Source organism: Python bivittatus, unplaced genomic scaffold (genome assembly GCF_059951505.1).
Source record: "Python bivittatus isolate LINGU-HERP-01145 unplaced genomic scaffold, Pbiv_v1 ctg000020_np1212, whole genome shotgun sequence".
Lineage (NCBI taxonomy): Eukaryota > Metazoa > Chordata > Lepidosauria > Squamata > Pythonidae > Python > Python bivittatus.
In genome coordinates, this window is record NW_028277030.1 from 63,257,463 (window position 1) to 63,401,641 (window position 144,179).

General features: G+C 36.4%; 2 protein-coding genes across 5 annotated transcripts; one reads left to right on the plus strand and one right to left on the minus strand.

Annotated features, from left to right (window-relative positions):
- Positions 1-603: 603 nt before the first annotated feature.
- Positions 604-114,298, minus strand: CEP85L (centrosomal protein 85L). 2 transcript variants are annotated; one of them, XM_007427756.4, is made up of 13 exons: positions 114,232-114,298; positions 88,480-88,641; positions 58,818-59,608; positions 31,601-31,722; positions 22,317-22,434; positions 20,946-21,125; positions 19,093-19,245; positions 17,302-17,456; positions 16,326-16,443; positions 15,371-15,421; positions 8,846-8,953; positions 7,272-7,485; positions 604-6,287 (listed from the first exon to the last, which is right to left on the minus strand). In XM_007427756.4, exons 1-13 carry the CDS (start codon positions 114,281-114,283, stop codon positions 6,127-6,129), a joined length of 2,385 nt encoding a protein of 794 aa, XP_007427818.1. In that variant the 5' UTR covers positions 114,284-114,298; the 3' UTR covers positions 604-6,126. The 2 variants fall into 2 exon arrangements, with proteins under 2 accessions (XP_007427818.1, XP_007427817.2); XM_007427755.4 differs by lacking the exon at positions 114,232-114,298 and adding an exon at positions 104,162-104,267 and having other exon boundaries at positions 20,946-21,128.
- Positions 31,054-58,751, plus strand: PLN (phospholamban). Of its 3 annotated transcripts, none has more exons than XR_003084672.2 (4): positions 31,054-31,288; positions 34,857-34,940; positions 43,239-43,334; positions 57,213-58,751. XR_003084672.2 is itself a non-coding variant. In XM_007427754.4 (4 exons), the coding sequence occupies exon 4, from the start codon at positions 48,720-48,722 to the stop codon at positions 48,876-48,878; it is 159 nt and encodes a 52-aa protein (XP_007427816.1). In that variant the 5' UTR covers positions 31,054-31,288; positions 34,857-34,940; positions 43,239-43,334; positions 48,604-48,719; the 3' UTR covers positions 48,879-53,750. The 3 variants fall into 3 exon arrangements, 1 of the variants encoding a protein (XP_007427816.1); XM_007427754.4 differs by lacking the exon at positions 57,213-58,751 and adding an exon at positions 48,604-53,750; XR_003084670.2 differs by lacking the exon at positions 57,213-58,751 and adding an exon at positions 53,880-57,118 and having other exon boundaries at positions 31,078-31,288.
- Positions 114,299-144,179: the final 29,881 nt, after the last annotated feature.

The following is a 144,179-nucleotide window of genomic DNA, read 5'->3' on the forward strand; positions in this document are numbered from 1 at the left end:
CAACTGGAAACTACCACTGAGGCAAACAACTGCAGTACAATACCCTCCAGTCCTAAACCCTGCAGGCAGTCCAGAAGGATACTGTGGTCAACAGTATCAAAAGCTGCTGAGAGATCAAGGAGTACTAGGATGGGTGCAGCACCCCCATCCTGGTTCCACCAAAAATTATAGACAAGTGCAACTATAGCGCTGTCTCCATACTATGCTCCAGTGCTGAGGGAGTGCAAGGGAGCTTTCCTTATGTCCTTCTTAGCTAGTTATATTTGAGAAATCACATTTTCCAGAAAACTTTGCTGCAAAGTAGCCACAGCATTCTCTAATGAGGCAAAGGCAGCATGAATCTGTTTTGATCCCATGGTCCAATTCACAGAGGTTACAGTATTTCTTGCCACCAATGCATAACTTCAAGTGAGAAGCTCTATTAATAATAATAACCACAACCACAACAATAATAAAACTTGTATGCATCTGACTGCATTTGATATTACATTTCATGTCCATTCATTGACAATATTCTTTTGTGCTTTCAGACAGCAAAGATGATATACAACATTTACCCCAATGACACCATAATATTTATAATTAGAAACAACAAAGAAAATATCTAGCTTTTGTTAACAAAATTTATTTTTGTTCTGCAGTTACAAATTCAAACATCAAACAAACAGATTGAGTGGAAAAATACTAGTAATTAACAATGAAAATTTTATCATGTAATAAATAGAACTTTGGCATTCAAAATTCTAGCTGTAAATGCTACTTTAAAAAAAGTTACAAATAGAGGATAGGCAAGAATGACAGGCCTGAAGACATGAGCCAGCCAGTGGCTCTTTAAAAATAAAAATTAAAAAACAGCAACAACACTGAATGCATTTCGATTTAAGTCATGACAACTCTATGTACACATGAGGTATTCTGAGTGGCTCAAAAACTGAACCCAACATTGAAAAACTACCAGCATTAGAAAACTGATCCAGTTTAAGTCTGCTGTGCTTTGAAGGAGGACTCCCTTTTCCCTTGCCTTTGCCACTGAATAACAATGATATACCTAATATACACAAAAGGAGGACATTCTGACTGAATTTCCTGCATATTCTCCACCATATACAGAATAGCTGGTAAATACAGATCAGATTAAGTTTTCAAAGTTGACCTACAACTTTTAGAAAATATTTCTATTTACGAAAGTCTTTCTCACACATTTACAAGCTAAAAAGTCTCAAAATCAGAGGAAACAAAGTGCAACTCTTGATACTTTCATAGCTTTTAAAAATGTCATTGTTTAAGCCGTAAACAAAATAAAAGGCACAGAGTTACAAAGAGATGGAAATAATACTCTAATGGCTATTGATTTATTGACCGATTCACCTATTTTTTAATATCATTGTCTTTTACAAAGTAGTAACTTTGTCTTTTTTTGAAACACTAAACAAATCCAGAATATGGTGTCATATCTCTTTTATGCTTAGAATTACCTTTAAACATATATGGATTTACAGAAGTGTTACTGAATAACAAATTTTGGGACTAGGTGAACTTAGCCCCAGTTTAAGTTTTAGGCAGGTTAAAACTGATGAACACCTCATCTTTTATCCTTTCATTCTCAAGCTAGAATCTAGCAAGAAATAATCTTCCACCATTTTTCCCAAGGGGGTGGGATGGGAATAAATAAACAAAAAATGAATTCACAATCAAAGAGATAAAAATAAATTTGGTTCATTTATATTAGTTTTTTAAAAATATCTCAATCCATGGTGACTGATTATGGCAAACCTACGAAAAATTATCTACTGTGCTCATAAACCTACATTCCAAAAACGTGAGTATTTAACACCTAACTCTACCCTTATATAATGGGGAAGTATTATTGATTTGGGGATTACTGTCAGAGCTAAGTAAATGTCCAAATAGGATCACTGCCGTGCTTGACAAAAAAATCAAATCAAATCAAGTTTATACTACAGTACTAAATTTGAACACTGTACATATAAATGGCATATAAATAACAACATTAGACATATATGAAAGCAACTTTTTCAGTTCCTTTTTGAGATACATTCTTGAATTATAGTAGTTACTGTAGAATGCCATCTACACAACTGTAGAAATGCAGCCTCAAAATATGAAACATGTAATTCTTTGCCTTCATCTTTGCTGACAAACATATCTATCTTTTATTTATTAGTAATACTTTTTCAGCCCTTTAGATGATCTCCTGTATCTGTGGGAAAAGGTTGTCATGACTAAATCAACTTAGTAAGTAATGCCATTGTGAACCATTTTTCTAAAAAGCTATTATTAGTTAACCACTTTTCATAAAATGTGTTGAATGGGGCCACACACGTATTCACTGAAAAAACTCATGCATATCTTATGCAGAACTCAAACTACTGAATAGCCATTGTAAACTGGTAAGTTCTTCAGCTACCAAAACTAAGTTATTACTAATAAAATGATACTGTGCATTTATGGCTCCTTTAATCTAACCTTCTGCTTTTCTGTCTTTGGCTACCATCTTTGACTATTTCACTTCATAAGATACATAAAACTAATTACCAGTGCTTAGAGCCTTCACTGGAGAAGCAAATCTCTTTCTATATTCTAGATAACCTGCACAGTAGCAGCTGTAGATGCCTTCTCCCTGTTATCTAGCATCTGAGGATGAGTCTAGGTTCCCCCTTACTTAAAGCAGGAACAAATGCCTGGCACTTTCCACTCAGCAGTATTCATCAAATATTTGGACAGATGTGTGATTCATTGCATACTCTTCTTACTGGCCAGTTTTCTGTCAGATAGGCCAAAATGTCAGAAATCACAATCTTTTTTAGTTGTTCCATGAATGTGTGAGAGGAAAATAGGGCCATAGCTACTAGCTATAATTCCCAACACTACATGTGCTGGTAGTGTAAAGAAGGCCACGCAGATGTACAGCCACAAGCCTTCTCTAAAATCCTGGGGATCTCCTCTATTCATCCACTGAGGGCTGTTGACAATAGATGTGCAACACCTTCATATTTTCACTGGATATGAGTGGAAGGATGGGATGAACATTAAAGCAAGTCTCCAAAAGTGCTGTAGAGTATTGGCTTTACTTTTAATAAATTGCCCAGTGAAGTTGTAACTATGTATTCACAAGAATACATACATGCACATTAAAATGAAATAATTATATTACCTTTGTTAAACAAATTACATTATTATTTTTGCTGATGTATTAATTTTAAATATTGTATCCTCTATAGCAGTGTTTTTCAAACTTGTCAACTGTAAGAAAGGTGGACCTCAACTCCCAGAATTCTGGGAGAATGCTGGCTAGAGAATTCTGGGAGTTGAAGTCCACCCTTCTTACAGGTGCCAAGTTTGAAAAACACTGCTCTACAGCATATTAGGAGGCATTTCTTATGATATAATTCTTATTTCTAGAGCAAAAATATCAACTTTTAAAAATAAGGATTGTAAAATAATTTGTCAAAATTACTTTTTTTTTTTAAAGCATTATTTTAAAAAGTTCATATGAATATGTTTGAAACTGTTAAGCTACAGAGGTTAAACAAATGTCTGGGCAAGGATCAAAAGTATCAGGTATCTGGGATAATCTCTCAAAAATTAGCTCTTCCTTGAGTACTGAATGATTGTCTATTCAGGGTAAAAGTGGAGATATGACACCATGATGTTATAATGTAGCCAAATCTGATTGGTTGCTATTAAAGGAAAGAAGTTAAACAATCCAGCTAACTAGTGAATTAAAATCTGTTATTTGCAGCCAATGTAAACATGAAATTTCTTGACAATTATATGTTGAAAATCTACTTCCACAAACGACTTCTATCTTAAATCTGTGGAAGATTCCTTCTTAACAGTAAAATAATACTGCAGTTCCAAATTATTTGCAAGATACAAGGTCAAGTAGAATATAAAATGGGAACATTTAGTATCATAAAATGACATTTGTGCTTCTTAACAGCACAGAATAGTAAGAAAGTCAGTCTTGCTCTCAGTTGTTCATTAGTGAGAAAGTGAATCAGCTAATTATTTCTGATCATTCACCCCTTCATCTGCATAGATATGAATTTAAAGTTATAACTGTAAGATGAAATACTGCTCAATTTTATTTCTTAGTAACACTTTTGGGATTGTAACTTTAGTATTTTAAATTCAGGCCTCAATCAGCAGGATTAAGTATCTTTATCTTTACTAGCTGCTTCTATGTAGTATTTACAAATGTGCATTTATAACCACTGAGCAATAGTTAAGTTCAATATTAAAATAAATTTTCACAGATAGTAGCCAGCAGAGTAGGAATAAACTCCAATTTAAATAAATATAACTTTGAAAAGGTCAACTTTTTAAAAACTGCATCATATACAAATAAAATTTAAATGTAACTTACACAAAATGTGAAAAATCAATGTTTAAAAATTGCTTAAGGAAAAATACTAATGTAAGAAATTGAAAATGGTAATACATTTAATATTTGTTCTTGCTCTTTAAGCAGCAACTTTTGGCAAGACTAAAGTTATGAACATTATGGCACCTATAACTATGAGCATAATGCATCTTATTCTGCCTCTTCTTTTTTCATTTTTTTATAGAGTAGATTATCAGAATAAAGTGGTATCAGGCTTGGCTTGACAAAAATGATGTTTAAACAGCAAAATATATAAACCTGGATTACCAAGTGGCATGCCTTTAATTCAGGCATTTTAACACTGCATCTATTAGGGTTGGCACTGCTGATTTCATCCCAATCTTCTTCTCACAATAAGAGGAACTTGCCTGAATAGTCAAGAACTCTATTTTCACATAAGGTTTTTATGCCAGTGGTGACCTAATTTTAGAGCAAATATATTATAATTATTCATCAAGATCTGCTCTTTCAGATTGCCAGAAGAAATCAGGTTTTCTGTATGCTGGAATTCAAATATTCACATTCAGAAGAAACTACTTTGCCAAATTCAAAATAAAGAGTAAATATTTATTGTTATAAAGATGTCATACTGTTTTTGATTTTTTAAGATCTTTTATCAAAACCAATTTTTTTCAAGCCAATTAATGCAAAAGAGGTTAGTCATCAACTATTAACTATTAATTTTAAGTTTGAATCCCTTATCTGAAATGTGAATGTTTTTTCATCATTTTTTCTCTTTGCATTACACAAGAAATGCAGAATAAAACAATCATTACCAAACTGGGAAGGCAATCTTTAAGAAGCATATAATCTTTACCTAATGTGCCCCGAGCCATCAGTGCTGCCTGAATCCAAAAAAATCTTTGTTGTGCCTCTATCTTCATCCACAGTTCTAATATCCACAAATAGCCAAGCAAATCCAACTACATCTGTTATGAAAATTCTCAGTCCTGATCTTCTACCCTAAAGCTTGCTGAACCACTGTTATAGTGCCCTCTTCTGGCAATTCCATTGTTATTCCAGAAAACATTGTACAGGTAGTCCTCACTTAACAACAATAGGGATTAAAAAATTTGTTGTTAAGTGGGGTGGTTGTTCAGTGAGTCACGCCCGATTTTATGACTTTTTTTTGAAGTGAATCACCGTGACCATTAAGTAAATCACACAGTCATTAAGCGAATCACGTGGTTCCCCATTTTGCTTGTTGGAAGCTGGCTGGAAAGCTCGCAAATGGCAATCACATGGCCCCAGGACGCTGCAACCGTTGCAAGTGCGAGCTGGTTCCAAGAGCCTGGATCGTGATCACGTGACAGCGGGGGTGTTGCAACAGATGTAAGCGTGAGGACCGGTTGTAAGCCCCTTTGTTCAGCACCACTGTAACTTCAAACGTTTACTAAACAAATGGTTGTTAAATGAGGACTACCTGTATTTTCTTTGTCGGCATAACAGAGGGAATAAAAACCATTTTCAAAAGAAACACATTATTCACAGCTTTGACCTACGTTCAGTAGTTTTGAAGAAATTGGATTTTTCTTGCAGCACATAATGATCTCTTCAACAGAAGACCATATTACCTGCATGAACTATGCACAAATGTATGAAACCTTTCCATCTGGCACAGAATCTGCTTTCCAGTATTGTTTTTAACAGAAACATGAGGAACTAAAACTAGAGCAGCATTTAATAACTTAATTGTTACTATGAGGCCAAGCCCGTCATCACTGTGTAATGCACGTTTCTCCCATGTCCTGAGCATAGCAGTCTGAAATGATAGTCCTCAGTTCATCAATATCTTTCCGTAATTGACAAACCTCTGAAAGCTTCTTTGAGAGAGTTTCTGTGCTATGGTGCTTCTCATCTTCAGACGAACAATTCATTGCTGTTAAAGAAGAACCAGGGCTAGAAGTTAAACAAGCTACCAGTTCAAAATGTCCAATTATAAATGAGCTAATATTTATTTTGATGTGCTACAGAAAAATTATGTGAATATTTCACCGTCTTGACAAAATGTGTCTTGTTATGATCACTTTAAAGAAAAATACATTGTAGGGAAGATAGTCAGCTTTTTGTTTTTATATTGTTTTCTGCCTACTAAAAACAGAACGTGGATAGAAGGCTGTGTTCTTAGGGAAGCAATTTCTGTTAAAAAGTACTCTTTTGGGGGGGTCTTGTTTTCCTTTTTGTCAGAATTAGAAGTTAACTTGAAGAAAAGTTGACAATAAATCCCAATTTGGGCAGTCACCAGAACCTGTGAGATCCAAACTGGCATAAAGAAATGGGGCCCTAAAAAAGTATATTCCGGGAAAATTTGGGGAGCTCTACTCACTCAAATGAAAATACTAGAATTTCTTGCTCCTTGGGCTTTTTAAAGTAGATAAAATGAGAGCATGGTACTCTGAGGTAAAAATCTAGCAGTGGCACTGCATGCTCCCTGTTTCAAAGAACCAATTTTCAGCATGACTTCACTAAATGTGTTAATTTCTAAAGGGTTCCTACAGATGCAGATGGAACTTACTGGATGACAGCTTGGAGACCACAAAGATCATACAAACTATGCTGCGGAAAAGCTTCAAGGAGGCCAATGTCATATTAAGATTAACACTATTTTTAAATTTAATTCTCAAACATAACTGAACATTTCTGAATTACAATTGTGGAAAATGAGCATTTCACATACTGTATATACCTGTTCTTCCAATTTCAGATGACTTAAGACATGTATTTATTAATATTTTACCTAAGTGGGACATGTACATCGATCTGGAGCCTCCTATTCCTCTCTCACTTACATCCCTAGATTTTCCTTTCATAGATCTTCTCAGCGCCAAAAGGTACAGTAGGCGTCTCTGTCCGCATCACTTACATTGGATTCCGAGCAGCAAGGAGAGGTCAGGTTCCTTGCCATGAGCTCTGTGAGTGAGAATACTGCAAAGTGCTTTCAAGTCAAACAGGCAGTGAGACATCTCTATGAATAACTGATTTGCCACAGGTAACTTTTCAGCCACTGGTTGTCTGGACTGCTCCATCTGATGAATCTGTTCTCTCAAACTTGCATTTTCTTCCATAAATCTTTGGTTCTTCATTAAAACAAGATGAAAATAAAAGAAGAAAAATGATTTTATTCACCTGTTTTATTTACAGAAAAATTCTAATTGAAAATAGGCATCTGAAAATTGATTTGCTTATATTTTATTCTGAAGGAACTCTGCATTCAGGGGCACGAACCAGATGCTTGGCATCTAATAAGAAAACTGTGGGGAAAGAGAAGGCCAGAGTGGTGGACATTACATGTTCACATTATGGTATGTTTTGATGGAACAAATGTCCACATTGTCACATATTAGGCATAGTGTCAGAAAACAAACCATACTTGGCTGATGATCTAACACTGTATAAGCATATTTTTCTTATCTCAGACAGATAATCGATCACAGTACAGGTAGTCCTCATTTAATGACTTGTTTAGTGACCGTTCAAAGTTATGACAGCATTGAACAAGGAGACTTATGACTGGTCCTCATAGTTGTGGCCATCGCAGCATTCCCATGGTCACATAATTGTGATCCAGGTACTTGGCAACTGGCTTGCACTTATGATGGTTGTAGTGTCCTAGTGACATGATTGCCATTTGTGACCTTCACTGCCAGCTTCCAACAAAGTCAACGGGGAAGCCGGCAAAAGGTCACAAATGGCAATAATGTGACATCGCCTAACAACTGCATGGGATTCACTTAACAATGGCAACTGGAACTGCTGCAACTGCTGTTGTAAGTTGGCATGGTCACATGGCATCACACTTTATGATGTCACTTAGCGATGGAGTTGTCAATCCCAGTTACCGTCGTTAAGCGAGGACTACCTGTACATCCTTCTCTTTCTGCATATAGCAAAACATACCTCCCTTTTCCCAGCTATACTGAAGAAGAGAGGTAAAAAACAATCAGGCTACATTTTAGGATCCTGAACACAAAAGCCTCTTTGAGTATGCAAACTTAGCAGTGTAGTTCTTTAGATCCTAGTCTATACATGGAAAAAAATCCTGCTGCAGAGTTTAAGTTCCAGTACTCGGCATTTTATTAGAAGCAAGAAGAGCTCCTACACTGTCAAATTAATGATTAATTGAAACAAATAATTAGTGATAACACTGTCCAATCACCACTTCTGACTGATAATGTAAGGACTGAAACCAGGCAGGTTTTGTTTGCTTGTTTCAAACAGCAAATCAATCTGTCACTACAAGCTATTGGTCCATCAGAGACATTCCCAGTTACAGTAAGATGTTCATCAATGGCTTTGGTTCCTGTCCAGTACTTATGTTTTTGAAAAAGTACTGGTACTTACCCTCAAGTTGGGAAATCTATTTCACAATTCACTCACAATATATGTAAAAGAAGGCAGACAGGTAAATTTGATATAGAGATGATCTCAGAAACTTACTTCAAGAAGTACCTCCTTTAACTGCTGTACACTCTTTTCCTTTTCTTCAAGTTCATTTTTTTGTTTCTGAATTGTTAGTTCTCCTTGCAAAAGCTTTTCTTGCATAGACTAGGGGGAAATGAGAAAATTACCTTTACACATGTTATATAAATAAATAAATAAATATTTTCAGCACTGTATTTTCCTTGTTGATTAGTGATTGATAGTGAAAGTAGAGCCCCCGTATACTAAGATATAAATGAAAAAGCCCCTTACGATTCTCTCTTCCCTGCAACAACCCTACTGCAGGAATGGGGAACATTCAGGTTCGGCCTTTGCTCAGCAGTGAACCTTACCATCAACAAGGAGGAGGTCAATCTCCCTTTTTAGATTCTCCTTCTTGAATGAACAAGAAGCAGAACTCAGCAACTGTACCATGATACATTTCAGAGTTTCTCTGCCAACTAATGTGACACTTCTTTGGGTCTGCTGATGTCTTTTCTTTGCCCACCAAAATTTAAAATTTTATTTGATCATAGTTATCAAAAACATTCAGAGAAAAAAAATAAAGTAATATAAAGACTCAAACAGTATTTAAATTTGCTATTGCCAAGTAATTATGATTCAGTCCAATGAAACGGTTCACATGATGGGGAAGCATTAAGGCACTGGCCAAACCAGACAACTGGCACCTCAATGATTTTGATTTAATCCTTTGTCTAGCCTTCAATGAGAAAAAGATGAAAAAAAAGAAGAAGAATCCAATAGTTCTGATATTTCTGATATTTCAGTGCCTGTCTGAGCTAAAGGCTACATGGTTTGCTGAAGTTTTTCTGAAGAGCAAAATTTTCAGAATCTTTTAAAAACAAGCATAGGGTCATTATAAGATTTACTTTAATTTCTAAGCAGCTGCTGATAGAACAGATGTTACTAGATGATGAACTGAGCTATGCCCAGGACATCTGAAATCAGGGGAAAATAATACTTGTTTCATAATTTAAAGAAACAAGGATCAGTATCTCTGCAGCCATCTCAAGATTACCAGATCACAAAGTATGGGCATTTTGATCTATCACTTTCAGGTTATCAAGGACTGGAGGGAGGAGAGACAATTTCCTTGGACAACAGTTGAATGTCTACACTATAAGCAAAGATTCAGAAGGCATTTCTCCACTGAATCAATCTGTGTTATCTGCTTGTCAGTTCTGGTGAGGAAAAAGGCTCTTCTTAGCTCTGATCTTGACAGGAAGAGATTTAATGGAATTCTGGACTAAATTTGCCACAGCTTCCATCTCCCCTTATAGGGAAAGACAAAAGTCTTTAGGGAAGATATCTATCCCCTGGTGCTTCAAAGGCTGTTAGCTAACAAAACTGACAATACCTCTGATTTTATGTTCAATCATCATTTATCTGCTCTAGTTTCTGGAGAAGAACTGCTGCTGCCTGACCACAATGCAGTTACTGATGGCTTAAGATAGGAAAATATATCTTCTGAGAGACCATAAGGAGCACTTTCCTGTGCTGAACTATTCCACATGTCAAAAAGGCACTGAGTCCTAAGTCATGCAAAGGTACATAACAGTTGACTTTTTTAGGTCAGGATGGCTCTGACCATATCCTTATTTTGAAGTAGAGTTGGACCTCATTTGAAGTACAGGTGGGAGTTACAGCTTTGTAATCCCCCTCTGTACTTCAATTATATATAGGTTACACTCTAACATTCCAACATATAAACATCAACAACAAAACTATAGGTAACAAGACCCAGAGCCTATGAGAATAAGAGTATAGCTTCAATAGCCCCTGGAATATGACCCCAAATCACTAGAAATACAAAGAAATAGCAGAGTTAAGGGTACCATACTTTGACCATCTCCAGTCTTCTACTCCCCTAGTCTTTATTTTGAATAAAACAGAAAACAATAAGTAAAGATAATAATAAAAAATAAAGACATTTTTTGATATTTTAAAAACTGTATTTTATTCAAAATAAAGAATATAGAGTGAAGAAGCAGTGGAATTCCTTCACTCTACTGTTGGAATTAGCAGCAAAAAATAAGGAACCACTGGAACATTCATCAACTTCCTCCTCTTAAAAGCCATGGAACATGTTGGTATTGCTATCTCATAACTCTGTGTTGTGATGGGAATAGTTATGTTTGCAATCAGTGTGCTTTTTTTGTTTAGCAGCTTGCTTGTCCAACATGCCTATCAGTTTTACCTTCGTGGTCAAGAGCAATATTTTGTGTGAACATTTGCTACTTCTCTCAGCAGAGCTGTCATTTTCACTGTGGAGAAGGTAACATGCAGGAAGATGACGACCATATAAGGCCAGAACCCTGCAGGTCACTGGTAAATTAATGTGGGGGTGAGGGGGAGGCTTAATGCTTACTTTTGCACTGTCAAAATAGCAGACAGATCAGAACCATGCACCAACAATTGCAGATACACAAAACTGTTTACCATAGATAATACATTCTGGACTGAGTGACTGACTTTATTTATTTATTTACATTTATAAGGTTGCCCAACTCAATGCTGATTCTGGACAGTATACAGATTAAAAATAGAGACAATATTTCAAAACTTGGACAGGCTTTCAAGATTCTGTTACACCTTACAACAATAAAGTAGCATACTTCGAATCCCCATGGTGTCTTTTTCTTAACCTGGTCTACCTCAATCTTAAAAGCCTCTCCAGCCTTTTATTTGTCTCAACTTGACAAACTCAAGATGAGGTTATTTTAAGTTTCTTCCTCACCCTTGCTTCAATCTGTGGACTGTGTAACTGCTCGTCCATGTCCCTCTTTAGCAGCTCTTGAATACATTCCATCTCTAAATTCTTTTATAGAAACAGACATACCTAACTGAAACAGACACTGCATATCAGATGGCCAGACCTATCCCAGAGCTTCAGGATGGAAATCAGGTTTTCAGAGATTGTTTAAAGACTTGCAGGTTAGGGGCAGTCCAATCTTCTGGTAGGATGCTACTCCAGGCACCATAACAGAGAAGGCACACTTCCTAGGCCCCATCAAATGAGACTGATGGGATCCAAAGTATACCAACTGCATTGAACAGGTTGGACAGACACTAGAAGAGTCAGACGGTCTCTCAGACAGACAGGGCCTATGCCATGAAGGGCTTTATAAGTGATAACCAGCACCTTGACTTACATGTGGAAACTCACTAATAACCAATTCAGCTCACATGACAGGGTTTTACATAGGCATACTCATAACTGCTTTTGCTGATGTATTCTGACACAGCTTTAGCTTCTGTGTGATCTTCAAGGGCAGTTCTCTATAGGGTGCATTGCAATAATCAACACATGAGAGACCTTGAGAAGGGACTCCCGGTCCTGGAAAAGATGCAATTGGTGCAACAGATGGATCTATTTAAAGGATGTTCTGAACACAGCTGCCACCCACTTTTTTAGCAGGAATGCTGAATTCAAGAGGATTCCCAAATTGTGCACCAATTCTGTTAAGGGAAGTGTAACCCCATTCAGAGCCAAATATGGAGAATGACGAGCACTGGAAGAATCAATTCTTGTATCTAGTTGCTCTTGTCAAAGTTGAGTTTAAGCCTGTTCCACTTCATCCAGACCTGAAACCCCTCCAGTCATTGGGACAAGATCTTAACAGCATCACTTGGTTTACTAGAGGTCAAGATATACACTAAGTGTCATCAGCATACTGATGATTCCTGACGCCATGTTGACGGATGACCTCAACCAACAGTTCCACATAGATGTTAAAACAGGAGAGGCGAGAACATAAAGGAGCTTTAGGCTGGACCTCTCCCCACCTGTCAGCAACTGGAACTGGCGATGGAGAAAGAAGATTTCTCCATTTTATTTATCAAATGTAGATACACAGAACTGTAGATAAGAAGGTCCATTTGTACTGTGAATGAAAGAGGGCTAAATTCCTTTCCTCCTGACATGTTGCCCTAATACAACTTTGCAACAGCCTTGTCTGTTTTACTTCTGAAAGAACAACTGACCCCCTTCCCTGTATGTCTAGTACATTATTGATCATCTCTGAAGAATAAGACTGCTGGACTGTTCAGACTGTATTTCTGGGAAAGGATAAAATTAACTGAAAAATATCATGACAAAGAGTTTAAAATACAATTCTACTGCACTAGAACGAAAATTACTGTTCAACAAAATCAGTTCCAGACATTCTATTTTTTAACAAATCATAACCAATATCAATTTTATGTAAATATAATCATGACCAGCACAAAGGAATTTTTTAATGCTTTGTCTTCCCTTATTAAAGACTTGATAAATCCTCACACTCTGGGATACTCTGGACAGAAGCCCAACTGCCAACTCACTTCATATCAAACAGCTCATTTCATATCAAAGAACTTTTCTGGCTTTGAAAGCATCAAATTTGGCATCCACTCCTGCCCCTCTTCCTTTTACTATGTATGAATTAATTGCTTATCATTCCCTCAGAACTGAACAAGAAATAGCCTGGATTGCGCAAGGATTGTCAAGTACTGCCAACATTTTTTCCTGTCCTTGCAACAGGGCAGAGTCTGTACTAATGGGAATCTCAACAGTCCAGCTTTCAACACTCTTCAAAAAGGAAAGAGGGAAATAAAAGTGAAACATATCTGCTCCTATAAAAAACATTACTTCCTTGCAGAATGTTTCTTTTTCTCAGATAGTTCTTCTTTTCACGAGGTCTTTCTTTTCTTCCTTCCCTCCTGCTATGTCTGCAGCTGGATATGAATTCTAATTCCTAATGTTACTAGCATATCCCTGCCTATTTCTACTGGTTTTCCAGATCTATGCTTTACTTCTGTTTCAAACCTCCACTTGCTTTATTTGCTCTGAGTCACCCATCCTCAACCTTGGCAGTCTAGATGCCAAAGCCCTGTGGACGTCAATCCCGGAGTGATCAGAATGACCATGCTGGCTGGGAATTCTGTGAGTACGTCCACACATCTCAGTAATAACCAATCTGAAGAATGTCCTAGGCTCATTTATGTTCAGCTGATCTTATTCTTCATAAATACTTATCCTTAGACCAAGAATAAGCACTGGATTCGTATGTTTCCACTGCAAGTAAATTTCAGCACTATGTTGTGGTTTCTTTAACTGCAGTTTCCAGTTAACCTAAAGCTAACTGGAGCTTAAAGTTGACTGCAGTTAAATGTTAGCATAATAACCTGAAAGAAGGATCAAACCATAAACTTACATCCTTGTTACCAAACTGAAATCCAATCACAATTCTGTTAAACCATAATATGGAACTAACATTTAAAGAAACGAGAATGGAAGTACAAAATTGGTATACAAGAAGTTAGATGAAGGAAGAGTTATTAGCGCATGTTAAGCTAATTCTCTGCTTAATAAATTATGACATATTAAGCTAGAATCATATTAGCAAAATAAGTAACTTAAAATGTGTAGAAGTCTATATTTTACCGATTATAAACATGTCAACCAACACTCAAGCTTTAGTGGCAGAAGAGCAATACTCTGTGTGTTGCATCTGCATAACTGTCATCGGTTTCAACCATTTCAACACCATCTTCATAAATTCCTGATGCTCCCGCATGATAATTCTATGCATGTAACAGCTGATCAGTTAGAAAAATTTCACTGATACTAGATACATTGTGGCTGTTTTTCATTTTATGTAATATATAGCCACTGTTAATAAGCTAAGTAGTCCAATTCTCTAACAACAATTGAACAATTTCTCACATTCAAAAATGATCAGTTCTCACAAACCCTCTTTGCCAGACAAAAAACACTTTGTGATCAGAATTTTTTTTTTCTTGTTGAGGTGATTTGTGAATACACCCAAAGATCTCTACTCTACAAGTAAAATTTTTGAATAACTATTGTGGTTTTCTTTTCTTGCTTCTCTTTTAAAGTACAGACTAACACATATTTTTATACAGAGCAAGTTAAAGGCATGAAAATGTAATGAGAAAATAATGGGAAAGCTAATGCTAAAATACCAGCAAAGATATATTGTTAAGACATCAGTTATAACTGTATTTCTTATACCTTTATGTTTTTACTACTGAAAATGAACAGGGTGTGAAACTGGCAACTACCATCTTACCCTCTTTCAGCAAAAACTCTATCCCCAGTGTCGTAAGGAATTCTAGGCAAGTCAGCTAGCCATAAATCAGCAGACAGATGCCTACCAACATTAATCAAGAAATTCCAGCCTCACTTCACTGACACAATAGAAGCCCTGCTGATGGAGAAATAACTGGTCTATAAGGATAGGCTTTCCCTCTTCTATTCAGGCTGGCTATGTTTAGACCAACTCCCAGGTTATAGCATTTATTCGTTTGTATGCTTTATTTTCAGACTTTCAGTTCTAGAAACTTCAGATTATGAATAAAGCAGAAAGCTAAATGACTGCAGTAGTATAAATTATTATTTAAGTATCACTAAAGTAATGGTAGTTTATGAAGTGCATTTGCAGCTTCCTTTTATGATGAGAATGCTTTCTTGTGACGCAGAAGGTAAATGTGAAACCTGTGAAAGTCACATTGCTTTACCTGTATCTCTAAAGTCATCTCAGTGATCTCATTTTGTTGATTGTCTATGACCTGTTGAGGAAAAGAAGGTAATAATATTCTTATTTGTGTTTCTGGTTTCCTCTATCCTTTTGAAGGACATATTCTTCTAAAAGATATTGCAACATCAGGTTTTGAATTAGCAATGCAGAAGGACTGATGGGGAGCTTAGAGGTGCTAGTATTCTGAAGGGCATTTACAGGAGGATGGAATGAAAGTGATACTAGTCTTTAAAAAGGGACCCAGGGGAGATCTAGTCAGCTTAATATATGTATCTGGAAAATTGGTAGAAATGATAATCAGAGAAAAACCACTAAAGAACAACCTTGCTGAATAAAATCAGCATGGATTCCACAAAGGTGTCCAGCCTTCTGGAGCTTCTGAGAATACTAATAGGCATGTTGATTACTTTGTTGCCACTATATTCTTGACTTTCAAGAAACCTTTGACAAAATCCCTCTTCAAAGGTTTTAAGTAAACTTGGTCATGGGAAAAAAGGACCTATCCATTATGAATTGCTAACCAGTTAAAACCAGAAAGCAAAGAGTAGGAATCCATGGGCAATTTTATCAGTGGAGGGAATGCTGGATGAAGATGGGGCCTGGCTTGATCCCAGTGGGGTATTTTTAAGTACTTAGGAAAATATATCTATAATTCTTAGGTAGTAATGCTGGAATAAAAGATGTTCCATTCAGTATTATATAAATACACATATGCTAACAGCAGCAAGTAAGCAACTGGAGACTTGCATAGATTTACCTCCACTCTCAATCTCTGTTTCCCTATCTGGGTGTATAGTTATCCTGGGTAAAAGCACCTGCTGGTACTTCTTTTCTTGTTAAAGGCAACATAGAGGAAAAACTAATATGAGAGCAATATGGGTCAAAGCTGAATCCACTTGACATTTAGTTAACCATGACCATTTTAATGTACTGACCTTATTAGCCTTCTCATTTTTTTCTTTGAGGCATTCATTTTCATTCTGAAGTTGTTTTGTGTCCAACATAGGAAGGCGGACACCGTCTTCCAGGCATTTTTCTACTTTCTGTTGCAAGCTGTAATTTGCATTTAGGTAAGCAAAACAAACAAGCAGGCAAGTCAGGGGAAAAGTTTCTATTCAAAACAAGAAAAATTACATGGATAACTCACACTGAAATATAGCTTGGTTCCCACATTAGTTAAACATTACGCCCAAGAAAAGATTGTCCACGTATACCTCTATGACATACAAATGTTCTGGAGCAGGTAAGAGTCTTACTTATGTTTCTAAGATAAAAATATTATGACAATGAAAATTGTTGTTTAAATATAGAAACGAGACTCTGCTTCAAATATGTATAGACTTTCAGGAGAACGCAAAGCCAGCATGGTGGATTATACTCTCACAAACACAAGAGGTACCAGATGTAAGATGGAAACAATGCACTCAGAGATTTGGCTAACTGTCCCTAAATATCTAACCTTTCATCATCTGAACAAGCTGTTTGTTGCATCTATCTTTCAGGAACACAGGGTCATGAACTCAAGTGGCACATACTTTAGGGTATTCAAAACGAAATACTAAGATGACTTTTTGTTACTATCTTTACTGGATAATTATCAATTTTTCTTTTAATTTCTTTAACATTTTGCAAAAAACCTCTTATGACTAGGGAATTAAATAATTAATTTAACAGAAGTTTTCCACACCTTCTTCCCTAAAAGCACAACAATGCAATGTATTAATGAATACACACTGAGTTCCTTTTGCAATATGTGGCTTCCCTGCCCTCTGTATAACATAGCAAAGCAGTTCACACTAGAGCAAAGTTTATTTCCACCAGCTGAACTAGAATTCGATCAGCTTGCCACTAGATGGAAATATCCTGTATGCAGCAACACAGCCAGAAGATGACCAACTACGTTACCCATACCTTTGCACTGCAATTATCAACTCTTTTTCTTTTTTCTTCTGGCACACAAGCTGCAATTCTTTTTCTTTACACTGTGTCTTGGACTCCTCCAATTCGTTTTCTAGCTTAACCATAGTAGCTTTCAGTTGCTTATTCTTTTCCTCCAGAACTTGTAGCTATAAAACAGAGGAAGTTTTTATTATGCAGAGTTATGCTTTCCATGAGAGCCAGTTTGGTGGGGTGCTTAAGGGCACCAGGCTACAATCAAGGAGATGGTGAGTTCTAGTCCTGTCTTAGGCATGAAGCCAGCTGGGTGACCACTTTCAAAATCTTGCCAAGAAAACTGCAGGGACTTGGAAGGTGTAAAAAAAAAAATCTTTCCACAGACCTGCAACAATAAAATCTGTTATCTTGGCACAGTTTGAAAGAGAAATGCAAAACAAAAGGAGATGGTTTGCAGTGGCTATCAAAGTAAAAGGAGCATGGCAAGGCAGTAACTTTTAACATTCTCCAGAAATCATCATGTTTACAAATTAGAAAGATTTCAAGGGATAATGCACACAACTTCCAGTATTACACTCTGTAAGCACTGTGTAAGTCTACATTTAAATTAGAAGTGTTTCTTTGCCTTTTGAGACAGATTCTGTACAAAAAATATATACAGATCATTCACACTTAAGCTTTCTTTTGGTAGGAGGTTTTCTATAATAAAAAAGTTGTACAAATGTGCTAAGAATATAAAATATTTGTTAAAATTAATTTTATTGGTAAATGTAACATGCTTGATGCATTTGGGCATAGTTTTCTTCAGGGACTGAGGCCTCCCTTTTTATCCAGTTCTGTCTCAAATGATTAGTCTTATTATTCTATAAAGAAAATAATACATCAAATACAAAGCACAATATGTTTTTCAACAAGCTTTTCTATGTTCAGAATCTTTTTGAAGTTTCTAACATCCAAGATGATTCTTCATTTCTTTTGTTGTGAGGCATTTCAAGATCCAAAATGTCCAACTAAAAGTTTGTCTGGACTCTGTACTATTATTAAACAGCAAAAGCACAAATGTTCAAGTTTGCTATTGTCTCTGATATAATCATCATTAAGGCATTATATCTACATCCAGTTTAAAAGATTGTTACATTTTAAGGGTAGAGGAAAGTCTCATTTTTAACAATTTTTATAGTGTAAATAGTTAATTCTTGTTCTTTTGTATTACACTGATAGAATATGTTGGGCTTTTCTAGAAAATTAATTCTGCAATTATGATAACCCCACACCTATTAATTTTCTTAGGTATGGGTCCAAGATGTTAAAGATATTGCAGTAACTGGATTATTATGAAATTGGAAATTACTATCATTGTTTCTCATAACTATTTCTTCCATAAATACACATGCACACACACACATATAGACACACATTGATGTAACTGTGAATTTAAAATCTTACAGGCTAAACAAAAACTTTACACAAGCAATTTCTATTTGTGCATTCTATTTCTCTTCTCTTTCTTCCTTCTGCAGAAGCTCTCAAATAACATCTGGAAAACAGATCTGGGAGGCTGCAGGACAGGCAAGGAATTGATGCTCCAATAGTAGGTCTATTCCCTTTGTACAGGAACTCTGTTGGATCTATGTCTGTGTCTGTGAATTCAGTAACTTTGAACACAATTGATTGTTAAAGGGATATTCTGTTAAAAGTGTGGAAACTGTATAGAATACACTGTGTGCAGGTATGAAGCAATAAAATGTATCATATGCAATCAACAAAACTTCTGAGTTAAGCTGCTTTCTAATACAAAGCATTAATTACCTCTTTACTTTGACTCTCAACATCATCCAGTGTTGGCAAATCAGCCAGGTATTTTTCAAGTGTTTCAATTCTTCTCTGTTTCTCTTTATTTTGCTCCAATTCTTTCTGGCATTTCTTTTTTAGGCTGCTTATGTACCTATCTCGGGTTTTGAGCTAGAAAAAAGGTAAGATTAGATGTTATTCAATGTGAAGTAAGAAAACAATAAAAATTGAGAAATTCTTCAAGCTCAATCATCATTTATTTCATTACAAAATAATTGTAATGAAAAGATAAACAGGATGTAATATGATGTTTATTTTTTCAAAGACTAAGTGCTTTTGCTTACTACCTCCATAATTAATTAAATTTCTACAGGATTTAAACACATGTCTATCCTGAACTACGTTTTGCTTTATTAACGCCAGCACTCTGGGGAGCAATTTAATTCTGCTTGCTGAGATTACCTGCCTTAACAGAAAAAAAACTTATCCAAAATAGCATAATTTTTATTTCTGCTGGTACACCATGTCTAAAATGTAAAAGAAACTCCATAAAATAGTTCAAGTGCTTAATGGTTTTCTGAATAATGTATTCATTTCATTTTGAATAAGTACAAAATATTTTTTCACAAACACAAAAGACACTTGTGTTTAGTATCAATTAATGCCCATTATATTAGCTTGTTTTATTGTTTGTGTTTGTTAAATTCACTAACCACATTAAAAATAAACAATTACACACCACTTGTACTAGTTTTGACAATAATAAAAACTAGTAGAGATTATTAGGCAGCATTAAAAAAACCAAAGAGAAACTAGAAACAGAATACCCAAGTTTCCTGCTAACAGGAGTGATCAGCAAGCCAGTGGAAAAATAAGGTGGGTTTTCTCGAAGGCCATTTAAAAATTTTATTTATTCATTCATTCATTCATTCATTCATTCATTCATTCATTCATTCATTCATTCATTCATTCATTCTGTATAGCTGCCCATCTCATCTAAGTGACTGTGTGGCTCACAATAGCATCAAAAATGAAACAAATATTTTCTTACTTTCTTTTTGTTTATTTATTTTTACCTGTATTGAAAAATTCATACACAAACACACATAAATATCCAAAACAATCAATACAAACATGGAAACATGCGAACCTATCAATAAAAACATTAAAACACAATGCTAAAAGCCATAACTTGATTCATAGGGTTGTACAATACTACCTTGCATATTTTATCCCTTTTCATAATTAGAAGAATCACTTTTCATACTGTACAGAACTGTACAGAATTTTAACACATATTTTTGAACCAAACATAAATTGTAGTTCCTGCTGGATTGATTCTTTTCAGCCATGGCACTAACATTAATAATATCACAGTACAAGAATATATGCTGAAATATATGATTTTAGGACTAATATAACTCCTCTTTAAGTGTATTTAAAGAGGGTGGCTATAATCTGAAACAAAATCTGAGGGCAACTTTAATAAAGGATGGAAAAACAATGGTGAAACTGAATTAACTATGCACACTGGGCTATCACATGAAGTATAATCTCCATCCTACAAGATAATCAGTTGGATCTAGACTAGTAATTTCAACTTCTCATTTAAATCAAAGGGACTTGTTACAACCAATTTGTCCAACTGATTTCAATGAAATAAATAGTTAACTTTATCTGGATGTAGGGCATTTTGAAGCAGTCTAGAAGAACATTTCTCTCAGTTATGTGAAAGGGGAAAATCATCCTAGTCAGTCATCGAGAGAGCCAATGAATAAATCTGCAGCCTTCAATGCAGCATACATGACTGAACAATGTATGTTTGTATTACAGTGATCAAATGATTCATTTTACATCAATATGAGACTCACCTTCTCTTCCATTTTCTTTTTATCTTCATTGGATTTGTTTACTATTTCTTTCAAAACCTCACTGAGTTGTAGCTCCTTATTTTGTACTGATGCAAGCTTTCGTTCTACCTGCTCCCTTTCACACTGGGCCAAAGATCTCTCTGCAAACTGAGCCTGCATTGATGTTTTCTCATACTCAGGCTGCTTTAAGGAAATCACAAGAAAAAGATTTTTAAAAAAAGATCCCTTGATGATGCTGTTATTAACTGCACATAGCTGGAGGAGGGCTTTTCAGAAAGGTTCTCTCATTGGAATTTTTGAATCAAAGTGGCCATTTTGACAGAGAACAAATATTGTCATCCCTATTGTGCCTTGTCAAATATTTTGGACCACAGCACCTATGATGTCTGGTCACTTGAGCCTCCCAATAATTGGAGGATTAGGTTTCCCATTTCTTGCCTGAGTCCTATAAAACTAGCATGTAAAGAAGAATACTCTTCTCCTAATTAAAAGGTTAACCTGTGGCTTTCTAGATGTTGTTAAATCAAAATGCATAACAGACCAAGTCAGCATGGCTAATGATAAGGAATGCTGGCAGTCATATTCAACCTAACATCTGGAGGGCCACATACTGCTAATGCAACCCAGTCCAAGAATAAGTTTTCTATCTGTAGGTTTAGATTTGTGTAAAGAACTGAATTTTCAATATACAGAATTATTATATCCCAGCCTAAAGTTTGAATCTCCACTCTAAAGGCTGAAATGATATCATCTAGAAAAAGTGTAATCACATTTTTATAGACTGACCCTTTTACACTCATTTTCATAACTTGGTTTGAAGAGAAACTTGCTTGGGATATATATTTATACATTTAGAAAAGGCATCCAATACCCATTGGATGTGTATCAAGTTAAACTATAATTGAAAGATTTCATGATAAAATTTTTCAATGTCAGAAATTTTATAAATATATATAAAAAAGCATATCACAGAGAAGGATGAGGGAAAATCAGCTATAAGATCAAAAGTCTGCATTCTAAAGTAATACTGCTACTCAGACCCCTAACGATACAACAATAATTTTACTGATATGTATAACAAAGCTCTCATTATTTCAGATGTTTAAACCTGAAGCATTTAAATATAATATGTGCCAATTCTGAAATCAGTGTTAACCAAGTAGTAATGCATATATTGAACTGATTTCAAATGATATTCAAATACAAGAATGCACCTTTACACTATGCATCTGATTCCTTTCATACTTCAAAATCTGGAAAGTGGGATGCTTCACTGTAATATTAACATAAACTTGTCCTTAAGGATATTGAATTGTTTAGGATTTTCATTGGACTAGTAATAACAAATACAGATCAAGAACCTTATCTTACCTGGAAACTATTCATGTACGATTCTTCACAATTCACAATGTGCCCCAATCTTGCTTGTTGAGCTCGCAGTTCATTCTCTCTTATTTTCTGATATAGAAGGTTAATTTGCTGGTTTTGCCTAGAAATTATAAGGAAGAAGACAAAACACTTGAGTCTTATTTTCAACTTCAATTTTCATCCTCTCATCCATTTGAGAGGGAATTAGCATTTTATTATCTCAGACATAATTTTGGAATTTATATGACTGTGTGAATTAACATAAATGGTGTGATCAGCATTTTTTCTGTCCCTGTGATTTTTGTTGAGCATATGAAACTCTTATGGCTGTGAAAACCTTCTGATTCATTTCAGTGAATTCATAGCTCTTTCTGCACTGAAAAAAATAAAATAAAACAGATTCTTTCCTCATTGAACTGAATGGGGAAAAGTCCCTTGTGCAAATAGGGTTCTAAATGGGAGATGTGGAATTATAGGTAATCTCAGAACAGAAAATATTTTTTCAACATACGTCAATGAATAATATATACGCATTTCCCATCTCTAGGAATCTGATTATGCAAGTGGTGTGTAAAATTTAACTTTTATATGTTTTAGTTGTGCTATAACAATATATTCTTACCCTATTTGCTTATTTGGGTTCATGAGTGCATTCCAATTTCCATGGGTTTTCATACCAAGATGATAACCTTTTGATATTTCATACTGTAGCTTGGAATTCATTTATTTTTCTTTTAAATTCATTTATTTCTGCTGATTATATTTTAACAAAAGCAAAAATAAATACAAAATAGAACCTGAAGCATCACTGTTTTTATCAATGATGCATATAAAACATTTAACATTGACAGGAGAAATATTTTAAACTGCTAGTTTAAAAGTGCATCTACTGGATGCATTTCAACTGCAGAAATCTAGACAGCTGCTAGATGGCAGCCAAGAGATTAAAAAACAAAAATAAAAAAACAAGTTTACTCTCTACTGCCACCCAGGGATCATTAAGTTGAAGAGTTGACCTGTCGATTGAGTTTTTCATTTCTTTTTAAGTTCAATCAGTTGATGGTACAATGTGAAAGGGGAAAAAATGCATTGCATGGAGTAGCCAGAGTGTTCTGCATACCAGCTGTAGGAAGCTTTTCATGTACTGAGAAGCCTCCTCCAACTGGCATGCCCAGTGTTCTGGGGAGAGCTGGAATTTCAGCCAAGGAAAGCACTAACACCAATTACAGCTTTAGAATGTTGTGCATTCAGGTTGTTTGGACAGCAGAGCAGCAATGACCTGTTCCAAGCTAGAGGACACTGTGGTGGCGGCAAGATTTAGGGTGGCATGATTTCCTGCTGGCTGTGGGATGCCCAGCAAAAGCAGCTGAATGTCTTACTAGGGATGACTTCAGTTAACTTACATATGGAAGTAAACAAGGGCTGCTTGCCCTTTCTCCCATGTAGTTAGAATTATACTCAAGCCTAAAAAATATGGAATAATGTTAATGTTTTCTTTAATTTTTAAGCAACGAGTGAAGACAACTTTAATTTTCATGATTTGAGCTTTACAAAGAAAATGTTGTAAAAGATGATGGCTATTCAAAAAGCACATCAAAACAAACTCTGCAGAAATATCCTTAATTCTGCATATAATCTTCTAAGTCTCTGGAGTTGTCTGACAATAAAAGTCTCATGACTTATGCATTTCATTGCTGATAATGTTGTATGGTGGCTATAATCCTTTGGTTCCTCAACAGCTGTTACTATTAATCCACTGTGTAACTGCATGTTGATAAGATTTTGCTTTAAAAAAATGTACCATGCACTTTGCACTATGATCCCAGAAATCTAGTCAGCATGTGACAACTGAAATAATATAACAGTGCCAGTCTAGAAATAATACTAGCATCTTTTAGATTGTTAAATCTAGCTTGTTAAATCTTCTCTCTGCTATGGAGAGATCTGAATTCACATACTGAAATGAAATCGCTTGCTCTCAAAGTCAATCATGGGTTCTTTCTTTAAGTACTCATGCCCTTTCATTAAGCTGTTTAAAATCCTTTTTTTAAAAAAATCACTTGGTTCCATTATTCCCTTCCAAGGTTACTTCTAATTTTCCCTTTTCTGAAAGCCCTTCCTCATTTGATCACATTTTGCAAAGTAAGCTGCTCCTTTCGCAGAGTAAAATATTAATTACTGCTGATAAAGCACAACCATTTGTTTTCAACAGTAAAGTAAGCTGAACCCATATGACAAACTGTTGTAAATACTGGGCGTTGATTAATTGTGAATTCTTACACACCAAAAATTAGGGCAGCCTACCTGTCTTCTTTCTTTACAGGATAGAAACAGAAGCAATAACAGATCTCTGTAACTACCAAAGAGAAGCAGAGAAATTCAGTACATTTTTGCCAAGTAAAGAAATCTAGAACAACACCTTGGTTGCTTCCAAAGAACCACCAAATCACTTCTTGTCAGTTTCTTTAATACCTTTTAAAATAATCTGTATCCTTTCCACTGAACCCAGTCGGAAGAAACTAACATGGACAGCTCCAGAGGTAATGACTGCAGGACTTCCTGGAGGATATGCCTGGGAGAGGTGTCCTAGAATCTGAGGATCTTTCCTCGCAAAGCATCCAGAAACAAATAATCATAGAGTTGGAATAGGACATTTAAGCCATTGAGACCAACTCCCATCTTGGGGCAAGAATTCAAATTAAAGCATCCATGACAGATGGCTATCCAGCTTCTGCTTGAACATATTTAGTGAACAAAGAACCTGCCAGTTCCACTCCCAAATTGTTCTGAGTATTAGGAAGCCTTTTTGAGCAATCAATGAGAATCTACCTTCCTGTAACTTCAATCTATTATTCGATGTCCTACACTATGGAGCAATGGAGAACAGATCTTGTTCTTCAGGGTGGTATATTTCAGATATTTAAAGAACACTATTATATCCCCAGTCTTTTCTTTTCACAATTAAGCATTCCCCGTTCCTTTAAATTCTCTTCTTTTTAGTCCTTGATTATCCTAACTGCTCCTCTCTGAATATGTTCGTTATTTGAATCCTTCTTAATATGAGATGCCAGAGCTGGACATGATATTCAAGATGAGGTCTGCAACACACAATAGTGAACCTATTACTTCTTGTGATTCCCTATCAAAACGGTATATATGATCCACCTTCCCTTAAGCTCTCAGAGAAGAGAGATACAGGTATTACATTATGTCATGCCCCCATGTACAGGGTTTTACATGACTTCCATGTAAACTGCATGATCTGGATAGCTCCTAAAGCTAATGTACTGTATATAGTCATTTAAAACGCAAAGGTCCGTAAGTTCAATGTCTTAAAAGTCTCAATAAGAATGAAACCAGTCACATGGTACCTCTTGGTAGTCAACATTTCTGTGATCTGGAAACTGTACTTCAATTTATGAATCCTGAAACCGCACTGGCAGCCGCATCATATTACAGACTCATATTCAGTCTGCAATCAACTACTATTCCAAGATCTTTTCCCTCATCCTGGAGCATCCCATCCATGGACAATAATCCACTATGTTCTCCAACCAATGCATCTCATAATCTCTCTACCACCTTCCTAAACAAGAGAGGATTGTTTCTTAATTCATAGATTTTATTATTATGCAGGTCTGTATTTATTTATTGCATTTGTATCCTGACAGTCAATACAACTCTTAGCAGTTTAGCATGCAAAGAGTAGAATTTCTCAATTAAAGAACTACTTTTGTATGTTACAGATATATGCCTCCTGTTATATATGCCATACACCAATATATTGTTCTGTCATCAAGGTAGCCACAATTGGAAGGAAATTTATTAGGCCTATGTAACAACTGTCAATTTGTCAATATTGCTCTCTTATACTGAACATATCTCTTGGCTGAACTTTTATGAGCTGCTCACTCTTCTCACATCTTTTCTCTAAATGTCCCTTGTTTTTGTGAATAAAGCCAACATCCATTTTTTAAGATTAATAAACTAATCTTATAATATCAATCTATAGTAACCTTACAATAAAAATCAGAGTAACATGCTATTTTCCCTGTTACACAATTAGGCTGATGTAGCAATGATGATATGCAAAGTTCTCTGTTACAGCAACAGGCATTCCATAAACAGAAGTGAGCTAATGTACCTATGGCTGCTTGGAATACTTTGTACAGAAAGAATTGTGCTATGCGAAGATTAATGGCTGTGCGTGCACACACACACATGAATAATATACTGATGGCTGTACAGCTGATATTGCATTCTATGATTCATTATAGGTTGTTCTTCATCACTTCCAGTTTTCTTCCCATCACATGCAACTTTATCTTATTGGAGGGGTATAAATCTTCCCTTGAGAAGCCTGGAAAATATCTTATGCTGACACTTATTTTCTTTGTATAACTCCTCCTCTGCTTTATTGGAGCACAGTGTCCTCTTTGTTCTCCCTCCTTTTCTCGCTTATTTATAATGAACTTATGACGACTCAATTTTTACCTAATTTCTTCTTAATAAAAGCTGAAATTGGTTAATTCAAAATCCAGTTCCAAGGCCCTTCTTTCTTTTCTTCTCTATGTACATTTTAACACATACTACATATATTTGAAAGGTGGTGGCAGATACATAGGTGCTAACAGGCAATACCCATTTGGTTATAGATTTATTCTTCACATGCATAATATTTACTCAGAAATGCTGATTGAAATTGCATGGATTCACCTCTCATTCAACAGGTGTAATTTGAATATGTACAACTTGAATGGGGGGGGGGGAGTTCCTTATTTTATGTACAGCTTCCAAATGTAGAACAATGTGTGTTCAACAGGATAAAATACTATGGTCTTTAATGTTGAGCAGACATCTATGCAACCTGTAAGACATATTTCAACATATACAATAAGTCTGAAAGTAACTTTTTAGATTAATAGAGAAACCATTCCAATTCTAACACCCCTGATTTTGATATAAGTCAAGGTTGTTAGAATTTGTTCAATTATTATGCAGTTAGAACTAATTTCTCTCTATACTCTACAGCCAGACAACTAGACAATTAGTTCAGGTTCAATATTTCCAGCTACTATATTTGATTCCAGGCCTGCATTATCTTTTTCTTTCAAAGTTTGGTAACCAATTATTTTGAATCCAATTTTAATTGTATTCAGATATATCTTATATAATTTAATATGCAAAACTGTTAGTATTATGGTGTAACACAGGTAAACAAATACCAGCTAAATACTTAAACAAGTAACTGAAATATTTAAACTGCATCTTTTGGGGGGAGGGTACCTTTGAGTAATTGTTGATTCCAGGCAACTGCCTGGATGAGTCCCAGCAGTTTTCTTGGCAAGATTTCAGAAGTGATTTGCCACTTCGTTCCTCCTAGGGCTGAAGAGAGTGACTGGCTCAAGATTACGCAACTGGCTTTGTGCCTCAGGCGGGACTAGAAGTCATAGTCTCCCAGTTTCTAGCCTGGTGCCTTTACTACACCAAACTGGTTCTATTATTGCACTTGCTTTAGCAAAATTCTCGTCATATTTGACCAAGTATAAGATGAGAACTGAAAACATTTATTTTAATTTATTCTGGATATTAACCTTTTGTCTCCTCAGATGAAGAACAGCATGTATACATTTCATTGATGTAAATCTCTGGTGAAGCCAGATTTAGAGTAGTGGATGAAATCCAACTAGGTGTGAGTAGTCTTCCGCTCATGCAATGGAATTTTCCCTTCCTCTCTTTCAATCCCATGCCATTCCTCTGGTCCATACTTGAGAAGTCACAGGGGTCTCCAAGAAGCAGAGACAATCTGTTATGCTGTCAGATGTTGTCCCATTGTGGTAAGTATCATTGTTTGCTACTAACAATGCATAGTTTTATTACTCTGCTCTGAAAAGCATACCCCAGAACTCAAAAGGAGATGATAATCTTCATCCATCCCCCAAATTTCTTCAGAAGTATTTTTATTCTGTTAAAGGAGGATTACTTTTAAGCAAGTGTGCATAAGTTTGCAGCTAAAAAAGAACAAAGGGTTGGAGCACTGTTTCTACAAGCCTGATAGAGGCTTATAAAATGAACAGCTATGTAGCACTAATGGAGTGCATTCCCTCTCCATCATAGCATTAGAACTTGGAATTAGAACTTGGCATTAGAACTAAAGCTGATTAACAGTAACGCTCCTCCCAAAAGGGCACAGGTTAGTGGAATCCTAAGGAATGATATTAGCTGCTTGTTAGATGGCTTTTAGAAAGGACAAGTGGGACCTGTAACCAATGTTGGAATACATCCCTAGTATATCTTAGGCACTATTAAAAAAAAAAAAAGGCAAGCATATAAAAGAGCAAGAACAGCTCAACTGTGGGAAATTGTATTTATATTTCTGAATATTTAAAAGGGCATCCAAACAGCGTGCAATTCAATAGAGTATGAGACAACTGGATACCCATCAACACTGGACCTGCTAGGAGGAATCCTGAGGTAGAATTTAATGATATTAAATTTAAGTACCAATTCTTTGGTACGACTCAATTATTCATCAAGTAATAGAGCAATTATCATCCACATCAGTCTGGCTTTATGCTGCCACTCAGCAAATCAAAGCAAATACAAAGAATAAAAAACAAATTGTATTTAATCAACAGACTAATAATGAGCTAACCATATTTCTATTAATGATGATCAATCACGATTCAGCAGCTGCTTCAGAATTTCAAGTATCATTATATCATGTAGAATGACTGTTATTCCTCCAAATCTTAACCTTTGAGTTTACCTTTCCTTAAAAGCCTTTTGAACACCACTAAGCTGTTTAGTAGAGAACACAGCAAATGCTGATGAGTATGCTATTATTTTCAGGGACTTATGTCATGTGCTTAGCATTTGGCATTTATTCACACTACCATTCTAGGTAATCCTTGCCAATAAACAGTGCCAGTATTAGCTTGAACACTTCAATAGAAATGTGTAATATGCCATGGCCAATCAAGGTCAAAACAATTTAAAGTATTATAAAGCAGTAGTTGCATAGTGTAGATATTTTCAACAAAGCCAGGTCAAGGCACAAATGTAATACTATGCAAAATCATATAAGAATACACTACTCCCTCTAGTGTTAAAATGTAGTGTTTAATAATTGCTAAATAATGAAAATAATCAGAAAATAACATAAAAAATGAAGCAAAACTAAATCATATGGCAGTCAGGCAGAAGAGAACGGGAACATTTTAACGTCTGCACACCTTTATTACATTCATCTAATGTTGATGCACTATAAACTAAAATTTCAATTAAACTGTTTCTGGAATGAAACTGTCTACAGGTAGTCCTCGACTTACAATGGCAATTGCGACTGAAATTTCCATTGCTAAGTGATGCGGTTGTAAAGCAAGACTGCATTGCTTAGTGACAGCAATCCCTGCAGTCCAGGTTGACATCATTAACTGAATCCCACGGTTGTTAGGTGAGGCAACTTCCTGCTGGCTTCCCACAACCAAAGTCAGTGGGGAAGCTGGCAGAAAGTTGCAAGTTCCAGGCCCACAGGTAGGTAAGTGGCTGCTGCTGGGTGAGGGCAGGAGCAAAGGGTGGGCAGGGGTGTAGGAGAGGGTTGGGGAGGGTGCACAGGGGTGCATGGGTGGCCAGCATGGTGAGAGCACAGAGGGGCTGAGGGAGGGTGCGCGGATGAGGAAAACTTACCCCAGAAACTTGTGATCTTCCCTGCCGGCTTCCCCTCTGACTTTCTGGGGAAGCTGGCAGGGAAGGTTGTAAATAGTGATCACATGATCATGGGGCGCTTGGCAACCCGTCATAAGGGTGAACATATTGCCAAGCACCCAGATCGCAATCATATGATCACAGGGATGCTGCGATGGCTGGAACTCCGAGAACCGGTCATAACCACCATTCATTCAATGCCATTGTAACTTTGAATGGTCGCTGAATGAATGGTCGTAAATTGAGGACTACCTGTATAAGTATTATTCAAATTTTTTTAATGATTCTACTCATCCTCAAAGAGCCATGAACTCAAAAGAGTTTCAATCAATCCATATGACCAGAAGTAATGCTGAGAATGAGAATTTATATTTCCACATGAACCAAGTGAATATCTAGTTGTTTCAAGGAAATGTCAGTGTCAGCCCAAAACTTATATAACTTACCATGACCATTTCAATATGGATTTCACAGTTTTAACATACTTAATCTTATGTATTTGTTTTTAGTATGCACTTTTCTCCATGTAAGTGTCAAGGGCTGGAAAGCAAAGAACTCCTATGCAAATAAAAAGTAAGACTGTTGGTCCCATAAAAATGTAAAGCAAGAAAACACTAGACAGGGCCCCATATTTGATGCAATATGGATGTAGGCAACCATATTGCATCAAATGCTGTACATAAATCTTCAGGAACAGCACTTTCTAACACATGTGGCTTAAGCTGAAATGGAGCAATTCCACAATATTGTTTAATTTTTAATCACATCTTGTTTAATGATAGTATTACATTTTGCATACACAACATAGTTTGACACAGAGCTTTGTTATGCTTTGACAAAGGTCACCAGAGATCAACTAATCAGCATTATCCTATGATAGTACACGCACAAGATAGTATACAAGTACCACTATATTGCTACATACAGCTACAGAATTACACACCAGAAACTCTGAATATGTTTCCATTACCTAAAACAGCTCTCATGGCCATTACTCAAAGATGACAAGATAAGACACTGAGGGGGAGTTGTATTCACTGTCTCTACACCATTCATTATTTTAAGAACTTCTGTTTGCCACATTCCCAATGCTGTCAATTCTTTAACCAAATATCTGTAAATATTTTATTCTTGTCTTATATGAATATGCATTAATTCCTTTTCTGCATCATTTCTAGATCTGTATCTTTTTTGATGAAGGTACTCACGGCAGTACTTGAAAAGAGCTTTGGTTAAGACCCCATCAGAGTTGGACTTTACTGGGCAAGGTAAGATCAGATATATTTATTCAGAACTGTACTTTGCACCAAAAATTTATCCAATTGTATTATGTTACTAGCTACTTTACTTTTAACTCTTTCCACAATCAGTGTAATAATCCTGGATATTAATACTTTCTTAAGGATACAGAAGCTCTAGTCTGTTATCTGCATGTTTTCACTTTATTTCTGTCAACTTCTACTTGCCTCTCATACTTTTCAGAGCACATTTCCATTCTTTTTGGAAATTATTCTTTGAGATGATTGCCTGCTTTACAAGGCAAACCTGAAGCAAACGGAGGTTACAGTAGATTTACTTACCTATCAATCACAATTTCTTTTTGTCTTAACAACCCTTCTTTAATTTTCATCAGGGATTCCCAATTATTGTAGTCCTGAAAGTTTGTAGCTGGATAACTCTGATGATATGATCCACTCAGAACCTGCACAAAAATATGCATAAAGGAAAAATACAATTTAAAAAATCATAAAATGAGGAAAATCTACCATCCTCTCATGTTTGTAATTTATAACATTTATCAGAGTGCTTAGTCAGGAGAAATCTACTTCATGAATATATTTTGGAAACTAAAAAATCCATACTTTCTTCTTCAGGATATACTTGAAACATAACTGTTTCACAGTTTATAGAAGTTTTAATCTGCAGTGTTTCTGTCCAGTATTTTCTAGCTTTACATTTTTATGGAACTGAAACCTAACTGAAGTGTTAACACACAGGTTTCTATTTTCTTCATTTTCATCATTATGGAATTCATTCATTTATGTTTTGGAAGCATGAATATCTCACATTGAAAAGCTGTGCCACTGACAGTTTGTGTTGTGTAACATTTCAATAAAGATTGTAGGTAATAAAACTATATAAATGAAAAACCTGTTCTTTAATTTTTGTATTACAATGATTTATGAAAGTCAGCTCTATGTAGGGCTCATGAGTGGTTGCACAAACCAGCCAGATCTCAAAGAAAGCTAAGCAGAGTTGGACTGTTTAGTGCATGCAAAGCAGATCGCCAGTAAATCCCAGGATTGTAAACTAGACTGGGAAGTTGAAAAACTTCCAAAGGAAGACAATGGTAAACCAGCTTTATACTGTTGCCAAAAAAAAACTCACATAGATGCATCTGCATAACTACTAGTTGAGCTTGACCAGAGGAAGTGTTTTTCTACTGAGCAGGGGATTGGACCTGATGACGTAAATGGCCACTTCCTACTCTACAATTCTTCTATGAAACTTTTGAATATAAATATGACATTTTAGAAGAAACAGATATTTTCAGCTCAGTAGGCATGTATGAAAGACTTTTTGGTGTAGTGGTTAAAGTGGCTGGGAGACAGTGAGTCTACTCCTGCCTTGGGCATGAAGCCAGCTGGCAGACTTTGGGCCAGTCACTCTCTCAGCCCTAGGAAGAAGGCAATGGCAAACATCTTCCAAAAATGTTGCTAAGAAAACTGCAGGAAAAAAATTGACATTATGCCTGGGAGAAATACTGTTCTGCAACAAGCAGAATGTTTTCTAGGTCATCTGTACTCCTATAATACGAGTTCCTATCTTAACACGCTCTATGGGTTTTTGATTTTTTGCAGCATATAAATCATATGCAGGCTATACATTATATATTAGTTTTCTTAAAATTTATGGATACCAGAGTTGAGAAATCCAAGACATTATGTTATTATTAATATATCAGTGTATGCTAATTTATTTGTTTAATTGCCATTTACTTCTAAGTGGTCAGTCTTAGCTATTTTTTCTACTTAAATCCAACCTTTAAATAATTTATTTATTAAAGGAAATGCTGCTTCAATCAGGTGAATCTAAGCAGCTTACAGTACACTATTTTATTAGTGCCATAAATGTACCTTCCTTGACTTATTCAGAACAAATGAACTTTTGATTTCTATAGGGTACAAGGTACTGAATTCTCACAGCAAGTTCTGAAGCAGAGAAAATTCTGAGAAACTAAGATAGGTTATCTGATACTTCTAAATATTAAAAGTAGCATCCTGAAAGGGTCAACAAATCAATTTAATTAATCAGTAACTTGGAGGAATCCAATAGATGAAAATTAAGCTGTTTAAAAACTATACCTGAACTGCTTCTGAAGCCTAGTACAACAATAAATAATTCTGTAATAAGTACATAGGTTTTTCTTTAAATATATACTTGATAGTATGCTCTATACACCAGTGAACCTTACATAAAAGTGAGTTCGGTTCTGGCTTCTGCCTTTTAATGGTATAAACGCTATGAGGAATAATTTGAACAGTAAAAAATATAATATTTAGAACATGCAATATGCAAATGTGGCTCAAATTAAAGCACTTTGTGGGGTTAGTTTCTTAAAGTCTCAGCTGTTAGATTTTGTATTTAGAAATTATCTTTTTATGTGCAAATGGTCTATAGCTTTTTCCTCCAAAAATTAGACTATTGGGTTCTGCATATGGGTACTTTACAATATTCCAAACAGTATCCACCTATTATAATGTCACAGAAGATGTGATCAACACAGATGACAACCTAAGAGGAATGCAGAAACCTTATATTCTGAATCTAGTATGCCAAATCACATAGTGCAGATTCATTTAGCAATTTTACAGCCAGGCTGAACACTGAAAATAATTCAAGGAGCTTAAATGAGCTATTTTACCTCTTTTCCTCTCTGGTTCTTACAAGTTAAGCTCTGACGTGAGAAAAACATTATTCTGTCTTATTTCTAATGACAGAAATGTTTGCAAAGAAGAGTTCACTCTACGTACCTATGGACCAGCTACAAAATCTTAAAATACATGTACACTTTTATGTAACATGAAAAATATCTAATACATATCATTAGCAAAAAATAATTCTGTGAAAACCTATACTAAAGTTAGTCACACATTTTCAGAAAGTTTCTACTTATATCCTGGCCAATGTTATGGACAACACTTCTAGGTGGCACTTCAGATGACATTCAGAGCAAGTGTGTCTGGAATTTTCCAGAGATAACAGAAGGTCTCTCCTAAGTATAGAAACACTTGTTTAATAAGTGTTTATATTATCTTCTCATTACAGTGAAATTCACTAAAGATCATTACACACTTTCACCTTCTTTAAAGCCCTTAAAGAATCCTATTAATTTTTTAAAAATCCTGAAGTAGAAAGTATGGTAACATTAATCCTAAACCCAAATTTATTACTACATGATTTAATGAAACCATTAAGAAGTTAAACAATTCCAAACATTTGGGCTGAATAACACTTCCAAACATTTGGGCAGAAATCTTTGATATATCTGTGACTAATATTCATTGGCATATGTATATTTTAAGTACATTTCTTGTGTTTTGTAATAAACATGATGCTAATGTATTGGACCAGGATACTTTGACTGTATTCATGCAACACAGCTTGACAATGTGATAACAATATTAAGATACAGAAAAAAGTAAACTCTTATTTGAGTTAAGCTTGATTCCTGATTACTTAATGGATATGTCCGTGTAGCGTTCTTGCTAACAACATGGGAATGTTTTATCTCTGGCTTCTTCTGATAATTTTTTTTTCACCCTCCCACTCTAGCCTACAATCCTGGGATTTTCTGGTGAGCTCCGACCCAAGTATAAGAAGATCCGACCCTGCTTAGCTTTTGTGAGATGAGTCAAGGTCAGTTAGGTGCTACTTCCTATTGTATGCTGTGGTTGGTCGCACAGCCAGCCAGATGTTTAGACTGGCATTTTTATCCACTTATGGAGTCCTTCCCAAGGACCTGGGATAGGCAGAAGTTGTTGTTTGATGGTGTTAAAGGTATTGTTGCAGGTTATAAACTGTTCCAAGTAAAGTTGCCTTTGCAATTGACTGGTGGTGATTTTGTCAATGCTGATGGTATTCAAGTGGTGCTTCAGATGTTTTGGGATTATACCTAAGGCGCCTATAACTACTGGTACTATTTTTGCATTCTTTTGCTATAGTCGTTCTACTTCTGTTTGCAGGTCTTTATATTTTGTGATTTTCTTCAGTTCTTTCTCTTCTATTCTGCTGTCTCCGGGTATTGCAACATCCACTATCCAGACTTTTTTGATCTTTCTTATCAACAACTGTTAAGTCTGGGGTATTATTATTATATTTATCCCATTTTTTTTATATATTGTGCTCAACTCAAGGTGATGAACGTATCTAATACTCTTGCCTATTTTCAAATAACTACTAGCAACAATGTGAGATTGGTTGGGCTGAGAGAGAGTGTCTGGCCCAAAGTCACCCAGCCAGCTTTCATGCCTAAGGGGGGGTCTAGAACTCAGTCTCATGGTTTCTAGGCCAGCACCTTAATCACTACACCAAACTGGCTCTATTAAATTAACTATTAAATGAAGCATCCTAAGCTACAGAAAAGTTTAAATGCTTAGTTTTTTACAAAGATTGCATGCAAAGATTCATCAGATGGGTTTACTAAAGGTGAAGACTACTTCCATAGTTTGTAAAAGTCACTGCATTAAAGAAGACTCTCCAAACTTTAAGTAACATCCAATCACTCTTGAATAGCCAGGAAAACCTAACTGAATACTTAGCCCAACTTAAATATTCAGATTCTATCTTATGAAGAGATATACTCCACCAACAGGTAGCAAAACAAGCTTTTCACAAGGGTAAGAAACTACCTTAGTGTGATATCTATCATCTAGAAAAGCAGCCAACTTCTGACAGGATCTATACTGGCTGAAAATGCAATTAGTCCAATAAGAAAAATGAAAATGTATAGTAAGAAAAAGGTAAAAGGCTTAACCATTTGGCTCCATTCCAGAAAACTGACCTCTGCCAGTTGACACTATAAGGGTTCTTGATAGGACACTTGACTTTCAAAAGTCAGCAACCTGATAAAGGCCATCTGAGGAAAACATATATCTGTTATCTTTATAGAAATTCTAAGTGATAATTAATGAGTGGAATTTGTGCCCATGAATAAAAATACATGGAAAGGTAATTGTGAGTATAAGAAAATACTGTATATATTTAGTTCCAAGAACCTTTAACAGCAGGTATGGATATCCTATCCATATATCTTCTAAAACTAGTTGACTGTATTGCCATTCTCCCATGTGCTTTTATTTCTAGTCATGAATATAAACTCACGAAAATCCATCTTTTTGACTTTAATGTGTGAATGTTTTCCTATAAATAGGCAGACAATGTATGTTTTAGAGCAAAAGGAGAGAAGCATGTCAGTAAACAAAAGGTAAAGTGAATAAAAGTCAGCTATCAAATAATACAGGATGGTAATTAACATTCACTTGTAAATATGCTGTCATACAGCCAAAATGTGCATTTAAGGAGAATAATATAATATTGATTTCATTGAGTATTTTAAGTATGAGACATACTCATGGGGTTGTTGAGCGGGAAAAAAATGGAGAACAGAGTACCAGTATACCATCTGGAAGCCTTGGAGGAAAGGCAGGATATAAATTGAACAAATGAATTTAAAAACTATACTCCTATGCATTATTAAATTAACCCACAGAAATCACTTGTCAATAAACAGGATTAAGCTGTGCATAATGCCATGCATTAAGTGAATAATTGTTTCAAGGGATCAGACTTCCACAAAAATCACTGAAACCCAACTGTGCCATCAGCATACAGTTATGTTTAATAAGTTCATGACTTATATGCATCTCCACATGATTGCTATTAACCAGTGAATAAGCTGCACATCACAATGTTACAGCTCAGGGATGACGATTTAAATTTATTATGGCCACTCACTCCAAAAGACTCTGGGTGGCTTACAAGATATCAAAATATATAATTAAAACAACTAAAAACATAGCAACAAAACATAGCAGCCCAAACAAAAAACCAGCCATAACAGTCAAAAAAACACATCAGGGTTCCCAGGGCTCCCTGGGAACAGAGCCAGGTCTTAAAGGATCTCCCAGAACCCTAAGAGAGCAGGCACCATCCATATATCTGCAGGAATGCCATTTCAGAAGGCAGAGCTGCATCAGAGAAGGCATGCTTCCTTGCCCCCACTCTGCCTGACCATACCAGGTGGGCAGAAACTATTGCAGACAGACAGTCTCACAGATAATCAGACTGCATTTCATGAAGGGCTTTATAAATGATGCCTGGATAAGGTCTTTAGAGAAGCTGAGTCCTATATCCTCTCTTACACAAGCCACACAGGATCTTTTTTCTGTTTCTTGCCATCACTCTGCACAGCAACATCTTTCTGTGAGGATGTTGGTCCCTCTCCCACTCAGTATTCCTTTGGTGCATGCGGTACCCAAAATGCAGCCATGGCTCACGTTTTAATTTTTCTCTGGACACAATTTAAGATGAGCTAATGGTAAACTCTAGGCTGTGTATACTAATTAATCAGAATGTATGATGCCGAGAATGAACAGCTAAGATTTGAAAGTGATTATTCTTAAATGTTACAGTAAATTCCAGTAAGTTATTCAAAGCTGCAATTTTCTCTTGTATAAAACATAGCTGAAAAGTAATAATTAAAGCAACAAATGCAATCTCTGGCCTCTAGTCAATAATTGCTGTTAAAATGGAAATAATCCAACTCCAGAACTCTTTGTTACTGAACAGTACCTCAATTGGCATTACAGCCTTTTATCTCTCCTTCATATGTCTTTGCCTCTGTGTTCATCCAGCACTCAAAACATGTCAAAGAACACAACTAATCTCACTGTTTCCTGGAACAGTTTATCAGGAAAACACTCAACACAGTTCCAAAGTTACAAGACTCTTAGCACATCTTTTTGCCAGATATGTAACATTTTCTGATGCAAAACAAAGGAGGAATTCACATTGTAAAAATCTTACTTGCTTACTTGAGCTTTCATTCAAGAAGCCTTCCAAAGTGAACAAGGGGCAAAGTACTAGTAAAATACTAGTATTGCTAAAATGGTAAAACTGTAAAATTCTTGTGTAAGATGAATCTACATTTATAATTATCAAATACATGATGAATTTGCTCTAATTGATGCTAATGTTTTATAATTCTGAGAACAATTACAAGTTACTTTGTATTTCCTGCATGGTCAGGCATCTAAATTGTGATCTGCACACTGAGATGCTGACAGCTAGAAACAAAGTATTAATAAGAGAGAAATGGATCATGATGCATTAAATCATGACATGCGGGACAGAAAAAAAAATCATACCATGTTCTCATGGTGCTCTTCAATAACAAATACATTCCAAAAATTCCAAAGATAATTTAGGAACTTGTAAACAAAGATAATTTTAATTTTATTTTACAATTTAATTTACAATAATGTATTTGTAATCTGCCAATTACAAATTAAAATGGAGTTAGTTTTCCCAATATTACAAGCAAAAATCCCATATTATTCTTAATATTTAATCATGGTTATACAGTGAAGAAAGAAAACCTAGATATATTACCATAATTAAAACAGTTTTCTTATTCGTTAAGTTTCTGTTAATCTAACAAAAAAGTGTCTGAAACAAAATAAATTAAGAGGAAAAAAATCCATATACTGTAATAACGATAATATAAAATTAATTCAGTTTTTAAGCTTATCATTAAATTTAGACTATACAGAAACTTATTGCATCATATTCTCATTTTCAGAACACAGAGGCTTTTCAAAAATTGTCATTCCAAAGGTCTCTAATAGCTTAAAAGTAGTTAATAAGCAATTCCCAAAAATGATTAGAAAGTGACTTATTCCCCTGAATTTAAGGAATAGTTCCACTATATAAGTGTTACCTCAGGGAGCAAACCCCACACCCACTCACACTGATGTTACCTAGTCAGGTAGTGAAATGTCTGCCAGCAAACAAACCAAGCTCAGAGAGCACCAAGGACTTCACAGTTCAACCCTGAGCTACATATATTCTCTTCTATAGGAACAATTCTATTTGTAATAACTTTAGCCACTGGGTAAAAATACCAAATTGTAACCCAATAAATAAAAGATTGTAACCCAATAATTAAAAGAGTGTGCATAAATATGGCATTCAAACAATATATTTCATATTCTTTCAAACCTGGTCAAGAGTACAGAAGAGAAGAAACATTCAAGGCAGAATTAATAGCATTCTCATGCTCTGTATTAATGTTCTAAATTTGGTCTTATTTGCTATTATTTAAACAAGCATTCTGGTTGTGTTCCCAGTGAATACTTTCCTTTTTCTAAAAAAATAAAAATTGCTTTTTAAAAAAAGAAAAAGCAATTTTAACACATGGGTGTCATCAAGAGGGCAAACAACAAAATAGCATATGAATAACACTCATCTATCTAAAAGTCCAGTTGCAAGTAAAGTTTTAAAATTACCATTATCTTTTGAAAAATGATTATACCCAGTAGTTCATCTTTAGGTCAATTTTTAGTTTATGAGAATACACAGATTAGCTATTTCTGCATTCATTAATGTCAAGAACATCTTTCCTACTGTTTTGTATATGACTAGCATCGTAACAAATCTAAACATATAAAACTGCATTACATTGATTCAACATACTGGTGCACCTGTCTTGACTGACTGGCTGTGATAGCTAATGACTTCCATTGTCTCAGAAGATGTTCAAGACAAGTATTAGTAATCTGATAAAATGAAGGTGCCAATGATTAAATCCGCATGAAGAGCTGTAATTCTTTTATAAACATATAAGTCTGTATAAGCAGTGATACCTGAAATATAGTTTAACATTTTTGCTATTCTATTGTGTATGGCAGTTCCTAGATGTGCAACCATGTATAAGAAATAACATTCTGAATCAGTAAATCATGCCAGTGTGCACTGCCAAGATTATGACATAATTTTTTAAGTTTCATCCTTCTGAACATACATTCTGAGATGCCTGAAATATGTATACACCTGCATACAGTATACTTCAACATATAGTGGGTGTAAAATGCCAATACGGGCATCAAATACATAGATAATGGTGTTGTTTGTAAAAGAAATATAATTCTGCTAGAAAATATAAAAGTCTTCCTCCCTAAATGTGGTTCCAACTAATGTTCTATCAGATCTCAAAAATAAAAAAAAAATTAAAAAAAATAAAAAAAATAAAAAGAAACATGTTCTGATGGTAGAGTCTTAATCCCCCTGGAGAAAGCCCAGATTATTTCCATTTAAGGTCATGTAAGCAGCAGCTGCATATTTTTGTCCCTTGAAGAAAATTAAAAAACAAAACACCAAATACGCTGTTTTTAAGTGTGCTAATATTTCAAATCATTCAGGATTTTCATAGTTTTCTAACATTTCTCAGGAACTTTCTGTACCTGAGTAGTTTAACTTGAAAGGGGATTTCAAAGTCTTTTCTCTTCCTCCACAAATATTCTGCACACACACAAGCACACATTTGCTTAAAACTTGCAAATATTAAATTCAAGAAGGAACGGGTCACATTTACTTTACTTCATTTAAAGATTTCTGTCTGCAGAAGAGATAACATCATATGTGAAGAGACTGGCTGAGCAATTGGTATTACAAATTATCAACAAATATTCCAAATCTATAAGGAACAAAGCACCCATGTTTTACAAGGTGTACCGTAAACAGGAATAGAAAACTTGTACAAGGATGGGATTAAAATGTCCCATAAAACCTAAGACTTGGTGAAATAAAGGGAAGAAGTGCTATAAAGTTGAGTGGAAAGAAATCCTGTGAATAAGGAAGCTAAACAGCAGAAAAGAGGTTTGAGAGAAAAGAAAAAGAACTAAGCAGTTGTATACAGTAGTAAACCCTCCATTAATGGATTAATAGAAGCAAACCTGTGCCTATTAAACCACTATATCCTTTAAATCCAAATGGGATTTTAGACAAGTGAAAATGGGAAATAGCATGTCATACATGCATAGTTTACATATTAGGGGTTCAAAGCAAAAGTACAAAGGGACCCCAAAATCACAAGAGAGTGATTTGCTTTCTTGCTATAAGGCAGGAAATGAGATAGAGAAAACAGATTTTGGAGTGGGGTGACTGAATTGAAGGCCACGAGATTCAAATCCTGACATGGGTACCATACCCTTCAGAACTGCCAGGATGCTTTTCAAACATGACACCTGAAAAAAAAGTGGTATTCCTGAGAGATCAGAAGGGACAAAAGGACAATTGGGATGTTAAAAGATCTGAAAAGACCCAAATCTAAAGTACAGGGAATTGTTTCCTACTGGGATTAACAGAATTCAAGGATCATTGGTTAGAAGAAAATTAACCAACAAATACAGGCACAGTAAATTACATTAGGTCAATCTCAAGATTTCCAGTGTACAGACGCCAAGAGGTAAGAAGGTGAAATGTGCAGCATAACAGCATATATCCAACTCATTTGTAACAGAATCTGACATGCCCAATACAGCTACCCTCCAACCTTCCCATAACTGAAGCCTGCCAGATCAGTTGGGACTGTAACTTCCAAAATTCTTAAGCAGCATCTTCAGAGTTGGGAAGGCTGACTTAATCCAGTGTAGATTGTCAAATATTCATAAATACACAGAAGGACTGCTTATTTGTTGGTTTACAAAGGAACTGCCACGTTTAGTTGTATTTTGCAGCAAATACAACTAAAAACTTGTGGGACCTTAAAGACTAACAATACATTTGTTATTGTTAACAATATCACCTAAAGAAATCACAGTATCCTTAATATATTATTCCTTTCCTAATATACTGCCCCAATTAATTACTGGAAGCTCTCAACTTTGAACAAACAATACAAACAAAACTAATTTGGGTTGATATTTATTTAAGTTCACAGTATTCTTTTCTCACTTAAATAAAAAAATTAAATAAAATTTATACACACAGAGTACTAGCCATACATATTTTAAAACAATATGTATAAACCAAATATATTAGATGAAACACAGGACACCTTTTCCAATAGCTTGCTAGCATTAGTGAAATATCAATGCCATGTATGATAAACAAAAGGATACCTAATCTATCTTAAGTAGATTCTTTTTGAAAGGGCAAATGCCATTCTCTTAAAAGCCTGTGTACCTCCAACAATGACAAGGAACAACAATAACTGCTACTTAAAAGACTGCCACTTATATCACCCTGAAATGCTCAGCTAAAAGACAGGCCAAAATCAGCTGCCAAGTAAAGCTATATATTTTATTTTGCTGCCAATGTTGGAAATTCACCTAACAATATGAATCTCTTGAGCTGTTTTAAGAAAGAAGTATACATAGTAACAATCTGCCGTGTTCATTCAATGTCCAAATTATCTGGACTATAAATCCAAATGCTAATTTAAGCACACAATACCAGACTGCAATGCCCTTCCCCCACCCAATGAACAGCAAATGTCCTTTCAGTAGACTTGAGAGACTCCTGATTGTAAAGCAGTACTGAAACATTTAAAATATTTAAAAAATAAACACTATAAACTCTCCTTCAACACATCACTTTAAGAACAGTTGGGAGTTTAATTTCAAGTATCTGTGGTACACTGATTTGTTAACTGAAAAACATCTTGAATATCAGCTTGTGTTGAGCTATCAAATTTGGGTTGCAAAAATCTGGATGACCACTGAAAGTTGGAGTTTTGGGTATCTCTTTGTTGTCATCTGTTCATCCAGATTTTGCAGCCCAAGTATGTTAAAACCATACTGTACATGAAATTTCATGGGTTTTTTTTTACACCTAGTAGTGTATGTATGTGTGTTACTAAAAGTAGGTGTTATCTTGCATCATTCAATTGAATGGAGTGGAATGAAAAGGTATCGTCTAAGTATTATTAACTGAACTATCATTTGTTTGTTTGGATTTTTTGTATTATGAACACACAATCTCATTTTCACTCTTTTTTCCCTGTGAGATCAAATACTAAACATCCTTGCCTTAAACAAGGCTAGCTCTGCAATATCTCTGTTCTTGCAATCTGTTGTATAACCAATCACTGGAGTTAAATTCCTGAATGACATCATGAGCCCAGCCTATTAAACTTTTGTTATTTTTTTCCCTCAGTGAACTTCAGTTGTTTCCACAAATCTGATGACAGAGAACGTCTTTTAGTTTCCCACAGCACATATTCATATAATTCAGCAATCACCAGTCATCAAGGTAAGGGATTCTATTTTTATTATAATATGACTTTTGATTTTCAAATTAACTGTCCTGCTTCCATTAACAAAAAAGTCTATGACTTTCTTGAAAATCATAATTTGATACAGAACTCAAGCTACCTTCTGCATTTATTTTTGTTTTAGAAAAGAAGCAGACATATCAAGCATTTTGTATGCATGTTAGAGAGAAAGAGAGAGAGGCAATGAGAGAAAGAAAAAGAGAGAATAAGGAAATGGAGAGGTGAAGCGGAAAAAAGCATGGTAAAAGACATCAGATAAATAATAATTCAGGACAAGGAAAGATCCAGACCACAGCATTTATCATTCCTCTCCTCTCTAGTTTATTTTTTGTTAGATGTATGACCAGTTTTCCTTTAAAAGTATCCTTTGTAGTATTCATGTATCAGTTGTAGTATCCATATATCAGTTCTGGTGTCAATAATGTGTATTTTGTGTATGTGTATTTTTACTGCTGCCAAGCAAATGAAGCATATATGTTAAAGAAATATTGGGTCCAAAAAGTAAATAAGAGAAGTTCAAGAGAGTAATAAAGGGAAGTCCTTAATGTTTAGTATCAGTCTCTCGTTGAACAAATTGGCTTTGAAAATCCCTTCAATTTTAATACTATTTTTTGGGGATAGGATGTGGGATCTGGTGTTCAAGAAACACATGCACAGAGAGTTTGGGCAAGAAGATCTAGTAGTTCTTTTCTAGTTCTTTGGATCCTAGCCAACAATTCTGATCCTGTACTTTCAGACTAAACTACTTAAATCCTATTATAGAAATCTTGAATTTAGACTCTAATCTTGTGCAGGATAGCAGTCAAAATAGGTTCCAGATAATTGAATTTTTGAATAATATATCATTTTATCATCTATTATAGAGATTGAACAATAAACATGAACAAAAATGTCAAAAAAAGAAAAAAAAAGAGGTCAAGCCTCTTAAAATAGCAAAACCAAGATACATTTTAGTAAGAAACACTCTTAAATATCCAGATTTAATGTAAAAAGCTTGTTTATACTATTATCCATTTGGTGTACTGTTAATTAACAGTGCAATTCTAAGAATGCTTACTTGGAATAAAATTCCACTCTATTCTGTGAGGTTTACTCTTGTGTAACTTACATAGACTGCAACTTTAATGTTAGCAAATTTTAGAAGCTGATTTAAGGATCAATACATTCTTAGAAAAAAGTCACATTTTCACCAAGTACTAATTCAGTTTCAGGAGCCAAATAGAGTTTGGCAAATTTACAAATTTTGTATAATCAACATTTTTCAGATTTTAAAACATAACATGCCTAGCCCTAACCCTCCTTTAAAAAAAAATCCTAAATAATATATCAGAAGGGGCCATTCCATTTTTTCTTTTGAGAAAACATTTATCAATGTAATTCTTGGATTACAATGGAGGAAGATTTTCATGATACAAGTTATACAGTTTTCAGTAACCTTTAATATTTCCTCTTAACATTCAGCATTAATATTTCTTTTTACTTACTGCCTCTTTTCAACTTTCTTGACCCGCTTATTATATCCAGCCTTCATTCCCTCAGTTTTTTGGGCATCTTCCTATTATTAATATCTTAACAAGTTATTCTTATTTTGTCAAACTGTTATTTTCTACCCTTAATTAACAATACACTGAAATATTTTCTAAAATACATTCATGGCATTTCTATTTTATTCACCTTTCATTTTCTTTTATTTTACTATTCCTTGATCTAATCTCTGCTTTTCATTAAGCTCAAATAGGAAGACAAACTTTTCTTCAGACCCATCACTGACCACGAAATTTAGACTTCCAATTGGTGTAACTGAGATCATAAAGAAAACCCAGCTACTTGTATGAAAATTAATAATTCATATCGGTCAAAGTTCCAATTAAATTATGCAGTGTGGAAGGAAGGAACCAAAAAAGGACTTTTGGCAAAATAAGGCTGAGAAATAGGGCCCAGAAATGCAATTACTGGGCTTCCCATCAGCTCCAATCTGTTTTCTCTTGCATGACCTTTCAGAGGGAACATCAGCAGGAGACTCGTGATCTCTAATGGAAAAACAATTCTTACTATTCAGTTGTTTGTAAAAAAGTTTTGACTCTAAAACAACAAAAATCAACACAGTTTCTAAAACAGGGATGGAAAGATAGACAGACAGACAGACTACATTACTCCACTTCTATATCAGTTCTGTGGGCAGCTCAAAACATGAAGGCTAAACCACAAAATACATAAATTTAAAGCACAGCATAAAATCTAAACAACACTGAAACAATAACATTAAAAGAATATATTTAAATCAGGAAGACTAAAAATCCCAAGAGAATTAAAAGACCATTATCTGGGTCCTCAAAAACAATAAACCATTGAGTAAGCTTTTACAGCATTCCATTATGAGAGAAACACACCCGGCTGCCCTTCACTATGCAATACATAAATCAAAGAAACTAATCTTATTATCATTTTTATTTTTTTAAATTTATTGCTACATACATGGATATCAGGCATCAGCTTATAATTAAATCTGCCTCCATTTTAATCCAAGAATCACATTGATAAATATTTTCTCAAAAGAAAAAATGGAATGGCCCCTTCTGATATATTATTCAGGATTTTAAAGGAAGGTTAGGGCTAGGCATACATAGTTTGTTTTTTTAAAAAAAGATCCTTCATAGTATGATTCTGGATTCGCATTTCTACTTTTTCTTCCACAAGTTAACTTCTGTTGTGTTATCTCACTGTAAATATTCACATGCAGACCAATATCATTATCGGGCATTCTGGCCCCATGTTTAGCATGTGGGCTAACCTCCTTTTGGGAAGTCTAACTCCCCCACACAACCAGTATGTGTTTTTAACAACTGTTGAGTAAAATTCTTGGGAACAATATGCAGTTCCACTCCTATGTCACATTGGAAATTCTGAGGAGAATCAGACAGGGATGGGAAGCATCACTGAAAACAGCCCCTGATAACTGGACGATGAAAACAGACATTTTAACGTGTTGGCCCTAAAGCAGCCTTAAAATAAGAAAAACTGTAAAATATAATTATCCCTATTTCATAGGGATAAAGCAGAAATATATAGAGAGAGAAAAAGAGAGCGCGCATGAGCCTTTTACTTAATATAACTGAGTAAGTCTGCAGCTGTTAGTAAAAATCATTTTAAAAAAATTAAAAGGATTATGCATTAGTTATGCCAATTGTATATTTAAAACAGAACAACATAAACAAAATAGAAACTACTAACTAACATTTCTAATGAATTTTGTCAACTGGAACCTGCATTACATGGGACATGAGAAAAGTAGAACACATGAATGAGTTTCCCCTTTGTTTAATTGATTTATCTATTAAAATAAAAGAAAGTACTTGGCCATCTTTCAATATAGCTTTTCTACACAGGGACACCCTAATAACAGTATAATTATAGTTTCAATTAAATTGATTTGAGGGATTCAGGCATCCATGATAATCCAAATAAGATAGAAAAACAAATATTTAAATGTAAATATTGGTTAAACACAAAAAAGCACTACTACAATATTATTACAAGAATTCAGTTTTTAGGCACAAGAAAATAGAATTCTATATTCTGAATATCACTCCTACTAATTTCAAATAGTAACATTTTCAGAATAAAAACTGAATCACAGTCCCAATTGCTATAAAATTTGCATAGGATTCTCATTTCCTTCAAAGGTCTTAGTAGTTCTGAAATTATCATCAGATATAAACTAAAGAACAGCTCTAAGATGCTTCCAGAGTCAAAATAATACTTATAAGCAAAGCAACAGTATTAAAGCAAGTTAATGTCAGTGACCTTTTAAAGAATTTTTTATCCTGCCTTTCTTAAGTTTATAAATAACTCAAGGCAGTGAACATACCTAATACTCCTTCCTCCTCCTGTTTTTCCCACAACAACAACCCTGTGAAATGAGCTGGACTGAGAGAGAGTGACTGGCCCAAAGTCTCCCAGCCAGTTTTTCATGCCTAAAGCAGGACTAGAACTCAGTCTCCTGCTTTCCAGCCTGGTGCTTTAACCATTAGACCAAAATAGCTCTCTTCATTATATATTACATACAGCAAAGATGACTTTATTACATATTGCTGTAAAATGAGGGCTAGTATGTGCGGATTAATAGTTAATTATTTTATTCTTCTGTTTCCTAATTTTTAAAATATTCAAATAGCAATTGTTAACCTTGTCAGAAACAGAATTATATCTTACCATCAAGTAAACTGCTGAACTTCCAAAAAGCATGGAAAATTCCATAAAATAAATGTCATTATAATGTGAAATTCAACAGAGTGATATTTATGCTTTTACTCAACATGTCAATAAAATAAATATTTCTATCATCTATTTATGAGATATATCTGTGAAGTGTTAAGATATGTTTAATGAATGTGCTTAATCTGTAAGTATTTAATTCATGATAGCCTGCTTGGAGCAGGATAAATATTTTAGTATAACTGTGTCCATATTTGGCTAAAAGAGTGATACCGTTTTTACCGAGTCCCTTGAGAATACAGTTTTGTTATTACAGTATCAACCCCTGACAAATGTAAGCCAAAAAAAGAAACTGGACATAGTGTCAGGCAAATATTTTTGATGGCTAATAGACTATTGCTCTTCATCTCTCCACAATCAAACAGAGCCGAAAATAATGGATGGACAAGCAGGGATTGTGAAGCTTATTTATACAAACCATTCCAGCAAAAATTATGATTCAAACTGAATGCAGCCCACCAACTATGTTTTGGGGATTGTCAGGTGCTTGACAACCTTTCTGTTTTTGCAGGCATCAAATAGAGAAGGCTTAATGAGCACTCTGAGTCACCATACATGGTTGGTGGACTGAACTCAGCTTAGTGAGTCACAAATCACAACTGATGTGTCAAACATCTACTGTCTCTCAAGACTGCTTTCCTACTCAGGTTTTTTTACACACCAGAACATCTTAGACGTTTTAACCAGGAATGCTAAAACTGTACACAGGTTCTGTGTACAGTTGTAGATTTATCTTATTAGGAACAAACACCATGAAGGCATGTAGATACACTTAACTGCAATCTGCTTTTTTCCATATCATATTGTGACATTTAGAATAATGGTATAGAGTTGCTACATGTTTTGTTTTTTATTAAGACTTGTTTTCACTGTGAAATGTGTTGCATTCTGTCACCTTGAAATAATCTACACTTGCTGATAATCTACACGGTTTGCTGTAATTTTAACACTTCACTTTCCTACTTTCTCTAGCTCCACAAAGATTCTTAAAACTTCTCAAACAGAAGATATTAAGCACATTGTACTATTCCTGAAAGTCTCTGCTTCTTAAAATCCACTCTTTCTTAAATTTCTGCTTTCCTGTTGCCATGGAGAAGGTCCAGTACATAACTCGCTCTGCTCTGAGGAGAGCCTCAACTATTGAGGTGCATCCACAAACACGACAAAGACTTCAGGACCTTTTTGTAAACTTCTGTCTTATCTTAATATGTCTGTTGCTTATATGTGTCATTGTGATGCTTCTCTGAAGTCCAGCTTCTTTTGATTGATCTTCATTACATTATGCAAAGGAAAATGTACACGAGAAGGAGAAAAGAACCAAACAAGAAACATCCGGCACAAGGAAATCCATGCAAGAAAGTCCAGCACTTGGCCTAAATAATTTCTCACCATCTCCACTCTTACTCACTGTAACCATTAAAAGCACCTGTACTGAACAGTGATTTGAAAACTGCTATCACAAGGCTGTGCATGAGCTAATTTGCCTGCTTTATTTTTAAAGGAAGTCTTCTGCGGATGCTGATGATTAGTGCCTATAATTACTTGTGTTATGATGTGTAAAATGTCCAACTATAAAATCTTAAATAGTGGCCTTGAACTTTTGGTTCCAGATTATTTATTTATTTATTACTGCTAATCAGCTGTAAGTATTTACTTTCATGTCTGAATAAAGAATGGGCTGAATGTACTATGTTAAAGGCACAATTAAATCATTATATATTCTAGGAAATACATGTATGTCAGGCTACTTGGATTGTTAACTGAAGCTATTATTAACTTTTCCCCTACACTTTCATGACGTAAGCTTTGAAAATGACAATAAAGTATTGCATATTTACTGCCTTGTTCAACTGAAATACAAGTATTTTAATAGACATATAGTCAAAAGCAAGCAAAAGCAAGAATTCTGATGAGGACTGCAGCCAAATATAAATATACCTTTAGATATTTGATATATTTATAAATATCAAATATATTCTCTCCTGTAGCACTAGGGATATCCCCCAGGTGATCCTTTCATTATGCAGTTGCTCTTCATTCACATAATTTAACAGAAGGTCTAGATGGTGAATTCTTGCAAAACACCTTTCATGTTTTTGTTTCACAAAGTATCCATCCCAGCAAACAAGAATATCTGCACAACAGCTTTTGATTGGTTGCATTAGAAGCTCACCTGTTGTCCAATTGCATATAACATATAGCATTTTTGCACAGCTAAAAAAAAAGCAAAGGATTAAATTTGATCTCAATACTTTTCCCAAATATAAAATTAAGTGAAATTACTGATAAAAATGCTTTGCATTTTGCTGAAATCTAGTTAATCAAAATAAATATTTATACTTTAAAAATCTTGACTCTGATATGTTCTGTGCATTTTGGTCCTTTAATTTCTTCTCTAAAACTGGCACCTGGAGAATTCAATAAAAATGCATTTGTTTCTACCTACAGAGAAGCCAAATAATTATAATATTAATATTTTAAAAGAAAAGTTTGATAGAGAAGAATTCACACACAGTTGATACACATACAATGTTTTTAACAAACTGAGTGAACTAAGGACTCTAAGTAAAGTTTCAATTTTGTGGTCTCCTGCACAGATCTCCCTACCAGCTTTAAACAAAGAAAAGATAATCCAAGGCATGGATCTTACCCTGAAAGTAATTTGGCCTACTATTAATAAATGCTTTAAACTAATTTTTAAATTAGTTTTAGTTTTAAATTAAACAAATTAATTTTAAAAATGATTGTTGCTAAGACCAATATAAGCCTAATTATGATTAAAACCGGTTGCAGTAAACTGTGCTAAAGAGTGGAAGGCAATGGGACTAGGAACATGTGACAAGGAGCTCATCACTTCTATGAAGTGTACAGGCTGTCACTTTAACTGCATATGTATATGATATCACTATAACTGAGGAACTGAGGTGGTAAGAAAAAAATGTCTAATGATTTATTACATTATTAGAGTAATTCCACACATTGAGAATGTACTCTTCATACCACAATTATGTCACGTATGAATTTATTTTCCCTACTGAGAAACAACCTGTTCCAAACTGTTTCTAAAATAAAATGAAGGCTAACTGTTTAACAAGATATTCTGGTTTACTTCTGTTTATTTTAAGTTTGACTGCTGAATACATTAAAATGAGTTCAGTCATTTTTGTGCAACACAAAATATTATTTGACCATAAATCAAGCATGCCAAAATTAAATCTAAAGCAAGGATAGTTCTGTCACTCACTAGAAATAAACTTTAATAAATGATTTAATTCAGTGACTCTACAGAATTTTAGCAAAAGTTCTGTAGTCCTCATTATTGTTGAAAATTTGTCTCCCTGTTTAAACTGGAGCTATGAGTCTATTTTTGAAGTTTGAAATGAACTGAAAAGGAAAGGAGGAACTTTTCCTTAATACTTGATTATGTTTTAGATTACTGAGACAAGCTGCTTTCAGATCATTATTGCCTATTTCAAGACCTTCTCTCACCTGTCCAATTTTGGCTTCTGCATGCTGAACAGGGCTCATTTATACAAAATAACCAATAACTGCATAATGAACAATATCAACTATCAGATATCAAATACTGGTTTCAAGGCGCATGTGGTTTCCAGAAGTATCTAAACAGGAAATCCACTGGAGGCAGCATTTGCAATGGGGGGCAAGGAACTGTCAGACTGATGTCAACAGTGTTGTGGCATTGCACGCATGCCCCAAAGGGGAAGAGCTTGTGGCACAATTTCACTTTCATCATTCTAACAAAAGCTGCAAGTTCCCTATATGTTGCTCTGAATTCCATGATAAAGGGAAAAGCAGGTTATCAATGTATAAAATAAATGTATTTTATTCTCAATGACCAACTGTTTCAATTTTAAGACTGAATTTCAAAATTCTGCTCCCTTTATATCCAGTTACAGTATGTTGTACATGTTTCCGGTAGCAAAAATTGGAAGATGTATAGCTAGATAATTACCTAGCAACCCTTCCTTACTTTTTTTTAATGAATAATTTTTATTAAAAGATTTTACAAAGATTTAAAAAACTACAGAAATATAGAATAGAAAAAGATATTATAAAAGGGTAAAAGAAAAAGTAAAGAACAACAAAAAAGAAACAGGTATGTAAAGAAGTGACTTCTGATCATCTTTGCAGCAGTTACAAACATAGCAATTACCATCTCCACCCTCCCATACTACATATCATAGTTCCCTTCTTCCCATAAACAAACCTTTTTAATCAATAAATCCAAAAATCAGTTCATTTTTATCAATTTGCAGCAAAAAGTCTATAAAGGCTTTCCAACCTTTTATAAAAGTCATTGTAGTTCCCCTCTTAATCAAACAAGTCAATTTAGCCATTTCTGCAAACTCAGCCATCTTCATAATCCATTCCTCCATTATTGGTGTTTCTGTACTCTTCCATCTTTGTGCATTTAATAGCCTCACTGAAACCTTTCCTTACTTCTGAAGGCTCGATAAACAATGCTCAGTTGCATCACATCACATTCACAAATATGTGAAGGAAATGTTGACCAAATGACATTCTTTTTCCACATATGATTTTGCCTATGGTGCATTCTTTGCTAATCTAAAATCACATAATTGTTCCAAATGATGTTCAAAGGCCATCACTGGAATATTTAAAAAGCACACAAGTTTAAAAATAAAAAGCTGCTATACAAAAAGCAAGACTAATTGCTATAAAGCATCTTGTCTTTATACCCAAAGTATATGCAAAGCTTTCACACCATAGCAGAAAAATAAGGTCATCATCATGGAAGTCCTGGAAATTAGAAATCTTCCCATTTGTTAAAAAAAGATACAATCATGTAATTTCTGAGAGACCACAGTAACAATGTCTTATTAAATCTAATTTGAAAAATGATATTTTATATAATTTGAATTTTTATGCCACTTTTTATTAAAAAGTAAAACACCCTATGCCAGGAGGTTAAAGTACATGCTTAAAACACTCCAGCTGAAACCAAACAAAAATAAAAATAGTTAATGGTGGTAGGATGTCCTATGTAGCCAAGTTATACTATCTAATATAAGAGACCTGGAAAAGAAATCAAACTACAAGAAACTCTTGTTCTGAATTATAACCCTTCATATAATAACTCACTCACTCATGATTAATCCTATTATCAGGAGCCCATGCATTTTGACTAGCTTTAGTAATCAAGCCAAAATTTATAGATTTTACAACTCTATCCTCCCTATTAAAGTAACCTCATTGATATTTACTCAGAAGTAAATTCCATTCTATTCAACAGAGTTAATTCCAAATAAATCTAAACAGAATTGTAATCGGTAACAGAATTCTTAATACTTGATTTTCAGTTTTGCAGGAGTTCAGAAGCAAAAAGTTGTGTCCAGCTCCATATTTTTTTATATTTACATACATTACATATATGTAAAAAAATAGGAGGAGGGGGAGGAGGAGCAGAAACTACGCTCAAACTTTCACTCTGGAGCTGTAAGGAAAGCTTGGGTTCATTTTGATGGGGAGTATTTTAAGTACCGTTTCCACTACAGTTAAACGTAGCCAAAATGACTCATCCAATTTCCCAAACAAGAAACTGGTCCTTTTTTTGGCAGAGCGTAATCCAAACTTTTCTATATCTCCCTTCCTAAAGATTATAAGACCTTATGCTCCAAGTATCTAATGATCCACCTCACTCTTCAGCCTGGAGCTTGAGAGAAGGTAGGAACTGACTCACTGAGTCTTTAGCCAAATTCAGTTTAAATATGAAGGTAGCACCAGCCCCTTAATGGCTTCCAAATCAGAGAAGAGGGATAAGGCAAGGACTGAAAAGAACATGTGGGTACCTGATTATAATTGAAAATGTGCCTTGAGGAGTAAATCCGAGCACACAGCACTGAACAAGTGTGTCTAAGAAATCAGTCATTTAATCAGTGGTTTAATAATATAGCTTTCTATATTAAATTTTTTTATAAACAATGTTAACAGTATTTAGGACAAGAGCAGATAATTAACAATGCTGTGAGTACTGCTGTAACTTGAAGCAGCTAATCAATATTAAATACAATTTATTAAACTGTGACATCTGTTGGATGGGAGAAGTTTTCTTTCCTATTTGGCATGAAAATGTAATACCAATATGGACTTTATGGTAAATTATTGCTTATTAAATCACTGCCTGTATTTTCTTTCAAGGTGAGTTTGGGAAAGGGGTATCACTGTGTACTCACATTAGCTGTTGCTCACTAATCATTTTCTCTTAGGTGTTGGACAATAAATGCTCATATTGGAGTCAAGAAATGCTCACACAAGAGTACTGCAACCACACATATGTCAACTGTAACTCATTGTGATTGAAACTGAACCTGCCTGAAACAGCAATCAAGATTTCTACTGCAAGCAAAACAAACACAAAGTTTGCCACAATGGATCTTGCTGCAAATAGAGGCCTCAACCTGTTACTCAATTTTCTACTTATTTTCTTGGTTCTTGTTCTTATGTTCATCCTTGTGAAGCTCATGTGAGATGTTTTAAAGTCTTCATTTATGCCATCATGGTAACTTGAACCTTCAAACTGTATGAATATAAATAACAAAACGAACAAGACAGAAAAGCCCAAACCTAACACCCTGCAGATCAGGGAAGCTTTCACTGTATTAAGAGAAATGAAAAATGCTATTTTTACAATGGAACAGATAGATCAACAGCACAATCTGAAACATAAAGTAGAAAAAAGGAAAAACAAACATGGAATTATCTACAGGAAGAAAATAATGGAATGCGAACATGGAATCACCAGTGACTTTTACATCAGGGATGAGGGCAAACAGCCATTTAGAGGAAGTAGAAAAAATACTTAAAGACAAATAAATACGTATTCAGTATTCCCGCTATTTGATGGGGATACCCATACAAGGGAATAAAATGAGCACAATGGGACTTACTTATGAACAACCATACATAAGATTACACTGCTAACTATTCTTAATATTAAAAGAGGGCATTTATATTCTATTATAATATGCTATAATAGAGTTTTATAGAATAAATATTATTCTAATAACATTTTTAGCAAACCATAGAATATCCTTTTCATTAAAAGCATATTAACCCCATAGTTAATTTAAGTTACCTCCAAGTCTGCTTGTCTCTAGTTATGTTACAACAGAAAGCCCCACAAGATATTTTGGGGGTCTGTCTCTCAAATCCACTACTGTTAGAAACTTTCAGACTAAGTCCTATTCAATTACTTGCTCCACATGTCTTCCATGCCAGACAAGAGGAATCTAAAAGAAAATTAGAACATATGTCTCTAAGATTTATTCGTTGATTTTTGTTGTGATGAGAATGCATATGCATAATTATAATTTCAAGCAGACTTCAGAAACTAAGAATGCACAATTTCTTTGTAAGCCACTTTGACATTTTCTTAGCTTTCTATCTATGCTTTACACAGAAATGAAACACCCAGTGAACTTATACTCTAGACATGTTATGTATGATAGAATACACCTGTATCATTGAACATACAGGTGGTCCTTGGATTATGACCATTCATTCAGTCACCATTCAAACTTATCAATGGCGCTGAACAAGGGGAACTTACAACCGATCCTGGGAGTGTTGGCTGTTGCAGTGTCCCTGCAGTCACATGATCACTTGGCACCTGGCTCGCAATTATGATATTGCAGCAAGCCATGGTCATGTGATCATGATTTCCAATGCTCCCTGCCGGCTTCTCACAAGCAAAGTCAATGGGGAAGCCAGCAGGAAGTTGGAAGTCACAGTCATGTGCGGTCCTTGCTTAATGACCCGTGCAGTCCTCACTTAACAATGGCAATCAGGACTGCCTGATCTGCTGTCGCTAAGCAACATGGTCACATAATGTCACATCTTGCAACCGCATCGCTTAAGGATGGCAATTGCAGTCCTAATTGCTGTTGTAACGCAAGGACTACCTGCATTTGTGAGAGGTATGTGCCTGCATGCCCATCTAAGGGGAAGAGTCACTTTCAAAAGCTTGAAAATTGGCAATGTAATATTTGTTACAAGATGAAGTAAGCTGGATGCCATATGTTCAGAAAACAACTACAGAATTTCATAATCATTTCAGAAATATAAATAATTACAACAAAAAGTTATTGGTAATCTAGAAACATGGTAGAATGCCTGAGTATATACTTATATTGACATCTTCATACACATTTGAGTATCTCATCTATATTTTAGTTATTTTTAAATCTCACATTTATTTTAACAGATTACACCTCTCCATTCTCAACATTACTTAGGCCACTAGCATTGGCTTCTGGAGCCTGGAGTGTTGTCAATGAAAACACAATCATATTATTCTATTTTTTTTTTTGCCACTTATTTAAATATGACCTGAAATACAGTTAGAGATTTTACATTTTGAGGAATTTCTAGAGCAATCAACACAGGTCTTCCTAAATTGCTGCATCCTACTGAGATTTATAGGAAGGCTATACTTAGTAGAAAAGCTACACACATATGTAATATATAAAGCAAAAGTCAGAACATACTAATACTTTAAGAAATACATTGGTTTACCAATACATTATCATGTCATTTATTGTAATGTATCAAAATTACAACTTTTGTTGAATAATGAAAAAGAAGATAATGCATTCCTTCTTTTTTCTTTTCGACAGACAAAAACGTGAGACAATATTAATTATTTTAATTTCCTCACTAGCTGAGTGGCACCGATATCACAAGGTTGAAAAAAGCCCAAAAGGGGGGGGGGAGCAAATTAAATGACTTGATTAGATTTTGACTTCCACTATTTCTCAGTATAAAATAATTTTCACAACACACAGTAAAACTTAGGCACAGAAATGAATCTTCACCACTGTAGGATATGTAAAGTTATTAAAGAAAAATAATCTTATTAAAACATTCTAAATAACAGTGAATCAACCCCCCCCCCCCCGTTATATTCTTTTAAAGATATTACATTACTAACAACTAGCAAAGGGTCCTGACCATATTAGAATTATGACACAGAGGTAGGGTGTTTTAATTTTTTACCCTCATCCTGTTGAGCAAAGGAAGGAGACAGACCTACTATTTACAATGGGAAGACAGTTCTTACAGAATGTTGTTACAATTAAGATTATTCTCATATCATTTATTATTGTTCTGTGTCACACTGGCAATGTTAAATGAAACTGTTATACAACTATTGTCCCTAATTATGATATATCTGACAAATCTGTTCTGTGGTCAACTGTTGTAGTGATGTAGCTAAGAAGCAGCTAAGACTTTACTTCTAATCTTGCTTCTACTATAAACTCACTAAATGACTTAGCCAAAACACTACTTCTTCCCTTCAGCCTTAGCCCTCCACCACACGGAGAAAGAGAACAGCCTACCTTATAGGGTTGTAGTAATTATTATTAAATAATGTAAGTGCTATATGCTAAATAAATAAAACTAAGTTTATCAATGCTAATTACCTAATAAATTATTATATCATGTATATGCTACACAAATGTAAGCACTTCTTTCTTACTGGTAGGCAGAAACACTGCCATAGCTTCCACATTGGTGCCTTTTCTCTCTCCCCTTTACAGCTTCTACTGCAAAATAGGAAGAGCAGCTTCTAATTTCTCCTTGCAGAGATCACAGAAGTTCAGTGCACAATTGATGCTAACCATGATGTTCATATTTACTGCCATAGTAAGCCCTAAAATCACTCTGCAGAGTTTTGGCTGACTGGAATGAAGTGAATCAAGGACCTAAGTTAAGAAGCAGTCTGTTTTTCAACTAACCTGAACTGCAAAGGAACACTGATTCTTTTTGAATTACCCAGAACTCTACACCAAATTACGGATGTCATCTTAACCACTGGCATTTTGATATATTAGTATGCAATATGGAACCACAGGGTGACTGAGGTGCACTGGCTGAATAAGTGATGTCTAGTCACAAAATGTCAGAGCTTGCAATTCTCAAGCTGAGCTAAATATATAGATGAATGGGAGAAGATGGATGTGTTTCTCTGCAACTGGTCACCTGAAACAGATTCTAACTTTGCAAAAACAGTGAAACCTCTCAGAGCCTTTTTGGAATTGAGCAGCATTTAAATTGCAGCAATAAGCAAACAAACAAATAAAAAAATAGGACCTGGTATGCTCCAAGAGAACTAGTTTAGTGTAGTGGCTAAGGCACCAGGCTGGAAACCGGGGGACCCTGAGTTCTAGTCCCGCCTTAAGCACAAAGCCAGCTGGGTGACTTTAGGCCAGTCATTCTCTCTCAGCCCTAGGAAGCAGGCAATGGCAAACCACGTCCAAAATACCTTGCCAAGAAAACTGCAGGGACTAGTCCAGACACTGGCCAGGAGTCAACAATGACTTGAAGCCACCAAAAAACAAAAAAACAAAAAAACTTCAAACATGTTTCCTGATCTCGCACATGAAGCAGCCCATCGTTTTACAGGCATCTGTGTAAGCCTGAAGAAAATATGCTGCTGTTTTAAAGAATGTCTATAACCCTTCGCCATTTGCCCCCTCTCTTTGTATGGCCATATGTGGCCATCAGACATAAAGTGACCTGTAATGGTATGTTTAGAGTCTGAGAGAGATTCACAGACTGGCCACTTGCACATTAGGTTATCAGTTATCAGGGAAATGAACACACTTCTCACTGGTTCACAAATAGGCTGTTAGGATTAAAAAAAAAAAATTAAGAAGTCTCTGACTTAACAAGTGGGTTCTAAAGTGAAAGCAGCCCAGTTGCTGAAGTTTCTGCAACTTTATTCCATTTCCCTTCAATAAATCTTGTTGAAGGAAATGCTAGGAGAATCTTGCTTTTGGTTGAAATAGGCTGCCAAGAGCTTAATATGACTATATTTGTGTGACATGTGACACAAGTATATAAATTGCAGCATTTGTGCGACAACATAGTCATACACCTGTCATCACTGCCCCTCGATGGATGCCTATCCAAGCTACGTATTCATATTTAATGTCCCTTCCAATAATATTTACATTTGGAGAAAGAAAAAAGTGAGATGAATCAAGTGAAATCTGTTAGCAGCATTTTATAGCAATTGCTAATCTCAATTCATTTCAATTAAAATAAGCAGATACAAGCTTATTCATTGAACAGAATGATGTCTGAGATTATTTTTCTCTCTATCCACTTGGTGGCAGCAAACACTGAAGTTTGATTCTTACCTGCAAAGGATGTTCACTTCCTGTTCTAAGTTCTTCAAGTTGCTGTAACTGCCATGGAGATAAGCTGTATGACTCCTCGGAAGGCCTGGATTCTGGAGGATTTGTATGAAATTGTTCTGTAAGCCACCTCTGAGTCCTTTCAGAAGTTTGAATGGAAACCTGGGATGGGACTGCAGCCTGTGGTTCCAAAGTTATATATTCTTGATGAAAAACCTCAGAGTTTAATGGAGCAGGCTTGCTTTCAGGTAAGGCACTATAGGTCATGTCTAAGGCATATCTCCTGTTTGAGGAATCAGGAACCCCCCAGTCTTCTTGGCTGCAACTTTCAAATTTGTATTTGCAGTTCAAGGTAGAATTCTTTTTCTTCCCACTTTCTCTGTCCTCAGCCTTTAATCGTTCCATACTATTGTACAAGCAACTTGATCCACTTGTTCTTAGTTGTGGTGAAACAGTCTTGTCTCTTCCATTTGTATCCAAGTTGGCCCTGCATTCTGCCGAATAAACACCCCCATCCTGGTTACAACTAATAGGCGTGCTGAGTTTGGACAATGATGACCACTTCCTTACAGGCCTCAAATCTTTCATATCAAGAGAGCTGTCCATCATGCCCTGATGCCTGCTTTGAGCAGATCTCAAAATGCTTGTGCTCCACTTCAAAGAGTCAGACTTGAGAGGATCCCTGTGTTTTGAAAGCGAAGTGTTGGTATTAGACGGCATTACATGGGCAGTGGGAATTGAGGCCAAGGAGCGGCTGGGTTTAAACGAGGAAGTACCACTTGACGTGGAATGATCTGGGAAGAAAGATTTTCAACGTGTGAGTTCTTGTAAAATAGCCAGTATTACTGGGAATAACACATAAAGAAATAAGTTTAAATTATTTAAAATACACATTCGATGTATCCATGGACATCCACAGATGTAAGGGCAAGAGATGTTGCATGCATCGTCACATGGCACAAATGATTCAAATGACATATTAGTGTTCTTTTGCATCATGATACAAAATGATGCAGGTATTTTATTCAAGTCATTTGCATCATCGAACATAATTTTGACATCACCATGGCTTTTAAATGTTAAGACATTTTTTTCTGCAAAGGTACATATGAGCATTTGGCAACAACTGCTATGAATTCTACCTTATGATTAGCAAGCAACTATGCTGATATACACTGTTGTACATAAACTTTGAATGGGCTCCTCCTACAGGGAGTTATACTAACCAAAAGTTTATCACAGAAAGTTTCTTTCTCCTTTAACAAGCCACAGTTTGAAACCAGGATTTGTAATTAACAAAGAATTTGACTTGCTAAGGAAATTAAAAAAACATACAGTGCTAAGTTTTTCAAAGTAATACCTGAGTACAGTTCTCTGATTCTTCTTGCAGTAAGACCTGAGCTGAAGCAAATAGATTTTCTATATTAGCACTGTTGTTCATTTTGTATGAAGCTGTATGAGAACTAATTTTTTTTTATTTCACCAAACCTAACCCTTTTACTTCTTATTCAATTTTTGGAGAATGGTTTTGTTTCCTTGTAATCTTGTTAATTACAAACTCAGAAAGATTAAGAATTATTCAGTACAATTTACACATCTATGAAGTGTAATCCATACTTAATTCCTTATAAGACATCCATTTAATTTTAGCAGGTCTTACGGTTGACAGATGAGTACAAGACTGAGGCTTAACAGAATTTGTGGCAGAGATGTGGGAAAGAAAAACAATTATACACCCAAACTATAGAGGTCAACTGTGCAGTAAAATGCCAGAAATTAGAAACAGCATCAATATTTTCTTTTGTTTGTTTACTTTATGGAATTCTATACTGAGAAACTAGAAAACTTTAAAAGAATGCTATTGCTTTTCTGTAATAACTTCAGTTAAAGCTACCTTCCAAAATAATTTTAAGTTGCCGAATAGGAAGTTACACATGACTGAGTAGAACTTAAGTACTAGGTGATATGTAAATGCTATTTTTCCTCTGTTTACGATATGCAACAATTAAAGGCATCCTTCTGCCAGTACAGGTAGTCCTTTATTTACAACCATTTGTTCAGTGACCGTTCAAAGTTACAAACACACTGAAAAAAGTGACTTATGACCAGTGCCCAAAGATATGGCTGTGGAAATGCCCCTGAGGTCATGTGATTAAAATTCGGGCGCTTGGCAGCCTGCTCATATTTACAGCCACAGGGGTGCTTCAATTCTCCCCACTTGCCTACTTTCTCCAATCTATGCCCTTTTGGCCCCCTGCTGTCCTGCGAAAAAGCTCCTAGGCAGGGCTGGTCTGGGCTTCTGTTTTGTGCTGCAAACCCCCCCCCCAAAAAAAGCTAAAAAAAAAAAGAAAAGCCAAAAGTAGCCCCTGAGAGCAGCATGCCAAAATGCCGCTTTGTGCCATGCTCCTGGGCAGGGCAGGGCAGGGCAGGGCAGGGCAGGGCAGGGCAGGGCAGGGCAGGGCTGGGCAAGGTTTTTGCCCCCCCCCCCACAGATTGAAGTAAAAGCCCAGCCCTGCCCAGGACCTTTTTGCAAAGGGACTTTTTGGCATGCTGGGGCTCTAGGGCTGCTTTTGGCTCCCCCCCCCCCGACAGCCGAAGCCCAGCCCAGCCCAGCCGCCAGGCCAGACATGCTTCATCAGCAGCAGAAGACGACGGTGAAGGTCAGTTGGAGTGACAGAGCGCAGGGCAGCACGGGTCTTGGAGTGCAGGGTGGCGAGGGCAACTGCAGCTGGGACAGGGCTGGGGCGGCTGCAGAGATGAGTGGGAGAGAGGTGGGTGGGGGGAATTGGAGACAGTCTCTTACCTTACTGAGATTCGGGGCTGGGAGGGACCAAGTCCAGAGTGACTTGGATTGGGGTGGGTACTTGCTTAACAACCAGCAATTCTTGGTTAATGATGGCAACTGGGACTGCCAGGATTGCGGTTGCTAAGCAATACGGTCATGTGATATCTCACTTTATGACCACATTGCTTCGCGACACAAATTCCGGTCCCAGTTTTGTCAAGGACTATCTGTATCATCTTTAGAAACATGCAGAACGACAGGCAATACAGATAGGCAATGACTTGGAGCCAAAAAGGTAAGGATGCTTCCAATGTTTGTTATTTCCCCTTTGTTGCAACAAACCCTACAACATGACATGAGTCTCCCCAACTCTCAGAAAGAGACCTCTGTGGGGAAGAGGAGGCTGCAGAGGAAAGGAGGGTGTGAAAAGATCCTGTTGTGTTCATGAAACAGGAGGCTGAATCAAAGCCTATACTTGGAAAAACACAGTATGTTGCAATGGCATTACAACTGTCTCGGTCTCTCATTCTGGCTCCATTCTCCATCCAAAATATCACTAGGCTTACAGAAAATCCTGATGTACCAATGTTCCTAGACAAATAACCAAGTTAAAATTAACGTAAGTGAGGCAGAGGTTACTGGAATCTGAGTGGCAGCTCTCCCATGCCAAGCAACTGCTGCTTGGCATCAAAGCCTGCAAAGATGCAAAAATAAGCAGCTAATCCTGGCATTAGAATCTCCTACATTACATAGCTCAACCTCCACCCACACTGCTCATGTTGCTGTTACACGGGAGGCTTGTTAAATGTCTTATTATTTATTCCTATTATCACATTTATGATTTTCCTGAAATGAAGAAGTAACTTAAACTTACTTTCATGTTACTCTGATTTCTCCAGAACCTTAACTGTTTGCAGAATTCAAGTAACAGGTACAAAAATCTATTTAATCCTACTCATCTCTCCAGGTAAAGAATCAGCCACAGAAATCCTCGGAAGTCATGGAGAAGTGATAGCATAGGTAGGGATCCCGAGAAATCAGGCTTGAATTGCGATACATATGACACTACTCATATTCCAATTCATGGATATATCTATTAACCAATGACACCATTAATGATAAAATACTTGAACTAATTCAACTATTGTATATAAACAAATTTACATGTTATAGTATCTCAGTGTTAAATTCTTCTGAAGATCCTGAATATAAATGATGGCTTCTTAACATGGTGTTGTACCACGAGACTGGCAACAACCAAAATTTAAACTCATATTTGGACATGCTTCCTTTCCTATTTAGTAAAGATGCTCCCCCCACCCCATGGGCCTCACACCCGATTTTAATTGATGGCATTGTTTCAACTTTGGGTAGGAAATTGAAATGCAACAGTTTTCACACCCAACGTAATCCTGATAATGGGATATAAGGACATATGGCAGCCTTTAATCAGCGTATGAAGAATTTAGAAGACTAATCAGATCCAGCTGCCATTCCAAAAATCTTGTTCTTAGGTAGTTGCTCACCTTCTTTCAAGCCTGCTAGATATTTAAGCCAAATAACAGTTTTCAAATTCAGAGCAGCCCTAACCCTGGCAAGATGTAATGCCTTTCCAACAATTCCTTTTGAGGGGAAGATATGGAGTATTAGTAGCCCTCACTTAACAATGGTAATCAGGAATTTCCATCGTTAAGCGAAGTGGTCCTAAAGCGTAATATCACATGATAATGTCGCTTAGTAACGGCAGTTCTGGCAGTCCCCGTCATTAAGCAAATCACTGCGGGTTGTTAAGCAAGGACCTCATGTGACTGTGACTTCTGACTTCGTGCCAGCTTCTCTATTGACTTTGAAGCTGGCAGGGAAGGTTGCAAATTATGATCAGGAAGGCCTTGTGGGGAGGGGCAGCAGCTGCCATGGCCGGGCACGCTTCATCAACAGGGGAGGAAGAAGACGGCAAAGGTCAGCCGGGGGTGGCATGGAGTGGCAGGGGTAGGCAATAGCGAAGTGCAGGGCAGCCAAAAGGGCAGAGATTGGGGGAGATAAGTGGGTGGGGGCAATTGAAACACACCCACCAGTCGTAAATGTGGATGGGCCACCAAGTGCCCAAATTTTTATCACATGATTGTGGGGGCACTGCAACAGCAGTTAACATCGAGGACCAGCCATAACTATTATTCAGTCAGTGTCATCATAACTTTGAACAGTCGCTGAATGAATGGTAGTTAAGCGAGGACTACCTGTAATTTAAAATACCACTCACTGGAAGAAAAGGCAATACTTAATACTTCCCTGGTCATCTAACTGAGCATTTTAAACTTGAATAATATATTGGAGCCATCATTTCCATCACAATTGTATTATACAAAACAGAAGATTAAAAGACCAGTATATGAATATTTAATCAGCTGTAAATTCACTGGGGCTTATACTGAGGTAACTGTGTAAAAGGATTAAGTGGCAATAAAACTATTAAGTCTCAGCAGATGATAGTACTTGGCCTGTGTCTGGACTTAGAAAGGTTAGTACTTGGATGGGAGACCACCAGGGAATACCAGAGTTGTAGGTTACATAAGGAAGACAAAAAATGTCTCATAACATGGCAGTGGTAGACTATTTCTTTACTATTATGAAGAAAACTACATGGACTTGTGAATTCACTAGGAATCAAGCTCAAGGATTTTACCAATACTTAACATCAACACTACAGAAAACACAGCAACCACATTCAGTTTCCTGTGGATCTTATTAGAGGAACAATTACAGTAGGTTCACTCTGAATACAAACTAATTCCCTCCTCCCCCACTCTTCTGCCTTCAACTGTTTCTTCTTCAACTGTGACTCAATGAAAAGGCAGATTGTGCTCTCATGGGTTCTGCACAGCATTCAGCTGTTCCAGAATCCCACGTTTTGAAGTTGGCATTGATTGCTGGTTCCACCAAATAAGTAGAGCGAAAAGCAGAAGTTAATCTAATTAAACAAAGATGATGGTTTCCTACTGTATGTCAAAAAAACATCAGCAGTCATATGATGTCTACTGGAACACATATAAATTTTGCCACATCCTTTGCACTGTTCAGGTGTTCAGTTACCATTTTTTTCATTAAATGAATGTGTGCAACGGCAGTCTTCACCATAACTGAAAAGGTACTGAAAGTACTTCAAAGGTTCTATTCAAGGAGCTGTTTATCATATATGACTTATTTATACCTCTGTGGTTTTCTTTCTATTTAAAATAAATCTTTAGTTACAGAATTTTATTTCACTATAGAATAATAGTTTTGTAACAAACTTTGGGAGTAGGGAATAAGGCTGTTGTGTTTCCTTATTACCATTAAGTTGTTTACTGAAGAATTCACATAATAAAATATCATGTTCTTTTTAAGCAATTGGTTAAGTAACTGAAAGAAACGCCACTAGAATGTTTAAAGTGTTACGGATTTTTCTTCTAGATGAGGCTACAAAGGCAGAATGTGGTGGTGGGGGAGCTTACAAATAAGTTCTTCAGGCCAATCGTCTCCTCCTCATTTCACGTCATTACTGTCTGGACCCAAAAGCATAGTACTGTACTCTATTTTTCTAACCACCGGCCACATTCGATATCTTAATGTTCTACTATAAAACTCTATTGAGGAAATGTAACTAGGTCTTCTTTTTCTCTGAGGTAGCCAACAATAGGTTCAATTGCATTAAGATGCAACTGCTCTGCTGTGTTCCTGGCTAAAAAAGAGACTATCACAACAGAGGTTGCCATAGTACTGCAAGTACAATGACAAGACAGATGCAGTTTGCTACCAACCTACTCAATTGGTTAAACTAGCTATTTGCATAAAAGCTGCCTTACCAGATCAGACCACAGCCCCATCAAGTTCACCATTCTATTTTCAACAGATATGAGCCAGATGCCAGCAAGAAGCCCAACAATGAAGGCTACAGCCCTCCAGGACTAGGAATATGTTTTTTCCATTAAACTAAAACTGAGAACCATTAAGAGCCTACTGTCAATGAATTTCTCCACTTGACTTTAAAATCAGCAGCTAGCACCACTGTGTATCAATTATAGACCAATTCAAGACTTACCCAAGAGGATTAAATAAATGACAAATGGACTTTAAGAAAAATATACCAGGAACAGCTCACATAAAATCACACCTACTGTTACAGCTATATATTTACTAAAAGTCCTTGCAGGAACAATCCTGGAAATACAGTGTTACTATTTGTATTATTTGAGATACCTCATTTATAATTCTAGAGAGTTCATCCAAGATTTGAAGGCAGATCTAATCCCTTATTTCTGCCTATAGCACTGCAGGGATTAGAAGATCTGCATATGACTGCAGATTAACCACAGCTAAATAGAAAACAGGAACCTGAACAGGCTACCTAGGAACACTTCTTTTTTTGCTCAAACTCATTGCCATATTAAAAAGCCATTTGCCTGATCAAAGAAACTATTATTTCTACTGTATTGAAAGTGAAATATCCGGAGATGAAATCTTTTGAACAGAATCCAAACATGTAACTATGATTTTATACTACGCTATAATAATATGATAATAATATAGAAGTCATGTACCACCTACAGTCTATGTATACAAACATGATTTCTCACTAAAACATTTAAAGAAATTAGAATATTTTTGGTAGCTAAGTAGTTCAAATATTGTGTAATTAAGACTTAAAAGGCAGAACAGGAAGTTTTGCCTTTTAAGGCAGGAAGTATAAATTTGATATACTGAGGCAGGAAATATACTGATGCTTAAAATGTTACTTAGCAGATTGATGGAACAGTATGATTTACATATTTTTCCATATCTGTTTTTTATTTAAATATATATTCCCATAGCCTAAAAGTACACCCTGAGGCTGATCAGAAATTTAGAAACCAACATATTTTGGGGTGTCTAAAAATTCTAGAAGTCCAGTGATATATTTCATAACAAGCAGTACCAAATGTTTATTATATGTAAAAGGATACATATTATTTTTCCCTGCTGTGCAACAATCACATAGCCTATAAAACTTCAGAAAAGAACATGCAGCTATAAAAATTTTTACAACTAAGCCTGCATCAATGGATGTTAGAGGGGACAGAACTTCAATCACAATAAAATGCTAACAACAACCCCCACAACTAGGTTTTGATAACAATTACTTTAAATGGAAAACATAATGATGTCAGCACTGTGATATAGCTACAAGAACTATTTAAATTAAAGTAGCTTACAAGAAAGAGAACTGATAATAATCACTATGACCAATGCAGCAAGGTTTTTTTTCAGCGTTGATTTCCAAGCTAAAAGAAAAACTGACTTGGAGTGGCCCTTTTTCAATCAACATAAGATGCTCTCAATTCAAATCTACAGAGTCTATCTCACTGTTAAGTTTCCTGGCACATTTTCATGCTGTCTTCACAGACCTTCTCTCTTGCTGTAAATCACAATTAATCCAAGACTATGGGCCCTGTGGCTGGCTTGTCAGCAATGTGGAATTCAGATTGGCAAGCAGTGCAGGTTCATTCAGTTTTATCCTTGATTTTTTTCCCACTTATTACATCTTCTAATTTAAGTAAATATTAAAAAACCCAGATATAATAAAAATGCTTGGTCATCTGAAATTAAGGTCAAAGTTAAACTAAAGTATTTTATTTTTAACTATACTCATTGTTTTCTGCTCATCCCTCTGCTAATGTTCCTCCACAAAATCTAAAATGAATTTACCATTATATTATTCTCATGCTGTACTATATTTTATTTAAAAGAGCTATCAAACCAGAGAGCATTATGGAGTGGAGTGCCATAGGCTGTGTCCTAGGCCCTGAGCTGTTCAACATTTTTAATGATCTGGATAAAGGGGCTGAGGGAATGATTTTATAGTTTGCAGATTACACAACATTAGGAGGACTGGCATCTGCACAGTGAGACGAAAGGAACAGGATAAAATTTAACAGGGAGAAATGTAAAAACTTGCACCAGGGGAGAAAAAAAAAGATAAAGTATAGGACGGGGAGGACCTGGCTTGACAGTACTATATGTGAAAGGATCTGTGTGTTGTCGTAAACTGCAAACTGAACATGAGCCAACAGTGTAAGGCACCTGCTAAGACGACAAATACTATATTGAGATGCAATTACCACAAGCAGAGAGTCCACACCACAAAAAATAATTGTCTTACCTACTGTATTCTGCTTTGGTCAAGTCCCACTTGATTACGGTATTCATTTCTCAGCACATACTTTAAAGAGGCCGTTGACAAACCTTTCCTATACCTCATTTTGCCTTCTAGAGACCTCCAAAGTAGGCAGGGACAAGGCGTTTGATCTGTAGTTTTGTGGGTTTGGGATTTCGTTTTTTTGCATGGGCAGTTGAGAGGTTTGAATATTTTTTTAAAAAAACAAAAACCAGTCACTTGAAAAACGATGGGGCATGTTCCCCCCTCCCTTCATGGAGGGATAAAAAATCCAAGTGGATACCTTATGTTTCTCCAAGATGTAAGATATCCATTTCAGCTTTCAAATTTATTCCTTTTTTTTTTTTTAAGCCCAACTCTATGCTGAAAATTTCACCTCCCTCCCAGTAGTATTATCACATTAGTATCCACATAAATGTGCAGGGCTTAAAAGCAAAGTGCTGCCCTGAGGCCAAAAAAGGATGCCCACCCTAGAATTAAAAGAAAACAGACCGGCCAAATCCAATTTTTACTACAGTATTAACAATTAAAGGGAGTCATGCTCAAGCTGAAATCAGCTCCACGGATACATCCATGCTCTATTATTGGTAAGATTATAGAAGAGATTTGCTATTACCTACTTGCAAGATATTTTTCAGCTTCCTAATCTAGACTACAGACCTAAACTTTATTGGTGGTCTCCCATCCAAGTACTAAGCAAGTTGATCCTTGTTTGTATGTTTTGAGATCAGCCAATGTTGGGCAGATTCTGTCACCTGCTGATGCATTATGAATTATATGGACTGTCGTCCAAGGCTGAAAGGGCTTTTGAAGGATTGTCAAAAATCAAGTAAACACTCTTCAAGGAGAAGAAATCTCTATTATTACTACCATGTAAAATGTCTCTCAACTTTCAGGAGGGGTGCTTCTATGGATAAAATCATGAATAAGATTTCTTCTTGTGATTAATTCCATAGAAAAATGCTTAAATGCCTTTTCTGCTAGCCCTTTTGAAAATTCTCAATTTTTCCTCATTGTTATAATAGGTTTCTTGATTTGAGAATATATATGATAATTGAGGGCATAGTCGTTTGCTGTGGATAAAAATCATCTGTGAAGCTAGATGCTACACTATTATCCAGGGCTGTGGAGTCGGCACATAAAACCTTTGAGTCCAACTCTGACTCCTTTACTCATGGTACCTCCGACTCCAACTCCTTTAACTATATATCAATATAGGAAATAAATTATAAATATACTAATTATATATTTCCTATATTGACTGCAAGCATGCAACATATAAGGCATTTCATCACTGCCAATGTGAATCAGCAGGCAACCTTTTAGAACCCTAACCTGTTAAAACTTGGGTCTAAAGGCTATAGCTAAGACATTCTGGGTTTTTTATTTTATTTATTAAAGAAATTACAAACATTGAGTAACCTTATAGTTTAATCAAAGGATAAAAGCTAAAAAATAAAAACAACTGGGTTATATTTTTATCAAAAGACTATAGAGTATAAAGTAATAGGATATAAAATAAAGAAACTATAAAAGAAATTCATGAACAACTTTCTGTACTAGTTCAAAAATTTATTTATATTATATACAATTTAAATTTATTAGGAGTTGGAGTTGGTACATTTTTACTGACTCCAATTCCAGTAACCTAAGAATTGCTTCCGACTCTGACTCCATGACTCCAACTCCACAGCCCTGGTAGTATCCCACAATAATAGAAGACTGTTGCACCAGACATATTCATTCAATTAAAATACTGGTATTAAAACTAAATATAAGACAATACACTCCAGAGCCTGTGTAATGGTTTGTTCTTCTGTTAGTTTTTTTCACTCCAATGTCTGTCTGTTATGGATATCTCTCTATATAATATTTCCTGGATAATGTATTCTAATGTTATATTATACCTCACATATGCAAGTATTTTCATATTCCCAGAGCTTTACTGCCACAGCAAAGTAAACACTAAACACCCTTAATACAAATTGTGCCGAAGAAGCAATATTGTTCATAACCACCCAGGCAATTATAGACAGGATATGGGGAAGGCCAACCACAGCCACTCTGGCCAAGTTAATGCTCTTGGAATATTCAACATTTTCATAAGAAAAGTCGGGCAACAAAGTGGACAGACACAAGTGTCAGATTTCACTTCAAGCTAGGTATAAAATATAAGTACAGTGGTACCTTGGGTCACGAACGCTTCTGTTCACGAACAATTTGGTTCACGAACAGCACCATTCGCAAAATTTTGCTTCCGTTCACAAACTCCGCATCGGGTGACGAACAGGATCTGCAGCCATTTTCCCTCCCGTGACACATGGTCGTGGCTTCCTGTAGGGAAGGGGAACTCTCCCTCCAAACAATAACCGCCTCCCCACCCGCCTTCCTGTCCTCTATGCCAGAAGTCGCCTTGAGCAAGGTTAGTGTTCTCTCTCTTCGTACTGTACTGTACTATACTTTGTTTCATATTTTTGTGATTTAAAAAAAAAATACATATGGTTCAGAACGGATTAACCATATTTACATTGAACCTTATGGGAAAATTTGATTCGGGTCGCAACCAATTCGGGTCGCGACCAGAGTCGCGGAACGAATTAAGTTCATGACCTGAGGTACCACTGTATAGATATATTTACAGGCACTATTTTTAGTTAAAAAATATTAATTTCCTGAGTCACACAATCCTATAGTTGCCTGCTCAAAAATAAATCCCATAAATGGAATTTAATCCAGGAAAAAAGATATGGGATTATGGTTAAGAAATAGACTATAGCAGAGGACATACAGTGATTATGAATTTTAAATGACTAAAGAGTCACAAGAAGATTAATACAATATTTAAGTCTTCTATTCTTTTGAGTCACATCACTGAACAGCATCTAACCCAGCACCATCACCACTGGCTAGCGACTTTCCAGGCTTTCAGGTGAAATGTTTCCAACAGCACTAGGAAACAACAGGGGTTGAACCTCCAGGCTTCTCGTAGGCAAAGCAAATGCTCTACCACTTGCTTAAAGTAGAATTGAACTGAGTGGCAAGAATCCTGCCACATTTCTGTTACAAGCTGCATTTATAGAAATAAGACTTTTCAATATGTCTAATCTAAAAAGGTAATTATTTCTCCATCAGTTTTACAGACAAGGACAATATTCATGATTTGTGTGATCATAACTTGTTTGACAACTTTGTGAAATGATCTGAAGCATCAGGAATAAACTAGAAAAAACAGAATGAAGCCATGTGTCTCTATTCACAAAGCAGACTAACCATAGTTCCAAGCTGTAAATTAACAACAAATCATGGATTCAGACATTGGTTGATTGGTTTAAAACAGTTTAGGCTTTAATCACTGTCTCTTATTCACATCTCACTAAACAAAACATCCAAGCAAACCATATTTTGGCTTTTTTTTTTTTTTGTCTGCGCTCAGTCATTTACTGACCCTGCAGTGACTGCTTTGGACGAGTCCTTTGCAGTTTTCAAGGCAATTGTTTTCGGAAGTGGTTTGCCAGAGCCTCCTTCCTAGAGCAGAGCCCAGCTGGCGAGCGCAGGAGGCGGGGTTTCTGTTGCTTCGTGCTCTTTTCGGGCGAGTGCGGTTTCGCGCTTACCGGCAGCTGCTCCCAACTACCGTGCAAGCGCCACCAGCATTTTTCCTCCCACCGGAGTGAGAGTACCCATTTATCTACTCATGTGAGTTTTCGACCTGTTGGGTTGACAGGAGCCTTCTTGTAATTTGTGAAGGTGAATTTTAAGCAGCTTCTCTTAGGCCAACTCCTTAATCTTTAACAGTACCGTATACTGAGATTCATTTTAAATTTAATAAAAGTCTAGGTGGAAAGCATATTTTGATCATTATTTAAGATTGATAAACTCCTACAGCTGCCTGTGAACAGAAGGTAATAAGGTAATAAGAGGTATAATCACACTTCAAGCAAGGCAGGGAAAGTATGAACAGGATGACTCCTGGATTTTTTTTTAACGTCTTAATAATAGCTTTGCTCTGGATCATGTGACCAAGAGGGAAGGGGGGCTAAGAATGAAGGGATCAGAAACATTCTGAGCCACTGTCCCGCTGCCTCTCCATGGGGCACATTGATGATTTTTTCCCCCTTCGTTGACCCTTATCCAACCCATTTTCAAACTCATTCTTTCTTTTGCTGCCTTCTACCCCCCCCCCTCAAAACAAGTGATCCTGCTGATGGATGGACAAATGGGCAGAGTTCTGAGCCCTTTACATAATTTATTTCCAACATTACATTGGATTGGAAAAATATAATAAAGTAACTGAAGTGAATTATCTATTATAAAATGGGCTACTAGTCATGGAAATAGCCAGGGGAAAATGCAGGTGACTGTGTTGATTCCAAGAATGACACTCTCATTTTTTCCTATTTGTTATCAAACCATTAAACAATGAATATAAAATTATAATATCCATCTTATTGAGCATATTATTATAGCATGCAACATTTATGCTACTGAAAAATAAAAAGTAATGAGCAACTTTCACTTCTAATGCTTATTTAAAAATTGGGAAAAATAGGTTCTTAGACAGTGAAATGTTTCTAAACAGAAAACATTCCTAAAAATGACATCTTGGAGTCCAATGATGCTCACTGCCTAATAACTGTACTTTGGATTCCACCAATGATATATTTCTTCTTTGAGAACAGGTACTCCCTAAAACTATTTTTAATTCAGAGCAACATAAATATATGAATAAGAAAATAGTTTCAGAATCTAAGAACTAAATGTAAGAGCAAAGTATTAAACATTATCATATCTGAATATAGTAATTAACTTTGTGGACTATTCATTAAAGTCTCCTCCATATCCAATTCAGAAGCTATTTTACACAGTGCAGCTTCTAATGTTTTTTGTGTCATCTAACTATAACAACAAATCCAACCTCAGTAAAGCTACTAGGCTGAAATGTGACACCCACTGTGTGCACATGCACATACACTCTTGCACACCACACACAGAGGTGATTTTTCAGAAGCCTGGGGGAAAAGTGTTTTATATCATCATTCAAGTATATAATGTTTTTGCATAACAACAAAATAAATGTCCTAATAAACTAAAACCAACAACAAGAGTCACTTTTCCGTGAGATGGGCGGCCATATAAATTTGATAGATAGATAGATAGATAGATAGATAGATAGATAGATAGATAGATAGATAGATAAGATTTTAAAGCAAACTACTGATAGAAATGCAAATAAAAGGAATAGCATTGTATATGATATTACATTATAGTGTTACAGACAGAAATATATACATGTGTGCACCTTTTTTTTAAGTCTAAGTGCATATACTCATTACAAAGTAAACTAGATTAGGAGAAGTTTGGAAAGTTTATCAGGTCATGCACATATAAGCTGTAAGACCTGTTTTATCACTAAATGTTTCAGATGATGTAGTAGAACAGCAAAACACAGCAAAGCATGTATGCCAGTAGAATACTTCATAACATTTTTTTTTAATCCTTAGGGTAACAGGAGAAAATATGCTTAGAATTGCTTAATTTTGGCATGTAGCTGTAACACATACAGATTATAAATTAATAACTTGATTTTTAAGACATGTATTGGAAGGACACTGGACTGTTATTGGGTAACTTTTCTCAAAATAAGAGTAATATTTTCATGTGCTCTTTAAACAACAAAGGGTAATACCATGTAAAAATAATTTGCAACTACATGCTGATAATAATTTGCAACTACATGCTGGTGAGGAGTTCAGCAAAGGAATAGACCTCCAGCATCTTCATAAAATACTGAAACAATCATGTTTATCTTAACTTTACAAACATATACAATATAAAATCACTGAAGTTCTGACCATTTTTACACTCTAATGCAGAGGATAAAAAACAAGCAATAGCAGGTTTTGCCAATCCTGTTATATCAATATATTAATCCAATTTCCATTTAAACTGTATTAGACTGCTAAATGGATGTTGTTAAAGTATTAAAACTCTCAGTTTTTTATAAATAGTTCAGTGAAAGGGTGTGGATTTAATCTAGGGACAGTTCAGTGATAATCTGCCAGAACATTCAATTCCATAATGAACTTGTTATATAAGGTAACTGATAAACCATGTTACTTCTTCAAAAGATTAAGCTTTGTAAAGTATTTACCTTACAATTTAATAGAGTCATTTGTGGGGAAGAGGCAGCATAATATTCTCCTTACTTGTTAAAGGGTGACTGCCTTAACCAAGCCACTTTCAAGCACTAAAACAATGACAAAAATATCAAACCTTTTAAAAGGATAACTACATCTAATAAAAAACACACTGCTTTGCATTTAATTGAAATCTTTCAGTAGTCTGCGTGGTAGATGCACAGCTTATTAGGTAAAAATAGGCGTAAAAACATGCCTATTTTCATCCCTTAGTTATAGTAATAGGTAAGCTTATAAAATTTAAAATAGACAGGACTTTACCTGTGCCTTTCAAGAACATACTTTTTGCTGACCTTCTCTAGTCTAGGTTCCAAAATGTTTTCAGAAGAATGCTAGTTTTGACTGATACTAGAAAATGAGGTATGGGGGTGCGGTTTGATGGGATGAGATGAGTTGGGACTTCTGTTCTGCTAAAGGCTACATATCTTGCTTAGAGATTGGTTCTTGCCTCATCGGACCTTTGAAACAACAGGCCCATCTGACCTAGATTTTTCTTACAAAGATGAGGCACTACTCCAATAAAATAAGATTTTTTAAAAATATTAATCCATACATCCAAACTGAATACTGAAAATCATAATAGTTGAGGTATAACGTTCAGTTTGCAATAAAAAAATTTTTTTGCTATTCATTTTCATTTACTTAAAAGTGATCATACAGTATGATAACAGGATTCCTATTTACTTTGACTCTATAAAAATTGAATCACTGATTTTAAACTTAGCAAGTATATTTATTTACACCTAATGAATTCTGTAATGTCCTAAAAGCCTATTGATTTCCTAATGAATTGTTAAGATACCAAACAGTTCAATGTTCTAAACGAGGTAGTTCTACATCTTCAACCTGAACACCAATCAATTATAAAAAGGATTGGAAGCCTTTATTATATGTGGGAAAAGCAGCTTTGAAGAATATGACATTAATTTTATTCTATTAGACTGGATGGAGCTGTTGTAATTGTGTATCCCCTATTAAATCAGCCATTCTACCAACAAGATGCCAAGGAACTATTTTGTTATAAAGACACTGTAGTAAACTATCTGTTCAGTATTCTAACATTATGTTTGCAAACATAAATAAAGGCATTATTGGGATAGATCTTTATAATCTAGAGGGAAATAACATTACTGCAGGAATGTAATTGCCCAACATGCTAAACATTCAGATAGTCAAGTATGTTTTGAAACTAAAGGTATTTTATGAGTGTAAGAGATTCTGGAACTTGTGGTCATCCTGTGTTATTACTGTGAGATTGATGCAGTAATTATTTATGCTACAGTATATGATGTTATTGATTGGTTTGCCTAGTTGTACTGTGGACATTTTAACATCATCATCATTTTAGATGTTTTTGTTTTAGATCTTACAATGAACTTTTTATTGTTTGTTTATATCATATTTATACTGTAGTTTGAATGTAGGGGTTTTTTTTGTTTTTTGTTTTGGTAAGCTGCCAGAAGTCTGTATGGCAACAAATAAATTCAATAAACAAACATTCAAGCATTCCATCTGGTAACTAGATGCAGGTATTAAAAGTTCCACATCATACCTCCTAGCTCTGACAATGGTTTCAGATATTTGGTGGAATTTCTGAACACACACATTGTTTCATTTAAGACTCTTAAATATTTCCAGCTGTAAATCATATTAGTCAACATCCATATGGACAGCACAGTTCTTTTTCTCGAAGTAGAAGCTTGGGGAGAACTGAATTTGCACATTACCTGCTGAAATACTGAGAGGGAGAATTAAAAGCAGATTGTGAAAAATACAGGAGTACAGTAGGGTGGGGAACTCCAGCACCTGCTCTATCCTTCTTATGTCTGATAGGTATTAACTCTGGAAGAGAACCAACTTGAAACATTAAGCCCAGTGAGAGTTGCAGAGTTTTGTGACCACTCGTAATAATGCATATCCTGGGAGAAAATGGAAAGGGAAAATCCCTTCCCCGAACCATAATCCTTGGAGTCACAGCTTTAATTTTTAAAAGAATTCTCTTACAGAATACACAATGCACAGCAAAATATGCAGGCACTATTCTGTCCCTATGTTTCTCAACAATCTGCATCAACATTGCTTTTTAAACAATGAATGATATCACAGCAATTGCTTTTGCTTTCTATAATTTTATTAGTATAGCATGATATTATCTTCTATCTTGTGTTGGTTGATTATTACTGCTTCAGGGCCAACCTCTACTTTTTCTGAGATCTTATATTTTTTATAGTTTTCATGTAATCCTGTTCCCTCTTCTCATGTGGCATTTGAGCTTCCAAAACTACATACAATGAGACTGACAGCCAAACATTTTGCTATATTTAAAGAGACTTCAATTTTTTAGATCCCTTTATTTTAAAGACTTTGATATTGTTTATTGCTTCTTTCTTTTATCCTCTTTTACAGTAAGCAATTCACAGAACAGCTATTATAATTTTGTATTATCAGTTATGTGTGCAAAAGTGTAATCCCAATTTATTAAGCACTTTGAATTACATGGAATTTCAGTGAGAGAACTGAACCAACAATCTTTGCACCTAAGATGGCTCAAAAAACTTAATGCTGGCTGAATTTGACCCAAGTTCCAGAGTCTTTTTATGAGAGGAGGACAGGGGGTAAATGTCTATGCTTTAAAATAGTGGAGAACAAACATGTTTATATCCATATTTTAAATTTAGATAAAAAAGAGAGATTTTCAGTAGGCACAAATAGTTGTTAGATGTCACTTCTGATAGCTATGCTTCTCAAAATCACAGTATTTCAATATCTCATTAATCAACTACTAAAGTCATGTGATAACACCTTTTTCTTTCATATTGGAAGACATCTTATATATATTTAAATTCAACAAGCTGATATTCATGTAATTCTTTTTAATGCTTGGTTGCTTAGCAATAGTTAAAAAACCAATAGAAAAGTGAGAGTCATATTTAACTCCAGTTCAATACAAAATGAGCAGGTTGGTCTACAAAGCCATTTTTGATTTACAGCCAGTTCACTTTCCAACTAATTACAGTCTTCTGTTACATAATCTTAGAGACTTTCAGTCTCCAACTTAGAAATCAATACATCACGCTGCCAAGACAGTTGCTTCCTCCACTAAGTGCATACGTTAGAAGGAAAAAAAAAACCTGGATGTAAGCTTTTTGCTTTTCTCCATGGAATTCCACCATGTTGAAAGATGGTCTACATTTTTCTTCTCTTATCTTTCCTCTGCCTTTCTAGCATTAAATATCACTTTATTATCACTCAAATATACTGCCTTAGTTGGAGCACACAATGCCACCAAATGCATATTACTAATATTACTAATTATTTGTATTCAATGTATCCTTTAAAGATATCAACTTAGTTTTTAATAGAGAGTCTGTTCCTATGTTCCTGCAACAATCATTTTGTGAACCCCTGAAACTACAGCTATCTTGAGAAACCAATGTTTTCCACAATTGTATTTCCTGGTTTTCAAAGTGATTTGTAGTCTTTATTGTATTTGTTTTCAACTAATACCCATCAAAGTTAGCCAATTTCCCACATTTTGATAGAGATGTTGAGGCTAAGAGGCAATGGTTTGGAACAAGTCTGGACCTCTAAGGACTCCTCCTTTTATTCACAGAAGCAATTGGGATCCAAGCAAAGATTTCCTGCTGAAAAAAGGGGGGTTAGGAGTTTCTGTTGTTGATTTAGTTGTGTTGTTGTTGCTTTTAGGCCCCTGGCATTCCCTCCTCTATTTCTTCAGAAGGTCCCCCAACTTTGAAGACCATATTTCTATATTCTTAGGGATCTTTGAGGGGGAGGGAGAATGAGGTGAGAAGCCTACCTGCACTCAAAGGGACCTTAAGTTGAAAACTTCTGTTCTGCCCAATTCTGGATCTAACTCAATTATCTTCAAAAACTCTGCAGTGAGTCCTTAGCTGAAAGGGGCAGGACTAAACCCGCATTTCTTCTGCATATGAAACATAGTGAAACTACAAGTCTTTTACCTTTACATAGAAAATGATAAGGACAAAACAAGTAGATAGGTATATCACAAATAATTTTTAAATACCCACTTACAGAACATTGTTAATTATTTCAAAGCTACACTCTCCACACACTCCTCTGCTTAATTTCTAAATTGAGAAGTTACAGAGTTAGACCTGTTTGAAACTCAAACTCTCTGCTTTGGGACTTTCAAAGAAAGCATTTATTTATTGTCTCATTTGTACTCATTTGCTTCTGGCCGGCCAGCCCATGGCAGTTTACCAAATACTAAATAGCATTAAACAAAAATAAGTAACATCAGTTAAAACAGTATCAAATCAAATAATAAAACAATAAATAATAGCAATAAAAGCAAATATTATTGAGATTTGGTCAATATACAAAATAAATAAATAAATAAATGAATGAACAAATGAATGAACGAACATAAAAATCAACCATTATACAAAATCATAAAAGTACTAAGATTAAGAGAATGCTTACTATACAAACAGATCTTCAGATTCCTCTTAAAATTAGCCTCTGAGAGTGAAGTCTGTTCCTTAGGGTGAAGGAATATCACAATATTGGTTCTGCAAGCAAGAAGGTGCTGCCACTAGAGGTTGCTAGGCCCCCTTTTTAAGTAGCACTTGTAACAGATGCATGGAAGATGAATGGATCTTTGGGTTGGCGACATAATGGGGAAGGTAGTCCTAAAGGTAGGTGAGACCCAAACTCTAAAGGATTTATATGTTAAAACAAGCAGTTTGAATCTGGCTTGGAAAGTGATTATGAAGCTGGTACAATTGAAACAAGATAGGTGACACATGCTCCTCAGGGGTGATACCAGACAGAAGCCTAGACACAGCATTCTGGACCTGTTATAATTTCCTGGTTTCCTACAAAGGCATAAGCATTTAAAATGCATCACAATAATCTATGTGAGAGTTAACCAGCGCATGGGTCATGGAAGCAAGGTCAGCTGATTAATCAAGCATAACTGAAAGTTGGCACTCATCACTACCGCACTCACCTGAGCACTCAGGGATGCTGCAGGATTGTGACGTACCTCCAAACTATGAAAATATTCTTTCAGAGGAACTGCAATCTCATCCAAAAATGCGGAGCAGTACCCTGCCAATCTGAGTTTTCACTAAGAGCCAAAGCTTAGGGCTAGTCTGAATTCAGTTTTAGTTTGTTATGCTGCATCTGCACTACAGTTTGGTCCAAGCAGGAGTTGATTATGGAGGCCTACACATCTGTCAGAGAAGGGAAAGACAAGATCTGGGTATCATCCACTAAAGATGGCACTGTGTCCTGCATTTCCTGATAATCTCACCCAACAGCTTCATATAAATATTGAAAAATATAGGGGTAGAATAAAACTGTGGGACATCCTGCAACCCAAAAACTTTGGGGAGAAGCATAAACTGTAACCTGCCATGCAGATAAAACCACGTCTGCAAACCCCAATCCTTATATGCTGCCTTGCACACTCAAAGAGACCCTCATGTACAACATCTTGAGCTGTCAGAGAAAAGGCAGAACGTGCATCTAGTAAATAAATAAAGTGTGCCATAATTCTCTATTTTTCAACCCAAAAAAACCCTTACTAAACCCTGAAGCATTGCTCATGGAATGTCATACCATTCAAAGAAGTGGGGCATATAACACTATCAGTTCAAATTCTTCTCATAAAAAAATCAGTGGAGCTGAATAAATATTAAGTCGTCTTTCTCTCTAACAAAAGTAATTAGCCTTTTTTTTAAACCCTTGTCTTCCATCCACTATTATTTCTTAAAAAAAAAAATGAACTGGGTTCAACTAAACACTTGTTTCCTCTGATGAACTATAATCTGCGGTTTAGGCCTGCAGTTCAGATATAAGAGGAAAATAAATAAGATGAAGCAGCCACTAGGCACAAGATTCTCACTCGACTGTTAACCATTATTCACTGCTAAAGAAAAGCAATGCATATCCACTCTATAGCTATTTTTTTTATCTCTTTCACCATTTTTCATTGCACTGTGCCCCTGAATTTGAAGGCCTAAAGTACTTTCAACATATTATATTTAAGAACATCACACTGTTTTGCACTTCACTTTATTTTCAATCAGAATATTTTTGAAAGAAAAAACAAATCTCAAGCAACAGGTTTAGCTGAGGCATATTCAGTATTTGCCTATCATCTGCTTAACTTTTGACAGTTATTATGGTGCTCCTTAGCATTTTTTCTAGGAACACTGAAGAAAAGGAGGCATACACAAGAAGAAAAAAAAGATTTGGCAATAATCAGTTTGTACAGGAAAAAAGATATTAAAATAGATATACACTGTTTGGCAAATGCAATCAGGAAACACAAACAACATGCTGAAGTTACCTTTTAAGATGGGCAAGAACCATAAAACAGATTGAAGCTTGTTAAAATCAGGCTACAAGCAGGAAGGAGAAACAATATTGTACTCTTCCCACGCTCTCTTGAAAGACACTATAACTGTGCAAAATGTTGGGAAGTAAGATTTAATATAGCTCATACTGAACTCCCATATAACCTTTAAGGAGACAGAGGATCCAGCACTAATCTTACACCCTATTCTTCAATTAGACCTATGATATTAAACTGATTAATTAATGTCTTCCTCTTTAAAAAGGCAATCCAATCCAAAGAAGTGTAAAATTTTTAATTTTTATTGTCATCTCAACAGCTCCGAAGAATTTTTACTCGATTTTCTGGTAATTATTTGTAGTCTTTTTAAAATTGATTTTACTGCTTTAATTGTTGTCAGCCTAAACTCCTGGAAAAAAGCTAGGATATAAATGGAACCAATAATAAAAAAGAGTGAACATTGAACATCCTTTAGAAGGGAATGACATTTAAATCTTCAAACTGCAGGCTTATCAAAGATTTATATATACTGTGAAGAATGGTTTCTAATCTTGTATTTTTTATTCATGAATGTTTAATAAAAGCATGCCCAGTAAAGAAAGAGATGGTGTTACATACAGAAGTCTGATGAGACTAATTACAGTCTACAAAAGCCACAGAGGAACGTTACTGCTGATAACCAATCCTTTGGTTAGAGACTGCAGAGCACTGAAAAAGTAAACTGTGGTTCTGGGAGACAACTATTTCTGTCCCCAACTTCTATTTTATAATCTACATTCTTATTTTTACTATTCTGTATGAACTATAAAAGTATACTTAAATAAAAATAGCACAATCCTTACTCTATCATTTATATACATGCTTACAAGGAATTGTGAAAAATAAAAAGGACTATAAAGGCATGTATTGTGATAATTAATTGCAACATGTATGATTTCCATGGTTTTAGCATTTTTAATTATCAGTAATGTCCCTGATGTCCACGCTGGTGTGATCACTGACCTTGAGCCAGACATCCTAGAGAGTGAAGTCAGGTGGGCCTTAGGAAGCATTGCTAACAACAAAGCTAGTGGAGATGACGGTATTCCAGCTGAGTTATTTAAAATACTAAAAGACGATGGTGTTAAAGTGCTGCACTCAATATGCCAGCAAATCTGGAAAACGCAACAGTGGCCACGGGATTGGAAAAGGTCAGTTTATGTTCCAATTTCAAAGAAGGGCAATGCCAAAGAATGCTCAAACTATCGCACAATTGCACTCATTTCACATGCTAGCAAGGTTATGCTCAAAATCCTACAAGCTAGGCTTCAGCAATACATGAACCGAGAACTACCGGATGTACAAGCTGGGTTTCGAAGAGGCAGAGGAACTAGAGATCAAATTGCCAACATTCGCTGGATCATGGAGAAAGCACGAGTGTTCCAGAAAAATATCTACTTCTGCTTCATTGACTATGCAAAAGCCTTTGATTGTGTGGATCACAACAAACTGTGGCAAATTCTTAAAGAGATGGGAGTACCAGACCATCTTACCTGTCTCCTGAGAAATCTGTATGCGGGCCAAGAAGCAACAGTTAGAACCGGTCATGGAACAACCGATTGGTTCAAAATAGAGAAAGGTGTACGACAAGGCTGGATACTGTCACCCTGCTTATTTAACCTATATGCAGAGTACATCATGAGAAATGCCAGGCTGGAAGAATCACAAGCCAGAATTAAGATTGCAGGGAGAATCATCAACAACCTCAGATATGCAGACGATACCACCCTAATGGCAGAAAGTGAAGAAGAACTAAAGAGCCTCTTGATGAGGGTGAAAGAGGAGAGTGCGAAAGCTGGCTTGAAACTCAACATTAAAAAAACTAAGATCATGGCATCTGGACCCATCAATTCCTGGCAAATAGAAGGGGTAGAAATGGAAGCAGTTACAGACTTCATTTATTTGGGCTCTAAGATCACCGCAGACAGAGACTGCAGCCATGAAATTAAGAGACGCTTGCTCCTTGGGAGGAAAGCCATGGCAAGCCTAGATAGCATATTAAAAAGCAGAGACGTCACCTTGTCGACGAAGATCCGCATAGTCAAAGCTATGGTTTTTCCAGTAGTAATGTATGGCTGTGAGAGCTGGACCATAAAGAAGGCTGAGCGCCGAAGAATTGATGCCTTTGAACTGTGGTGCTGGAGAAGACTCTTGAGAGTCCCCTGGACTGCTAGGAGGTCAAACCAGTCAATCTTAAAGGAAATCAACCCTGATTGCTCATTGGAAGGATCGATAATGAAGCTCAAGCTCAGATGCTTTGGTCACCTAATGCGAAGAGAGATCTCTTTGGAGAAGACCCTGATGCTGGGAAAGATTGAAGGCAAAAGGAGAAGAGGACGGCAGAGGATGAGATGGTTAGATAGCATCACTGAAGCAATGAGCATGAAACTGAGCAAACTCAGGGAGGCAGTGAAGGACTGGAAGGCCTGGCGCAATATGGTTCATGGGGTCACGAAGAGTCGGACACGACTTAACGACTAAACAACAACAAAAATGCCACATTATTGTTATTTATTTGTAGTATTTATAATCCAACCCAATCTCAAATGACTCTGGACAGCTAACCTTAACCTTAACTCTAGCCCCAGATAAATTAAATAGAAACAATATAGGCAAAAAAGAAAAAAAACTAATAATACAGCAGCAATATCTGTGATGGCCATCCGTGGCTGAAGGCATGTTAGAACAATACTGATTTTAATTGGTTTATAACATTAAGGAACACTGGGGGTATCCAAATCTTGGGGGGATTTCACAGTGTTCGGGTTGCAACGGAGAAGTCCTATTATCTACACCCCATAAACCTCTCAAAGACCAGAAATCTTCAACAAAGAAATCTGCCCTACTTATCAAATAATCTAAAAATGGGTCTGCCAAAATAATTTTGCCAAGAGATTGCCTTATGAATCCCAGTGATGTGCCCTTTATGGCTTTAAAAGCATTAACCAGCACATTGAATTGGGCCCAGAAGCCTGCTGATAACCCAGTACAATGATTTTCAGATTAGTGTGGTATCTTCTCTATGTCTTGTGCCTATTTTTGAAGTATTCTACTAACTACCCTCATTTAAGATATAATAATTTACTACTACTACTACTACTACTACTACTACTACTAAATTAACAAAATAGAACTAATACCTATTTGTTATCATCATACTATACCTAATCAGTCAAAAATCGGAAATATTATATAATTAGCAGCTTCTGCTCCTTCTTTTTTAGCATTTTTATTGACTTCTGAAAACTGAGGGTTTACTTCTTTTAGACATATATTTCTTCACATCTTAGATTTTTTCGTAATTTGTTCTTCATCCAAATATGGACTAACTTTTTTCACACGTTAACTACAGGTATTCAAATAGTTCTATCACACCTATTCCCTTTTCGGGGAAGCAATGTTCTATAAGGTGCAGAAAAGTAAAAAATAATAAAACAAAGAATTAAAAGCATGAGATGAGATAAAAGAAAAATAGCTAAAGATAGTTTATACAAACACCATTCGTAATACCTCTCCAGAACTTCCTGTATTTACAAATCATCCTTGCTTCCGTTATGTTCATATGCCACTTAACACATTCCCTTTTGTTCTTTAAACTTCTCCCCTCTCTTTTTTTCAGGATCTCATTCATTCCATCCAAACTACTTTCTTGGTCAATCCCTTTCTTTCAACACACTTGTACTTTCTTTTATACGGATTTTGTAATATGTATTTATTCACTCTGTGTGACCAAACCATCTCAAAGTGCTTCTTTACATTGGTTACTCACTTTTGTATTCAATCCGTATTCATTCATCACCCATTCATTATGTTTTCTCTTATTTTACTATGCATACTTTTTATCTACAGGTAGTCCTTGAATTATGACCATTTATTTAGTGACTGTTCAAAGTTACAATGGCGTGAAAAAAGTGACTTGCGACCAGTCCTTGCACTTAAACTGTTGCAGCATCCCTGCAGTCACATGATTGTGATTTGGGCACTTGGCAACCATTACACATTTACAGTGGTTGCAGTATCCTGCGGTCACGTGAATACCATTTATGACCTTCCCAGCCAACTTCCAACAAGCAAAGTAATTGGGGAAGCCAGCAGGGAAGATTGAAAGTTGCGGTCACATGATGTCTTGCTTAATGACAGTGGCAAAAAAGGTTGTAAAATTGGGTTTAGTCATGTGATGCCTCACTTAATGACTGCACCGCTTAACAATGAATTTTCGGGTCCCTATTATAGTCATAAGTTAAGGCTACCTGTACAACATTCTCATTACATACAACTGGCTTTTATGTATCAACTCCTCTTTCCATATATCAAAATGGACAGAAGCTTGTTTTTAAACAGCCATTTTTGCTTCTTTTGACAGATATTCATTCTTCACAACAGACTAGGTACTAATCACTACTTTCCTACCAGCATTTGCATGTCTTAAAATTTCTCTCTCATTCTTCCATCCTTAATAAACCTTCTATAAAGGTATCAAAATTCATCTACAGGTAGTCCTTGTTTAGCAACCACAATTGGGCCCAGCAATTCAGTTGTTAAGCGAAGCAGCTGCTAAGTGAAACCACGACTACGCTTATGATCTTACTTCAGCTTTCCTTTGCTTTACAGACCTGCAAAGGTCATAAATGAGAGGATTGCTTGTAAAGTTATTTTTTTTATCACTGCTGTAACTGAACGACTAAACAAGGCAGTTGCTAAACAAGGACTACCTATATTTGCTTTCATAATTTGTGTATAACTTCATATTTTTCCCATCAAACACTGCTACACTGGTTTTGATATATTAACACATAATAATATAAATTTATTTATATTTCATTTAATTAGTTTCCGTACTTCTTGTTGCAACATACAGTCTATATAAAGTTTGCTGAAAATCTTACAGATTCCCAGCCAGCAATACAGTTTGATCTGCAAACTAAAGCACACATTCATATCCCTAACCAACATATATTAATATATTAATAGCCAACAGGATATCGAATGTACTTGTCATATTCCCAACTCAGTGCTAAAGTTTAATTAAACAGTTTATTTATTCTCATGCATGCTTTATTTCCATCATACATCCCTCTTATTGCATTTAGCAACCAGCCTTCAATACCATATTCATGCAAAACTTTCAATAGTTCAATCCTATTTGCTTTATCATACGTTTTCTCTACATCAACAAATGTACTTCTTCACATTCATCTATTTCTTGGTAATTTACTGAAGAGCAAAGTTTGATCTGTACACTGCCTGCTGGATAAATCTGCACTATGCTTCCCAAATTTTGCTCACCTCTTGTATCATTTCAGTAAGAATATGGCCAAACACCTTCCAAGGCACATTGATCAAACTAATCCCCTGTAGTTTTTGCATTACTCATGCTACCTTTCCCTCTGTACATGAGTACAATGACATTTTTGCAATCATAATACACAGATGTAGTCTTCACATATACATTAAATATTTTGCAAGCCTCTTCATAAGCAAATCACACCTACAGTTTAATTACTTTTCAAATTATACCATCTATATCAGCAGTCTTAATATTTTTCAGTATTCTCTAACCTTGAGAGACAGGAGGAAGAGCCACAGCCTAGACAACGGCCTGATAAGAGAAATATGAGTCCAAAAGAGGAATGAGGATAGAGAAAGTGTCACAGAAGGGACCCTCCCTACTTCTCTGGAAAGTAAAGGTAGTGGAAGGGGGAAGTGCTTTCAGTCTTGCAAGATTCTGTTACTGCAACCTTACAATAAAGGTAGTATTAGTACTCATGGTTTCCTGTCTGGACTACCTCAAAGGGCTGAGACCCACAGCCTCCAGGCACCAAGACAGAAAGTCAACAGCATCACTTACTTTAGCAGGGGCAAAGATAGACAACTGGGTATCATCAGCATACCAATGATACCTCACCCCATCACTATGGATGACTTCACCCAGTGGCTTCCTGAGGAGGTTAAACAGGAACGGAAAAGTACCAAACACTGAGGTACCCCAAAATGCAGGGGCTGAGGGCAGGACCTCTTGCTCCCAATTAACATCAACTGGAATTGTCTGCAAAGGAAGGAGAATAAGCACAATACAGTGCTGCCCATCCCCAACCCCTGAAGCCGATCCAGAATGATACCATGATTGACAGTATCAAAAACCGCCAAGGACAAGTAGAGCAAGGATGGATGCACTACCCGCATCCTGCTCCCACCAGAGATCATCTAAAAGCACAACCAATGCTGTGTGAGTCCTATACCTAGGCCTGAACCCCAACTGAAAGGGGTCAACATAATCTTTCATCTAAGATCCTCTGAAGTTGCTGTGTGACCACCTTCTCAACAACCTTACCTAAAAAGGGAAGGTTGGATCCTGGATGAAAATTGCCCAGTATGGTTGGGTCTAGCAATGGCTTCTTTAGGAGGGGGTGGACCAATGCCCCTTTAAGGGGCAGAAAAAACCACCCCCTCTCTCAAAGAAGAATTTACCACTGCCAAAACCCAACCACACATCACCTCCCAGGAAGCCTTTGACACCCAGGAGAGGCATGGTTCTAATAAGCAGGTGGCTGAGCTCACAGTCATAAGGATCCTGTCCACTTCCTCAGGTCCAATAGATTCAAACTCCACCCAGATAACATGGCTAAACTGCATCTCCACAGGATCTGTATCAAGGCTGGCATCTAACTGGGAATGAATCCAAGCAATTTTGTCTGACAAAATCTTCTGTGTGACCCTTTAGGTGTACCTCTGAATCTCCTCTACCCAAGAGGGCTCTGGTTACCCTAAAGAGGGCCACTAGGTGCCTATCCATAGACAAAAAAAAGGGTGGAGAAGTATTGGCAGTGCCACAAGGTGGGCCTTAATAGTGGCTTTAACCTGTATTCAGTGGAGTTCATTTTTTGTTGACTTCCAGTGGCACTCCAGGCACCTCTTAACCCACTTCACGTCTCTCAATTCTTCCGTAAACCACAGAGAGTATTAAGACAGAGCAGGTATAGAATAAGTTACCATCATGCCCATGCTGCATGCAACATTTATATATAGTTTACAATGCCAAAATATCTTAAGGCAGTTTATAATAAAAGCAATAAAATATATGACAAAATGATACATACATTAAAACAATATATGATAGAACAATATAAAACAATAAAACATGCTTATACAAGGTGGGGGAGAGCAGAAGAAAAAGCATTCTTCCAGTAACAACTCAAAATAGCCATAGCTAAAAATTCATGAAACCTCTCTATCGAGATGAACATCAGCCATCGAAGGCCTTTTTGCAACAATTCTGTCTTCACTGTTTTCCAGGTGGCCATGCCAACAATAAGGAATATTCATATAAAGTTTACCATTCTCAATTTGTTAATAGGAGTTTTATAAAACGTATCACCTTTTTTCTCCTGAAACTTCATTAAGTTGAACATGTAACATGTTATAAATATATTAAGAGTCTTTGCCTCCTTTCTATTCCTTTGTATATGGACACAAGAATTCATATGCTTTGACTAAATCAAATGCATTTTATACCATTCACAAGGCATTTGTTTGCCTCTTTATTTACTAACTCTGTTAATTAATTTGATTTTAATTATTCCTATAACTATAAAATATTTTCAGCAGCACTTTTATAAATTTACACCATTAAAATTGTTAGTCATGATATACTACATTATGTTTTGCAGAAAACTTACAAATATTAAACTGAGACATTTCCTTAGATTATTTTAAAGGTGACACTAGGAAAAAAAAATCCTACTTATTTTTTCCCTCCTGCTTCTTTAATTAGTAAAACATGTAAAAAACTGATAAAGCATGTGCATTCTACTGTAACTATCTACATTTTTTTTCTCAAATTAAGATTTTTATATTTACTTTTTTTAAACAGAACGAAAACAAAAAGGATGGATACAATCCTACAGTTACACTCAAATTAAAAAAAATAAACAAAACAAAAACAGAATGGCTTTTAATTCCTAAGTAAATCATCCTTAAGATCGTATTCCAATCTCTTATTCTTTTAACAGGTCACGTTAATTATCTGTATCTTTCTCAGCTTTTCAATTATTCAAGCAACACTTCTCTTGATTTTCTATAAGATGTCCTTTGGTTTAAGCATATCTACTGACCTTCCACACTATCAGAACAGGAAGTTCCAATGCCTGTGTCCCCACTGTCAGAAGCTATGCTGTGTCTTCTGATATGGATACTTTGACGGCTGGGTGGACCTGCTGTGGCTTGCCACAAAGAATCAGTACCCGATAACCATCCTGATGAAGAACATTCTGGGCCTGCATTAAAAAAAAAAGTGTTTAAATACAAAATTAGCTTAACACGAGTTAAATATAAACTCAGTTATGTAGAAATTACTCATGTATAAATTTAGAAGACAAGTACTCTAGCGAATAGTTCTGTGGTGTATTTCATATAAACAAAACATGAACTACAGTTAATATAAATAAAAAATCTCTTGTAGCTTGGAATAAGATCATCAGCATTAACCAATTATTATGTTTTTTTCTTACTTCTGTTCAACATTAATTTGCTTGGGATTTAGACTATACTTTAAAATTCAGTTTACAAAATTAAAATTTCCTTTAACAGCATTTGAGAGGTAAGTAGGAAATATTAGGTTTAGACAGCTTTATAAAAGTTTGATTCCGCCTGAATTTTATTTGCTGAAATGATGGATAAGTACAATTAATGTATAGGATGTTCATGTGTCAAATCCCAATTTCTGTGCAGAAGATTTCCATTTATATTAAACATAGAAAACCTCTGACCACAAAAGCAAATTTCATCAACCATTATATTTAATGGAAGAATTTCACAATCATACAGACATAAGCAATCTATCACAACAGTATACAGGACAAAAAAGATGATGGCTTGGAAAAATATAGATTCTACGAGCTCTGGCACCATTTATTACAAACAAGACATATTTCACCATTCCAGTAAGTCCAAAATATATCAGATTTAAAAGAACTTTAAAAAGAATAATTACAAAACAGTTAGCTAATGAGGAAAGTTGCATTATGTTGATCACAGTTATACAAACATAGCTTCGTACTAAACAAAGCCAAACAGAAACCATACTTCTTTGTAAATTCTGCCTCATTCAATTATGCAGTTGCCAAGATTTGAAAAAGGCTGCCTTTTATTTGTAATTGTTCCATATTTTTCTGCTGCTTCTTCTTACCCTTTTTCTTACCACACACACATGTACACACAAACAAACAAAAGGTTAAGGGAGGGAGAAAAACAGCTGAGCGATACCTTTTGATAGGTAATTTCAGGAGCTGTCTGTATAAGGCCCTAAGGCACTTATACTTTGTGTCCTGGCTACTTAGGATAGAATGTCCTACTTTCTATCCTTCATACTACCACCAGTTATTTCATTCTTTCCCTTTCATCTTTATTTTTGGCATTATAGAAAGCAGAGAGCTGTAAGTTTGTCCCGAAATTGTCCTATCTTTCATCTGTACATCTATTCATCATGTTGCTGCAAAACTCCCTGACCTACTTGCCTTGTCTTCGCCTAGTAGAGGAAACTCTGTGTCCTGCTACAAGTCTGCATGGTTAAAAACCAAAGCTACTCAGACCTAGAGAGCATTGTAGAAACCACCTGTGTGCATTAACATGAATCATTCTTATTCTCAGGTTCTTAAAATGCAAACTTTAAACAGTTGCCTTTACAAACTACATACCAATGAATGTAAAAGTGACTACACTGAATTAAGCTGTTGTACAAACAATACACAAGCATGAACATAATTTCCTGCCAGGACCCCTACGTAATCCTTCTGTTCCTTCTTCAATTTTGCCATTTACAACAGATGAAGTGGACACAATATAGATTACAAGGAGAAAGGAACAGGAAAGAATTTCACATTAATGGCAGACATGCTTAGATGAAACTATTTTCTAGATCCATTTCAATCCAGTTTGAGGTTGGCTTTGAAACAGAAAATGACTTGGTCATCCTCTTGAATAACCTATGCCAAAAGATGGGGGAATACAACCTCCCATGGCTTTTGATAATGACATCCTTTTAAGTCAGAATGTGGGAGGACTATATTAGTGATTCTGCTCCTACTTGGATGATTGATTCCAAAAAGTAGTACTGCGGGATTATTCCTCACCCTTGGCTGTTATGCTGTGGCATTACTAACATTATTACCTTCTGCTTTTTAAATATCTGCACAAAAATATTAGACCTTATCCAGATGTGTGAATTGAAGGGTCCCCCATATGAAGACGATACTAAACAAGATCTCAACAATGTATCTTATTTTTAGCTAGAGGTGTCTACAGAGGGGACTGGGGGGCATGGCAAATAATGAAAGCAGAATTATACCATAAGCTCCACCCCTTTTGTACATGTGTTGTGATACTGTACACATTATGAAAGGAGGAGAGCTTGTATGCAATAACACAATGCTGCTTTCATCATTTTGATGATAGTGTCAGATCTTGCAGATACCTTTAATACTGGCAGTTTATTTTTTAGCAGTGCCTGAAAAGGTTAATAAACTGGTTGAGGACTAATCAACTGAGGCTTAAAGGCAAATACACCGTGTGATGTGTGCCTGTGTGATCTTCTGAGTTAAATTATGTTGACTCTAAAATAGTCAATTTTAGAGCCCTCTTGGGTAGAGGAGATTCAGAGGTACACCTAAAGGGTCACACAGAAGATTTTGTCAGACAAAATTGCTTGGATTCATTCCCAGTTAGATGCCAGTTACTGGAAGCTGCTCTGCACCTAAATGATTAGCATACCGCCTACAGTACTCCTGGATCTATCACTGTCACTGGAAATCCAAGGGGCCACTTTGGCTTGGAATGTGCTTTAGGGGCTCAGGCTACTATATCTGCTACAACCATAACTGCACAGAGGTATCCTTGCAATAGTTTTTCATGCTCCAGTAATTTCCCAGCTGGATTATTACAATATATTGCATGTGGGGCTTCCTTTGAAAATGATACAGAACTTCAATTAGTTCAAAGCACAGCCAACTGTATTATCTGATACAATCATATATCAGTGCTTTGCTATATGCACTGGTGGCCAGGACATTTTTCAAGGTCTAATTCGAAGTAGTATTACTCTATAAACCCTAAATAGATTGCAGTCATGTAACTTGAAGAAGTGTCCCTTCTCATATTTTCCTATTAGGACACTGTGATCTCCACTAGAGACCATTATCAAATTTCTCTCACATAATGAAAGGGCTTTTTCAATAATGATGTCCTTAAGGAGGTAATTTGGGGTACCCATACTATTTTTGCAGACAGTTTAGGGAGTACCAACTTTAGTAAAACTTTATCTGCAATTCTGCCTTCTACTGGTGAACAGGCTTTCAGATCTCAATGACACTATGAGCTATATAACTGAGAATATACATTCCCAAAGGGTCAACCATGAAAGGCAGATCACAGATAAGGAATCAGACTAAATATGATTCACTGAAAAAAGAAATAGCAAGCCAACTCCAGGTTTCTGATAAGAAATGGACATTCACAACTACGGCAATGTAAGCATGATACTGGAAGATGAGACCCCCATATTGGAAGACATCCAAAGAGCTACATGTTTGAAGAGCACTGGTGTTAATGATGTGGCTGGATTAAAGTCAAAAGGATGTCCAGTTGCTGATGTGTCCAGAGCAAAAAGGAAAGTTCAGGTACAAATGTATGTATATCATTGGTGCATGGAACGTCATAACCATCAACCAAGGAAACTTTATGTTATCACAGCAGAAATGTCAAGATTAAACACTGATTATTACATGAATAAGTAAACTGAAACAGATTGGAATGAGTTTTGTATCATTCCAGAGGAGCTCAGATATTTTACTACAGAGAAGAAAATCATTTTAAAATATGGAGTAACCATCATTATTAACAAGAAAGTGTCAAAGTTAGGTCAATCAATATTATGATGAACCAAGTCTGTTCTGCAGTCACAGAAGCAGAGAAAACAGAAATTGAACATTCTGTGCAACTTGTAACACTTTTTTAACAAAATATCGCCCCTGCCCAAAAAAACCCAACAACATATAAATTACAGGAGACTGAAATGCTTAACTTGAAAGTACAGTTGTGTATGTTGAATAATAGAAAAGTTGGCCTTGGAAAGCAGGAAACAAACTAATAAGAGTTCTGCCAAGAAAATTCAGACTTTCTTTATGGCAAATATCTTCTTCCAAAATCTAAATGAAAACTACATGTGGACATCACCAGACTGACAACACCAAAATCAAACTGACTATATACTCTCCAAACAAGGTGTTCTTTTCAATCAGCAAAAATAAGACCTGATGCTGACTGAAGCCCAGTTCACAAACTCCATTTTGCAAAATTACAACTTACACCAAGGAAAACAAAATTACAAACCAACAAGGTACAACCTTAGCAGTACTCCATATTATGTAGTTTCTGCAAATAACAGATTTAATAGATTAGGTTGGATAACCAGAGTAGCAGAGGAATTTGGGATTAAAGTTAAAGTTCATGACATCATTAAGATGAAGCAAACAAAAATATCCCAAAATGCAAAGAGCAGCAGAAGGTGAAATGGCTGGCTGCTGATACAGCAGGAAACAAAAGACAACAGAGACAGAGGAATCTAAACTAAAAGCTGAGTTCTGGAGAAGATTAAGAGACAAGGAGTTACATCTAAATATGTACTGCAAAGAAACTGAAGATAACAATAAAATGGAAGGAAAAGAGATTTATTTAGGAAACTTACAGAATTCAAGACAAACGTTTAGGCAAAGATGAAGTTGATAAAAGACAAAGGCAAGAATCTAATGGGAAAAAAAGTTAAAAAGAAGTTTTAAAGATTAAAAATGTTTGATCGCTGAAAAGTTAAGTGAGCTCTCGAAATTACAGCTGACAACAAAGCTACAGAAGTGGTTAAAAACCCCAGCCAGGACTAGAAACCCCTTATAGACTTTTTGGGTAAAAATGAAAAAAATGAATTTGTGATTTATGGCTTTGATGATTAGACAGGATAGATTATAGAAAGAAGAGAATCATGATGTAACTTTAGAGAAAGAGGTTAACTGCTGTGAAGAATATTGGAAGCCACTTCTTTGTATCTTTTTTCTTTCTTTTCTATTTTTCTTTTTCTTGCACTTTTAGCTTTCTCTTTGATTTCTTCCTTTTTCTTTTTTCTTCCTTACTTTATATTTGTATTTTTTTAATCTTTCTTTTTAAATGTGTGTGTCTCTGTGTGTATAATATATATAAACACCAGCCAAACTCTAAAATTTTTCAAGATGATACAGTTACAGCACTAATTATAATTAGTTAGCAGGTATGGAAAGCAGTGGTTAGGGGCCTGGCAAAGAGCAATTCTTATTTCAATACCAAAAAAAAGACAGTGCTGAAGAATGCTCAAACTACTGAACAACTGCACTTATCCCTCATGCTGGTCAAGATAATGATCAAGATTTCCAATCTAGACTTTAACAATACATGGAATAAGAACTGCCAGATGTACAAGTCAGCATCAGAAGAAGTGGGGGCATCCAATCACATTGTACACTGTTATCTTATTTACCTGCTATGTAGAGGGAGCCAGATGTAGTGGTTAAGGCATCAGGCTAGAAACCAGGAGGCCATGAGTTCCAGTCCCTCCTGAGGCACAAAACCAGCTGGATTACCTTGGGCCTGTCATTCTCTCTCAGCCCTAGGAAGAAGGAAGTGGCACTCCAAAATCTTGCCAAGAAAACTGCAGGGATTTGTCTAGGCAGTTGCCAAGAGTCAACACTGACTCGAAGGCACCAAAAAAAAAAAAAAAAGGCAGAATGTAGAGAAATGGCAGACTGGAAGAAATAGAAATTGGAACTAAAATTGCTCAGAGAAACATTATTTACCTCAAGTATAATGATGATACTATTCTTATGGCTGGACATGAGGAAGATTTAAGGAATTTTCCTTGCTGAAGATGAAAGATGAGAGTGCAAAGCCAGTCTGCTGCTCAAAATCAAAAACAACAACAAAGGTTAGTGGTTTTTTTTTTTGTCTGCACTCAGTCATTACTGACCCTGCAGTGACTGCTTGGACAAGTCCTTGCAGTTTTCAAGGCAATTGTTTCGGAAGTGGTTTGCCAGAGCCTCCTTCCTAGAGCAGAGCCCAGCTGGTGAGCGCAGGAGGCGGGGTTTCCGTTGCTTCGCGCCCTTTTCGGGCGAGCACGATTTTGCACTTACCGGCAACTGCTCCAATCCAATTCTTGAAGCAGTAACAACTTTATTTTCCTAAGTTCAAAAATTCACAAGGATAAGGGTGTAAAGATTATTATATGCACAAAGATGGAAGAATACAAAAATACCTGTAACAGAAGAATGGACTGTGAAGATGGTAGAGCTTGCAGAAATGCCTAAATGACTTGTTTGAGACGGAACAAAAAGTAGTTTTATAAAAGACTGGAAACCCTTCCTAGACTTTGCTGAACATGGATAAAAATGAACTGGTGATTTCTGGATTTACCAATTAAAAAGGGCTCTATATGAGGAAAAGGGAACTACATTATGTAATTTTAAGGGGGGAAATGGTATTAAGTATGTCTATAACTGCTGTAAAGAAGACTGGAAGTTGTTTAAGTAATTTTGTTCCTCTTTTACCTTGCTTTCTATTGTTTTCAACATTTTTAATCTTTCTTACCTTTCTTTAATATATTTTTTCATGTTTACTTTTAACTTTGTAAAAAAATTCTTTAATAAACATTATATTAAAAAAGAATGAGGGTACAGTAATTAATATATCTTTTACTATAACAAGTACTTACAAATATTAAAGCACAGAGACATCATACTGACAATAAAAATATATATTGTCAAGGCTATGGTTTTTCCACTGTAACATATGACCATAAAACGTGGATTGTCTAAATGAAGGAAAAATAGATTTCTTTGATTCGTAGTGTTGTAGAAAATTATTTATTTATATAAATTTGCTATATTGTTAAGAATACCTTGGACCACAAAACAACAAATCATTCAGTAATATATGAAGTAAAGCCAGACTACTCCCTGGAAGCTCTGATAATAAAACTAAAGCTTAAATACTTTGGATGCATGATTTGAAGGCAAGAGCCACTGGAGAAGTTCCCGATGCCTGAAATAATCAAAGGCAATTTAAAAAGAGGCTGACAAAAGACAAAGTGGCTAGGTACTATCCCCTGACGACACAAGCATGAGTTTACAAGAACTCAAAGAAGCTGTTATTGGCAGAGAATCCTGATGAAATGATGCCCGCTGGATCATGAAAAGCAGGAAGTGACTGAATGACTGAACAGCAATTTGAACACTGTATCTTAGAGCTGCAATTTTAAATGTAAGAAATAAATCCATAATACTGGGAACCAATTGGGCAAACTGTGCCATGGCTTGAGTTGGCCAGATTCCCACTGGATGCTATGATTTAAAATCCATATCCTATTTTGAATACACATGGGATAATGAATGTTAGATTTTACTAATTCAATTTCTTACCATGCTAAATGCTAAATTTAAAGAATGCTAAATTTTAAGACGTTAGCCTTATTTACATATTCATTTCTTTAAAATAATGTTTTCTAAAACTCTGAGAAAATTAAAACCATAATTCTGATATATTTTAAATGTTTACCAAGGAGTTTAATTTATGCCTGTCCTGTCTGGTAACACATATATTTTCCACAACATGCACAGATCAAATAGAAAAAATATGTTATCTAATATTCACTGAGGCAAACATTCCATACATTCCCCTTTCTATCACAAAAATAATTATTAAATGCCTCAGAAAGAGGAGGCCAGGCTTCAGCTATATATAATTATAGTAGAAACAATGGCTTAAAAAGTAACCCCAATAACAGGGAACTGTAAGTAACTTTCTATCTGACTTACATTAAACAAATGTACCAATTGTATATTTTACTGTATTTCCAAATTCATTTCTCTAATTTCCCCTTATGCATACTTTGGAAATGATTTGGAAAAAATGTTTTGGACCATGTATGAGCAGAATACTTTTGCCACTCATTAACGGAGACCTTGTTTCAGGCTTCTTGGTGAGGCTGAAAAAATGCACACCCCCACTGACTGATACCCTTCACTTTTTTATGTAATGTAATAACCTTTACTGCTAGACAATATTCCCAGTATACTGCACACAATATACAAAAATAATTTAAACTGCATTCCACACAGGCTTCATGTTCTTCAGTGAAAAACAGCACAGAAGCAAAAAGAAAACGAGCGCTGGTCAGAGATGGTGTTCTGCAAACTAAGCAGTTTTAAGTTAACATGCAGAAGAAAAAGAAGATAACAAACACAAGTTTCTCTTTGATACATCCACTTCGTAGTCCAATTATTTATGCACTTATTACCCATAGCCCTAGAACACTTAATGTATAAATAGAAAGGCACTGGAAAGACTATCTATAAACAATCTGCTTTAGCATACTGAAACATTCATGTTTTGAGTGCTATGGAATGATTTAAAAAAAAAAAAAAAATCAATACCAACCACTAAACTCTCAAAGACTATATATTTTGTTTGTCCCATCATTTTTAGTACAGACCTTGGAATCTTTTTTGCTTTGTATAGTTCCCAGATTCTCTTTATCCCGTTTATCCTAAATCTCAAGTTTCTAGTCCTCTATATAGCCATTTTGGGAAGAGAAGAATACAAATATATATCTTTACTTAAATAAGACTTCAGGGGGGTTGTAATAATCAGAAAAAGGATGGCAAACTGGGTAATTTGGCCTAAAGTAGGATAGATTTACAGTGGTACCTCTACTTACGAGCTTAATCCGTTCCGTGACTCTGATCGCAAGTCAAGTTGGTCGCAAGTCGAAGTAAATTTTCCCATAAGGTTCAATGTAATTACCGTTAATCCATTCCGGCGTCTGCGGACCACGCGTCAGGGGCGGAAAAAATGGCCACAGACCATGTGTCAGGGGTGGAAAAACGGCTGCGGACCACATGGAACGGGCGGAAAATGGCCGCGGACCACATGGAATGGGCGGAAAAATGGCCGCGGACCACGTGGAACGGGCAGGAAATGGCCGTGGACCACGTGGCACGGGCGGAAAAATGGCCGTAGACCACGTGGCACGGGCAGAAAAATGGTCGCAGACCACGTGGAACAGGCGGAAAATGGCTCGTAAGTCGAGGTGAGTTTGTAAGTAGAGGTAAATTTTTGGGGCCGGAGCTGATCGTATCTCGAAAATTTTGTAAGTAGGGGCGTTCATAAGTAGAGGTACCACTGTATATGGGAACTAGACAACCTGTGACCTGTTGGGTCATTTCAGAGCCATTGCCTTACCTAAACAGAGAAATAGAAATGACCGTGGGCAAAAAAGGAGTTGGAGTAGGAGTGACTAATGACTTGCTGCCAGCTTCCCCATTGATTTTGCTTGTAGGAAGTTGGAAGGAGTGTCAGAGATCCTCCCTCCCTCCCTTTCCACATATAATATAGGCTTGTACCATTTGCCCTCCCCTCACAACCCTTAGGAGTGCCCCAATGAAGCCTTTTACGATTACATGCCCTGGGCTGATTGCAGCGGGGTGGCAGCACAGCAGTGCTGAAGCAGCCACAAATTTCCCAAATTTCAATCCCATGGGATTAATGGATTTTGTATGCATTCTGTAAATTAGCCCATTTGAGGTACCTTGGTTCAAAAACAGTTGCCTATGATGTACCGTTTCATCCAATTGAAGGTTACAGACATGAGAATTTTAGTAGGATATAAATAAACATAATTTAGGATCTCACTGCTATCACCCAAAAATGATAAAGAGTTTTTATATTGATGCTATCTTCTCATAGCAGCTCTTTTCCTGATAGCATAATATGTAAGCAAGAGGATGTGCATTATCTTACTGTATTATATTCTGTCTGAGAACCATTTGATCATAAACAGTTAAAACTATTTAACAATTACACTGTATGAGAAATTACTATTATTTTTTTTTAGAGCCACAGAACTCCATGCTTATTTACAGAATGGCAGTTTACTTTTTCATCAGAGCCACCAGTATCTCTTTTATTTCAGTATTTTTCTTTCTCTCCTTTTACTTTGTCAACTGCTTCTCTCCTCACACGCCTCTCTCCAAGTTTTCTTAACTTTCTGCTCTACCTTCCTTATAAGGAAGTATCCAGTTAACCATTTACTTTAGTAGATTGCAAGTAATCTATCATTTTATCATAAACATTTATGATAAAAGCAATTTTCCTTGCAATATTCAACATATCCATTTAATATAACATTACAAATTCCAGGGGAAAAAGTGCCTTCGCAAACATGATATATAGTACATAACAAATTACACAAACCAGCAAGGCCTGACGGGGGAGTGGCGATTGGCTGCTTTGGAAATGAGGCAGAAACCTGACATTTCTTAATGATTGTGGACATTGAGGGAAGCATGAGGCAGCAACTTGGATGCCTGCTAGCGAGCCAGGGCTGGCTGGGGGGCACTGGTGGTCGACGGGTGAACCCTCTTCCTCCCTTAAGGGAGGAGACCCTTGGGGACATGGCAGAATGAGGAGTGGGAGTGCAGTTTTCCTCGTGGTCCATGGCTCCCTTTGTTCCACCTCCCCCCAGCAAAGTGGTGGGGAGTTCTGCTGGTCAGCTAAGGAGGAGGAGGAGAACCGGCTTCACCGGGGCTCTCCTGAGGGTCATGAGGGGAAGGCCAATGTGGAAGCCTATATTTTATGTGGGGAGGGAGGGAGGAAGAAAGGAAGGAAGATTTCTGACACTCCCTGCCAACTTTCCACAAGCCAAGTCAATGGGGAAGCCGGCAGCAAGTCACAAGTCACATTCCCACTGCTTTTTTGCCCCTGATCATTCGGTTTCTCTGTTTAGGTAAGGAAATATCTCTGAAACGATGACCCAACGGGTCATGGGTTGTCTAGTGTAAATTAAATCTGTACCTAAAAAACACATTTACAAAATCACTGTTGTTATTAAAACAGTATGTAGTTTCAGAGCAGAATTATGCAGCACCATTGTTTCTTCTCTTATTCTTACCTTACCTTCTTACTCTCACCAATCCATTAATATATAACAGAACCAGAAATCTGAGCTACAGATGTTTCTTATTTCTACTTTGGCTCGTAAATGCAATTCATTAGTTCATTCTTGCTATGATGACTCACCTCTCCATCTTCCTAAGCAATGCACTCTTTATCTTTTTTACTATTTGATTATTAATCAATCAATCAATTTGATTATTGCTTGTGGGAAATTCTTTTAATTATTATTAAATATTTTTCTGGGATGACACCAGCTACCGTTCAACCCTAGGAAAAAGTGGTTTCTTTACAACATGCCAAGAGGTGCAGCAAGAGGAATCACATCCCCTCTGAAGCCCTTTTCCAATTTAGATCCAAACAGCTGCACATCCCTAGTTTTTAACTTGGCTTTGGTGGGCTGTTATAGTTTTACATTTACTACTCTTACCTGCCTTGAACATCATTTGTATATTACAGTATACATTTGAGAGAGAGAGAGAGAGAGAGAGAGAGAGAGAGAGAGAGAGAGAGAGAATGCCACTGTTTTTTCATTATTATTTCTGTACCACATTATTGCCAAAATTTACACTAAAATAACAAGACCAGGACAAATGCACATGACCTAACCTTTCATGTATTATTAAGGAACTAGAACAGGAAGAAGCCATTTTCCAGCAGCTATTACACTGTGCAGTAATGTATACATGAGACAATAGGGTATTAAGCTGGCATTAGAGCTAAATGATTATATCTTCTTCATGCAACCCATTACTTTAATAATGAAAGAAACTTAAAGCAAGAGGGAGTGGGTTTATACACCCCTTTATAACAGTAAGACTATTATCTTGCTGTTATAGACATAAAAACAGCGATGGGAAGGTGAGGTGTCCCCTCACAACAAGAATTCTGTTCATGGAAATGCAATTCAAGTTTAGAGAACTACTGTATCTAAGATACATCACTTCAAGCAGAAATCAGATTTGTAGTACTAGTTGAAAGAGGATCCCATTGCGCAGGAGACCTCAAAGAATAGAGTTATATTCTTAAAATAGAGGCAAGTTCTAGGTGGCGTCCTCCCCTCATTGCTAGTAGCCTTTTTCTCACCATCATATTACCCAATCATGATAGCACAAAGTTTCCCCTTTATTAAAGAAGACTACCTTGTACACTCCACATCATTTACTAAAATATCAAATTATATGGCCTTCTAATTCACAGAAATATGGAGCTTGGGAGAAAAATAAAGGTAGAATTAGCATTGGCAATCTCTCTTTTAGCAAATTTAGAATTCCTGCCAGATTTATTTGGCCGGTATCAACCACTAGTAGTTGAATTACCATAAAGTACAGGTAGTCCTCATTTAATGACGACTCATTCAATGACTGATCAAAGTTACAACAATGCTAAACAAGAAGACATATGATCGGTCCTTGTAGTTGCGATTGTCACAGCATCCCCACAGTCACATGATTGCAATTCAGGTGGTCCTGCAATTGCCATTTGCAACCTTCACTGCCAGCTTCCAACAAGTGAAGTCAGTGGGGAAGCTGCCAGGAGGTCACAAATGGCAATCATGTGACATCGAGCCTAATGACCACGCAGGATTCGCTTAACAACAGCAACTGGAACTGCTGCAACTGCTGCAACTGCCATCGTAAGCATAGTCCCGTGATGCTGCACTTATGACTGCATCACTTAGCAACTAAGTTGCTGGTCCCAATTACCTTTATTAAGTGATGACTACCTGTATCCTTCACTAGACCATAGACCTAATACTATAGTATTGATTTCTTCTTCTGGTGAAAAGGCAGGACCAAGATAAATTTCCTTTCTGTTCTCCAGGAGGGAAACTCCCTTTTCAGCCATGTTTTGTGGGTGAGCAATATATTCTTTATTAACTAAAACATTACAAATTTCACCTCACCACAAAGTTCAAGGCATATGCCAATGTTTTCTTCCTTATCTTACTCAATAAGGAACTATGTCCCCTTTTGCTGAGTGGGCCTGTGGTGTTCATTATCCATAGACTAGAAGGCTTCATCATACTAAATCCATTTGTTCTCAGGCACTAAATCAATGAAGCAAATACATTTTAACAAAGCAGTTTTAATTATTTAACAAAAATACCTCTTCTGGCTGGCTTAGGAATTTGATATAGCACTCTGCAGCACTGCAATTAAATGCAGGGGCTCATATATGTGGAAGGACTGGACCATGTAGGTAAATGCTCCTACATACAATTCCCACTCCTAGGCTGTTCTATATAACAGTTCCCCTACTGAGTAGGTGGATTTGTTTAGGGATTTGTTTTTTGCTAACCATGTGTGCCAATGCAATACATCCCCTTACCCAGTGTCTAGTAGTAAAGCACTAGAGCGCTTGTCCTCATCTTCTGGCTTATAAAACTCAAACAGGCTGCTTAGTTATCTGATCTCTAATATATCTAATTTTAAGGAACCAAAGTATGACCAGCTTGTGCCAGACAACACTCCCTAGTTTGAGACAGATTTGGATAGAAATTAGGCAGCATGATTTCTTGTGACCCCTGAAAGTGCAAAGAATGGATCCATTCATAAAACTACCTTATCTATGCAAAACACATATAGCTCACCTCTTACTGATAGCACCAACAACTATTTCCAGGTGCAGAGTTTGAGCCAATCCAGGCTCAGGTATCTTATGATAATATGTACAGGTGCCTCAACATGTGCAAAAGAAATTCCTGGCTCATCACTATCAAACTGGAGAACAAAGGTCTCCATGGATATTATAGTGCTATCAGCGTGACTTGGGCTCTCATTTATTTTATTTTGCAGGCCACTATCAATAACATTGGGATACACCGCATGAAAGGGGGGAAGGGGATAGGGCAGAACTACACTGCCTCATTTTCTTCTGCCTTTTACTCTTGGAACTAGAAGAATTGTGGCATCTATTGCTCATATTTATACAAGTCAGCTTAGGATACCCCTGTTACTGCAATCTATTGGAAGTTTTCTTCCAATATACTGTATATGTATATATGTATCTATTAGAATGTATCTAATGTATATACATTCTAATATATCTCCCAGTTATACATTCTATCTATTAAGATGACTTTTCCAAAATTTTATGAGGAAATGGCATTTTTTGCTAATTAGGTTACTAATAAACTAGGCTTAAATAATAAACAATAAACACTTTTTCTTAAAGAAACAATTATAATGTAAAGTCTTTCTCACATCCGTATCATGTCATGTATTTTATAGTGTCTGTCAGGTTCCTTTCCCTCCTTATTTTAACTTTATAAAAAATTGTTTGGGACATGATGCAAAGCAAAAACTGAACTCAAGCACGTTCTTTTGCTTCCCAGACTGCTTCTGCATCTCATCCCATAGAGGCCCTAGGGATGTTAAAATGACAGGTGGCTGAGGCCCTTCACTTCCTTTCGAAATATCATAGCTATCCAGTAAGCAAAAATAGGAAGCTTGGGATAAAGAGCACTATGGGAGAAGAGATGCTTTTTTGTGTTGTCTTATATAATATCCGAAAATGCCTTTTCTCTTTGGGGGCACAGACTATATTTTGATTTCAGTTTCTGCTTTTGAATTGTATGTGAAGGATAGTCTTTCATCTGGATGTTTGGGGGGTGAGTAGAATCTGTTTTGGCTACATCTTATAATTTATAATTTAATTCTTACTTAATTGATATCTTGTGACAAAATGATCCATACAGCTCAGTTTTAAATTTACATATCTATACTTTTGTGAGAGCCAGTTTGGTGTAGTGGTGAAGGCATCAGGCTAAAAACCAGGAGACCATCAGTTCTAGTCCCACCTAGGCACAAAGCCAGCTGGGTGACCTTGGGCCAGTCACTTTCTCTCAGCCCTAGGACGGAGGCAATGCAAACCACTTCCAAAAAGCCTTGCCAAGAAAACTGCAGGGACTTGTCCAGGCAGTTCCTGAGAATTGGACACGACTGAATGGATCAAAAAAACCCAAAAACCTATACTTTAAAATGTTAATATATTAAATGTAATGATTTTATAAGTAAATCAACTTATGCTTGGTAATCCAATATTTCTTAAATTGTGTCACACAGAATATCAGAATTCCTCAAACAATTTGGTATTGTTCCATGAGCACCTTTACTGGAGATCTTATTACTTTTTCTTTCAACAACATTTTCATGAAAGTGGATTTTCTATACTCAAAACAATCAAAACAAAATACTGAAATAGAATGAACATTACAATGATTCTATACTATTATTTAATGAAGGTCACTTGACAGATGAAATTGCAAGCTCATACTATCCTAGGAAGGTCTATAATCTATCAAAAAGAAATCCTGAAGTAGTCTAAAGGTTATATTGTTTAACAAATTTCACTCCAAACACTGAAACATGCCATTATATGCAATAGTCCTTTGTTTTATAACTTATAAAATAATAACTTATAAAATAATTTAAGCTTTACTTCAAAATTCCTTTTTTAAAAAAGCAGTCATGTGTTCCACAAAAGAAAAAAAATGTTTTATGTTCTGTAATCTTATGTTTGAAAAACATTAATTTAGAACAAAAAAGGTTACTAACAAAAACTATTTGTAGATATAGAAAATTTACATCCATAATACCTACCCAGCACAGGCAATCACCATGACTGCTGGGTATGAAAAAACTGCAGTTCTATACCTTATAAGAATGCTAGGATGAGGAAGAGTGCTGTTATCACTGGTGCCTATAAAGAACATATTTTTATCACACTACATGTAATCTATCTTATCTTAAAGCAGAAAACAAATTCAAATACCTTCATTATTACATTCTTCTGGTGCCTTTTGAGGAATAGTCACTATTATTCCCATTACAATGATTCTCTTAGGGCCACCATGCTCAGCCATAGACTTAACAGGTAATTGAACCCTAAGCTCCAGGGTTCTGAAACAAAAATAACATTAAAAATGTGATAATCTCTTGTTTGCTACTGTCTTAAAACATAACAATTTTAAAAAAGAAATGTTCTCTTTCAGTACCTTTTGCAACATTTAACCAAAGAGTTACATGAATAATATAACTATTATTCACAAAAGCTAATCATTTTTATTTTTTCTTAGCTTGACATTTAAATGGAAAAGTTAAATCAGTTCTGGAAGTACAATTTACTATACAGCAAACATTACTGACTGCTCAAACTAGGCAAAAAAATTAGTGTGAGAGAAAATCAACAAGAAGTTCATATCCTTCCAAAACTACAGTATGTAAAGACATGGTAAAAATATATAAGTTAATCAAATCTGTCCATTTCATTTCAATTTCACTTAATGTTTTTTTTGTTAAATTTCAGCCATTTCTAAATAATTTCAAAATAATCTAACATGAAAATGTGTATTTGCTGTTGTAAAATTTTCTCTCCAAATATACACTTTATATGCTTTTTCCATGTTCAGCCACACTTTTGGAAAGCATTTTCCACTGGAGTGTTTCTCTGCATACTTTCCCCTCATATATAAATCTCCCTCAAAAACAGGTATTTTTTTTAAATTGCAAAATGCTCTGCAAACACCTAAAAATGCGAACTTTCAGACTAGCAGCGGGAGTGACTTGCAACTTCCTGCCGGCTTCCGCATTGACTTTGCTTGTGGGAAGCTGGCAGGGAGTTTTGGAAATCACTCCTCCTCCTCGGCTGACCTGTGGAATTGCCTGCCACTTTGCTGGAGGGAGGGGGAACAAAAGGAGCTGTCGACCGCAAGAAAAACTATACCCCCCACTCCCCATCCTGGTGTGTCCCCAAGGGATCCCTTCCTCCAAGGAGGAAGAGGGCTCATCCATTAACCGTGGTACTCCCAGCCAGCCCTACCTTGCCAGCAGGCATCCGAATCGCTCTCTCATCATTCTCTCACTGCCAACTGCCAACTGTTTAAGAGATTTCAAATTTCAGCCTCGGTTCCCAAGCAGCCAATCGCCACTTACCTGTCGGGCCTTGCCACCAGCTGATTGAGCACAGAGGCCAGAGGGAGGTGGGAAAGAGGGCGGGGTACACCCTTCCCATCTTCCCTTGCACCACACAACCTACAGGTTTCTGGGAAATGTACAATGGGGCAAAAAAGTATTTAGTCAGCCACCAATTGTGCAAGTTCTCCCACTTAAAAAGATGAGAGAGGCCTGTAATTTTCATCATAGGTATACCTCAACTATGAGAGACAAAATGGGGGGAAAAATCCAGAAATCACATTGTCTGATTTTTAAAGAATTTATTTGCAAATCATGGTGGAAAATAAGTATTTGGTCACCTACAAACAAGCAAGATGTCTGGCTCTCACAGACCTGTAACTACTTCTTTAAGAGGCTCCTCTGTCCTCCACTCGTTACCTGTAGTAATGGCACCTGTTTGACCTTGTTATCAGTATAAAAGACACCTGTCCACAACCTCAAACAGTCACACTTCAAACTCCACTATGGCCAAGAGCAAAGAGCTGTCGAAGGACACCAGAAACAAAATTGTAGACCTGCACCAGGCTGGGAAGACTGAATCTGCAATAGGCAAGCAGCTTGGTGTGAAGAAATCAACTGTGGGAGCAATAATTAGAAAATGGAAGATATACAAGACCACTGATAATCTCCCTCAATCTGGGGCTCCACGCAAGATCTCACCCCGTGGGGTCAAAATGATCACAAGAATGGTGAGCAAAAATCCCAGAACCACATGGGGGGACCTAGTGAATGACCTGCAGAGAGCTGGGACCAAAGTAACAAAGGCTACCATCAGTAACACACTACACTGCCAGGGACTCAAATCCTGCAGTACCAGACGTGTCCCCCTGCTTAACCCAGTACATGTCCGGGCCCATCTGAAGTTTGCTAGAGAGCATTTGGATGATTCAGAAGAGGATTGGGAGAATGTCATATGGTCAGATGAAACCAAAGTAGAACATTTTGGTCTAAACTCAACTTGTCATGTTTGGAGGAGAGAGAATGCTGAGTTGCATCCAAAGAACACCATACCTACTGTGAAGCATGGGGGTGGAAACATCATGCTTTGGGGCTGTTTTTCTGCAAAGGGACCAGGACGACTGATCCGTGTAAAGGAAAGAATGAATGGAGCCATGTATCCTGAGATTTTGAGTGAACACCTCCTTCCATCAGCAAGGGCACTGAAGATGAAACGTGGCTGGGTCTTTCAGCATGACAATGATCCCAAGCACACCGCCCGGGCAAAGAAGGAGTGGCTTCGTAAGAAGCATTTCAAGGTCCTGGAGTGGCCTAGCCAGTCTTCAGATCTCAACCCCATGGAAAACCTTTGGAGGGAGTTGAAAGCCCGTGTTGCCCAGCAACAGCCCCAAAACATCACTGCTCTAGAGGAGATCTGCATGGAGGAATGGGCCAAAATACCAGCAACAGTGTGTGAAAACCTTGTGAAGACTTACAGAAAACCTTTGACCTCTGTCATTGCCAACAAAGGATATATAACAAAGTATTGAGATGAACTTTTGATATTGACCAAATACTTATTTTCCACCATGATTTGCAAATAAATTCTTTAAAAATCAGACAATGTGATTTTCTGGATTTTTTCCCCCATTTTGTCTCTCATAGTTGAGGTATACCTATGATGAAAATTACAGGCCTCTCTCATCTTTTTAAGTGGGAGAACTTGCACAATTGGTGGCTGACTAAATACTTTTTTGCCCCACTGTACATGGAAGCCACAATGGTGCTAAAGCAGCCACAACTTTGTTAAATTTCAATCCCATGGGAGTAATGGGTCCCAGATTTTGGACACATTCTACATTAGCCCATTTGAGGTACATTGATTCAAAAATTGTTGCCCTATGATGCACTGTTTCACCCAACTGAAGGTTACAAGCAGACAAACACTGAGAGTTTTAGTAGTATACAGATTTCACAACAAATCAGTACAATGTGAAATAGAGTTTTCATTTTTATTACAATCATTTCTAAAACTACAAATCAATCCTCCATAGAAGTAGACAACAAACTGGCAAGACAGCTTGTGAAAATATACAAGTATTAAAAGTCTACATACAATTATGTGAAAAGAAATCACTGAATTTAACCTGCCCTGCTAAAGAAGAAAAGGTTGGCAGAAAAAAAATTGGGAGTTGGTTGAACACAGAATATTAGCCTTTTATAAAGGTGCCAAAAGTGCTATTGAAGTTTTTATGAGCATAGTTTGTAGTAAAGGGCACCACTGGAATGAAAATGTAAGCTTGTATGCTTATATGTTTGACTCCTGAACCTCAGGTTACAAACCAAAGATAGGATTCTAAAGTTATGTGGAAGACAGAACAGTTGACACTGGAGACAAGTGCAGAAGCAGCCTTCCTCCTATTATAGACTATCAGTAACAAATGGGTTTTTCTTCAACAATGGCTATGAGACAACTGCTCCCCTAGACAAACAAATAAACGGATTCCCAAGCAATTAAAGATATTTCTCATCAGCTTAAACTGGATCGTTAGCATACACAGAAGTGATACAAAGAAGAAACATTTCAAATGATATAGATTGTGTTTAACAAATAAGCTACTTAAATCATGTCCAAACTGCTAGGATTTGAAGCTAATACTAACTCCCAGGGCCAAATCATGGCTGTGACATGTAACTGAGAAGACTGTACAGTCTTTGTTATTCTACACTGTATAATGAATGGACTTTTCATTAGTAGTGATTCATAACAATACTGATTTTATTCTACAATACTTTACAAGATTCGTTGTTTATAATCTCTATTTTATTTAATTCTTGTATCTAAAAGTTGGAAAAATTGTGACCTTGGATATCTGTTCAACTTCTCCTTATTGAAAGGAAATGAAAAAAATAATGGAGATCACAACTGAATATTAACAATTTTTAAATATGAGCTGATTTCTTATACCCTCTTTTTTGGTCAGTCCTTAAAGTATCATGTTCCATGTTACACTATCTGCTTTGAGGTTTATTTTCTTCTTTGCTTGTACATTTTATTTCATTCATTCATTCATTCATTCATTCATTCATTCATTCATTCATTCATTCATTTTAGCATAATAAACATGATGCAATTTTGCACACACATTCCAGGTTTTGTTTCTGCCAAACTATGGCAAACAGTTTAGCAGAACAGGTTCAAAACTAGACATATTTTGTGTATACCCCACTGCATTGTAATCTAAATCTAACACTGAATGCTCTACCAATATCAGTGCTACTGTAAAGTAAGCATCAAAAACTCACCATTAATTTCTAGTATTCTTGCAAGGACACACCAGTATTCTTATAAGCCAGTATCGCCACTGCATTCTTATCTGCATGGTATCCTCATCTCCCCAACCAATCCACCCACCTCCCCAAAAAAAACCTGAAACAAAGAAGGCTATAGTTATGCTATTCAGATATCTTCATCTATAAAGTACATTTTCAACCATTTTATGTTTTAAATATACTCACCCAATGCATGAAACCCCACAAAGCTTATAATAGTTTGTGAGCTCACCATGCTATTTAAATGTACATTATGACATTGTTGGTGAGGTTATCATTTTCATTACAAATTACCTGTTGCTAAGATGTATTAAAATGTTATTGTTCAGGAACCAGAAATTATTACATATTATTACAGGTGAACAGATTTCAGCAGGAAATAGTGATTGATAAAAGTGATAACATTTCTGGGAAATTTTGCACCAAGGATATCTACTGGTGGCTAGCAGCTGTACTTAAAACCATAGTACCTTGCATGTTGGAAAAAAGGCATGTTCCTCATCCCAATCCTTCCATATATTATGGCAGTTGGCTCACAGGAAGATTACCAAACTGTTTTCTTTCTTCTTTTTTTCCCCAAAAAGGAAGCCTTTTAAAATCAATCATATATATTGCCTTCTATGAACAGTGATTAACTCAAACACCTCATTACTTGGATGGTAAAAATGTGCATTAGCCTTCCTACAGGAATGGATACCAAATTTATAATTTCTGCACGAGATCTGAATTATGAAAACTATGAAAGGTGACAAAAAATAATTTAACTATATATGGTATAGTACTGTACTGTTTTTCTCACTTAAGGCATAAGTGACCAGGCTCAAATTATACTCTGGACACATTATGTGAAGACCTAGCTCTCTAGAGAAGGCTCTGGTGCTCGGAAAGGTGGAAGGAAAGAGAAGAAGAGGAAGACCAGCAGCAAGGTAAATAGACTCAGTTAAGTTGCAAGGAGTGCACTGTTGGAAGACCTGAAGGACCAAGTTAGGGATAGACTGTGTGGAGAAAATCTATGTGCTCGCTAACAATCAACACCAACTTGATGGCATATAATCAGTCAAAAATCAATGGTACTATATTACTGGAAGTGCTTTTCCTAATAAGGCAGACTAGAAATATTTTAAATAAATAAATTACATACATATATTTGTTAAATAATGTGTTCATTATTTTCTATCCTTTTCCATGCTTAAGTTACGCAGCAAGTTTTTTCATGGGTTGTCATGACATATAGTCCTCTACCACACGAAGTCTGCCTATTCTGAAATAAGCCTTATTGTATGCATACTTTCCTGAAAACTATTTCAGTCTCTATTAGGACTGTAACATTAACCAAGATGTTTAAATTAGTATATGGCAAATCAAATGCAGAAATAGCAGCCTCATTAAAAACAATCATGTTATTTACAAGCAACATCTTATCTGCTATATTGCTTCTCTGTACTCAAATAGCATAGAGTAGGAGTCTTTGGCTTCTAGATTAAAGAAATAATTAAGAATTTTTAAAATAGCACAAGCAGAGAACGGTTGTGTCATTCATGACTACTGATGTCATAAGTAACTTGATAGTCATGCACCTCACATTAGTCAGTATGTAACTGTATCAGCACTGCATGTTTAGTTGGGTAAAAGGAATATGTTCTGAAAATTTAAAATGTTAGAAAAGCAACAGAAGCAATTTCATCTTGAAAAGAGACATGGGAATCTTGTTCAACACTACATTCATCATGTGAAAAAAAATAATCTGAATCTGGAATGAATTATGTAATCTTCACACACAGCCAATTCACACTGCTTCATGGAGGATGGTCACAGACATGACATCTCTGAACAGTGAGATATAATGAAATAAAAACTGGCTATTCAGGCCCACAGTAGAAAATTATCTATCACTCTTATCTTCACAACTACTATCTCTTCCACAAGAGTCCAGAAATTTTCTTCAAAAGCAATATAGTATCTCAATGAAAAATTCAGCCAACATAGAAATTCAGAAAAGCCAGATGCTACCATACCTTATGACCTTTTTATATTTGGATAATATATACCTCTGCCTAGATTATCAAAGCCAGTAGATTTATAAGGACCTTTAACAAGCACAATGAGCTACAGTATATCAGTGCACTGTGGTCAGGGAGAAGACAGCACTCCATAAATACTTTTACTTTAACCAACAACGGCCTGCAAGTAGAATTTCTGCTTGGATAGATCATTATTTGTCAAATCAAGGCTACAAATTAAGCAATCTCCAAACAGAATAAGTTTGAAACAATTAGGATTGATATTTCTGTTTAGGTATGATCAACACTTCAACAGAGTTTTTGGAGTAAGCAGCCATACTAAATTTAATTAATAATGATACATAACATTTTTCTTTAAGTACTTTTTATAGTCTCTGGTTCTCAAAAATGTTTCTGAATCACAGAATAATGAAAAGTATTCCCATTGGTAAGAATCATTATGTCATCATAGTTAAACTAATATGATTGTTTGAAGCACTATAACAAAACAGTAATTTGTACCAATTAAAGAATAACACCAAATAGTCAGTAATGATACATTCAGCAAGTGGCCTCTTTACATCTCAGTGAAAAGAATTATTGCCTACATGGATAGTATAGATGTTAGCAAACATCAAAACTGAATATCACAGCATACACATTTCTAGCTTTTACAAAACATCACTTTCTGTTAATTTCCCACTATCATTATTAATTTCAATCAATCTATTTTATTTCTCATTTCAGTATTTTCTAAACAAAACAGACAAGCAAACAATATTGAAGTAATATCATAATACTGGGAGAGGCTGTGTATTTTTATAACATCTATGCATTTTTCATATCCCTCTATATCCTTTCACTTCAACAGTATGTCCACAGAAAGATCTGCTAATTGCACTTACACAGTCAAAGTGGTTTATTGTCACCATCTAGATAGTTTGTTGAGGAATAATAACTATTATACTTGATCTAATTTTTCATTTCCTATAACTATGTCTCATTAAAACTGCATAAAGTGTGAAAATCATTAAAATATTTATAACACAGTACTGTATTATCAACTAGTCTGTATGCTTGATTATCTCAACATGTTGCCAGATGTTATAGTCCCATGTTTTTGCACTGTGTGTTGTGGTCTTGCTTTTCCTATTTTCAGTTATTTGGATCCCATGTTAATAAAATGCAAAACATTAACAGGCCTTCCTTTAACATGTAATTTTTCCCTATAGTATAAATGCAGTATGAAGTGAGATAAACTGCAAGAAATCAATATTTTAAAACTAAATATACCTGGCAAATTATTTATTTAGTTATGTTTATTAGTTTAAAAAATTTATAAGCCATGTTTCTAAGTAAACTTTCTCAAACTTGTAAAGAACATTAAAATCACAAAAATATATTTGAATAATTATAAGAAATCAAATAAAAATGAAATCAGATATATTATACGCAAAAATACATTCCTAACTCAATTAAAGGCCAAGGTGAATAGGTAAATCTTCAGAGTCCATTCAATAATAATGGGGCCTAGTAAAGGTCAACTGAATAGAGTTCAGCAAGTAGTTGGGGTCAGGTTGCCTTGGGGAGGCTTGCATAGTCCACAGAAATTATAATGAATAAAAAAAAAGCACATTTTTCACTTTAGAACAGTGTTTCTCAACCTTCACAACTTTTAAGATGTCTGGACTTCAACTCCCAGAATTCCCAAGCCAGCATGGCTGGCTGGGGAATTCTGGGAGTTGAGGTCCAGACATCTTAAAGTTACCAAGGTTAAAAAACGCTGCTTTAGAATGAGGTCATACACAGAATTACATGGGGAAGTATGACATTTGTACCCAATGATTTTCTTGATATAGAAAACCATGATGATGTTGATCCAAAGGATAAAATAGGTACAACATATACTCTTTTGTATGTTAAGTGCCACTAATCGCTCTGTCAAAGATGTTGGGTTCCACCATGATAGGAGGAAAAGCTCACTTTCTCCAAAATTTACCAATATACATTTACAGGCATTCTATGATTATATTTTATCATTTATAGTGAACTTAAAAATTTGATTAAACCTTTAATGATTTATTATGGTTTCCATCTAAACTACTTCTGAGTCCCAGCTATGACAGATGAAGAACTACCAGAGGAGAACCACTACTGTAGTGAACTGACAAGGAAAGCAGCCTAGAGGGTTATTTAAATATACTGTTGCATATAAACTTAACCACGAACCAGTCAAATTCTGCATTTCACTTTTCAGATTGTGATTCTTTTGTAACCCAAATGTAAATTAGTACAGCCCTAAATAAAACAAATTCAATTCTTTCAGCATAAGGGCCCTGCTTATTAATTAAAATATGAGAAAATAAATGGAGATAGTAAACAATTAAATCTGTATGAGGTATAATAACTCTTCTCCTCTAGAATAGCTGACAGTTTCAAGCAACACATTCTATTCCTAAAAAGTACAGAACAGTACAGCAATTCATACCAAAAGAATGACCAAAGAACTGTAATTTATTCTAAAAGCTGTACAGTTTGTTCTCAGGCGGTGCAAACTAACTGTTCCATATCAGTATAAATTTAGGGCCTCACAGGGAAAACAAAGCTTTTTATCATCAGTGCAGTATTTAGCACAATGCTATCTTGGGTGGTTCAATTAGACAGATCACTTGTCTATTTTGTTAACTGAGATACTGATGTGTGAACTGGGCAGGACATACTGAATATCAGTCCAAATGCTACAACTATATTACCTCATGACGAGTATCACTCTGAAGTCCCAAAGCAGGGATGCATTCTTGTCTAAGACCACGGGACTTCAAAATAAAGTCCTACACCAGAGTTAGCCCCACTTCCTGGAAGGAGGGACGCACATCTCTCTATGGAACCCAAGCACCAAGAGTGGAGCATACTTCATTTATTCCTTTTAATGTCAGCCAAGTGCCAAACCCTCCCTTGGCCTCAAACTCATCTCCAGAGCTTCCAGAAAGAAAGCAGAGAATTTTAGAAGGAGGCTGGTGTTTGGTGGTGGCTGTCACTTCTCAAACCAAGCCCTGCTCCCCAGTCCCAGATTCGAAGAGGATTGTGGAGAAAGCTCTAAATATAGCCGCGAACGACTTGTATTGCTCTACAGCGTCAATGGCTCCCCTCCCTCCCTCTCTTCCTTCCTCCACCCGGACTGGCTGCAATCTGCACGGCCGCACAGATTCGTCGCACCGACCGTGTGCCTGCGCGTCTCTCCCCGCAACAACTCTCACTTCGCCCCGCTCCTTCTCCAAATCCCCAAGCCAGATGGCGGCGTGCGTTAACGAACCCCTTTCAACGTTCGGTAAGACACGGGAACCAGCGAGGCGGACTAAGGAGGGAGACTTGCATCGCATGGTCAAAGCTGGGGCAGCGGGAGAAAGAGAGCGAGCGGGCAGCCCAGAATCCGGAGTGGCCGACTGTGAGGCGAGTCCTCTTCCCAAACCCAGCTCAGGGCTGCGCTCCCACGTTTGCCCCACCGCCTCGTGCAACGCCGGCCAGGCACCGAGCGGGACAAACTGCCGCCCGCAGCGATGCCATGCCCTACCCTGCCCTGCCGTGCCATGCACAACTTGGCCCGTTTCCCTCGCCTTACCTATTCGGTAGTCTCCGTTTTGCCCGATTTCGGAAAGGAGCCTCCCCCACATGGTGCTGGTACCGCCTCCGCGGCCGAGGGAAAAGTGAGGGGCGACGGCAAGGCGGAGCGGCTCCCCGCGCGACGCCGGAGGACGCGGCCTGGCCGAGGGAGACGGAGGTTGGTCACTGCTGGGCGTTTGCCCCTCCTGCGGCCGTAGTTGCCTTTCGCGCTTTGCAGCCCGCCTTCGGCCTGAAGCAAGCTGCGGCCATGGTTGCTTGCTCAGGGGCGGCTGCAGCAGCAGCAGCAGCAAGGACAAAACTCCCTTTATTTCGCTGCCGCTGCCCTCACTGCAGCGACGCTTCTCTGCTCTTCTCTTCCTCCGCCTCCTGCTGCTTCGTGCCGGGCGGGGACAGAGGCGGGAACTCAGCAGATGCTGCTGCTCCTCTGAAGAGGAAGGAGAGAGAGCTGAGACAGAGAGCGGGATGCGCAGAGAGCGGGTGGCGTGGCAGGCGCTGCACGCCGCCTCTGCCCGCGAGCGGCATGGGGGTAATTAGAGAAACGAGGGAAGAATAGGAGGGGTGCTGCTGGAGAAGTATTAGGGCCCGCTTGGAACCCTGAATTGGAGAGGAATACAGGCCGAAAGCGCCTCTGACCACGTGCAAAGTGGCCCAAAGCCATTTGGCCCATTTCAGCATTGGGGCCAAAAAAGACTGAAATGCGCGTTAGCGCCTCTTCCTTCAAACAAACAGTTGCTAAGGGAGACTCTTGGTAATAACTCTCCACCACATGAACAATATATAAATAATGGATTACTAGTGAAACAAGAAACCTCTGTGGGTGCTTTTTGTGTGATAAAGGAACCTTGTAAAATGCTAATTATTTAGTTAGGTAAGTTGAATCACGTTAGAATAACCCAAAAAAGGTGGTGGATAATATACTACAGTATTTCATTCAGGAGGACCATTGAATTCCTCCAAGTGCCTGATACTCAAGGGATGTGGTTCCAGATAGAGTCAACATGGTTGAAATTAGAGTGGAAAGCGATAAAAATTGGGCCACCAATGGTTTCCCGCTTAGAAAAGTTTCCACACGATTTATGTGGTAACATCCAACAGCCGCCAGAATGACAAGAAAAAAGCAGAACTAATGGGTAGTTTCCTCTTGTGTTTATTTTTGTCTCACAGCTATACACCTCAAAGTTCAATCAAATACCATAGTATATATCAGTCTCGAAAAGGATGCCATGTGTATGTCCTAGATTTTAATGGAAACAAGTGTGGTCTGTTATTTGCCCATAAAATGCATGTAAAGACAGACATAGGTATTTTCCCCCCTCAAAAAAATTGGCAAACTTCTTAATCTTGTGTTGACATACAATATTAGAGTAAACCCTCCCCCCTCAAAAAAAATCAATCCTGATTAAAAAAATATTTACAATGTACAACTTTGCATTTTAACCCCTCTGCTGCTGTTAGATACATTTACCTGGGAAAACCTTATTTGTTGTAGTTCTGTGTTTCTTAAATGTTTAGCTCTCAGGAAACTTTCCCAGTTTAAAAATTATGGAGGACCCCAAAAGAGCTTTTGTTTATATGGATTATTATCAACATTTACCATATTAAAAATTAAAATTGATGCATTAATAGAATATTTATTTACTGAATCATGTAAAAATAACATTAAACCCTTAAATATTAACATAAATAAAATATTTTTCATGAAAAAAACTATTTTTTAACAAGTAAAAAATAATAAGAGTGACGTTGTTTTAAATTTTTGCAAATACCTTCAATATCTGGTAAATAATTTTGATTTTGCGGACCCCTGAGAGGGTCTTCGGGATCCCCAGAGGTCCTCAGACCACACTTTAAGAAACACTGTTGCAGATAGATCTCTTAACATATACAAATATTGTGTGTAAAATGTTTTTAAAAATAGGAATAAAGGCAGAATTTATTGGAGATCAATGTTAACTCTAAATGCCATGCTTTCCAAGTCTGACAAATTTGCTTGCTCTGCCTCCAGTGCCTGCTACCCTCTTACAGTCATGAAGCCAAGGAATAAAAAAAAGACAACTCTAAGGTGGGCCTAAATGGTTGAAATAGAGGATTGGCACCATCAGATACAGTACCAGAAGATAATTTTTAACAAATATCTAGGTTTAAATATTGATCTAGAGTGATTTAGCAGGAATCTTGCCTTTCTCATTTTAAATAAACATGTCAGATACAGTCTGATTATTTCAAGGATGTGGAAATGGATAGACTTCATAACTCACTAGGTGAAATCTTCTAACTTCTCATTTGTTAGTAGCATGAAGGAAAATTCTGTGAAGTCTTTGGCATAGTCAGCAACTTTCCAATTGTGAAATAACATTTGGAGGAGTAGTTATATGGTTTACATCTCAGCCTTTCTCATTTGCTTTTCCATATCTGCTAAATCATACTTTATATGCTCCATATGATATATTGCATTTGAAGGAAAACTTCTAATAGGACTTTTGTATCTGGTTTTTGCCCAGTTTCATGTGATAGATATATGGAAAGCTATTTTATGAATGTTGGACTTTGTTCATTGGACCAAAGCCTTATCTAGCCTAGGATTCTGCGCTGTCAGTGGCCAACAAGATGCTTACAAAAAGGAAGTCTAGAGGCAGGATGTGCAAAAGTGCCTCACAGACTCCAGTTCTGATTGTTACTAAGAGATATGCTTTCTCTGACATTCAAAACAATGGCAGAGTTCATACATTGCAGTAATAATATGGTTTTTCAGTTTTTGGCTTAATGTGATGTATGAACCCAACTATTTCAACCAGGCTACTATGATTTATTCAACAAACTGTTAAAAACAAGATTATGGTTACTATGATTTGTGAATCAACTGTCATGTAGCCATCTTGTCTAGTAGCCATAATTTTCGATTACCTTTTCTCAATACCCTTTGAAAACCATCCAAATTGGACAGATTATTTCAGTTCAGACATTTATCTAGGGAAACTTCACAGTCCCTTCTACCTGATCCTTTAGAAAAACATATAACAGGACTTTTTTTTTTTGTACTAACCATTTGGTGGACTCTGTCATTGAGCTAAGAAGACCCTTTTCCTGTCCAATAAGAATGTAAATCAGTACATGCAGAAAAAAGCTATTTTTCATCAGTGGGCTTCATTTTAAAAGACAAGATGTTGAATCATTTAAACCTATGTAAAATTTATGCGCACTACTTTGAGGTTACATTCTTCAGAAACATTTTGCAGAGAGCTCTCTCTCCTTTCCTTAAAATGGTACAGTATCCTATTTGACATCAGTCTAACAGAATCTCAAGTATTTATAAGTATAGATTTCAAAATGTATTGAAATTACATAACTACAATTCTGTCCTAAAGGACAAATTAAAGATAAGCATTTTGGACTAAAGCTAGCAAAGCAGTCCTAATTTTCTTGTAGTAGATATTTAGAAAAAAATATCTAGGTCTGACAATCAAGTAAAAGTTCCCAGCCACCCTTGGAGAGTGTTGGACAACTGTTCCTAATGCTTCAACTCTTATATCATCACTACTAGTGCTGCTACTTCTCCTTCTTCCATCTTTCCCATATGGATAGTATGGTTTAATTCAGAAGAACAATATAGGGAGCTACTTTATAAGCATATCTAATCCTGCATCTCTATGATATTACTATTTGACTACTTTTACACTGCTTAGTCTCCATTTTATCATCATGTAGGGGATCCATGAATTGCATGCTTATGTTGAAAGATACATATGTGATCAGCTCACTGGCACTTACAACATAAGGTATGCCATTCAAAGTTGTTCAGTCTACATTTTATTTCAGATCTGTATCATGGACTCAAGCTATCTATACTGTTTGAAGTTCACAACAGATGTACAGTATCCTATTCTGATGTTGTTGTTGACAAACTACTGTTCCAGGTTCTGTTTTCTATGACTGCTGTATTTATTTTTATGAAGTAAGAAGGGAGTCATGATTTTTAAAAAAAATTCTTGCACTTAGTCCTGTGATTTTGAATTTAGGAATAGCACAACAGGTGTAGTTATTTTTGTTTCTCTAGTTTTTTTTAAGAGTTAAAAGAAATCTAGTTTATAGTTCTCATCCTTAGCTTGTAAGCATATTATGTGACAGTAAATTACATTGGCTTATTTCCAAATAAATGCAGAGTAATTGGGGCCATAGATTATGTATTATTTATAGAGATTTTCATCATGAATTCCATATACTGGTATTAGCTACTACTTACCTGTGCATATGTACCAAGAGATTCAGAATTAAACTGGGAGTTTGTTATTAAAAGCAAAAACTGCTCTCAGTTTCTCTTCTACCTTTCTAAACTGCTCTGCAAGTGAGATGGGAAGGCCTCCATATACGCTAATAGGTGGAAGAGAAAAGCAACAGAAACTCCCTTTCTTGTCCTCTCAGATATAAGTTTTATCAAATTGCAATGTACTGTACTTAGTCCCCTGGTTCACTGCTTTACTAATTGGAACATCTTCAGATGAAATCTGTTTTTTGCTTTTTGGTAATTGACAGCACTGAATCCAGGAGTGCTTCCTTTTACTTAAGTGTAATAGTTGACATCTATGGTTTCTAATTTAACAATCAATAAATATTTATAATGTAATTTTTAAAGTATAAGAAAGTAGGCACAAGAAGGGGGAGGATATGTCATTTGCTCCTAAAGATAAAATTACAGCTATTGTTAATATTTTTTTACACAATGACAAAATATAAATAAATATAATATGTATGAACTGGTAGCAGCAATTCCAAAGAAAATTCTATCTATAAACCTTGATTCTGGAAATGTTAAGGTTTGAACACTGATTATGTGCCAACAAGTCGGTGTTGACTCTTAACCACATAGAAAGATTTTCTCCATGACAATCTGCCCCCAACCTGGTTCTTTAGGACTTCTAGTGGTGCACCATTGCCAATATAATTGAGTTCATCCACCCGGTCATCTTCCTCTTCTCTTTCCTTTTATCTTCCCCAACATTATAGACTTCTCCAGAGAACTAGGTCTTCACGTAATTTATCCAAAGTACAATTTGAGCCTGATCCTTTGTGGTTTGAGTGATAAATCTGGGTTGATTTGCTCAATGATTGATATTTTGCCAAAATAATCTTGACATCATTGTACCATTAACTAAGTATCCCAATCTGTGCAATTCCCATATTGCTGTATTTTTCATATCTTTCAGACATTTCCTTTATTGCAATATTCTTTGCAATGCCTTTGTAATTGGCCTTTTATTTTGTTTGCTTTCTTGGCTACTAGACTTGGCAGATCCTTTGCATTTTTGGCTTTTAGAGTAGTGTCATCAGCATAGCGCAGGTTACTGGTGTTTCTTCCTCCAATTTTAAAACCATGCTCATCCCCCAACTGACCTTCCCTCAATATACAGTATATTCAGCATATACATTGAATAAATAAGGGAGAGTATACAGATTGGTCTCACTCCTTTGCCAACCAGGAGCCATTCTGTTCCACCATGTTCTGTTTGCATTGTGGTCTTCAGACCTGTGAATAGGTATCACATGAGGACAATGAGATGTTCTGCAATTCCCATTTTTCTGAACACATTCCACAACTTGACATGATCAACACAATCAAAGGCCTTTCTATAATGAATGAAGCACATATTAACTTCTTTTGGGTATTCTTTGGCTTTCTCAATTATCCTGAGCAATAGTTTCTTTCCTAGCATCTGGACATCTACGCACACAGAGCATTTATTGTACATTTATTAACAGTGTCAGAGAATTTTCCTTTTGCGTTTATATAAAAATTGAGCTTGAATGCTGCAAAAATGTGACATGCATCCTTATAACAAAAGCTAGCCTAAAGGAAAAATTTCTGAATCTTGCGTACTAACAACTGAATATTGTTGTTATTTTCCTATAAACATAGATAAGCCACAGTTGGTTTATTTTTGCTTTACTGCAGTATATGATAGTCATAGTTTAGGAGGACACTCCTTCTAGTAAATACTTAATATAAGAGAAATTATTTATAGTATATTCAGTAAGCATTAAAATTCAGAACCATAGTGACTCTTAAGGTAGTTATGAAACAGAAAGATTTTCTAATTATCAGCAAATATTTCGATATATTTGCTACATTGTTACTCAGAACTACAGCTGCAGTCCAATCCTACACATGTTCATAAGGTTGCAGTCTTAGAAACAGTATTATTGATAATGTAGCAATAAATGCAACAGGATACTCATAACTAAAACCTATGACATTACTTGTTGTATTTGTGACTGACAATTGTTGGATTGTACCAATTCAAGCTGTTTCAATTACAATTCAATTTAAGGTAGATTTAGTTAGATATAAGGTCTCAATGAGACCCTACTTCTAAGCAGGTATACATACAGTATTAGGACTGCATGACTGTTCTGAGTATTGCACTTTCTGCTTGCTAGAAAAAAGAATACCTTGTTTCCTTGGAAGAAGAGTACATGATGTACCAGCATAAGAATGATAAATCTCACTAGTTATCTTATGATGCAATGTTGACATACAACCTGAAGAGAATGTTCATTAAGAAAGAGTACACGCTTCTAAAATTGTACAAATGACCTTAGATTTCAAAAGCTGCAACAGTGAACTGAAGGGTGACATAAGAATGGACCATATAGGTCATGAAATAAAATAAAATTGCAAGGCAATTTTGTGTTGTTTTATGGCAACCTTCTGGGAACATTTTAAAAATTTGATTTGATTTGTAGGCCATATATCCTACTGGATTTTTTCATTAGAAGTTCTCCACAAGATGTCCTCCTTTTTTTTTTTTTTTAACTTTTTAATAGAACATATCTACAGCCTAAATGTCCTTGCTTTTTAATGCCAGGTCAATTGCCGATAAAACATCTATTATCCCTGGTGTAATGCTGAAAGTACTGACCTGGCATGTATTGCAGAGACCTGGCTGAGAGAGGAGTCAATCACTTCCAGTTGTGCCTGCTACTCTGTGATATAGCAGCCTAGGGCTGGTTGTGTGTGTGTGTGTGTGTGTGTGTGTGTGTGTATGCATTCATGTGTGTCTATAGTTTATAGAAACTTCATCTCAGTAACCAGAATGACAATGTGCCAATTTTGAATGTTTGCTGTTGCATTTGAAGAGCTGAAACAGTGCAAGAATAATTTTACTGTACAGTATACCCCTCTGTACAATAAGCTCTCTTCCTGATCTAGCTGGGATGATCTCTGGCATGGCATTGGCCTACCCTAGACTTCTTTCCTTGGGGGATTTCAGGGTTCATACTGAGGCTTCCCAGTCAGAAGTGGGTCAGGATTTGATGTCTGCTGCAATAACCATGGATCCCAGTTGATATCTAGTGCAAACTTGCAGCACAGATATGCTGGATTTGATATTCTGTTTGGCTGGGGATCTGGTGCTCTGGAAGTAGAGGAGCTTTCTGTAATGCCCATTGTTATGGACCATTCATTGATCTCCTCTCTGGTTTCCCCTCTCCCCCAACCTAGCTAGCCTACTCCCCTGGGTCAGAAAGATAATCCTGGTCTAATGTAGTTATTCTCTGTAGTTGGAATGAGAGGTATGCTATCTCAGATCAATACTATCTATGGTCTCATGAAAGCATTTACCTGATGGCAGATAGAACTAAATTTTGATAGGAGGGTGGGGAATTACTGTCATTTTTGCTTTCTCCAAAGCCCATCTTGCACACACCGTAGGATACTTTCATGTGCTGGTGACCATGGCCACTTACTGTCATCAGTGCTATTCCCTTGCAGCACTTATCAATATGAGATATTTGGGAGTTGGGGTTGACAAAAATTCTGCCCCCTTCTAGCCCAAGTGACAAGACCTGAAAATCTGTGTCAAAAATAGCCTGGCTAACAGGTTAGTGGGCAAAAGAAGCATCAGGAGAATCAGAAGGGAGAATTCCCTCCCACTTTATCCCATTCTCTTCTCCATCCCATTGACCTGCCAGCCAAACTATTTTTGCACAGAAGTCTGCTATCTTCCAGAATCAACCTGTCTCCAGATACTGCCCATGCTGGCAACCTGTTACTCATGCTAAGGTCACCCAGTTCTTTCCTACCACCCTTGAAAAAGGAATTGGTGGCACTGTGCTTGCCAGCTGGTGACACTGGGTAGGAGGGAAAATGTAACCAAGAAAATTCACTAATCACTATTCTTAAACTGTCTTGTAGGAAAGTTGTAAGGACAGAAACACTTGCAAGCCTCATTACTAAAGCAGATTAGAGCTGAGCCATGAGGCAGCACAAATTATGTTAGCATATTTTTCTGATGACCCATAGACTAGAGAAATGCACATTAACAGTTGAGAGGAAGAGCCCTTACTCCACAAAACACTTAGGTATTCCAGACTGGTAAAGAGACTGGAATAATATTTAGCCTGTTCTGAATGGAATAGTTCTTTGTTAAAGAATCAGGTTGCAATCTACAGATACCCTTCACATCCGGATGACTACATGGTAGCTGTGCTAAAACATGTGTTTAACTAGCTAAAGCTGTTCTGTTCCATTCCTGAGGATGTGAAATTTGTAACAAGGCTTAGTTACACCCAGACTGAATTTACAGTATTACCATGTATTCCACATGGGGCTCCCGTTAACAACTCTTCAGATACTTAACTTGATCTAGAACATAGCTGAAAGAATATTTTTAAATACTCATGTGTGGGATCATATTAAACCAAATTCTGTAGGAAGTGCCTTAGTTACCTGTCCTAAGATCAATTTGGTTTGGTGATTGCCATTAAAACCTAAACAATTTGGAATATGTCCTTCCAATCAGCCTTTTTTCCTCTCTTCATTTTTTCTTTATTAAAGAATAATAGAAAACAATGGAGGGAATATACAAATAACAAACATAACTTTTGATATATTTTAAATACTATAAAACTGCATAATGTGATTTTACAAAATGATAAAAACTTATCCTGCCTATTATGCAAGATCAAAAGGAGTAGACCTGTTTGGCCCTCCAAGAATGGGAACTATGTTTGGTGAGACAATAGAGTTGGTCTTCTCCATGGTTGCCCCCAAATATTGCCATGGAATGATATTCCCTCCAGAGATCCATTTAGGTCCCATCCTGATAAAGTTCTGGAAGTCTTTAAAAACCTGGCTATTCCCCCAAGCCTCAGGGTAGGGTGTTTGATGCGCAGTTTGTCCAGTTTAGATTCTTTTGAATTGTTTTTCTATTTTATGAACCTGCCCAGAATCATTCTTGCGTTGGGCAGCTTATAAATTTAATAAATAAAGAAACAAACAAACAAATAAATGTGATGCCTTGGTTGGTAAAAGCAATTGATCTCCTTTATGGTTCTGGTATCATGTGTGGCAGATCATGTTTGTATTTTAATAACTGACTTGGTCACCTTGGCTGGTTATCATACATTCTTGCTTTTATGATATTGCAGTATTTAAATTTATTTACATAATTTAGATCCCACCTAACTCCAGGTGGCTTACACATAAAAAATGTATATCCTACCTTGAGTGATTCTTACAAGCTAGAAAAGCAAGATATATATGTCTTCATAAATAAATAGAAACAGATTGGATCTAGACTTTGCCTTAATTAGAATAGACTCACTGAAATTAATGAGAGTTAATCTGATCTTGATTCACTTGTGCCTTTATTCAATAGAGCTACTTTTAAATATGATTAAGACTGGATGTAAAATAATCTATACCTGTTCCTGGACAAGAGATTAGTCAAAATATAGTACAGTTCTCATTTTCTGTTAAGAGTTTGTTGCAAATTGAAGCCCTGAATCAAGAGACATAAGTAAACTATAGCAATTTTTGCTGTTTAAGCACCATACATGCAGTGGGAATTGGAAAGATATTTTAACAACTAGCTTGCAGGATTTTTCACTATGGTTTATTGAAAACTCAGCTGTCCCTTGCTTTCAAAAATGCTTCTTGATTTATCAGAGCTCTGCAGTTTTTCTTTGGGCTTGTAACTTTTTTCCCATTGGGGGGAAAAAAACGTATTTTGGACACAATAAACAGGTTCAAATCTGCTGAAAGGACAACAGCTGACACTCATCATTGGCTGCAGCATGTGTTTCTCAGAAACTGGAGGAACAATGTATAAAGCAAAAAGACTCTGATTCACCAGTCTCTCCCTGGCCCCTGCTTTTGCCCTCATCCAACAGATATATGTTTGATCTTCTTCCTTCCATGCAATTAATTGCAGGTTGTGAAATATGGAACAATAGAAAGCAGCTGTGAAATATATTAGAGGTTTTCTTTGGGGTATTGTTATTGTAATAGCGCTTACTCCACTCCATGAACTGGCACTGAGTGCATTGTAAGCTCATTTCCAGACATTTACAGCTCAGCTGCAGGAAGTCTCTCTAGACCATGTCTGAAACATCAAATCTCAGCCAATATGTATATCATTTATTTATTAGAAACAAAAGAGGGTCATCATCTATTACGTGTTGAAGACTTAAAAAAAGGAGACCTACAGTGAGCATAGCTATTATTCTCACCTATTTTAGCTCCGAACACAACTGCCCTCTATATCTACGTAATTAATTTATTACACACATGCCTCGGTGGTTCAGATACTGGAAGTAAGTAGGGTGATCTTCCTATGGAAAAATGGATGGGACTGTTTTCAGGTATCTGGGCCTACTCAAATGCTATCCAATGACAATCCATTTCTGTATTTGAAGGGGGTAGATATTTATATGCAAAGTGCTGCATGTCCATGCAGAGGGTTCAAATGTAAACAGAGATAGGAAGTGGGATTTTTAATTCAGGGCATGTTAAAGTAGCAAGGCAACATTGTTCTCCATTTTTTAAAAGGTGTATTAATTTTTGTATGCCCCATGGTTTCCACCCAAAATGTATACCACATTTTTGGCTAGTTTTGTATCATTTTGTTCCATCAAGCTTGAGTTTTATACCATCATATGTAAAGGAGTACAGACATTTCAAACTGGGGATCAGAATTCACATCTAAGAATCCTGTGGTGCTGCTGTTCACTCAGTATCTTTGTCAAAATTTGGTACTATTTGTTCTTTCAAGTTTGGATATTTTACCATACCCATCCATTTCCCACAGTTATTTGACATGTTCTTTGTAGAGAGTTGTTGTTCAGTCCGTTCTGACTCTCCATGACCCGACAGACATCATTTTAGCAGGATTATCTGTCAGTAATGGCTCTTCTAAGATCTTCTAAGCTCCTGCTTGTGCTTTCAGTGATGGGATCTAGCTACTTTGACTTGTGTCAGCCTTGTTTTCAATTGTTTTTAATTTTTATCCAAGCATCATGGTTTTCTCCAGTGACTCTTTCCTTTGCCTTATGTGTCCAAAACCATACAGCATCCCAAAAACACCAAAGATCCAATTTATTACAAACTAATACCAATGTTTACTATCAGTTTTGTACCACTTTCTTCAACCAAGCTCAGGTTTTGTATGAATGCTCGAAGCATATAGTAACCATGGGTTTTTTGAAATCCTGATTTGAAATATCTATGCCCCCTTATATATAAGTTATAAAACCAAAGCCTGATAGAACAAGAAGTATCAGTTATGGGTGTAAACCACATTTTGGGAGTCAACAGCTGACACAAGTATTTGTTTTGTTTTTGTAAGCTAAGCAGGAAACAGATCTTTGATAAAATGACTGAACATCCTCTTCAGTGCTACAGTTAAGTTGTGGCTGGCTGCATCCCTGGGACCTTAGGCAGAAGCAGCTTTTTAATATCTGATTTTCATTCTTTTTTAAAAGTAAATATGTCAAAAGTTCAATATAAGACTTTCTGTATCAACACCTGGTCTTCTACAGTTGAGTTTGAGTACAGGCTTCTGTTTCCCACCGGTTGCTCAGTCTGTCATTTTTACTGAGAAAGGATGAATCATTGCTAAAGTCCATGTGTATATAAAATCCCTGGAAAGGCAGCAGTGTTAATCTTGTGGCTTCCTAAAATATATATATACTGTGTGTTTGTGTGTGTGTGTGTATATATATATGATGCCAGATTAATTTTGCAAATCAGAATCGTGTACAAATAACTTCTATAAATTATTCAGTGGAAAAATATTATAGATATTCTAATGTTGATGAATATTTTATTTAAAAATTTGAACTCTGTGCTGATTTTCTTAAAAAATGGATTTATTTGTGAAATACTGTAGTGGGCTTAGACTGCTGCAGGTGTTCTAGTATTGATATGTTGAATATGCTTAAAGCATAATTTTAAAACATCACAAGGACTCTTTGCTTACAGAAACCTATAAATGTAAGATATATAGATATGCACAATGTACTTCCCCCAACACTCCTGATGATTGAAGGCTGGAACACACTGCCAGCCCAGTGCAAGTGAGGCAGAAAGAGAAAAAGGTTTTGAAAGCAAGAGACAAACAAACACAGTAGGTGAAGCTGCCAGCCTCTCCTTTTTCTGGAAATTAATACTGCCTAGTGCTTTACAAAATCACCTTTCTACATCATTTTCTATTGTCAACATATGTTCTTGGAAGTAAATATATATCCCCCCATAAATCTTTACTGGTCTAAACTCTGCAGCCTAGAACTTTGCATCAAATACGACTTCACATCAATAGGAAGTGTAATAGCATAAAGTACTAAGAGTTGTTACACACTTTTTATTGTAAACCATCCTGAGCCACTTCCTCATGAGATGGGCGGTGTCTAAATTTGAAATAGAAATAAATAAAAATAAATACTATGTATACAGTTAACTTACTAAGCTCTTAAATATCTTAATCATGTATTTTGGAAAAGTGATATCCTTTTCTTAAGAAATTGGTAATGAATATCCACTACGTAATAGTGTCAGGAATCCTTAAAGAATTCTGTCTTAGTCCTCTTATATATAAAACAAGCCCTTTTGCACCTTGCAGACTTATATCAGGGTGAACGTATCTGGGTGAAAACTTAGCTGTACATTAGATTTTACACATCTATTGCACTACTTTTTTAAATCTCAATTTAAAAGTGCCTACATAGAATGTCTAAATCCTGGCACATTTCTACAGATGGTACATAAATCCATCAATGATTGCCAAGATGGATACATCATACTACACAACAATAAATGTTGAAAATGCTACTACAAAGAATGAATGTTTCATCATATGTAGTGGTTATGCAAAAAGACTCAAAAGTACTGGAAAGAAATTCATCAAGACATTCAGAAAATAAAATTTGAATTAAAACCACAAATATTTCTGTAAGGTATGATCCCAGAGAATATAATGAAAAGCATCACAGTTTATTAAGGTATATGCACAGCAGTAAGAATCAGTCTGGCACAACATTGGAAAAGAGAAACCTTGCCAATAATACAGGATTGGGAGGCTAAAATTTAAAAATATGTGGCAATGGAAAATTGACTGTATGTATCCACAGCAGAAGTCCAACCAAATTCAACCAGGAGTGGTTCCCTTATATGCAGCATATCACACAGCAAGGCAAGCCAGCATACTTAGAACTGTTTAAAAATCATCAAAACAATCAAAACAGAAATTAGTACTAATGTCCAAAGTAAGGTGTAAAAATATTCAAGTAGCAATAAGTGGCTGGGGGAGGGGGGAAGGGGACTACCAGAATGCTATTTTTATGTCTTTTAAAACTATTTTATTTGTTGATTTTACTTTTTTACTTTTTAAAAAAATATGTAATTGTCATTTATGTATATGTATCTTTTTCCTTTCTCTTTGTTTCTTTTTGTTTTTGCTTTTCTGTCTACAAGTTTTACTTAACTAATAAAAAAAGAGATTTTGTAAAAACAATTGCAAGAACTGCAATAGAAATTAATGCTTTATTTCAATATATGTTTCTACAGTGTCCAACAATTGTTCCATTTGGGAAAGATGTTATTACACGCATTAACTCAACTTTGAGATTTAATATTTTCAGACGTTTATATCATTTTGAAGTTTATCCCTATCACATGGGAGTTGACATCTGGACAAAGAAGGTAGATTTTTCTGGACCCTACTTACAGCTAAAAGACTTATTGTCCAGCAGCAGGAAGACAAACATATGCAGAATCGATCAATATAGATTAGCTATGGGTGACTGTAATGCGAATGAAATGGAATACTGAGTAAAAGATGAAAGAAAGATAAACCCATAGTACTTGAATTACAAGAGTGGAAAAATATGTGTCCCCCCCCCACACCTTTCTCTCTCTTTCTCATTAGCTCTGCTTAAGTAACCAATAAGAGCCTATTAGCTGAATGAAAAGGAATCAGAACGGGAACCATAGCGTTAAGCCCTTGACCCTGATATTCGTACCTTTCTTGGCGTTAAAGTGAGCGTTCTAATCACATACAGAGAAGCTACAGATATGCAGCGTGCCAGGTACAGCATATGCTCTGTGTCCTCTCTTACAGGTCAATGCAGACCCAGTTGCTGCAATCCTCCTTTTACCTCTTGTATATCCCACTAATTTATTGAGTTGCTTATACAGAGCCTCTTTCTATCATTGTTTTACTTTCCTTGTCTCTTTCCACCCTCCCTTAATTACATTCTTGGATGATCTATCCCTGACTTGAATTCCTCAAGAGCTTCCCCAGCGTTTGACATAGTATGGCTAGATAAGAATATTTATTATATTATACAGTGATGCCACTTTAATCAATTGATTGCCCTCTGTCAATGTGAGAGTGTTATTCCCTCTTATATCGACTGTTAGGAATGAAGCTGGTGAGGCAGGACATCATTGGCACCTGCCCCCCAGCCTTCTTAATTATTGGCTAAGAGGAGTGTCACAAAAAATTGGTGGAGGCATATCCCTATCCTATAATTTTATACACTTTTTATTTATATTCTCAAAATGCTTTCCAGGAATGATTAGGCCTGGCTTTTTAATAACACAGTATTTTTACTTTGTATTGTATTTGTTATATGATTTCGTGTAACTGTGCCAAGAGTAAAAGTAGCCAAGCATAGCAATGCTATAAGGGAGAGATTCAGGGTTATTAAATTATGTGGACATAGTCACATCATTTCCAGGCAGCCTTAGAAACACGTTTCACCATGTTCAAAGTCTTTTCTGCAACAGCCACTGAGATGGGATATTGTGGGGATCATTTTACTAACATTCCAAGATGGATCGGGTGATCGCTTGAAAATGAGATGAGGCAAGGAAAGGATCTCTGCTCTTCCATTCCCCCAACTTTTTTTTTTTTTTCATGAAGAGGAGCTCACATTGCATCCTGTTCAGGGTTGCATCCACACACGGCATGTTCTATAACATATGCTTTCAAAGGAGTGTATTGTCCCACATGGCTTCTACTGAAAATCAGCACCCAATAAATATAAGTAGGACCAGAAGATAGTAAACAGCTTTCTAATTCTAGTGAGCTTATAGGAAGAGATGCTGAAGGTGGAAATTTCCCCCATCCGCCTCCTTGTATTTATATTTGTAATGTGATGCACCAGAAGATAAAAGTAAAGTTGTGGTGCACTCACTCTCAGGAGAGAGCTGAGAGAAGCCCCTGCTAGTCTTCCAGACAAATTGCTGAGTATTAGGGTTACCTCCAGCTTCTCCCCCATTCCAGCCCTCCAGCTGAAAGGTGCATAGCCCTCAGGCAGCTGGAAAATATTTTGCTTATTTATTTAAAATGTCTCCTGACTTACATCATAATGTCAAAGCACTTTGCAATATGTATATGTGTGTGTATGTATGTATATGACGGAAGGCAATACCAGGGGCTAACCCTAGGCTAGCAGAGGTAGAATAATTCTGTTGATGGTAAAATGCTAAAAAGTATTAGTGAAATCTGTCTGTATATTTTAGTGGTATTGGTACAGTGCTTATAACTGTATTTTTGTACCATACAATAATATATATTATTGTCTCAATGTAATGCCGTAAGTTTCAACAGGAATGGAATATTCCAATTTAAAAAAAAACATTTGCCTGTCAAATGTTAATATACAGATTGATTAAATCTAAAAAAGTTGGATGGCATTCCCTCAGTTAGGCATAATCTCATCTAACTCTTCCTACATCAGCATTTAAGCAAGCAGTTAAGCTCCTTCTCCTTAATTGCACTTACAACCAAAGTGACATTCATAGCTGAACGTCTGTGTTGAAAGGTATTTTCAAAAGTATTTTCTATGCTTCCTACCTTGACTGATGTACCTTTTATTTGATTATGCCCTGTAGAGCCTGCAGACTTTTGCTGCTTATGTTGTGATGACATCATTGTTACAGCATTGTACCCAAAGCCTGTTTTTCAAGGGTATAGTCCTGAAAAACATCTTAAAATATTATAGATAAACAATATGTTAAAATATCTGTCCCACAATCCTTTCCCAAAAATCTTGTTTTATAAGATTGGATCCAGCATTTTCATTCTTTGGAACCCAACCAAATGTTAGAAAGAAATTACCTAATTTCTGGATATTGTGGGGATCATTTTACTAACATTCTAAGATGGATCAGGTGATCACTTGAAAAGGAGACTAGGCAAGGAAAGGATCTCTGCTCTTCCATTCCCCCAACTTTTAAGTTTAAGCCAGTAAGGATTCTGCCCTTCTATCATTCTATCATCAGGATAACTTCCTCAGAACAGAATGGGACCAAATTTAGTGTGGAAGGAGAAGCTGACAAAAGAAAGTTTAAGTTTTAAAATGGGCCTGATCAGGCTGAAGCCTTAGGGGAGAAAACCGCCCAATATAGGTGAAGCAGCTGGGCAGTTGCTGAAAAAGATGGTAACTGCTCCACACTAAACCAATCATTTGGCCCAGAGAGGAGTGTGCCCAGTCCACCCAGTGTTTCCCAATGCTGATATACATACAAACACACAAGGAACTGAGGGGAGAACAGAAAAAAAAAAGTTTACCACACAGAAGAAACTAGAAATACCTTCTACGACCACTGCTAGGAATGGAGTTGGAAAGAATTCTAAAAGCCATGCTCTGCATTTTTTCACTTCCTTGTTGAATCTGCATCATAAAGGTCTACCTTATATTTAATGCTTTTCAAACTGCTTTTCAATTACAGACTGTATAGAAGTAATGTGCACATTGTATTTTTATTTTGCAATGAATGGGACTAATACTTATTACCACAACCCCCCCAAAAAGTGAAAAGGCATTAAGGATGGCCAGCAGCAAGGTAAATAGACTCAGTTACAGAGGCAATGAGTGCACTGTTTAGAGACATGAAAGACAAGGTTAGGGACAGATTGTTAACTTATTAAAAAAATCTACCTAGGTGGTTACTAAGACTCAATGGCACATAATCATCAATCCCGCATATATTTTCATGGCATCTCCAAGTAGGCTTCAAAAAGACTCATCTGAAACCCTGCAGCCAATCACATTAGATAAAATTGAACTAGATAGACCAAAGATTGAACTAAGTATAAACTAAATATAAACCAGCTTCTTATGTGATCCAAAATATTTTCTCAGTGGTTATTCAGAGCTGATATTTCAGCCTTCAAGAAGCTGCCAAAGTAATATTCTCATTAGAAGGACAATACATCTTGCTGAAAAGATGACTACTTCTTCTTCTGCAAGCTTCTAGTGCAGTCCTGGTAGGTTTATAGTTACCACAATGACAGTGTTGCCAGAGTGATATAGACATCTATGGGATAGTACTATGACATCACTAATAAAGAATGAAAAAGCAGGTGCTTATATTAATGAACATTAGATATATAGAAAGAAAGGGATACCTGATTTGAATATTGCCATCTAGAGTCACTTGTGTAGTGAGATGGGTGGCAAATTTGATAAATAAAATAATGAGAAATGAATTTCAGCAGACACAGCTTGTCATAGAAAAGTGAGATAAAGTTTCATTTGCTGAAATCCCTTGTTAAAGGTAACAGACTTCAATCTTACTTTGCATTTTATCTCTTCTAAATATTATCTCTATGTTGTGTTTATAATCAAATCAAATTAGCAAAGTTTTCTAGCGAAGACAAGAAGGAGGAGGAGGAGGAGGAGGAGGAGAATACACTGTCCTTCGGACTGTGAATACATTGTCTTGTAGTTCACTGTCTTTGGATGAATGTTTTAAAAGTGCAGTCAAGCATACATAGTTTCAGAATTCATTATCTTAATGGCAAAATTCCATATTTTCCCAAAGTAAATTGGATTAGAATGATTAAAACACTATGGAAACAGCAGGCCAGTTCCTGCTGGCCGTATCGCTAATACCCAGGTAGTTACTGGCTCTGCCACTGATTTCCAATGCTATTCCCTCAGATCTTTCTCTGGGCGTGTGGAGTTCAGGGATCCAGAGCAGACCAATCATTGATGACAGGGCAACTGCTGCATGAGAAAAGGAATGGAGGACAATAGTTTTGTTTTTTTTTAAAGACTGCTGTCCCTTTTTTATTCTGCTGAAGTTTCTTCTATACAGCCACTGATTCCCTTCTCAAACTGTCTAAAACAGCTTGAAGTTGATCCACAATGATCTTCAGCTCTTCAGTCACTGCAGCTGACTTAGGAACACAGAATAAATAAAAATCATTATGCCTCTCTGAGCTGACACAGGTTTTGCAGCAAGAAAAACTTCATCCTACCCCACAAAAAGGGAAATAAGCTATTTTCCCACCTCCACTGTGTGTCCTTAGTTTAAATTGCATCTATTTGTCTAGCTCTCTGGGGGAAAAAATCCAGCTGTCTCTATGGAGGGGAAGTTGAAAAGCTATCAAGATACCTTTCCCCTTGAAAGATCGGTTGATAGAACCTCAGCCAAAGAGCTGGCAGAAAAGATGCCAGATTCCCATTCCCATAATGGAAACAGTATGCCCCCAAAACAAACTAGCTCCATTAACTGTTTCAAAGTACACCGCAGCTAAGCAAAAAATGAATTGGCTCAGCTGTCAAAAAAATGTCATAGGATCACAGTGGCAAAGAACTGATCCTGGAGTAGCATGAATGCTACACATACAGGTGTTTGGACTGTGGAAGACTGACATAGAAAGATAATCTTATTCAATAGAATCAGTGTTGATCATTTCTAATGCAGGCAGCATGAATCAAGAATGAAGACAAGCCAGCCCACCTGACCTACCAAGATAAATACAGACAACCAATTATTTATTGTGGCCTGTCAGGTCCTTAACAACCCCTTGTTATTGCCATTTAGGACCTCCAAACAAACACTGCTGGGTAAGCCACAGTATTTGGTTGTGTGCTGTATTTGGCTTGGTGGGTAATAGATTGTGCCAGGTTGACATACATATATGGATGTGCTCTCTCTTTCTTTGTAGGACCTTCTTCTCCAGCCTAGTGCTGCCCAGTAGCCATGCCAGTTGAGTAATGAGTCATCACATTATTAAGTTTTAGGAAATGTTGATAGGGATGTTAACAGAGACTTAGATTATAATATAATATGATCTTGTATCAAAATGATAATTCTTTTATCTTTATATGGCTGATAATGAAATGAGTCAATCCTGCCTATGTCTATAGAATAAATGGGCTTATGACTTATAACACTTCTTTTTCATAAGCTTAATTTTCATAGTGCAGCAAAAATAATGTTTTGTCATTAAATTAGAGTTTTTTTCAAAGGGAAGTATGAGAAATGCAAGGTAGTAGTATTGTTTAAAGATTGCCTTTCAAAACTTTATTACAAGTAATAGGTTCCCCACTACCACCACCACCAGCCACTTTTAAACTAAAAAGAATTGCCCTGTTCTAAAAGCCTTTCCTTTAAGAAGGTGTAATTGTGTGTTGGATTATACTCAACATGACTGGGATTTCTGCATGCTTAAGTGTGGGGTGAACGATACCTTGGGAATGATCTAACCGTCTTTTAAAACTTGTATAATCCAATTCCAGCCTCTTTGCAGTAATTACTTTTTTTTCCAAACCGCTTCCTACCACCCAAAATCCAGTTGTTACTCAGAAAGTCCACATAGAAGCCTATCTTCTACTGTGTGATGCTTTAAAGCTATTCTCCTCAAGGAGTATGAAAATCAAAACGTGCATTTCCTGTATACATGTAATTTGAGTATAAAACCAAACTTCTTATTAAGTTCCCCTGTAAAATGGTTCCCCTTCCCACACTTTTTATCCTCAATTAGCAGCTTGCTAAAATTATGGAGGAGACATCAGCTGCTGGAGAATTCAGGAAGGTCCTACACACAAGCGCTTGAGCATCACTTTTGAACTTTAAATTGCATCCTGTGCCTCACATGTGATTACTGCAGATCCATGTTTAAGGAAACTATTGTTTGTAGAAGGTCTCTGAAATTATACATTAGCCCTGAACACTAATTCACATTATAATTATCAGGCTGAGGAATATGTAATCCATAGAAAATTGAAATTAGGGGGCTATATATATTGTCTGTAGATTTGTATATGACAAAAGAAACTGGCTGAAATAACACAAGGTTGGTCCTGGGTTTGTCTTTTTTTGCTGCTCCTCTCATTCACAACTCTGTAATTCAAATGAGGTTGCAGAATTTCTTCCAATTATCCCTGCCAGTGTCGCTTCCCATTTTCCATACCACAACACCCTGGTAGAGCAAGGATAGCCCGCAAGTTGTTGGGGATGGAAAGCATATCCAGAGCTAGACCAGGCCTTGAAAGGCACACCTGCCAGTAGGCACGAGCACAGATGCATGAGCTTCACACATACATTGCCTCCTCCTCTGTACTAGATACAATACAATAGTGTTCTCTATGGATATTGGATGGGATTTCTTCATGAATGTGTTTCAATATATGTGGGTAAGAGAAAGAGAAGAGAGGGTATATGTATAGAAAAGGGAAGTGGGCATGTCTGAAAGTGGTTCCATGTGTGTTTGAGCAAAGGGGAGAGATTGTGTGACTGTACGATTTGGTGTCCATAGGTGTATGAATATGTATGTATACAAGTGGGGTTTGTGTGTCTATGTGACCCATGTTCAGTGGCAGCTATTCTCTGAAAGGCCAAACCTGGCACTGAAAGTACATTCAGCCCCCCAAATGTGTGTCCCCTCCAAGGGTTCAGCAGAACATCAGGGCCAGCTAGAAGGGGCACAGGAGGCTACATTGAAGGGAAAGAATAGAAAAGCTCAATTGGCCAAGAAGGATTACACTTAGACACTCCAATCCAACCCCATATTTCTAAAAACCATTGATGATTGGAAATGTTCTTTTTCAAATACCAATCTATTGTAAAAAGCCACTTCTGAAGTACAGTTAATGTTCTTAAACTTGTGATCAAGGTTTCATTTCCAGTTCAATGACAAAGAATATTTTGCTTTACAGCTTACTGAACTGCATCAGTGTATTACCAAGACTGCAGTATTTTTAATTTCAATGGTTAACTCAGAAATGGAAAGCCCTTCCAACTGAGGTACATTTGCCATTATATTATGGAGCGTTTAAGCCCTCATACAGACTACCCAGAATTTGAGTTTCTGCACTGCATCACCTTCAAAAACTATGAATGATTGTTCTCTTGAAAAGAATATTGATTGTAGTGTTGGTCTGTTGGAATTTCATGGTAATTTCCCATAGGGCATTCATGTAATTTTCCCCCTTAAGCTGACAGCATCCAATGACAGCCTCAAGGTGTGTAAAACTTGATACACTTTGCGACCCATTACATCAGAGGTGAAATCAGGTGCCCAGGCGTGAGTAGAATCAGAGGACTGGGCTTTTTTTTTTTTTGGCTATTTCAGGCATGCTTCCCCCCCCCCCCCCAAACCCGGTTCTCAGCCAGCCTCATCTGCTGCCATTCTGTGGCTGTTTCCCTAAAGAGCTGGACATCACAGTGTGTAATGAAAACTGCTTGCCAGAGCTTGAAATAGGCTAACAGTGTCAGTGAAAGAGTGTAACACAGAAATAGCATAATAGTAAAGTGAGAGGATCAGTCTCCCTACTGCCTCCTGAACAGAGCAGACTGAAATCTAGAAGTTGGCATTTATTTCCTGTATAAAGAAAGAGAAGTCTCAAAAGGGCTGGCTGTGATTCAGTTCCCTTCAAAGCTCTGATCTGTAATTTTTTCTACCTCTCCCCCCACCCCCAAATTTGGCTTGAGTTATGCAGAAATGCTTGTAGGAAGAAGCCCATAGGAAAAAGTCTAGAAATGATGGATATCATTGTGAGCCAAACTCATCCTGTTCCTGCTGCAATGCCATGCTTGGTGGGTGCTTTTCACACCAGCTGGTAGCATGGTGAAGAGAGATGACAGCAAAGCCAAGGAATTGATCGGTCATTTTACCCATCACCTGCTAGACATGCACAATAAGGACAGTCTCATTTGGCCCTCTGCCTTAAGCAATAATCAAAGCTTAATCTTTTAACAAAACAAGTTTTGCTGGCTGGGACAAATGGCGGCTATTCACCTTTGTGTTAGAGTAACCTAGGGATAGCAGATTTAGGCTGCAAAAATCCAGATGCCTACTAGATGGCAGCAGTGTTTTATGACTATCTTTCTTGCCATCTAATGGTCATCCCTATTTATGCAGCCCACATCTGGTAGCCTTAAGTCACCTAGACATAAAGTATCAACCCTAGCACTTATCAAGAAAAAGGCAGCAGTGTGCAGACACACACATTAGAGAAAGTGGAGCAGTCAGCTCTTCTTAGGACCTTGTGTGGTTCCTAAAGCCAATATAAACAGCTTTAATATCTCACTCTTGTTTGGCTCGTTCTCTGTGTTGCCCATGGAAACAACTACATAGTGATCCTTGTTTTTTCCACAATATTTCCTCAGACTGGAAAAATGTTGTATATTTTTTCTTCTCTTCCTTTTGGTTCTGAAAAATAAGTGCAATGTAAGTGCGTTTGTGAAAGTGAACTGCAGAGGCTGAGAGATCTGCCTCTAAGTGAATTTGTATCGATAGTGTCTCCCCTGAAGAGCACCGTAATTCAATGTATGAGAATGGGTTATCTGAACAGGTCAGGCAGTCAGTCTGCTGTTTTTCTTCTCCACCCCAGTTCCTGTTACAAAGCCAGGAAGCCACTGCCATTAAACAAAAGGTACAAATAATATTCTTGATACTAAATGGACTGGTTTAATACAAACATTAGAAGAGGCTTACACTCAACAGAGCAGAAAGATATAAATCATTCTTAGGCACCATTTTTAACACATAGTTCTTCAACTTTTGAAGAAGCTGTTGATGCCTGGGCTACATCTCCAGCAAAATTAGGTTGTAAAATCTTGAAATGGTACAGCGGGCTATATTCTTAAGATAAAGATGCAAAAAATGCTAACCCATTGGCCACGGTCTCTTTCAGAAGCCCTGAGTCCTCCACTGTGGGTGGGGCCATTTGGTTCTCTTTTTTTTCCCCATTGCTTTTGAATCTGGGGCTAAGTTTAAGGGCAAACAGAACCCTTAGGCACTTCTCTTGGCTTAAGGCACTTTTTTTTACCCCTTAGTTCTCCTCTGGAGTGCTCCCAATGGGGTCCTGCCCCACCTCCTTTTGACTGTAGCCCATGACATGTTCACAAAGCCTGATGCAGTCCTCCAGTTGATGGGGGTTGCGTGCTTTTGCCTTAAACATGGGAGGCGTGAGCGCCATTTTGTAATGCTCCGACCTATCAATTGCTTCTGCAAGTAGAAGATTATAGAGGAGGCTCTAGTCCCAGCTGGCTCCCTGCTGGTAAGGTTTTCTGATCTTATATTAAGAAACATGATTCTAACCAATCTGAAATAATATAATCCAATCTATGGACCACTTCATTCAGATGTATGTGCAGACTACCAGCCCTTTGCATTGTGTGGCAAAGGATTCAGCTGGTTCGTCTTGTTTCCTCAGCATCTTAACATTTTAAAGCCAATGTTTGAAAAGCTGTTTCATCATTTTCAGACCTACTAAATCAAGCAATTTCCTGAATCAAATGCATCTGTAGAATCTGAATCATATACTTGGAGAAAGGGATATTTTACAAATATAAATTATATGTATAACACATTTCCATGATTTATTTATTCAGTCAGTCAGTCAGTCAGTCAGTCAGTCAGTCATAGGATACATAGGTTGGTTTACTCTAAAGAATGCTAAAAGGCATTTTGAGAAGAATATAACAGAGTGAAATGAGAACTTCAACCTTCAAATAAAGGCAACACGGTATTTAATAACTTCCTCTGGAACATCTTTAGATGACAGGAAATTGTGGTTTTCTTATGCAAAGTATAAGCAAGAATGCACATTTTTACTGTAGTTTGCAGGAGCAAATAAGCACTAACCTGCTGAATTACCCCATCACCATTTCTGCTTCATCTACACATTACACAGAAAATTTGAATTAACACATTAAATAGAGGCTCTGTATGTAAAGTTATGCCTATAGTCCAGTGAAAATCAGTACTGTTAATGAAATCTATTCAGAATGATGTAAGTTACGTGTGAAAAGTATATGTATACCACAACAGTTTATTTTCTTTCTTATCTGAAAATTGCATTGGAAGAGAAACCCCCCTGCATTTATTATTTATAACCTTCATTGTGGGTGCATGTGTGGGTGTTTTCGAGCCAGGTGGAAGCTAATACTGGGATGGGAAAGAGAACAGAAACTAAACCATTGGTATATTTAGGCCAATAACATTATATTGGTTTTTATTATTTTATTATTTTATTTTATTTTATTTTATTATTGGCTAAGATCAAGTATAGGCCAATAATATTATATTGTGACAAAAGAAGATCTTGAGGATCTTAAGTTCAGCTTTCCTATATGAAAGTCCTTCACTAGGAGGCAGCAGTACTTGAAGATGAGATTTTGTGTTTACAAAACCTACACACTACCAAGGTGAAATTATGGGCCAAACCGTTACCGTGAAGACGGTTTATCAGCTAAAATCCCTGTCTCACACTATTGCATCTTCATTTGGATCTTCTCTAGCCTCTTGTCCTGAGAGCTAAGCATCAAAAGTTCTTTACGTTTATTATGGTGCACCACATGAGAAAGAATAAATGGGAAGCTGTAACTGAAGCACAATCTGAACAGCAGAAGACAAAAATGTGCCTTGTTTCCTATTTGGAGATTTACTCAGAAGCTTAAAGCAACGCTTGGTGGAAGGTAAATGGACTTCAATGGACTGATCTTGGAGCAATTTGATCTTTCGTATTATCCCAATGTAGTATACAGGTGTACAATGTCTGGGATGCAGCAGCTGAGGCTCTGCCCTCTTGGGCTGCCAGCATTTCCATCTGGCTGCAGCTGGCAACATGCAGGATTCTACTAAGCAAACAACAATGATTTTGCAAGCCTGAAAATTGCTCTACTCTGGATTAAGTATGGCATCTGCCACAATTCCAGTTGCTTAGCAATTCCCCAATGTTAATGGACAAGGTGTTTCCAAACAGCATTCTTCTTAGCTGATAATATTCATTCATTCACAGATGTGGAAACAGGCAATAGTTAACTAAACGTCAGATGTGGCCTTCTAAGAATATTCTGGGCAAAGTAGGAAAGTGAGTGGCAAGATAGAATTCCATCTCAGAAATAGCTATATGACAGTCACTTTGGATTCAATATGGAGTCATACCATTTAACACTTCTTTGTTATTCTAGAAACCCTAATATATGGTCTTCTCTCCCAAAACAGGAAGAAACATGCACATAAAAGTTTCAAATGAAGGCCATTGACATTCTGAATAATATCACACTCAAACCTACACAGGATAAATTTATCGAGGCTGCACTCCTAAATATCCTTCCAAGGATTAATCTCCCCTTGGAACGCACCTAGGCAGACCTTTGAGTAAACTTATAAGAATGTATTCTGAAGTATGTGTACGTGCGTGTGTGTGTGTGTGTGTGTATCTGTAAAGCACTTGATTAAAAACCATATTAAATGCCCTTTCAGGACAGCCAGAAATCTAACTATGTAATGATCAAATTAAATAATAACCAACAATAAGCAACAGATTTACAACGTCCAGTTCAGGAAAATGATTGAGAGACTTGCAAAATAAAGCAATGGTTTTAATAGGATTCTGTACTATATGCAACTTTTATATGAGATATGCCACAAATTAATTCTAGATTAGGGAATACTTACCAGTTTTCCAGTTTGCATACCTAAGATAAAGAACCAATGATATTTTTATTATGTATAACATATATTGTACACACACACTTTCCAATAATAGCACAGCAAAATCTAAGTCCTTCTCCTTGCATTTCCTGAAATGTAAAAAAAAAAAAAAGTGGTCACAGATGGTCATGATAGCTTTTTAAAAAATGGATGCTTATTGTGCCAATATTATTCCCAGATCATCCTTGTACATTTAGAAGAAGAACCCTATCTTGTGAATAATTAAGCAGGCCTAAACCCATTGGAATTGCTGGATTTACCTACCTCAGCCAAGGGTTGTAGCTTTGGGAACTGAAGCATGATGACTTCACTATGGAGGCAGGAAAAACAGGAATATGTACAAATGCTGGAAATGTCAGCATCCCATTCCTTCCAAATTGTTATTTTCTATTATGATCTATGGGGGACTGTGTTGGATCTGTCCCACAGCTAGCACAGATGGAGCTCTGTACTACACTCTATCCTACACATGGTGAAAATTCTTCTGAATTCCTGCCAACTGTACTTAAAGCAGCCATAGACTGCACGTAGTGCCAGATAAACTACCATATAAAGGCTTGGCTGGTTCTTCAAATTCATCAGTACTAAATTATAATAACATAATTTTGCCTCAGAGGCTTCATTGGGTGGCATTCAACTTTTGTAAAAGACAAACAATGATTAAAATTAAGAAGTAACTGAGCCTATGGCAAACTACCTGCTAAAAGACTTTTGTTCCTTTCCATGTCTGTAATAGTAGATAAAAATAGATATTTGAACACAAAATTGTGAAAAACATTCTTGCAGGATGGACTGTGGAATGAATCTGTAAGGAGCTACATTTCATTAGATAAAGATGTTTGTTAAGAGAATATTATTTGGAAAAGGATGTAACTATCATTAGCTTAACTGTAATCACTTTCTGAATATAAACCCAGCTAGGTGGCAGCATCTAGTTGACCTTGGTTGATCTTTAAAAGCTAAGCAGGGTCAGGTTCATACAGGGAACAAAGGAGACAGATAGAGAAGAGGATACAATTTAGGAGGAGAGCAGAAGGAACAATGTGTGTGTGTGTGTGTGAGAGAGAGAGAGGTTAACTCTTCCTCACAGCATAAACAAAGGGAAGGAACAAAAAGATCCCTCATTAAAATAAAGCTGAGAAGCAGGAAAGGAAGAACATAGGGATTGGGAGAACAGAATTGACTGATTGATTATATGCCATCAAGTCAGTATTGACTCTTAGTGACCACATGGATAGACCTTCTCCAGGACTTGAAATCACAGACAAGTTCTTATATAGGAAGTCTGCTCCCCACAGATATAGGAAACCAATCCTGCAATTAGCTATTGGTTGGTCAATGAGGTAGGGATGGACCTCTGTATCAACTAGATTGATTTTATTGGCCAGGAAAAGCTAAAAAGACCAGCCAGCAGTGTCAGTCATATTGTAAATGACAGAAAGGAACCCCAAGATAAGGCACTTCTGGTTAGAGTTCGTCTAATCTTAGTACCTTTCTAGAGTATTGCCTTAGATATAGTGGACCACTTCGTAAGACTAGTAAAAGCCATCAATATATGTTGGTCATTTGTGACTACAGTATGTAACACACTACCCAAAGGCAATGAGAACTTCCATTGGTAAGAAAATTGCTGAAGAACTAGTGAGGTCTGAGATACCTAATTGCCTTAGTTATTATTTGCTACCATGAATTTCCCCAATTCTTCACCAATTTTAGCTGCTTTGAGTTATTATATGGGAGAAGACCTTGAGGTATCCAGGATGTCCTAAAAGAAAAGTGGAGCCATAGGGTGGAAGGCCACCCAAATATAATACAATATATCTTAGAGCACATGGATGCCTTAGGCATGTAAACCGGCTGGGTGACTTTGGGCCAGTCACTCTTTCTCAGTCACCAACATCAGAGTTGGGTGACAAGCCGGTTGGTCAATTCCTGTTGCAACCAATAGATCAACATTTGGTTGATCTCAAAAAAACAAAAACAAAAAAAAAAACCTGCACATGTGGGAAAAACACTAGGATGAAAAAGAAGAAAAAAAAATCTTAGAGCACAGGAATATGTTAAAAAACCTTACCCAGTGGGTTCAAGAGAATTTAAGAAATTAAGACACAAAGGTGGTGGTATGATATTTAAACAGAAATCAAGTATTCTCCTCCTCTTACTGCTAAATTCAGAGCATAAACTCCAGGCTAATTACCACGTCATTAAAAAAATAGATCTATAAAATAATTTTGGTCCAAGGGAACACTGTTTTACCATGCAAACACCCTCAGAAAGTTATATAGTAAGATATTAAAGGCAGAGTTAGTAGTTCAAATCGAGAGGAGGAACTGTTGGAAGAGAAGAACCAAGAAATAATGCAGATTAACTCTTGAGTTTTCTAATTACTAGAAAGACGACCTGAAGAAATTTTCTGAATGTTTAATGTGATGTTTATGAGAAACCAGGAATAACACACTTAATTGAATTTAAGAGATATAGGAAACAGCCATCCAATTATATAATCCCAGAAAAACTCAGAATTTCCTGTTCTTCAGGAAGAAATAAACAAAATGTTAAAATTGGGCATGGCAGAAATAGTGTTTAGTGAATGGTGTTCCCCAATAGTTTGAGCATGTAAGCCAAAGGGTGTAAATAGATGTTATGCTGATATGCAGCAAATGAATATGGTGGCTAAATTTGATAGTTACCCAATGCATCACATAGATATTGTATTAGTTAAGTAGTACCAAGAATCTCGCAACTCTTGATCCTACTGAAGCTTATTGTCAGATTCCACTTGAGTTGGAATCTAAGGAGAAAATGGCATTTGTTATGTCATAAGGGTTATACTAGTTCACCAAAATATCTTTTAGATTGTATGGGCCCCCCACAGATTTCCAGAGGTCAATGAACTGGATCCTACTGAGATGGGGCAAATGGTTATCAGGTCTATCTGGATGGCACAGTCATTTATAGTGAAACTTGGGAGGAATATTTAAAGCAACTAGGAAAAACTGTAACACATCTAATTTTTTTTTTTAAAGAGGATATCAAAAAATCAAATATGTAGGATATGTAAATGGGAATAGTGGGTAAAACTAAATAAACGAAAGATGGCAGCACTAGAAAAATTAGAAGGACTTCAAACTAAGATACAAATAAAGGTCTTTTTAGGTTTGGTAGGATATTAGGTTTATCCCAAATTTTGCCATCTGGGCCCAAGTCCATATAAACCTCACCCAAAAAAGAAATCACCCAAAGTAAATTCGATTTCTAGGTGCCAACAAGCTTTTGAGAACTTTAAAATGGCTTTATGAATTGAACTAGTCCTACAAGGATTACATTACAGTCAACCTTTCACATTATATGTAGATAGTTCTGCAGGTGGACTAGGAGTAGCCTTGGTATAAACTTATGATGAGGGAGATCATTCAGTCCTGTACCTGTCAAAAAACTGGCACAAAAAGTCTGAGTACTACTGAAAGAGAGGTATATGCCTTTCATCGGGCTATCAAAGTCTATCTGTGGGGCTGGAAAATTAAAGTGATTACTGATCCCCAACCACTTATGAAGATTCAACAAATTAAGGGCAACGGTTTTGGAATTTCCTAGTGGTATATAGCCTTACAACCATATACGTTTTCCATCCATCATCAAGCTGGAAAAAAAAAATCTATTTGCAGATTTCCTATCATGCTTTGTAAAAGACTCTGAACCTCAGGAACCTTGTCTCCTGCCAGAAATTAAATTTACACCAAGACAAGGGGCTAAAGGGTACTGTGACTCTCAAAAACCGAGCAAAAGACAATCCTTTCAATGTTTCTCTCTTTGTGCAATAATCCCTCTGTTCTTGATCTGCTTTATCTGTTACTCTTTTCTTCTTTTATAGTCCCATGGCTTTTTAATAAACAATAAGCAACCTTAACAAAAAAAATTACAGGACATA

Excerpts from the sequence above, each read along its gene's own strand:
- CEP85L (XM_007427755.4), bottom strand. The coding sequence starts at position 104,252 with ATGGCTGAGCATGGTGGCCCTAAGAGAATCATTGTAATGGGAATAATA. Across the intron at positions 8,954-15,370 it reads AGATGACTTTAGAGATACAG|TCTATGCAAGAAAAGCTTTT; the intron begins GTAAAGCAATGT and ends ATTTCCCCCTAG. Across the intron at positions 7,486-8,845 it reads TAAAGGAGGTACTTCTTGAA|AACCAAAGATTTATGGAAGA; the intron begins GTAAGTTTCTGA and ends GTTTTAATGAAG.
- PLN (XM_007427754.4), top strand. The coding sequence starts at position 48,720 with ATGGAGAAGGTCCAGTACATAACTCGCTCTGCTCTGAGGAGAGCCTCA.